This window comes from Rhipicephalus sanguineus, chromosome 9 (genome assembly GCF_013339695.2).
Source record: "Rhipicephalus sanguineus isolate Rsan-2018 chromosome 9, BIME_Rsan_1.4, whole genome shotgun sequence".
In the NCBI taxonomy this organism is placed as follows: Eukaryota; Metazoa; Arthropoda; class Arachnida; order Ixodida; family Ixodidae; genus Rhipicephalus; species Rhipicephalus sanguineus.
The window spans coordinates 40,593,283-40,737,461 of NC_051184.2; the positions used below are offsets into that span (position 1 = coordinate 40,593,283).

The 144,179-nt window shown below is 47.0% G+C and overlaps 1 protein-coding gene across 1 annotated transcript; it reads right to left on the reverse strand.

Moving 5' to 3' along the window:
* Nucleotides 1-11,570: 11,570 nt before the first annotated feature.
* On the reverse strand, nucleotides 11,571-120,821 carry LOC119405038 (QRFP-like peptide receptor). Its single transcript, XM_037671799.1, has 6 exons — nucleotides 120,656-120,821; nucleotides 47,247-47,749; nucleotides 41,531-41,654; nucleotides 25,998-26,200; nucleotides 16,017-16,128; nucleotides 11,571-14,722 (listed from the first exon to the last, which is right to left on the reverse strand). Exons 2-6 carry the CDS (start codon nucleotides 47,654-47,656, stop codon nucleotides 14,384-14,386), a joined length of 1,188 nt encoding a protein of 395 aa, XP_037527727.1. The 5' UTR covers nucleotides 47,657-47,749; nucleotides 120,656-120,821; the 3' UTR covers nucleotides 11,571-14,383.
* Nucleotides 120,822-144,179: the final 23,358 nt, after the last annotated feature.

Genomic DNA, 144,179 nt, shown 5'->3' on the forward strand with positions numbered 1-144,179 from the left:
TGAGTTTCATAATTAAATAAAGCAGGATATATTTCAGCAAGACAAACGAGAAAATTATCAGTAAACTTAAGTACTATTTTTTGGCGTGGTAGCAGAAGTGTGCTTCGGTTCTGTAGCTTCCACAGTGCTGTGAAGAAAAGTTGTCGCCGAGTATAGTCCTGGGAGTGATGAAAGAACACGAACAGCGCTCACCGCATTAGCGACTTACCGGAGAGTGCTTAAGAAACCACCGGTAAGAGCACGTGGGGATTGCTTCGACGTGTTAAGATCCAAGAACCCTGCCGCATTCTTAATGTGCATAAGACAGCGCATTACGGCTGCATTCCTTTTGGCTAGCGTCGCTTTATCAGTACCCGATGCTCCGCGCGCTAACGTTGAAGGAATTCCTATCTGTATCTCGGTGCGCCCGGGAAAGTCATCTTCGGAACACACTCTTGTACTGAGAGAGGAATAATTATCCAACTTAGGCCACGAGGCAACCAGAAGTGCCTTTCGCATGCCGCGAAGTGTAGCGGAGTGTTTCACATTCCAAGTCCGCAAGAGATGACCACGAGGATAATTAACAAGTACGCGCACACCCTCGGGCGCTCGTAGTTTCGTGCTATTCTGCTGATTAAATGGGCTTCAGGAACAAAGGAATCTGAAGTGCTCGTCTCACTGTTTGTTATAGGCACATCAAAACCACATACGAAATTAGGTGCTCTTTTCTAGAGGAATGTGGAAGTAATTATTCAAGGAGAGAGAGAGAAACAGCTTTCTTAAAACGAGGCTCCTTCGTTACTCTGTGTGAAGCCCCTGTTCGAGGGCCTCGGGACACTGGGTCTTGAGGCTCAGCGGGCCTGGCTAAAGGGGCCCTGAACCACTTTTTCATGTAATCATCAATAGACCTCAGTATCGGAGTTTATGGCCTCACGAATCGATCACCACAAAAATTTTACGAATACGTCAAACTCGAGCGCAATTACAGGGATTTGTTGCGCGCTTTAAGGGCTTCCAGTTCTCTCGTTTCGACAAGCGCGCTGGAAGCTACACAGGCAAGCATGACACGGGGGAAACAAGCTATGTTACACGCGCGTCGTGACCGTGAGCGCGCGTCATGAAACCCGATCGCTTGCTCCCGGTGTGATTCCGGCGCGCGCTAGTGTCTCTACTGTGTAGTTTTAGCACACTATAAAGCGCGGTGCCCGGCGCCCGGCATGTCGCGGTACCCCGTGGCAAGGAGCGCAACTGATCCAAACTACGCTCTTGGTTTATGTCAGCTATCGGCCAATGTTGTGCGACGTGAAATCTTCTATGACGGCCCTCCAAATAGAGTGTACGGACCTTTGTATAAAGAGAGGGCGCTTGGGAAAGTGGCCATTTCCCGCTTCGCATGTGAACTCTCCTTGCTGCGCAAGACTGCAAGGTATGGGTGAGCTATTCACGGTCATTTTTCACCAAGCGCGAGGGGTGATTCAGGGCCCCTTAAGAGTCGCCAATTGCCTTGCCATGGCGAGCCTCCCGCTACCGATTAGCCAGAGCGTATTACCGGCGAGGCGGCGTCTGCCGGACGCTGTGTACAGCCGCCCATTTCTTAAACATGCACGCGTGAGCGTCCGGTTCCCGTAACAGCCTAGCAAAAGAGAGCTGCCCATCGCGCACACGCGCGTATTCTCGTTCATTTCGCCGCTGTGCTCTTTTATACGACACTTATGGATTCGGTGGTCGATGCTTGCGCGTTAAGGCTAAAAAAAATTGGGCCGCTGTATACTCGTATGTTATCTTTTCTGGTGTCAAGAGAAAATGAAGGTAGACGAAAGAGCAACTTGCTACGCACAAGTGCCCAATCCATCCATGTCCCTCATGTTTAGCCTATGGGACCTTATCACTGAGCTAACGCGGCTGCATCTAGCGGTCTGTTTTGCTGGATGTCTCCGTGCGCGTGCACTACATGTAACCCTGAGTGTGCTGGCCAGCGCCAACAGAGCACTGGCAGCAGGTCTTCGCGTGCATACGTTTCAATTACTCGACGTATCATTGTCATAGCCAGCAGGGGGATAGGAGGGGGGGGGGGGGTTCACACCCTTTCGAGCATTTTAGTTTTCATGTGTATATATGCACGCACACATGAAAACACACGCACTAACGCACATACAGCTTCGTTGAACAGCACCCCCCTCCCTCCCGCCGAAAAACATTTTTGGCTACGGCCTTGCCACGCCTCATTCTGCTGATCATACTAAAAGCATTACAGCACGGATGATCTCTGGCCTCTGTATTTTCTCTAAAGTGAAGCATGAGCGCACATATACACGCTAGGTGTGGAGATTATATATGTTGTGTTAGGGAAAAAACACTATGCTGATCTGAAGTATTGCAGGAATGGCTGATGCAAGGAGCTCTGCAGGTGGCTGGCTATATAGCATTGACCAGCGCTCCTGCAATGCTTGCCGTATGGAACGACGTGTTTGGGTAACGTGAGCAATTGCACGATCGTGCATATATAAATAAAGCAGCAAGGTGGATATGACGAGAACGCCTTCTCGCCTGCATATACGAAGTAGGGTAAACGTTCAGAGTGGTCCAGTGGCAGCTTATTTGCTTAGCTTACTCGATCTCTCACGGATCGTGATGACTAAGGTGACGCGGCATATTGCCGGTACTGTTTTCTTCCCTCGACACGAGTACTAAGCCCAGTTTACGATGCCAATATCTGACCCCTCAAGCGCTGGAACCGCAAGAGCGGCTAACAGAATCAACGTTGTCGACGTTATGAGCGACTGTTGCCGGCTATTGGGTTTCTACTCTAATCGAGATAACAGGCTAATGTTAGCACCAGTGCTTCGCAAAGACCTGATCAGTTAAGCCCAACGCACTGACTATCGAAACTTCGGTACTAGCTAACTATGCAGAAAAAAAATTATGGCAGCTTCGTGCTATTGGTGCCAAGCCTCAAGGAAAAGCGCAGCTGGGTGGCCTTCCTTGTTTCTTAACGCTCTCGCATTTAAATTACCAATGTCTGTTCTCGTCGTTCCTGGGTAGATATAAACTGTCAGTCACCTGTGGCGCATACCCGCATACCGCGGCCCGTGGTAAGCGGCAATGTGCCACACGTGTGTGTGGGAAAGAGTTTGACGACGTACGCGATAGGATTTTCACGTTATATATGTCATGACCCGACAGTCATATTCGTCAAATCCTCTTACCCTTCCATGCAATATCGGTCTACACCAAATTAAGGAGGCGATCATGAGAGCACCCAGACGTAGGCGGTTAGATAGATGGATAGATAGATAGATAGATAGATAGATAGATAGATAGATAGATAGATAGATAGATAGATAGATAGATAGATAGATAGATAGATAGATAGATAGATAGATAGATAGATAGATAGATAGATAGATAGATAGATAGATAGATAGATAGATAGATAGATAGATAGATAGATAGATAGATAGATAGATAGATAGATAGATAGATAGATAGATAGATAGATAGATAGATAGATAGATAGATAGATAGATAGATAGATAGATACGCTTAAAGTAGGATTAGGCCCCCTTAGCACCCGCAGCAGACGCAGTCAAAGCGAGCCGACCAGTAGTAGCCTATCACGAGACCAGCGCCCATTTCGCCCTCAAATATTTATGACTAGGCTTCAAGTTTCTCACGTGACGCTCCCTCCAAGCTTTTTCGCTTCCCCCATGTAACTAACCCTCGCTAGCACTAGCAAATATTGGCCGAATGTTCGGTAACGTTAGCTATTCGCCAGAATGCGATGCTGAGCTAGTTGGTTTATGCTTCAAATGTGTTTCATGTAGCTGCATACCGCATTTAAGGGACACGCGTCTGCTGAGATTTGCTAGAACACGAATTGCTTGAAGCACATTACATAACGAAAACGGGTCAGGGTGTAACCGTGTTCCCCCCGTCTTATTGCACAATAAGGAATACCAATTTTGAGGTTCTCGTCACTAATCTGCTTTTAATCCTGTTTTCTTGGCTGCCTATTTATCTGCACGAAGATGAAGCTGTTTGCGCGGGAATTGCACTTCGTGCGCATATCATTCCTGTTTTATATATCGGGGTTTAATTGTAATAAACGCACCTGCGAACCGGCGCACTTTTTGTCAATTCTTCTTTTCTTCCGTGTAGTTTTTCGCGCCAGTACCTCGTTTTTCGGCTGTTAATCTTGAAAGAATGTAATAAAACAATGTGAGCATGCTACTATGGCCCTACCCCAGTCCAAGAAATGCTTAGCAGGCTTCGACGGTTCGCCATAAGAAAATTCGACGCAATTATTATAATTTGGGGGGGGGGGAGTAGCCATTCACGTATGTGTACACGGCTGTTCGAGCAAACTTAAGCCAGCAAAGCAAAACCACGTGCGGCCAAATCGAGGAATGCGAGCCATAGTGTGGGAACTCTAGCAGCTGGCAGTTAAACATTGGAGTGCTTGACACCTGACTGCACCAAGACGGCGCAATTTTAGGCCCTCGCCATGCTCTGAATGGAAAGAACTTTCGTTTTCTTTCGACTCCCGTGCAAGCAAGATGTATGCAAAATCAGGCTTGAACGTGTCATCTTCAACTACACCGGAAGTTCTCTTTTATCCAGCGGACATCAACTAAAGCTAAACGGAACAGGGCTTCACGGTTTAAGGAAGCCATGGGAATCTTTCCTTTTGTGAGAATATCTCCGTGTGATAGATGCGATCCGGCAGCTCCGACGTCCTCAGTGCGCGTGTAGAAAATACCGGAGCAAGCTTTTGAGTCCTCTTTCTTCCGTACGGCCGGACGAGTAGTCTTGTATTTTGATGTTTCTTTTTGTTTTGTTTTGTTTTCTTCGTGGGTTCTCTGCTCCCACCATTTCGGAAGTCTTGGCAAAAAAAAAAAAATGGAAGACTCGAGATTTCTTTAGCCTCTTACATCCTCATTGACACCGGAGCTCGAGAATTTTAATGGCTGAATAAGAATGGCTTTGAAAGGCGGGTTCTGGAACGGCTCCGCGAATCAATTGAGGCGTCTTGAGCGAAGTTGTTCGGGAAAGAACGGTGCGATAGAAGCTGGCACGGACAATATTGGGATCACTGATAGCTATCTCAGCATTTTGAGAGCTCACAAAGGGCGTTGTTATGAGGTTGGTGCGAAGCACGATTACAAAAAAAAAAAACGATTCTTTCTTCCAAAAGAGGCGCTGTTACACTGATTTTGCAAGTTATTGTGCATTTTCAGTTGTACAATTTTAATATTGTCTGCAAATAATCTGCCTTCTGAGAATCTGTCTTCGTAACCTTTACGTTTTTCCTTTTTTTTCTCACTTCACTTTCTCTCTTTCTTTAGCTCTTCCTGTGCGCGCGTGCGCGTATTTTTTTTTCTCTCTCTCTTCTTATTTGCTTATGTCGCTTAGAAAGCAGTCTGGGCCATATTTCACTTGGATGTGGCGTGCACGTCATTGACATACTGGTGCCCTGACGGGAAAGCCACACGATCCCACAGCGTAACGCTATGGTGGCTAGAAGGGGCAGTGTGACGGTCGCCATATGCGCGCCGTGGGAGAGAGGCGCACAAAACTCGATGACATTTTTTACGCCGCTAGGGGCGCGGCCGTCGTCGGGAGCGCGCAGGCGGCGCGGGCGCGCGGTATCTTCGCCGCTACAGCTACAGCCACTGCTACAGCTGCTACAGCCACGTGTATTTGGCACAGTGTGCAAACTTCCACACCTGCAACTGTGTTTGTGTGATTTAGACGCGCACCATGTGAATGATTCCGGATAGTGACACACTATTACCATGTCAGCAAAAGCAGGTACGTGTTTTGTGTCTGGTTGTAAAAGTGGGTACGAGTCTTGTCCGCCAAGGGTGTCGTCGTTTCGAGCTCCCAAGGATGCATTGAGACGGCAGCAGTGGGCCCGTAATATAAAACGGGGCGATAAGGAACTAACCAACGACTGCGTCGTTTGTGAACATCACTTCGAGGCAACATTTATATAGAGGACTTATCGTCATGTTATTTATGGTGAGGTGGTTGAACTTCCACGCGATCGGCCGCTGCTAGAAGAGGACGCCGTTCCTACAATCTTCCCGAACGCACCAAAAGACCTCACAAAGAAAACGCCGACCAGAAGGAAGGAAAGAAACCAGTGTGAACAAGGTGAGCCCATGACTAAAAAAAGGACTACTGTAAAACAGCAGGCGCCGGAAGAAAGTGAACAAGTAGTAGAAGCACAACATGCTGCAGAATCGGAGTTTACCGAAGCTGTACATACTGACACGATAGAAGTGGAGCAGCAGAACGCGGAATATATATGTGTGCCGCAACATCGAACTTCCTCACACAAGCTGGAACAAACTATCGTTTTTCACTGAACCAGGGGCCGTCACTTTCGGCCTTTGCGAGTTAAAGGATGCCGAGTTGGATCATGTATACTGCTGCCGAAATTCGTGAAGTTTGAACAGGCCGTTGAGCAAGTAGGAACAGTCAGTTGTTCCGTTTTTTCTTAGGGGCAAGCTGCACCTAAAACGCAATGTTTCCTCACCAGATGAGGCGCATTTGGCGCTGAACAGCGCACATTCTCTGGTTTTATGTGCTGGCTGGTAGCTGCGCAACGAAAGCTGCTGAACGTACAGAGGGAACTCGACATGATGAAGTCTGCCAATGAGCAAAATGGAGATGAGGCAATAAATGAATGCATTAAAAGTTGCCTCAGAAACAACAGGTGGCAATTATGGCATGCTTCAGTGCAGCTAAAAGAAAATCGAGATGTGGCATGCTGTATGAGAAGAATTGGATCCTAGAGTGTGTGCTTCGCATGAGGAGTCCGAAGCTCTATGAGCACTCGGAAGCAGAAAATTCTCGTCCTGCCAAGCCGAACTTGTCTACAGCGTTCTGTGCGCAATTTCAAGAGTGGCTTCGGATTTAATGACACTGTGTAGTGCGAAGACTGAAAACACCCCTCTTCGAAACGTTCAAGTTGCGCCCGAGCAGTTGGTATGGTTTCCGCGCGAACCGGAGCTTGTTTTTCTTTATTGATGAGTGCGGGGTGTAACTAGGGAACAGCAAGAATAAAATAACTTGAGGAGCACCTCGTATCCGCGATGAACGTCTAACACAAATTTACATAACACGGGCGACTGTCAACACCCTTCCGCCGTACGTATCGCATATCTCGCGCAGAGACTGGCAACTCAATAAAATTGCTCAAGTTGAAGTTTAGCGTGCAACAAATGCATGTCCGCATAACGAACAAATACGCAAAAAAGGCAAAAAAATATGTATACACACACACACATATATACTTAGCCCTCAGCCACGCTGTACCAACACCGCTGCACGCGCTCCCGACGCGCGCAGCGCCTCCTAGACCTGCCGCCATGTTTCATTGCGCGTATGTGCACCTTCTGGCCCCTGCCCGTCACACTGCCCCTTCTAGCCACCATAGTAACGCCTTCCTTTATCTCGAGTATTTTTGCTCCTCCGCTGATGTCCTTCGGTTTGACCAGGCTTGACGCATCGGTTGACCGCTTTACCTCCTCTCCCTCCTCCTCCTTCAACTATACTCCCCTCCCTCCTCACACACAGCGCTCCTTGCTCATGTCTGCAGCTTGTGGCAGTATCCACACGTGTTTTATCTCGGCACCATACCTAATGGTACACACTAAGCAAAAAGAAAAGAATATGTGCTACTCTGTTTCGAGAATTGCAAATTGCCACGTATTTGACTCACTTTCGAGAGACACGCTAACTCTCTTTTGGTTCCCACGACCCTCTGGCGAGAGTCTAATGACCGCCAAAGGGAGGTCAGATGCGTCTTTAAAGGGAATCATATATGCGGGAAGCCTTGTTTTTTTTCCCGTTAGACTGTATCGGACGATAAATAACCCTCCTCTTTCTGTCTCTTGCGCACTTACCTTACTATAGTCGTTTACAGCGTAAATATAAATGCTAACATAAAACGTAAATGCCCACAGCAATCACTGTCCCACCCAGAGAAAATTTGCATAGGTGATCTACCAATTACGTTTGTTCATTTCCGTGGCGTCAAGCACCGGTTGTGTATTTAAGGTAAATAATTTTCCCGTGCAGACACATGTTCGTGACACTGGTTTTCAGCGGAAAAACTTGAACTTCCTGGCAGATTTCAGCAAAGATTCTGACAACACTGCTCGTGGAAAGGTAATATTTGAAGTACATACGACGAATTTTAATGACGAATATGCGCAGTGTTTACATACGCAGCCAAAAAGTAGCGATGGTTAGAACGGAAACCACCTGGCGCGATGTTATTGCATAGATGAATGTCAGGCGCGCCGCACTGCTGGGCGCGGAGCTTCTACTTTTTCTTAAGCCCAAACCACACGTACGCGTTACAACGCGTCAGCGCGCAGCTACACGAAGCTGCGTGGCCTCCTCTTCAATAGGGAGAGGTCGTGGCGCCGAATCTACGCGCCACGCGCTGACGCCTAGTAAAACGTGCGTGTGGTTAGGGCTTTAGGTTGTAACCGACTATAGACACACCTCCCCCCCCCCTCAACGGTGCAACCATCGACAGCTGGGACGCACCCGCGACGTTAAACAGCCTTCTCTTTATAGGCGCACTGACGCGCGCACGTGTGGGGACTGCCGACGTAGGCTCGCACAACAAACGATATTGTGTCGATCCTTTTTTTCACGAACATGCCTGTTTTATTGCCGCGGGCTTTCCGAGCAGGAAGACGTGGGACCACGTCTCGGGCATTGCTGCTTTGCATCGACCGGCCCGCTATATCTCGGGACGCCGTGCCCTAAGCGACCCTAATGGGTTTTCCTAATTAACCCTCCGAACAAAAAGCTCCCTGTCCTCTTAGCCGTCCCTCTTTCTATCGTTCTGTCATGTTTGCAAACAATGACTGGACACCAACGCGGGGTGGCTTAGAGAAAGAGAGAAAGACAATGAAGGCAGTGCGGTTAACAAGACTGAGTTCACTTTGCTAACCTTCGCTTGTTGAGTAGAATCGGTAGGAGGAGGAGGGGGACGTTAATGGAGATAGAAAGACGCATTAGAATCATTGACGTCGCCCGGAATTCCCTTTTATTAAATTTATATGACAGGTTTGTACCGACGCGTTGCGTTGGCTCCTCTTCTTCTCTTGTCTAGGGGCCTGGAAATTAGTGTTGCATTTTGGCTGGGCGAGGGCTTGGGTGGGGGGGTGGCCAGGTGCGTGTGTGGCTTGAGGGGACAAATACCCCTTTTCCGTCGCCCTGCCGACGCCCATGATTAGTATATAGACGATTCACACGCACAGCACAGCGTAGCTACAGGGGAGAGGAAGGTTAAAGAATTAAATAAAGCTGATAAACGTTAGGGTTGACTTTCGTGAAATTCTCTTAACAGGTCGCATTAACTTAATGCGCTTGCGTACAAAGTTACTTTCATCACATTTATGTTTTGGTAAGTTGCTTAAGGGCTAGAATTATGCACTTTGACACAGGAAAACGGAATACTGTCTTGCCTGTTCAGGTGGTCCTGCAGAAGCGAATGAATGAATGAATGAATGAATGAATGAATGAATGAATGAATGAATGAATGAATGAATGAATGAATGAATGAATGAAAGCTTTGCGACACAGGCAGTTGTATGACTAGATTGCCACGCTGAATAAGACAGAGAATTGGACCCTGTTGGAGGCTTTATTCTGCGACCGTCATCGCTGACTCTGCAGACGTGGTTGCAAGTCCAATTCCGTACCACTTCCGGGTTGGCGCGTGACATACGAGGCAAACAGGGTTAACGGTGTGATCTACGGATTCTGGTGGCCACACAGACACAGCGCCGCGCGACAGTTGAAGCAGCTGTTTTTACGGGGACTGGAACACTTGGAAACACACGGAGCCACATCACTGATCACAAACAGTTTCTTATACCTTAGGTGCTCGAGTGAGTGTTTAAACGACGTTTGTAACCTGAAAGGGTGAACGGGCTTCAACGTGAAGCCTAACAACGTTAAAAAATGAGAAAGACAACAGCATAAGACTGCACATCTGCACAACCCTTCGCACGACTGCGCATTTGGGGAGGTTTGCAAGGGAGACATTCAAGGCTTACGTTTGATGTCGTGGCGAACGTCTAGTGAATCAAACTAAGCATTAAGGTGGCATTCCTCCTATCATTGTTGCCTTCTTGCTTCAATAAATTTGGATCGTTTGTATGAGTTATACGAACAAAGAGCCGTTCACACAAGCATCTGGGTAATTACTTTCACATTGAGTATGTTCAAAAGAGACGAACGCGCGTATTTAGCAGTGCACACGTCGCATACGTAAATACTATGTAATAGTTTGACTGCTGCTGGCCGCATAACACTTTATCGCAATATAGAATGTAATTCTTTTTATCAAGCACCGATTTTGCAATAACGTAATTTTGCAAAATGGGTTATCCCAATGGGCAATACTATTTTGTTCCAAACAGTATTTGAAAGCCTTAAGATAGCATCGCCCACCAAAGGTGTTTAATCGGCACAAAACCTGAACAATTAATTGTTTCTGAGTGCCTACGTCGCTTCGTTATGCAACGACATCGGTGTAAGTAACGGGAGGAATCGTGGCCTGCAGTTTGACAAGCGGTATCCAACGATTGAATTCCGAATGAATCACGTCTTTTCGTGTATGGTGATTTTAGATTCAAGAGGGATTTCAAACATGAAATGCATGTGCGAAATGAAGAGATTATTAAAGGTATCGGGGCACGTGGTTTTTAAGCGCCTATAGACATGGGTAATTGTGATGACACCCTTCAGTAAGTTGATGATGATTGCGACTTAAAGCGAAGAGCAAAACGATTTTTCTCGCATTAGTAAAGTAGTCTTCCACGATACCAAAAACACCACGCTTTCTGGGCGAAGACGTTTAATAAGCGAGAAAACGCGCAAAAAGAAAATACAGGTGGCGACGCCACCTTGGAATTCCCGCACCATTTGCCGTGACGTGACATATTTTTGACGGCGCCTGCTTGGGCCTACGTAGTTCCTAATCGGTTAAATCGAAGTACATTGCCCTCTGAGGGGGCCAGAGACTTGACATAACGAGTTTGTAGGAATTCCGTCGAACCAGTGGCGCCAGAATACGTTAAATGCTCTTTGAAGTCTTTTACGTCACGAATTACAAAGTTTGGCGCGAAATTTAAAAATGAAACTTTGAACTTGGTCTTCTCCTCTAATAATAAACCTATGGTGGTGAAATAAACTACACAAGAGTTCTACGAGCAACACTTTATCAATCTAAACCAATTCATTGTTTCTCTTTAGTGTCCCTTTAAGAATTGTCTTCCTAATTATTTCTCCAGTAGTCATGCAACGCGCAACTTGAAAGTTTAACCTGGCGGAAGAGCAGTCGGGTAGCTTTCCCAAAACTTGTGAGGTTATCAACGTTCTTAAAGTAGCAATCACAAGACAATAGAACAGGCCCTTAGCCAGGGAAGGGGGGCCTAGTGGCCCAGCCCCCCCCCCCCCAATTTTGGTGAAGTATGTGTTTTTACCAAAAATAAATAATAAAGTGGGTGTTTTTCTCAAAAAGTCAAGGTTTTAAGTAAGTGGACCCCCCCCCCCTTTCCCCCGAAAAAGATTACTGGCTACGGGCCTGCTACAGAATTCCGAGTTATGGATTGCTCTCTATTAACCTTGCTTACGCTTTTGCACGAAAGTGCATCAAACTTCAACTTTCCATTGACAGGCCTTTCCTGCACTGGCATTATTTGTCTTTCCTGCAATTAATTATATTTCGCGTTGTAGTGAGAAAGTTTGAAGACACTAGCTTCCTTTCCAGCAATGCTGTATCATTCTTGGCGGATACCTATAATGTGGTTATACCTTGAATTCGTGGTAAATCGGCTGTTCTCAATGACAACGTGGCTTGAATTTCCGAGTTACGCTTTCTGCAACAACGAAATCCGGCAAGATAGCGAGGATTATAAGTTTCACAAATGTACGTGCCACGTTCTGTGCTCACTACGTTGCCTTAGATGTCATCCTTGCACCCCTTGCATCGCATTCGAAAATGATTTATCACACCAGCTAAAGCACACTTGCCACAAGGGAGAGTGAAAACGTATGAAAGCTTCCCGTGGATGCCTTTGAAAGCATTGAAACAATGTACAGTCGCCGTCAAACGTTTAGGGGCCACTAGGTCTGAGAAAACTTTGAATTTTTCAACAATTTTTTATTGTATTTCGACCAATTGCACAATACGTATTGTTAGCGCGTTTTAAAACAGGCCGGAAATCTAAATTGAAGGCTACCTGGTGAAGTAGTGGGAGTATTCAGCTTTTTTTCTTATGTCGCGTGGTCTCAAAACTTTCGACTCTGACTGTGTGTTCACTGAACGTTGACCGTCATTTAAAGTTTGTGCGTTTGACGATACCGAAACACCGGATGAAAATAGGACGGAGTAAAAGCCGCGTTTGTCTGTGGACGCTCAACTAGGGGGAAGTACACAGCGAATCGTGTGGCTTGAGACCCACAACCAACGTAAGTCGACACAATACAGTTAGGACGTACCTGCACCCTGCCGGTGTCACGAATTTCACCTTGATTCTCGAACACAGCTTGTACCACTGTCTCTGGCTAACACCCATGAATGGTGCTGATTTGTCCCACGGCTTCGCCTTACGGCTAATAAAACTTATTGTACACGACAACTGGCTCTAAGTACAACCGTCTCGGTTGAATGCTGTACATTATTCCCGACCACGCGGTGCCACCAAACTATCTCACAGGAGGGCTTCACTGCGGGTAAAGTGTATTTTATGGATTTTTCGTACATCGGCAGCTGGACACAAATATTCGCAGAAACAAAACAGAGCTTGTCAACGCAGCATCGATGCTATGGTAAACCATGGGATCGGGTAACTTAAGCGTGAGGTGCTAGACATAGTGAAAGCTCAACCCCGTTTTTTACAATCGGAAGGGTGTTTGACTGTTAAAAATGGACGCATTCAGTTAATGGGTGTAGGGAAGAGGGGGAGGAGGACATATTATCGCCTTAGAGCTTCTATACATACATACACACAGGTCTGTTAGTTTACACCAATTTGTTGAGCAACTCCCTGAATAACACGCATCAGGTCTGTTTGAGCACAACATATACAAGAGTGACTGAATCGCGCTTTTTATAATCACTGTGGTAGCTTCAGAAAAATAAGAAGTCTCTACTGCCCCATTGGGTGCTTGTTACATCCTACTCTCATTAGGGTCATTCTGTCAAGAGCCTTGGTAACGTAGATTGCCTTCTCTCTAGGCAACGTCCAATCAGTAGAACACGGCAACGTGAGATTCACGAGGCCACGAGTACATCTTGTAGACAGTCAAGAGGCAGAAACGAACAGGGTTCTTTGAACGAAGGAATATAGCCCCCAATAAAACGAAACAGCCCTGCACGTCTCGACTTATGCACGCCATTTAGGCGCGATTGCAGTACACGAAGGTGTGTGAAGTCATTACACACAGTATCTATCACATTTTGACGAATGCTCCATCATCTCCTGTAGACGATCAATTCTTGACTATTTCACTTGTCGATCTCCATCTTCCCAAGATTCAGGTCTGTCGGGTGGTCACGTGCGGCCAATCTGCACACACAGGGTACAACGGTCACTTAGGGTTGTCCCGACAGTTAGGAGAAAAGCGGGTGCACCGATGTCACTGTGGCGTTTTGTTGTAAAGGTTCTTTTAAGGGGCGCAGGTATTTCAGTTAACTGCAACACGCAGACTGAAGAGCAAACCAGAGTCTGCCACACACGTGAACTAGGCAACCGTCGGATACTGTTTTTTCCGCATGAGATGTGAGCTGGCGAAAGAATCGGTGCCATAGACAAGATCGGGTGCGTGCACGATCGGGAGCGTGCTTTCCCAAGTGATCCTTAATCGTACATCTTCATGTTCAAAAGCTTCATAATGCCAGCTTTCTTTGCACAAAGAGCCACTGAGATCCGTTTATTGTTTGCGACGGCTTTTTGAATTGTGTCACTTGTGGCAGTAACACCTGCTTTCGGAGCATCGCCATTCTTGTAATGGTTCATGACTAGCTTTAGTATCAGAGACAGGATGGTATATCCTTCCCTCATACCTGGAAGAACGCCTGTGTCTCCGATTTGCGTGCTACGTCATGGTCATGGGATGGGTTACGTCATCTGGCGCTGCTCAGGAACTTACGGTGCTTTTCGCGTTTGTTTTACGCGCTGCAGCGGTCAGAATCCTTCCACTTCTCTGACTCACTTCCGGTTCTACATGGAGCTGTCCATGGGACTTCATTGGTCTCCACCATCGCTCGTTATCCATTCGTAGCGGACAGCGTGATGGTACCGGGCGCGGCTCCGCAGTTGCTGGTCCAGCGGATGCACCGGATGCCCGGCTGCGGAGGCTGGCGTCACGTGACGTACGTGGCGGAGCGCCCCATGCTGAGGCTAGTGGTCCGCGTGCGACTCAGGCGCAACGTCGTTCCGCGCTGCGGAGCGCCGCCCTGTCGCAGGCAGCTCATCAGGGCGTCCCGGAAGGAGACCCTGAAGGAACGCGACATGAAGCCGTACACGAGAGGGTTGACACAGCTGTTGAGGTAGGACAGCAGGTGGAAGCAGGTGCGCAGCGGCTTCAGGTAGGAGTAGTTGAGCGCCGAGACGCTGCCGAACGCCGTCAGCACGTTGAGAATCAAGATGGGGGCCCAGCAGAGCACGAACAGGGACACTACCAGGATCAGCATCTTGATCACCTGAGGAGGAGGAGGAGGACAGTAGAGCGACACTGCAAGTTAGCTAGCACGAAACACGATATGGTATGGTTTGGTATAGTATGGTATGGTATGGCAAAACTTTACTGAGTCGTGAGGCTCAGCCAAGGACTGATATGGGCCGCTCCCACTCTGGGACAGGTAGGCTAAGCCTAATTGCCACGTCGTGGGCACTCTGGACACATCACAAAAAACGATAACATGACTGAAATTTGGGCTAGTTGGTTGTACTTCATGACTGAACAGCAGCGCACCCACACACAGACAAAAAAAGAGACGGACCACAAGTACACAGCGCTGTGTATCTGTGGTCTTTCTCGTCTCTGCCTCAGTGTGACTGCGCTTTTGTCCTTCAATCATGAAGGACAAATGACGATGACGGAGGAAGGACACGAACGTGCAGGGCTAGTTCTGTATGGACGCATACTTTCACGAAAGGTCTTATGAATGATGAATGTGATAAAGATGTACTTTACGAATATTTCAATAACACACTGAGTAAGGCTGCGATGCAAAATGTTGGCACACGTGGCTTCAATGTCTGCCATCGCTACGTGGGCAAGTGACATCGCAGTTTCACTGTGCCTGTCACTTCGAACTTAATAAAACGTATATATATAGCTGAAGAAAGCGGATGTAGATTACTAGCATTTCACACGCACACAGGTTCATCAACTAAATAAGCCCAATTATTTCTCGTCGGAGTGCCGCTTAGTAGATAAGCAGACATGGTTCGTTGAAGTCTGCAAGCCGGTCGACAATTATCTTGTTTATCTTTCATTGCTTATGTCTCTTTAAACACACTCCTCCTACTTTGTTTAACTACAAGACGTAATAATCATGTTTGGTTTCTTTTAGTGAACTTCGAAGGAACCCGCACATTGAGCACCTCCTTCCAAGCTCTTGTTTTTATGAACTATTTAGGGGCAGCTGTACATCGCTGAGCGTTTTCTTCTGCGACTGCTACTATTTCGTAAAGCTCTATTTTGTGACGTAACTGCCGTTGTGGTGCCCTAGGATTTTCTCCGAATTCGCGGCGAGCCTCCTTCGAGACTCCAGCGCTCCTTCGTGAAAGCGAAGCACGACGTCCGCTGCACTTGTCATGGTGAAAATATGCACAGACTTTCAGTGCCTGCAGCAGGCTCGCTCATCGAGCATTCACAAAGAAGCCAGGATCGAACGCACACACAGACTGGTCACCCCTTTCTGATGTGACAAATTATGAGGCCATCATCATCATCATCATCATCATCAGTAGCCTACGTATACGGTATACCTGTTTGACGGTGTCTTCGTCAGCTCTTGACGGCTTGCCCAGAAGCCTCTTGTCGCCGTTGACGCTAAAGCCCTGCTTGCCTGGTACCTTCTCGAGCATCTCCGTGCAAGCACTGCGGGAAGCACAGAGACAAGCACGCTGTATACCAAGAGAATGCAATGGCTAACCAAGTAACAAAGGCACTGCGCGAGGCAGCTGCGAGCTTCTATATAGCTTCATGCTACGTAAAGCAATGTTCGCGGGAAGTGTTGAATATACCAAATACATCGCAAATAGGAGGATGAGGTACGCGTACCTCTACCAATCAATCAATCAATCAATCAATCAATCAATCAATCAATCAATCAATCAATCAATCAATCAATCAATCAATCAATCAATCAATTGCTCATAGCAAGATAGAATACAGTACATCTAATTGTGATGTCAAGGTGCGTCATAGACACGAGCTAGCGCGGTGCTCTCCGAAGATGAAGACGACGAGTGAGCGAGAAGCGCTTGCGCGTGGGGTTTCTCAGCCATCTTGTTTGGCTGCCACTTCACTTGTGTAAATATCCATTAAACCGTCCTCTCGCCTCCGTCACAATATATACAGCTGGGACTCCAAAACTCAACGTGATACCCCGCCACGGTGGTCTAGTGGTTATGGCGCTCGACTGCTGACCCGAAGGTCGCGGGATCGAATCCCGGCCGCGGCGGCTGCATTTTCGATGCAGGCGAAAATGTTTGAGGCCCGTGTACTTAGATTTAGGTGCACGTTAAAGAACCCCAGGTGGACAAAATTTCCGGAGCCCTCCACTACGGCGTCTCTCATAATCATATCGTGGTTTTGGGACGTTAAACCCCAGATATTATAAGAACTCAACGTGAGTTGTGGAAAGGGTCCCCCTATGACAGATAGCGTTATTTATATCTGTGTAAGAAGACATTATAGATACGTGCATACATTATAAAAAAATAAATAGAACGGCCGTTAGTGGTGCGTTCAATTTAAACCGACTTTTGGTTTCGTTGGATATGTCGTATCAAGCGTCTTGTGTAGTGACGCCGGGCGGAAAACATCTGTGCGAAATCAAGGGGGATATCATCTCTGTGTGTAACGACCGTAGAAGACGTAGGCCATCATTCGACCATCGATGATCGAGAGTGCTGCCGTTTTTTTTACCTGGAAATTCTGATGTGTTCATCACGTCGCTGCGCACGACAGGTACTGCTAGCTTCACCCGGCGGAATCACTCGAAATTGCTACTACGCGCGGTCTGCTACTCAGCATAATGGCGTCGCAAAAACCCACGTACGCCCAGATAGAGAGAGAGAGAGAATAATTTGCATAGTGTGCGCTCTGTACTACAGCACAGGGGCTTGATGATAAGAGCTATCTGGAAGATATATATATATATATATATATATATATATATATATATATATATATATATATATATATATATATATATATATATATATATTGTTAAGGTGTTTAATAGACAGCACTCAACGACAATGAGTAATGGCGACAGTCACGGCAAGGCACGAACTCCCTGCGCGAGCGGCGTTCTTTCTTCAAGCAACCAAAGAGGATGACCCACTAGAAGGCGCTGGAGAGGGTAACCCATTACCATGTCCCAAGGCTTCTCTACAATTACCCCGGGTACGAAAAGGGAGCCGTCCGGCGACCTAAGAGCTCGTCACTATGAGTGGGTCATAGTAAGCCTTGAGGCGCTCCACGTTGACAATGTCGCGCCCTCGACGGCGCATGTCCGAAGCTGGTTCGATGGGTTCGATCAAGTAGTTGACCGGGGATGTGCGCTCGACGACCCGGTATGGGCCTTCGTATTTCGGCAGCAGTTTTGAAGAAAGGCCACTTGCAGTGGTAGGGACCGAGAGCCATACGAGCGCTCCAGGAAGGAACGTGGGTTCAGAAGTGGTGGTGCCATCGCGAATGCTCTTCTGCAGCTCTTGTTCCTGCGTCGTAAATGTCTTGGCAAGCTCGCGACACTCTTCAGCGAGCCTGGCTGTGTCAGAAATAGGCGCACACTCAGATGAATCCGGCTTGTATGGAAGTATCGTGTCGATGGTGTGCGACGGGTGCCTTCCGTACAGTAAGAAGAACGGTGAAAAACCAGTAGTGCTCTGAGGGGCGGTGTTATAGGCGTAGGTGACGAAGGGCAGAATGGCATCCCAATTGGTGTGGTCGGCGGCGACGTACATTGACAGCATGTCGCCGAGCGTGCGGTTAAAGCGTTCGGTTAGGCCATTCGTCTGCGGGTGGTAAGCAGTAGTTTTGCGGTGAACAGCATGGCACTCTTTCAGAATGGCTTCCACGACTTCCGATAAGAAGACACGGCCTCGGTCGCTGAGAAGCTCTTGGGGTGGACCGTGTCGCAGTATGAATCGGTGTAGTAGGAAGGAGGCAACATCGCGCGCTGTAGCCGCTGGGAGGGCGGCGGTTTCGGCGTATCGCGTTAGATGGTCAACAGCGACGATGGCCCAGCGGTTACCAGCCGAACTCAGAGGAAGTGGTCCATACAAATCGATGCCCACGCGCCCGAACGGACGGTTAGGGCAAGGTAATGGTTGTAGACCTGCTGGCGACACGTGCGTTGCAAGTTTTCGGCGTTGGCAATCGAGGCAGGAGCGAACGAACTTCTGCACGTAGCGGTACATCCCACGCCAGAAGTATCGTTGTCGAATGCGGTGGTGAGTTTTGGATACCCCAGAGTGCGCGCATTGCGGGTCGGAGTGGAAGGCCTCGCATATATCAGAACGCAGACTGCTGGGTATCACTAGTAGCCACTGGCGGCCGTCGGCGTTGTAATTGCGTCGGTGCAGGAGGTCGTCACGAACGGCGAAATGGTGGGCTTGACGACGTAACGCGCGAGTGGATGGTGTTGCCGTCGGATCAGTGAGCAAGTCGATCAGCGAAGTGATCCATTTATCCTTGCGCTGTTCGGTAGCGATGGTGTGAACGCTGATTGAAGCAACAGCTATGTGAGATACTGAGCAGGGGGCATTGTCGTCAGGCAAGGGAGAGCGCGAGAGGGCGTCGGCGTCAGCATGCTGGCGTCCGTTGCGGTACAGCACGCGGATGTCGTAGTCCTGCAGGCGAAGTGCCCAGCGGGCGAGACGGCCTGAGGGATCCTTCAATGACGACAGCCAGCATAGTGCATGATGGTCGGTGACGACATCAAATGGGCGACCATACAAATAAGGTCGAAACTTTGTAAGGGCCCATATGATCGCCAGGCACTCTTTTTCCGTGACTGAGTAATTGGTCTCGGCTCTGGTAAGCGTACGGCTTGCGTATGCCACGACATATTCGGGGAACCCTGGTTTGCGTTGCGCAAGGACGGCGCCGAGGCCTACACCGCTGGCGTCCGTGTGTACCTCCGTAGGGGCCGTAGGGTCGTAGTGACGTAGTATGGGAGGAGACGTCAACGCGTCGTCACACTCGGACGACCACGAATTTAGGGGTCCGTTACTTCCAAGGAGCTTCGTCAGCGGCGATATGATGGTGGCAAAGTTTCGTATGAAGCGTCGAAAGTATGAACACAGTCCGACGAAACTGCGCAGTTCTTTGACGGACGTAGGTTTGGGAAATTCGGCCACGGCCCGAAGCTTGGCCGGATCGGGAAGGATTCCGTCTTTGGACACGACGTAGCCGAGGATTGTCAGCTGCCGTGCCGCAAATCGGCACTTCTTCAGATTCAGTTGGAGGCCGGCGTTGCTCAAACGTGTCAAAACATGCCGGAGACGTTGGAGATGCGTGGAGAAGTCCGGAGCGAAGACGACGACGTCGTCCAGGTAACACAGGCACGTGTGCCATTTCAAGTTACGCAGAACGGTGTCCATCATGCGCTCGAAGGTCGCGGGCGCATTACACAGACCGAACGGCATGACGTTGAACTCGTACAAGCCGTCGGGCGTGACAAAGGCTGTCTTTGGTCGAGCGTCATCAGCCATGGGTACTTGCCAGTACCCCGAGCGCAAATCGAGAGATGAAAAGAATTCTGCTCCTTGGAGGCTGTCAATCGCGTCGTCGATTCGCGGCAGTGGATAAACATCCTTGCGGGTGACCTTGTTGAGCCGTCGGTAGTCCACACAGAACCGCACAGAACCGTCCTTCTTCGTAACGAGAATAACAGGAGACGCCCATGGGCTGTCGGAGGGCCGAATTACATCGCGTCGAAGCATATCGTCCACTTGCTCGTTAATTACCCGGCGTTCTGTGGGAGACACGCGATATGGACGTTGCCGCAGCGGTGGTTGGGCGCCAGTGTCGATGCGATGCGTAACAGCGGACGTGCGGCCGAGGGAAGTTTGCCCGACATCGAAAGAATGACGAAATTCATCCAACAAGCACAGAAGCTGCGAACGCTGGACCGACGTAAGGTTGTCAGCAATGGAGGGACAAAATACATCAGTAGGTGACGAATCAGACGCGGAAACAGCACTGATGGTGCGGGAACTGGTACAGTGCGAGTCATCGGGTGCGTCCAGAACTTGTGCGTCTTCAACGGGTTCCACTTTGCCGAGACATTCCCCTCGAACCAACGTAACAATGCACGGGGATGGGTTGGTAACAAAAATAGTGGTGCTGCCCAGAGCGACTCGCACGGTCGCAAAAGGTACCAGCAACCCTTTTCTAGTGCAGACGCGGGCAGATGGCGAAAGGAGTGCAGTGGTGTCGGAGAGACCGGCGCAGTAGACCGACACAGCCGTTGACGAGTTTGGAGGCACTTTCGTATCGTCTTGGACGAGGATCTTGCTCATTGCCGATGGACTGTCTGTCGGCGTCAAATGTGAGAATGGTAAGAGTTCGATTTCGGCTGGTGCGCAACGAATTACGGCGTCGTGGCGGGAGAGGAAATCCCATCCCAAGATGACGTCGTGAGAGCATGCCGCAATTATGATGAACTCGACGTCATACAGAACGTCCTGAATAACGACACGAGCAGTGCATACTGCTGCGGGATGAATACTCTGGGAGCTCGCGGTACGAAGGGACATCCCAGAAAGTGGCGTCATCACTTTTCGAAGTAAGCGGCAAAGTTTTGCGTCCATAACGGATACAGCGGCTCCAGTATCGATAAGGGCCGATGCGCGAACACCGTCCACAAGCACGTCGATTACATTCGATGGACTTCGCTGAGGGCTTTCACAGTTCGATAGCGTCGCAGCCCTTGCCTCCTGGACTGCGACGACTAGTTTTCCTGCTCTCGTGCGACCGAACGAGGCCGCATGGGTGACAGTGACCGACGTCGGGGAGACGGAGAGCGGCGAGTAGCTGGAGGTGGGCGTGACGTCGGCGACATAGGTGGAGGTGGGTCGTAGAATGCGCGGCTTGACTGGCTGGTGACAGGTGACGCGACTCGAGGCGGCTGCACGCGTTGACAATAACGTGCCACGTGACCGGCGTAACCGCAAGCAAAGCAGATGGGCCGGTTGTCGGAGGTGCGCCATCGGTTCGCCGGGGTAGGTCCCGCCCATGTCGCAGTACGTGATTGACGAGTCGGCTGCTGAAATGACTGCATAGTGGGCTGCAGTCGGGGCCGAGGGATGGCGTCAGCATATGTAGCCGGCACACCCGCCTCAAAGAACGGAGGTCTAGCGGCGGCTTCGGCGTAACTCATTGGGGCAGACGCAGGAATTACTTGGGGCGTCCTGGCGACAACTGGAGCGTAACTCTGAGGCGCAGGAGCCGGAGGTTGCGGGTGGTACTCAGGCATGACCTCCGCAATTTCCTGCTCAATCGCTCGGCGGAGAGGAGGAAGAAGGGTGGTCGACGACTGTTGAACGTGCGGCGGGTGGGCAAGGGCGAGGAGGGAGATCTGGCGTGCAATTTCCTCGCGCACGAATGACTTGACTTCTGCCAGCAACGCGGCCTGGTCAGATATTGCCGCCAAGCCAGCAAGCTCTGCGTCGCGTGATGGGGAGCGACGGGTCATCGAACGCTGCCGGCGGAGCTCCTCGTAGCTCTGGCACAGCGTTATGACCTCGGCCACTGTGCCAGGGTTTTTGGCGAGCAGCATAGTGAAGGCATCGTCGTCAATGCCTTTCATTACGTTCCGGATCTTGTCAGACTCAGACATGGTTCCGTTGGCCTTCTTACACAAGTCGAGGACGTCTTCGATATAACTTGTGAACGATTCACTGGCCTGCTGAGATCGCTCACGTAAGCGCTGTTCGGCTTGCAGCTTACGAACTGCTGGGCGGCCAAAAACGCTGATGACGGCGGTCTTGAAATCGGCCCAAGTCGCAAAATCGGACGCGTGGTTGTTGTACCACAAGCTTGCTACGCCCGCGAGGTAGAATACCAAGTTGCTTAACTTGCCTTCTTCGTCCCATTTGTTGGGGATGCTGACGCGCTCGTAAATTGCGAGCCAGTCCTCCACGTCGGTGCTATCGGCGCCAGTGAAGATAGGTGGGTCGCGTATACGGGGGACACCAGGACATGTGCTCGTTGCGAGAGGAGGCGTTTGCTGGGCGGCGTCTTGAGGCATGGTAGATGGCAAGGTACGGGATCGGAGCTCCAGGGGCATTGAATGGGAGCAGAGCACTCTCCACCAAATTGTTAAGGTGTTTAATAGACAGCACTCAACGACAATGAGTAATGGCGACAGTCACGGCAAGGCACGAACTCACTGCGCGAGCGGCGTTCTTTCTTCAAGCAACCAAAGAGGATGACCCACTAGAAGGCGCTGGAGAGGGTAACCCATTACCATGTCCCAAGGCTTCTCTACAATATATATATATATATATATATATATATATATATATATATATATATATATATATATATATATATATATATAGAGCTTTCTTTTTATGCGGCGTTTGCGGAAGTGGTTCTTTGAGATAGTGATTGCCCCCATATCCTTTATGAGTATGCGGCACAGCAGGCCTGCAGAATTGGAGTAATGGCGGTTAGAACGCGTTTCTTCAGAATAATATTTCAGAACCGCACTGACCAATAGTTATGATGCTCAATGCGTCCACCTTTTCTAAGCCATCGTAAAAATACTAAACAATAACTTTTGAGTGTTTTCGTGCCAAAACCACGGTGTGATTATGAAGCGCGCCGTAGTGGAGGGCTCCGGAAATTTCAACCGCCTGGAGTTCTTTAACGTAGACATATATCTAAGCACACGGGCCTGTAGCATTTAGCCTCCATCGAAATGCGGCCGCCGCGGCCGGGATTCGATACCGCGACCTTGGAGTCAGCAGTCGAGCACCGTAACCACTGTACCTCCGTGGCGGCTAGAAAAATATTAAATGCCGGTATACTAAAAAAAAAGAGCCGGTTACCTTTCATGCTCCGAGTGTAGTATCTTTGTTAGGAATTCGGGTTTTCGGTGTGGCAACACTAAGTGAGACGGGTACTTTGTCAGCTATGTGCGATCAGACAAAGTCACCAACTGCTATCAAGGCTGTGATAGATTTTCTAAAGAGCACAGAACTGGACACAAGACTATAGCGAAACCACTACGTCACGTGGTTATAGTATTATTGTATATACGCATATCTCTTTCCTCTCCCCATCATCAACCCTCATCACTCCTTTTTTCCCCTTTCCCTTTTACCCTGTGCAGAGTAGCAGGCTAGAGCGCACTAGCTCAGGCCGACCTCTCTGCCTTCAAATAAAATTATCTCTCTCTCTCTCTGGGTTTTCAATACCTTTATGTTCAGGCAGCGCAAGAGGTAATTCGCTGAGTTATTTTTTTCCAAGGAACTGTACGGACGTATGCAACAAAAATATATCGTTCGTGCCCGCACTGAACGCACCACACCGACTCCTTACCATTTGTATCCCTACAGCAACAAATGTTGCCATAACGCATAATGGCGCTGCGAATCTTTAGTGTCTCCCCGAGCCACGAAATATCAATTTCGTATTGCGTGCCACGCTCAGGTTTCAATATATGCCTAAGAGATGGCACAACTTATACTGGGGACAGTGCAGCAAAAAAAAAAAGGAAAGAAAATGAATTCCTCCACAATCAGCTCGAGACGGTACGTACCTGAAGCTTCTTCCATTCGTTCGTAATATATTTGTTAATTATTTCATTTTGATACTCCCGATATGATAGAGGAAGGAATACACGGAGAGTATTGCTGTGCAAATTTTTCGGGAAAGAAGCGAGCAAAAGTGCATTTTGTTTTCTCTCCTTACGTGGTTGCGTACACATATGTTACTGTCAGGAATTTTGGGTTTCCGATGTTTCCGTAAACAGCTGGTTCTTGTACCGCGCAGTAAAGGGCTCTGAAATGCAACTCGCGGAACTCCAGTTACAGGTCACCTTTGGCCTAATGAAGTGTGATAAGTCAAGTGAAGCACCCCTCCATGATCGTTCAACCACCCAAAATGCCTTCTCGAACCGAGCTTCAGATGTCCCCACTTGTGTCAGGTATGATGGTGTAAACCTTGTGCCGATCAAAGTGCGGCACAGCAGCGCTCCGAGGTGCAAGCTACCGCAATACACGCGAAAAACAAGGCTTTAATGCAAAAAAGTGCAAGGTGTACCTACGTATCGCGGAAGAGGGAGCAACGAACTGCTTCGAAATGTTCCGCACAATGTTACCCCGTATTCATAGCCTACACATACGTGTACGTTCGTTATCTCAATAAATACAGTTCAGTGAGGAATAGTTATTTTTTAGATTCGAAGCATCTTATGGCGGAGTTCAAACCGGTGGTGGTGGTGTGCGGCGTGACCACCCTTACTGCGCATGCGCAAAGCCTCTCCTCTCCTCCTTCCCCCTCTCCATCCCCTCTCCCCCTCCCCCTCTGAAACGCGGGCTCGACATGCCGAAACGCCGCTTCGCATCGCCTCATGGTCCGCTTTAGCGGGAGATGGTGTGATTTTTCTCTATCATTTTACCCTTTCTAATAGAAAGTCAGCCATTAAATCTTTGCTTCTTCACCTACGAGCATTATGGGATACAAAGGGTTAATGAATCTCAGGAAGCGTAACCTTGGTGCGAACTTCCGCAGCCGCAGAAGGAAAGAGGAAGCACAAAGAAAGAAAAAGATAAATCGGCGGAAGCATCGCGCGTAGCAGTTATCGTCGCCAGACATCTTGCGACGGAATAAAGTCAGCTGAGATAACGCTCTCTCTTCGATGTCTAAGCAAGCTTGCCTAATGTGTGTTGCCGTCTTCTGTGACTGTAAAAACAGCTGTTCTGAGTCCGTTATTGCGTGGAAGACAATGCGCGCCCTACTCCTGTAATCTCGAAGGCCTCGTTCTACCGCTTTCAGTTGTAGCCTTGCTTTGTGGTTCGCGATAGCGTCGTTTTCCAACGACCGTAAATGAGGATCGACAACGTTAAACAAGTGGAGTAATGACGGCTAGTAAGCATTCCTTCAGAACAATGCTTCCGAGTATTCTGTGAGCCCCTTTGACTAGTGGTATAATCTCACAGTTAATCTCTCTACCTTTCCTAAATTCCTTCTCTCTCTCACACGTGTGTCCATGAACTGAAAGCCCATTCTCTGTCCCCTCTCTCTCTACCATCATTGTATTCTCCTGTCCCATTGTTCCAGCGTAGCCTAGCAAACTAGGTGCTTCTGTGGTTATGCTCCCTGCCTTCTGCTTTTCTGTTTCCTCCCTTTCTGCCTTGAGCAGAAACATTCTGCCTTGCGGAGGAACCTTCAGGAAGAACCGTCGACGTTAAGAAGCACAAAAGTGTCTTCGCTGCTTCGGGTGCTGACAAGCGATGCGGATGGTGTTTCATAACCAAATGTACGCAAAGCTGCCGATTGTCCAGTCCTCGCGACGCGTTAGGAAGTTTTTGTTTTTCTAAAACAAATCGAGGACAGTAGCATAGCTACCCAGCGCAACGTGTCTTTCAAATCATAGGTCATAAACGCACGTATCATTTGCATTGCATCTGAGGACTTTTCCCGAAGGCCTAACACTTCCTTCAGTGTGTTCGTGGGTTGCACATTGGTAATGCAATGGCTTTGACACTCAGTGTACTTACGAGCCAGACGTAAGATGTGCTCTCTCGCGCACCACCATCCATAGTTGTGCGCAGATCTTGGCGTACGCGTATCCCATCACCAGGGTTGGTATGCAGAGCACCAGGATGAGCATGTAGATCTCGAATGAGCGCCAGGCTCCGGGGCTGGCCTCGTCACGCATGCACCAGTAGGCTCGCCGACGCAGGCCCATCTCTACGTGAACCTGTACAGGCAGCGGTGAATCAGAATGGGCGACGTTAATGTGACCCGTAACAAACCGCACTGATCCAAGCTGGTTATGTGCGCTTGCTATCTAAGATTTACTGTCATGAGCCAAATGTTCACGCGAAAATGGAAGCTTGAAGCGATGAAAAAGCATAGTGCGTGCTTTCCTGCTTCACAAACAGCTCCACTAACGTGATACCGGGGGAGGTGCGAAGCACCGCTGTTTCCCATAAGGGCATGCACGTCAATAGCAATGAGAGGACGTTGTCCTCTCATTGCTACAGACAGCGTCGCAGACACCATCCATCGGAGAAACAGAGCTTATCATGCGCCAACGCGCCGTCTTATTTGTCATTCGGAGAAGCACACGTGGCGTTGTCTCTCGCGGGCGAGCGTGCGTTCTCGCGAGCTTTTCCTGAGCGAACGCGCTGTCTTATTTGCCACGTGCGCTACCGTGACGGGCGACGTCAGGAGAATTCGTGACGGGTTACTACGACAGGAGACGCTGAAAGCCCGAGCGCATAGGGTGCTTCGCACCTCGAACCCTTAAACACGAAATGCCGTTGGAGCCAAAGCTTCGACATGTCTTGTCTTCTTAACATATTGTCTTGCCTACCTTAGCGCGTGAATGTGCGTGCTTCTCATACTCTCCCCCAACCAAAACAAGAAGATAAAGAGAGGGCAAGTGCGAGAACCCCCACCCACGCTTTCGCACTTTCCCTCTGCTCATCATCTTTTGTTTTTGTTGGGGGAGAGTATACGAAACACAGATTCACGCGCTAAGGTAGGCAGTTGCAGCCTTTAAGAAGAAGAGACCATTTGTCGAAACGTCGGTTTCAGCGGCTCCCCGTGTTCAAGGATCCTTCATCTACCGGCACGGTGTGATCATGTATTGGGTGTCAGAGCCGAGAGGGAGACGTGAAAAAGAAAGGGTAGTGACATCAACGAGACACGTCAGGTTTGCTACCCTACCCTACACAACGAAAAAGCAAGTTAAGGGATATGAAAGACGAAACAGAAGCTGAGAACGAGAAGAGTAAGGTGTGCAATGAGACCGCAGCTATTCATTGAAGCCTATATATAGATCGGTTTCTAAGCTCCAGGCGTTCATGGAATGGGAGCTGCGCATCGCATAGAGAATACATGAGAGGTCCGCGAATACATGAGTGAGCACTTTGCGGTGATGTGCTTGTTTGGAATTGTTGGTTCGACATATTAGTGAATTGCGGCGCATGAACTCACAGAGACAGAAAGAACGAGATAAGAGACGAGCAGTACGGTTTGAGCAGGTCTCATTGCGATGCGAAACACGCGCAAGTACAGCAAATGTGCAGGGTGGCTCTGGGGTGGAACACGTTCAACTTCATTGCCTTGGCACACACAGGAACATATTAGTGCTTCAATATACGTCACCAATATTAAAAACACCTTTTCTTTTTAATAACTAAAAGTTCCTGCTATTTCTGTCTTATCTGTGGTGGCTATGGCGTTCCACTGCAGCGCACGAGGGCGCGGGTTCGTTTCCCGGCCGCAGCGGACGCATTTCGATAGGCATAGGGGCGCAACGCAAGAACACTCTTGTAGTTATATTTATCCGCACGTTTTACCGTAGCCTCCCTCCTCCCCTCAGCCCTAGTTGGGCGAGTCCAAAAGTAAACATGCATAACAATGAATGAAAAAGAAGCGAAAATGAAGCCATGACATGCTTCTCACAATGGCCTGCCTTAGGTTCCTTGCTTTCCCGGAGTAAAGATGCGAAGTAAACTTTTCTTTGAATGCAACGTGAAGGGCCTTGGGCTGCCATTATCCCCGAAAATTCCCATGATCCCTTACGCATTCGCCTAAGACGTCTCAAATACGACTCGTTTGCCTTTGGGACCCTCGTCTGCATTTTGTACTTTTGTACTAATTGTACTTTGGGACCCTCGTCTGCATTTTGTACTAATTTTTGTACTTTGAACTTGTAATAATAAACTGAAACTGAAACTGGAAGGCGAAGGCTATCTTACTCTTCCTTTTGTTTTCAGTCAGTTGTGCCTCTCCCCCCCCCCCCCCCCCCCCCCACCAGAATGTTCCTTCAGCTTACGCGGCTATACGTCCGGGATCGCAGGCACTGCAAGCTCTCAGCACATCAATAGTCGTCGGTCCCCTTTTTGACCAAACGGCGACGACATTTCATGAGGACACCTCATGTGAATTCATGATGACAGACATCTCACATTTTGCCGATCTTTGAGGTCATGCGGCGACGTCATCGCGTGGTGATTTTTTTTTTGTATTACTCGTGTTGACGCCGACGGTCAATCTTCACGTTTGATGCGGCATCTAAGGCTTTCGCCTTAATTAAAGCTGGCGCACTTGACTACCGATCTGTCGAGCAGTCTCCAACACGGGTCTGGAAATGGCCGGGCAAGCATCACATCTTCTGCATCAACAAATATCCAACACCATTAAGCTCCATTCCCAGCAGCACATAATGTGAAGAGAGCACGGCAACTCGTCGACGGCATGGAAGCCGTGTCGCCTAAAACCCCTGAAACCGCTGAAACTTCGTAAGGTAGCGACATACGTGGATAAAAGCGCGCCTCCTTTCTTTTCTCCCTCCTCTGCCCTCTCCGATGTTGACGCCGCGTCGGTATTGGCCAGCTGCCGTCTCGTGGGACCGAGCGCAGCGTTCGTCTGATTTATAGTCGCTCTCGACTGCCACCTTTGCTCTATAAGCGTAGACTCGCTGGTGCACAGCGCATGTGTTTTGTGGATACGCACTTGTTATTCCGTGCGTGTTGTGCAGTGAAATATTTCTCCCATAAGACGGACGTCGCTGTTGGTTGCCGTGGGCGGCTGCTGCGCCTTCTGATGTCAGAACAAGTCTAACGAAGGCAAAAAGCTCCTCATTATACCGTCCGGTAAGCCGAAAGACTTGGTTGCACATAATCGGAAGGGAGAACTTCAAGCCGACATTTTCGACTCGATTATGCGAGGTAAGTTGCGAGTCTCTCATACTGTAACTATGCGTCGCGGTTCGCGAAGTTTGATGCCCGCTCAACGCCGTGACATGCCGCACTTAATTGTGCAGTACGTCGTGATCTCTCACGCACGTTTTATTACAGCTTCTGCGGGGTCTTTACGTTGTTTTTGTTCCTTTGTCAACAATACGTGGTTACGTTTTCTGCTTGACGTGACGCGCCGACTGGTTCGAGTTCACGGTGTTGGTTTGTGCACAGCTAGCATCATGCACGCGGACTGACGATCGACAATGTGATTGCGAAACTTCAGACATTCGGCGCAGCTCTTTTGAATGAACAAAGCTGGAGTGCGAGAACTCACATTACGATTTATACTCTCCGTTTGTTTTTGTTGCGTGCTTGTTTAATTCAGAGCAAAAAAATTACACCATCTCCCGCTAAAGGGGACCATAAGGCGATGCGAAGCCGGAGCACTTGCACGATCGCGTTCCGTTGGCGTTAGTTGGGCACGCTACCGACCTCGTGTCGTGGAACGCGAAGAGGGACGCTACGCGCATCGTATCTTCCATCTATCCTGGCCGTTAATTCTCACAGGGCGAGCGGGGAACGCGGTCGACAGGCGGGCGAGAGGGGGGCAGCGTGGGAGAGGAGAGAGAAGCGGAGGGGACGCGCATGCGCTCGAGCTCATCGCGGCGTTGCGCAGGAGAGAATTTCGGCATGTCTAGCCCGCGCTTCAGAGGAAGAGTGGAAAGGGGGAGGGGAGAGGGAAAGTGGAGAGGGGAGAGGGAAAGTGGAGAGGGATATTGGAGAGGAGAGGGGAGAGGGTGAGTGGAGAGGATGGGTGTGGAGAGGGTATGCGCATGCGCAGTAAGGGTGGTCACGCCGCACACCACCACCACCGGATTGAGCTCCGCCTTAAGATACTTCGCATCTAATAGCTTTCTCTGGCTCTTTTACGTTGACCGATCAGCCGGTGTACTTGCGATGCGGAGGTAGCTATGCAAAGCGTGCGTGGGCAACCGAGTCGCAGGGTGCGTTCATCGTTTAGGAACCTCACGCATACGTGCCATTTCACGCGAAGGTTTACATGCTATTTCGTGTGAGGGTTTATATCTGCGAGTGGAGCTCTCGCGAAGGAAATGTTTGTGGTGACACGCTAGTTTATACATACTCTAGCTCTTTCATTCAGCGTATAGTTCGTATGTCAGATACGTCTGCAAGGCGCATTTGCGCAATACTGTTGGTGCGTTTAATCACTTAACGAAACAACCAACGCCGTCCAAATATATCAACTGTAATTGATGTACCCCTTCTGGCGCATTATTAATGCGAAAGCTTTAGGTGCCTCATCAAACGGTAAAACTGAGCGTCGCCGTCGTCAACACGAGTGATCCAAAAATCATCCCGTGAAAACGTCACTAAATGACGTCATCATGACGTCACAGGTCGGCCAAACTGGTGACGTCATGGTAACGTCACTATGACGTCATCATGGCGTCACATAACGTGACGTCACACGATGACATCACATACACATCGTGGTTTTGCATTGCCTCCGTGACCAATCCAACGATCACGGAGGCTATGCAAAACGAGGTGAGGTGCAGAAAGCTTTCGGAGGGGTGCGGGGTAGGATGAATACATCAACTGAAGAAGAAGAAGAAGATGGCTTAAATTTCTCCTTCGACTCGTCTTAGGGTAATGCATAGGGGACCCTGTGAGTTTTGCCTAAGCGCGTGATGTCCAGGACTGGTTGATCTTGCGCGCGCGCGTCACTTCAGGGACAGGAGTGCGTCTCGTGAGTTGATATTTACCAATGAAAAACTACCCTACTAATGAAACAAAAACTACTAAATTTACCAGTGAAAGGCAAGCACACGCTCTCTGCACATATTGTACACCCTATGCGGCACTACAAAGAGCTGTCATGGGCCAACCTTACCCTTGTTTAGATAATTTTAGAATAAGTTATCAAATAGCGAAAGGTGCAGTTAATGAATATGTATCAGCCATCGGAGAAAAATTCTGTGCTCTAGAAGGAGATACACGAACCCTCTTTGTGCTTTTTTATGCAATTTTTTTCATTGCTGTGATTTTCCAGAATGCTATTTGCGAAAAGGAGTAGCCGGTGCTATAGGAAAGCGCTTGGAAAGATATTGAGAGCTAGGCGCCTGTTGCGAATGCTTACAGCGCGCTGCCTGGCAAGCAGGCTCTATCTCCGCGAAAGGGCGTCTGCTACGCAGGAGCAATAGTAGGTGGCGCCACGTTCGAAAAGAGAGTACGTAGGAGAGGAGACCCAGGAGGAACGAGAGCGGAGAAGGAGAGTGTGGCCACTTTACGAAGTTGCAGGGGTTTTAGTGTCGCCGACTCGCCTTGCATCGTTGCAGTTCCATCGCGTAAGGCGCACCAGAGAAATGGTCACTAAATTGCGTTTACCAGTCGTTTAACGTTTTCTCATCATTTATGTTCTTATAAAAGACTTTGGCTTTTAGGAATTCCACTTACACTGACATGTTTGCGGGATGAAGTGCTCCATACAAAATAATCATAAAGCCAAAGAAATTGTCCTCACGGCTTGAGTATGTAGGGTGGTATTGTGGATTCAGGTTCTAGCAACACATATGTAGGAACGGCTCCATCGTAGTGCTGCATCTTGTTGTTGTTGGTTAAATAACTATTTCAAGCGGTCTTGAAGCTCGGTCAATACCCGGAAACACTGCCGCTCCGGCGTCCCAAAAAATTACGTCATGATGACGTCACCGACACCATCTTGAATAATTTGCTAGTTCGGCGGCCTTTTAAAAGGGGCCGTAACTGAAGGTGAAATTGGCGCTAGTGTTCATGGAGATTCAAAATTAAAGCAGCCAATGGCAGCCTGCCGCCGTGCCGGCAAAGCCGTGCACCCCGCGCCGGCCGCGGAGGCCGCGCGCGCGCCGCGACGCCGCTGACGCCGCGACGCTAGTTTTGAATTCCTCGAAAGTTCCGTTGTAGCATGGAGCGAGTGCTGAGAGCGGGCACCAGGCTGGCCGTGCAGGGAGGCTATGCTTGGCGGACACCTGCAAGTCTCCCGTTGTGGTTAGCGGGTCATTGTTCGCTCTTGAGACTTATCGGAGTGGTCGTTACGTCAGCCGTCCTCCGTCGCCGCCGTACAGGAGCCCGTCCTAGTCGCTGGCCTTGACATGAAGTTTCGTGATGTTCCGTTACATGAAGCGAGCTTTGGCCGGCGTGTGGAGTTTTCGTGGTGTTTGCGTGTTGTGCGCTCTTGCCGCCGTGGTGGTTAACGGCACGCACCATTCGTACATCATGGAACGGTGCACGGATACTCCAAGACCGGCCGAGTTCCGCAAGATTCTTCGAGGTTCCGAAAAACTAAAGGTGAGCATGCGGCTTGCGTTCGCAGCCACACATTTACAAATTGCAGTTGGACAACACAGTTATTGTTTTTTTTTAATTACGGCTGAATCGTGAAAAGCACGATGTTGCAGTTAATATCGCTGTTCCTAGAAGGAATGAAATTAAAGAACTTGAGACTCATAGTTTAACTTTTGCGTCTATGACAGAACTGCGCGATGGAAGTGCGTTTTGCTTTTTTTGCCTGTTTATCACTCGCCATCGTTTAAATACGCGTTCCTGAGACTCAATAGGCAGTTTTAGAATAGCGTACGAAAAGCTTTGCGTTGGCTTTTCGCGCAACTGTCATGCGTCGTACGCTAACCGCTTGCGGGCTCCCGTAGTGACGGAAATAGCGAGCCGCAAACGCTAAAATAGCGTACGCTATTCTAAAACTGCCTAATGTATCGCAGCTTGCACTGAGCCGAGACGACGAAACTACGTTTGCCTCATGCGACTGCGTAATTTGTATCGTTGGAATTAATAGTTTTCAATTGCTTTATTTCAGGACAGAAACGTTTTCGGAGTATTCGAGAAGGCAAGAACTGATGCGTTTGCCCAAGGAGGGGTTAACAGCTGTAGAATCAGCGCTCTGCGAAGTCTCGATCCGCAACTCAAGTGGACCAGCTTTCTACCCTGCCCCCAGTGCTTCTTCTCGGTGCGTGAATATGCTATGTACTTACGGCTGAAGGAGTAGTTTGTGTGTTTATATATTGTCTCTGTTATTGCCTATGGAAAAACCGCTCTAAGGATTCATGTGTAGGCATGAGACATGTCCTATATGCAGAATTTTACTGTTTGTGTTTATCACAATGAAGGGCTCAGTGTACCCAACATGACGTCCTCCCTTCAGTGGCGTTATATTCAGCTAGGCATTGTATTCGCGGTGAAAGAAAAGCTGCGTATAGGCTTATTTCACCTGGTCGTTGAGTAATACGCTTTTCTTCGAATGTCATGTGCTGCTGCATAAACTGACCATGGCCTGCATGCCGTTGCCACCAACTAACTTTCAAGTAGTGTTCAAGTACCATGTATTGTGTCTTGCTCTTTTTAGCGCAATGTACTACTTACTGTGCTAAATCTTATCTTTTTCATTTTGTTTATCTGCTCAAGGTGTCCAGCATTTGATGTATATTTGTGCAAAATCTGAGCAAATATGTAAGTGGTTGTTTTGTGTTTCGTATCATTTCAACGGTTAATAAGTAAATCATTGCAATATTATTTCATATTTACATATTTTGCGCTTCGTTATGTTTTTGTCATGCACTGACATTTCTTTAAACTACATGATTACCTCTCATCAGAGGCTCCTCTGCACTTTGCTCGGTATTGCACCAAATGAAAATCGTGTTTCTTATATGTGTGTACGTCAAAGGGCCTACACTTTCCAATGTGTTCGATTTTTTAATTTCTAAATTTTACAATGAACTTTTGTGTTTAGTCATGCACACACTGTGAATTCTTCCCTTCTGTTCTTCTCCTGAACTTGTATCGTGCCCCATTACATGCAAATCTTGAGTTTCGGAAACAGAACAATAAAAAGAGGTAACAGAAATGTTGTAGGTGGATTCATCCTTTATGCTCTAGCACATGCTGGCTGCGGGAAAACGCGAATGCGCGGCCAAGCACAGCACGCGCGCGAGCGCACGCGAACAAAAAAAAAAAAAAGTCCCGGCGCGGGGCATAGGAGAGGAGAAAAAGCAAGCGTACAAAATAAAAAATGGTGCGCGGCATGGGAGAGGAGGAAAAGCAAGCGCACAAAAAAAAAGAAAGAAAACGGCGCGCGGAGAGGGAGGAAGAGGGGGTGGAGGCGAGCGGCTGTTGTTACTGTTGCCCTGACGACGTAAGCAACGTAATCGCTACGTCATCGCCCTTTGAGCTTGGCGGCCTTCTGCAAGGGGCGTAACTCAATAGCGCTCTCGGCGCTGTCGGCGCTTGCGTTGGCGGAGCGTTTGAATTTCGCGTCCTATGGGAGGTATACGAAGAAACCGACCCTTGGCTCGGTTTTTTAGACCGAGGCGGGCCCAAGGAGGCTTAAAAAATGCCTCCACCTCCCCGAAGGGAATCGTGCGGAAATGCGAATGCATTGTTGCGCCGAGAGTACACGGCGTAGTAATTTTATTGGCTTAAAGCTGGACGCATCGACGCACTAAAGTGTCTCCCTTTTGGGCGCCTCTTTCAACGAACGCTTCCTACGTGCGTTCGTAATCACCTCAGGGATGTTGCCACCGCCTTCAATGCAGCACAAACGCGTTTAGAACGCGCTGTTTTCAGGCTATGCCAAGGCAGCACAAACGCGTTTAAAACGCACTGCATTGAGGCGGTGGCTCAGGGAGGGGAGAGAGCGAACGGCGAGAGAAGGAGCGGCGAAGGACTGCACCTACACTCTCTCCACACACGCCAGAGCGCGCTCCTCCTCTCCGCTCACTCTCCGCTACTCCGCCCGCACCACCTGCTCCGGTTGCTAGGGGCGTGGATAAGCGCGCGCGCCCGCAGCTGTTGCTATGGGAGAGGGAGTGAGAGCGGAGAGGCGCGCGGACAACGCCGGATGCCTTACATAGCCCGACTAAGAAATGCATTCGCATTTTAAAGTTCTGGAGTGGAAGCTCTCGCGACGCCTTGCCAGCAAAAGTGAAGCCAGCTTTTGCCAAGGAGGTTTAAAAGAAATTTTTTTTATCCTCCTGGGCTTTTGCCCACCAAAAAGCTCGCAAACATGCTCTTTTCTGGTGGTGCCCACTTAGAGATCAAATGGCTTGGATCGGTTAGTGCTAATACTGCGTTAAATATAAAATAAATGATCGTTGTTGCCGACAAAAGTAACCCTTCGAGAGGACTATTGACGGTTGATCTCTAATAAAATTTGCCATGACTTTGGGGCTTACTTGCGAAAACTAGTAACACAAAGACACACTTGGAGCAGTATCTGACCCCTAAAAGTTGCCATATTAAACTCGTCTGGCGTGCGAGGAAAACGCTTGCTTTCTTTCGCGAAGCGCCGATGGGTTATCGTGCCCCTACTAAGATGGCGGGCGCAGCCGCCATCTTGTGGTGGGCCCGGCTTCACTCTTGCGCAATAGTCGCCACTCCAGCAATTTGTTTGTTTAACCTCCTTGGGCGGGCCACGTCAACGTCGGCACCACTAGTCCGAGACGGGTGGCGGCGTCGTGGGCCTTCTGATCTTAATTGATCGTCGAGTTTGACCGGCATGGCATGTCAGTCCTCGTGCCCGGTCGTTGGCGTCCTCGTTGAGGTTCACTCGGGTTCCGTCCACTTGTCCCATTTGCGCAGGACACCATCTGATGGCTGTTTCTGGGATTTCTCCTAAGATCTTTGTTACGCATTTGGCTACTAGGCCTTTCTCAAAGCTTTTCACCGCGGTTTTCGAGTCGCTGTATACGTGGGCCCATTTGTTACACCTGACCGCCAGGGCTGTCGCGGCCTGTTCTGCGACACTGGGTGTGCTCGCGTTTTTTTTTTTATTGCGATAGCAATTATATGGACAGTCTCGGCTATAAATATCCGTCCCCGTCGCCGTCATTCACCGTATATGTATAAGTATGTATATATATAGAAAATCCACAAAGAAAAATAATTCAGAAATAATTTCCGACGCGCGGAATCGAACGGGCGACCTCTCGCTTTGCAGCCCGCCGCGTTAGACGTTAGGCCACGACAGCACCGTCTTTCAGCTTGCTGAAATTTATATACACTATGTACTTCAGCATGCTTTCTTAGTTGACACATAGATGGCGCGATGTGCGCGCGTGTGGCGCGCTTTAAAGATCGTCGCCCCGCCGCCCCGGTCCTGCGGACGCCGTTGCTCTTCGTCCTACAGGGCATGCTCGCCTACGTACGCTTATCTCGAGGAAAGAAGGGGGTGGTGAAGCGGGGAGCTGTATGTCTTGTGCTTTCCCCGCGAGGTCCGTGCTGAAGTCACAGAGCGTACGAAGGTCACTCTTTTCGCTGCAGCGGCCGCGTTTGAGAAAGGAGCGCGCTGTTCAAACAGAAATAAGTAACAACTGTGACAATTAGTTCGCGCTCGTCCTTTGTGCACCTGTTCGTTCGTTTCGTGCGTCCTGCTTTATGTTTGAGCAGTGCGCTTCAAGTGTCGAGCTGTGACGCATTAGTTCGCGCTCGTCCTGTGTGCGTTCTTTTCGTGCGTCCTTTGGGCTCGAGCGACGCGCTAGCAATTTCGAGCTGCTTTCCGTTCTTCGCGTTACATTCCAATTTAGTGATATCGCATTCATTGCTTCGCCGTTGCGGCGAAACTGTGACTTTTTATTGCGATAGCAATTATATGGACAGTCTCGGCTGTAAAATGTCCGTCCCCGTCGCCGTCATTCAACGTATCGGTATATATATATATATATATATATATATATATATATATATATATATATATATATATATATATAGAAAAGCCACAAAGAAATATCATTCAGAAACACTTTCCGACGCCCGGAATCGAACGGGCGACCTCTTCCTTTGCAGCCCGCGGCGTTACACGTTAGGCCACGACAGCACCGCCTGTCAACCTGCTAACGGCGAGCTATTTATATACACCACTTACATCAGCATGCTTTCTGAGTCACCACATAGATGGCGCGATGTCCACGCGTGGCGCGCTTTAAATATCGTCGCCCCGTTCCTGCGAACGTCGTTGCGCTTCGCTTTACAGGGCGTGATCGCCTTCGTGCGCTTATCTCGAGGAAAGAAGGGGGTGGGGGGCTGTTGTATGTCTTGTGCTTTCCCCGCGATGTCTGCGCTGAAGTCACAGAGCGTACGAAGGTCGCTTCGAGGCTGCAGCGGCCGCGTGTGCGAAAGGGGCGCGCTGTTCAAACAGAAATAAGTAACGACTGGGACAGTTAGTTCGCGCTCGTCCTGTGTGTACCTGTTCGTTCGTTTCGTGCGTCCTACCTTATGTTTGAGCAGTGCGCTTCCAGTGTCGTGCTGTGACGTATGATAGTTCGCGCTCGACTGTGTGCGTTCTTTTCGTGCGTCCTTTGGGCTCGACCGACGCGCTGGCAACTTCGAGCTGCTTTCCGTTCTTCGCGTTACATTCCAATTTATTGTTATCGCATTCATTGCTTCGCCGTTGCGGCGAAACTGTGACTTTTTTTTGGGATGCCAGTGCTTTTGCGCATACCAGTGCTACTTTTCGGATACCAGTGCTACAGTGCTACTTTCGCGCATACCAGTGCTTGAAAAGTTGCGCATACGGTTTTGTATTTTAATCTTCTGGAGCGCTCTTTCTCTTCTTGTTCTTGTGACATGACTGTTGTATCTTGATTTGTTCACTTTGTTTTGTGCTTGTTACTCCCATTCCTGCTTACAGCCTCAGTTAGAGGCTAGCAGTACTGTATAAATAAATAAATAAATAAATAAATAAATAAATAAATAAATAAATAAATAAATAAATAAATAAATAAATAAATAAATAGAGTACAAAGAACAATATGTTTGAAGGAAATGAAACAGGTGCATCCTGATGCGTCGCGCTGAAATGAACGGGCGCAAGGGTGAACGCTGTGTTGACAGTTCTGTCCACGTTGGCGCTAGTAGTCGTATACAGCCATAGTACTTTATAACAAGAAAGCGGTAAAAAAATAAATAAATAAAGGGTGTTGGCGCGCGAAACGTTGTATCGGTTGTATCCCGCCATACATGGGCATGCCGAGGAGCCGCTGCGTTTCGTGGTGCCTTTGAACGGCAATAAAGGATGTCAGCATCGAGTAACACGAATTTCTGCGTGACACTGAATGGCCGTAAAGGTTCTTATGATAAAATAAGATATTTTTTTTCCCAAGAATATAGTGCATCCAGAGGAGTGTTGATTAAATGATCCCAAATAATGTTTGCCGAGAGTTCGAGGCTGCTCAAGAAAACCCGCAACACAGGCACTAGTGCGTTCTTCAAATCACTTTGGTGCGACCCAGAGTTACTGTATATGCTACCTTTAGGTAACAGAGTTGTGCGTAGGTCTGGCTAGCAACCACAGCTATGCGGCGAAGACGCTCTCCGTTTTTGCAGGCGACATGACCACCGGGTCACCAATCGACATGTTTGGCGTCTCGAAGACCGGTGACGAACTTAACTGTCGACGTCTGGTGCCAATGCGATTTGCTGCAGCGACGGCGTAGAGAAATACAAAAATTGGCCCGCGCGTCAGCTTCTCCGCATTTCATGGTTGCTAGCGGCGTTTGGAAGACAGATGCGGCGTTTGGAAGACAGTTACTGTATATGCTACCTAAAGGTAGCATATACAGTAACTCTAGTGCGACTAGTCTTGTGGCGCCACAGCGGCAATAAGTTCAACTAGCAGCTCCCGCTGTTTTCTGGGCACGCAGAGGGCCGCACCTATTTTTTTTTATCGAGCAGCCGCTACAAATCGCATCTAGCGCTAACGTCGTTCTTGTGTAACGATTGGTATAGTTCTAAATCCTGCGCTAAATGCAGCTCCACCACCGTGAAACCTGAGGAAGTGCGTAGCACTGGCACCCAGTGATTCCCGTTGCGCTATTGCTAGTATATGTCTATGAATAATCTCTCGCATGAGTTCGTAACAGGCGCCGGAGAAACATCGGTGGGAGGAGGAATCGCGATGGCGAGGTCTTGGCGCCCTCTCTTGGGTGGCGCGAGTGTCAGCCGCATGTTTTCGATTTTAAGTTAATAATTGCCACCACTTATTGGTTATTTCTTTTAATCAGATTCTCTAAGACCTTGTTCGTTTAATTTAACCCAGTTTTGAGCATTACTAGCCTTGTTTTAGGCCTGCATTCAGCACTTTATTGTGGGCGTGATCACGCCACGTGAGATCTATGGATGGACAAGCCGGGCCCCTAAAGTGCTATGCACCTAAAACAACTGCTTCTAAACAATGCTCCTAAACTGCTACAACAACTGCTCTTAAACTGCTCCTAATCACTGCTCCTAAAATAACGACGGGACAGGTCCGGCTGAGTAAACATCTGGCGCAGACTTTGGTCCCTCCCTTAAGAGACAAGGAGGGGGGGGGGGGGGCTCGCCTTTTGTCACCCCTACCTCCCAGTGCAGAGGCCTACGCCCTGTGGTTTCGTGTCACATAATATGTTCAAATAATACAAGCGCATGACATTTCGAATGTGCAGCAAGGAACTGATCTCTGCTCTTGAAATATCATGTACGTTCCTGCGACCCTACAGTTGGTAATTACTCTTATTTCAAATGTCAAACACGAATGCTTACTTTTACGAAGAATAAATATAAAATGCCATTAGTCGAAAGCATTGCTCCATAGCGACGTCACAAAATATTTGTGAGTTGCTTCAATAATTGCTAGAAAGCTTGCAAAACGTTTGAAGAGGAGTTTTTCTTACCGTTATTATGTCAGTGACTGTCCTCTGGCTAATGCTAAAGCCATGTAATATTGAAAGACGCTCCTCCCTGCGTAGTGCCGGTTCCTTCACCTATGTTCAATCAGCGTACTTGCAATCATGCAGGATTAGGTAGGGTAATAGACAATGCGAACAGTAACTTTGATAACGGTAGGTCGCTTAGACATTGCTCAGCGCACGAACTGAAAAGTCGTGGAATGCCTGAAAGTCGAGATTCAATGACGAAACTTTTCATTTTGTCGTAAACTCTCGCGAGAACTTTCCGATTATTAAAACGTCACTCAAGCGCATACTTTCTTGCGCACGTTTCATTTGCGTCTCCGACAACGAACATGTATTGAACATGGAGAATGTAAAAAAAAGAGATATAATGAAAAAGAGATGGAAATCGGTATGGAGATTTGTGCAACGGGCGATTGCCCTAACCTGTGCGGAGATAAATGATAGAGGGTTGACCGAAAAATATTGTGGGTGCTTTGTTACAGCTGTGAGTCATAGAATATAGCTTAAGCTACATCATGAGTGACTTGTCTTCTTCAAGGCTGCCTTCAATAAGGCAAATCCATTTGTCGATACGTCGGCTCCAGCGCACAACCCCTGGTTAGTAATTTTTCATTTTCATCGCAATCTTCCATCGTCCCCTTCCTCCCTTTTTTTATCATGAGTATGCGTCATGGGTGACGCAAACAAAACGTGAGTAGCGGGAATGATGAAGGCTGAACGTGGGAAGCTCAAAGGGACACCAGTGAGAAAAACGGTATGTATCGTATTAGTAAATTACAAGTTCACAATACCGAAAGCGCCATGCTTACCGCGATAAGGCGCTTGGTAAGCGAGAAAACACGCATACAGTAAATACAGGGGGGCGACGCCTCGTTGAAGTTTCCGCACCAGCTAGCCGTGGCGTCATAGATTTCGACGGCGTCTACTAGAGACTACGCACTTTTTTATCGCGAAAAGCTGTTTAAATTGTGTTCTGAGGAATCCAAGGTGTTAACGTAGCAGGTTTCAGAAAGTTTCATTGAAGCAGCATGGGCAAAATACGCGAAAGTTTTATTAAACTAGCGTGGCCAGAATAGGGATGAGGAGTACTTATGCTTCCATATTTTACAGCGCGAGACGACACCACAGAAAGGAAGGCCCACAAGACACATGGAGCGCCGACTGACAAGTGATATTTTATTGAACCAGCGAGTCTTTTTTATACCACTGGTGGCGAGGAGAAACCTTTTGGGACAATGCTACTGAGGACGAGCACGAACTATCAAGTGTGACTTGTCAGTCAACGCTCCGTGTGTCTTGTGTGCCTTCCTTTCTGTGGTGTCGTCTCGCGCTGTAAAATATGGAAGCTAGAAAACAACTCGCCCAACATATTACTTTGTGGTACTTATGCGTTGTGTTTGGACTATGCTCTTGGGTGGCTAAAGGGGGGAGGGGCTCCCCTATGCCACCCGCCCCCTCTCCCTGGCGCAGCTCTTTTGCCTCTGTTGGAGGATATCCTGAAAAGGCCTACGTTGCCTCGCGTTTGCGGCAGCTAGGAGGCCAGTGCTGCTTTCACGCAAATCGGTAACTAGGCCCACCTGCTTGTGCCGCACTTACCTGCACGAAGATGATGGGCAGTGCCGTGAGGAAGGCCGCCAACCAGATGAAGATGATCACTCTCCTGGCTTGACTGAAGGTGCACAGGTAGCGGGAGCGAACGGGGTGTATCACCGCGTAGTATCTGCGCACACGTGTTGACTTCAGTTTATTTTCGCGCCAGTGGTCTTTAAGGGACAGTAAAGAGAAATTTCTCGTATTTGTAAATTACTCTTTCGCAATACCAAAATCACCACGCTTGCCAAGACAAGACGCTTGTAAGAGAGAAAACGTTCAAAAACAAAATGCGGGTGGCGACGCCAGCTTGAAGGTCCAGCACCAATCGCCGTGAGGTTTTATATTTTAACAGCATGTACTATTGACCTACGTAGTCCCTAACCGTTGAATACGTAGTACATTGTCCTCTGCGGGGGCCAGAGATGTAGCATACCAAGTTTCAAAATATTTTGTTGAACCAACGTCGCCAAACCATGAAAAAAATGCTGTTTAAAATCCCTGACTTCACGTCAGGAATTTCACTTTGACGTGACGTCAGGGATTAAACTTTGACCTATATTTTATCTTCCAATCAAAAACCTGTGGTGGTGGAATTCACGACGTGAGTGTTTTCAGAGCACAATTTATCAGTCCAGAATGAATAACTGTTTTACTTTAGTGTCCCTTTAAGGCTTATGCTCGCTCGTGATTATTTCTGGCGTTAAAGGGACCGACAACCACTTTGTATCGTACCTCTTTTCTTTAGTGCAACGTAAGGCTTGCAGGTCAGAGTGTCTAATCACGCAATGGTGTAACACGGAAAACGCCGTGAAATATTTATATTGAAAAAAAAAACATATGGAGGCTCCACTACTTTGAAACCCGAGGAAGTGAGCAGCACGGGCACCCAGCGATTCCCGTTCATAAAGTTCCCACTGCTCCGTTCGCCAAAGCGTCGATAACGCCAGTGTTTCAGGTAAGCATGTAGGGTTTCCCCGGCACGAGTATAAGCTTGCTAAGGAGATTCGCATACTCGGTATGCGACATGCGCGCTACTTCTTGCTGTGCGTTATTGACTTGCTGCTTGTTATGGCAGTTTAGACACGTGTCGTCTGCAGCGAGTCCTCTCAGATTGCTTTCGCGAGAATGCGCCGGAGAAGGCCGATGCAAAAAGCAATCGTGCTTCTTTTCGAGGCGGTGGCGCCTCCTCTTGCGCGGCACGGGAAGCAGGCGCATGTTTCTTAAGCATTTTTGTCGATTTTCAATTAATTATTGCAATTATTTCGGGGTTATTTCTGTTAATTAGATTAATTTAGATCTTGTTCGTTCATTTCATTCCGGTTTTGAGCATTGCTAGCCTTATGATGGCCTGTATTGAGCGCTTTACTGCGAGCGTGATCACGCCACATGAGGTGCGTAGATGCACGACAAGCCGGGCCCCTAAAGTGCTCCGCACTTAAGAATTTTAGATATGCGGCGACTGTGAAGTCGTATGCACGCAACACATGCTACAAACAGTGGGCGGTGAGCAAGGCAGCGGTTCGTGTTTGTGCTGTTCGGTTTGCTGCCCATGCGAGCACTTCGAAGCTGAACATGTTTCACTAGCTGCCGGGAATGCATACAGCGCCGTTTCTCAGTATCAACTCCTTTTCTCTCCTAAGTAGCACAAAATAGGGCGGCCATGGATACTAGTATACACACTCTAATTTTGAGTGCTCTTTCTAGCGTACATGATAAGGTCAGTCTACGAACAGCAAAGTGAACGACTTCATAATCCCGTTTCAAGGCTCTTCCGACAGGCTGGGCGACGTACCGGTTTTTTTGGTGAGGTTTAGCAGCGAAGCTGTTTACACTGTGCTCCGTCGTAAAAATTTATCATAATCATGAACCAGCACTCGCTCTCTTTTACTCTTTACACTGATGCTGTTTAAGCTATCGGTAACTTGTGCTCCGTCGTGCAAAACTCCTCAAAGTGGTGTGCGCCGCAGGATGGGGCAAGCCCCACTACCGTCTACAGCAGGTGCGAGCGTCAAACGAAGACGTATACGTGAAAAAGACAGAGATAAAGAAAGCGATAGAAAAATAGGAAGAGAAAAATTGAGAGAAATAGAGGGAATAAAGATATAAAGAGATAAAAAGACAAAAAAAGACATAGACAGAGAGAAAGAGAGAGAAACGAAGAAACAGAGAGAGAGAGAGAGAGAAAGAGATAGAAAGAAAAAGGAAGCGATAAATATAAAGAGAGAGATAGAAAAAAAGAAGCCCTGGAACAAAGACAAAATTATAGAAAGAGCGAGAAAGAGATAGCAACAGACAGAGCGAGAAAGAAAATACAGAGAAACAGATACATAGAAGAGATGCAAGAGAAAGAAAGAAAGAAAGAAAGAAAGAAAGAAAGAAAGAAAGAAAGAAAGAAAGAGAAAGAAAGAAAGAAAGAAAGAAAGAAAGAAAGAAAGAAAGAAAGAAAGAAAGAAAGAAAGAAAGAAAGAAAGAAAGAAAGAAAGAAAGAAAGAAAGAAAGGCCACCATACATGCGCTCTTTCTTCAGGCTTGGCACCACTAGTGCGAAGCTACCTTAATTTTCAAATACAATTTCGAAATATAGACCCTACTCAGATCGCAAAAAGGATGCTTGAATATGTCAGTATAATCCACAATGTTTTCATTTCCACCAGGATCTAATCACACGTTGAAGTCGTCCGTCCCTTTAACACGTATATGGCGCTTTAGATGCGAAGTCTCTCACAGCGGAGCTCAAACCAGCGGTGTTGGTGGTGTGCGGCGTGACTACTCTTACTGCGCATGCGCGAACCCTCCCCACATACCTCCTCTCCACACACCTCCTTTACACTCCCCTCCCCCTCTTCACTGCCCCTCTGAAACGCGGCCTCGACATGCCGAAACGCTGCTTTGCATCGCCTCATGGTCCCCTTTAGCGGGAGATGGTGTGCCCCTCTCCTGAGCAACGTCGCGATGAGCGCCAGCGCATGCCCGTCCCCTCCCCCTATCTCTCCTCTCCTACGCTCCCCCCCCCCCCCTCGCGCGCCTGACGACCGCGTTCTCCGCTCGCCCTGTGAGAATTAACGGCAAGACTAGAGGGAATACACGACGCGCGTAGCGTTCCTCTTCGCGTTCTGCGACGCGAGGTCGGTAGCATGCCCAACGAACGCCAACGGAACGCGATCGTGCAAGTGCTCCGGCTTCGCATCGCCTCATGGTCCCATTTAGCGGGAGATGGTGTAATTTTTAGCATTACCATTCAAAGCTTAGGCCGTTAGTTGTTCACCTAAATACGCGTAAACAATTTGTAACTCTGCACGCTAAGATTCAGAACCATCGCACTACAAATTGAACTGACATGTGAGGAAATTCGGGCGAGGTTTATGAGCACTGGTCAACCATCACCATTCTAGAATGCCGTTCTACTTTCGCCCTGTCCTCTGTGACGTTGCAAGTAGTGTGTGATATCGGCGTGCTGTTGAGCAGGGTCGCCAGGTTAAAAAAGCAAAAAATAGCAATAAAATTGAAAAAACTATCCAAAAACTAACCAAGTTGAGCCAAGGACTCCAATAGTAGCCAAAAGTAGCCACGCGTGTTTCGAAGCAACTTCGACGTTTTCATTTAAATGACTGAGTGCAAAAGCCTTTCGGCGGAAATGTAAGTAGAGCACAAATAATTCGCTGGCAGATTATAAACACGTAGTTTGTTATACTTATTTTATCATCTCCACCATTCACCCTCACACCTGCTTAGGCAACTGAGCCATTCAATAAATTAAAGTTTATTCTCTGTGTAATGCAATTGCTCAATTCAATTTTGGGAGATGGAAACCCGCTTTGGCCGCCATGTGTTCAAACCACATACTCGAACGCCAGCGGCTGCGGCGTCACCAGATATTGATAATTCGGCTCAAATCGAGGGAAGGAGAAAGCAGCCAAAAGTAACCGAGTAGCCAAGACGCTTTCTTCCGCCGCCAACGGTCTCTAAGAGTAGCTAAATTGGCTCACAGCAGCCAAACATGGCAACCCTGCTGTTAAGTAGCATTGGTACTTTCCATCTTTATCTGTACTCTTTGTATATGCAATAATGTAACTCTACCTTTGGCTATACATTCTATTCCTTTCTTATCATCTACCATGCTCGATCCAGTGGTTCTAGTGATGAGATAAACAGGAAGTCCCTCGGAAGAGTCCCGACGCACAAAGAGGAATAATGTAGAAATATAGTGGCTACATCGCTCGAAACGGTGTCACCAAAAGTGCGTACATATATATATATATATATATATATATATATATATATATATATATATATATATATATATATATATATATATATATATATATATATATACCGCTGCTGGTGAGGGCGCGGACTGCGCTTTGTGTCGTGAATTTCTTTGTTACGTCCTAGCCTCAGTTTCACCTGTTGTTAGCCTCAGTTTCCGAGAAACTGTATGAACAATGACTTTAAGCGCCCTGTCAGCACCTTTTGATCCCAAAGGCCATTTTTTATTTCTGTTTATGGTTTGCTTAGCGGCGAAGAAGTTCATAAAGATATTTGCGGGCGATCTCTAGCTAAAAAAAACTAAAAAAAAAATAAATGAGTGGTTAGCGAACTTGTCCATGAGGCAACAAACTTGACTTACTTGTCCCGACCGTTCTTAGCTCGTTAATTTACTCTCAAGATGCCTAACTTGATCACTTTCAAGTACGTGTCTCTCAAATCCCTGCACTCACAACATGTGAAACTAACGACGTATATGCCAGCAGAGGGCAGTGTAACAGCATGACGTTATGGTTTTAATAGCGTTGTTCCACTTGAGCTTAATGTCATTTCCGGGAGAGCGACCTTCGGCGAGTTAATAATGCGTCTAAGATTACCGTGAGCATTGAAAACTTGAGGTGTTGCGTGTGCACACCAAGTGCCTAGGCCTTTCGTATTATCACTAAGGGAACTGTTGGTCTATGCACTTGTCATGTGGGTTTTCACATTCAAAAGGATTTCTGCTTTTTCGTATTTGCTTCGGCTCGGCGCAAACACCTCAGGTGCATTCCACTGATGTACACGTTCATGCCAGGGTGACGAGACTGCAAGCTCACATAATGGTGGTTGGTTTGGCCATTTCTACGCACTGCCGTGCACTTAGAGCGATAGCTCTCCTCCTTCCGGTACAAACCCAGAAAACGACTTTGTGCATGCGTTTGACCTTGAAACCCAGTCAACGTCAATTTCATCCTCGCACGTGAGTCACCGTAGCAACGGACATGCGCAGAGTCGGACATGCGCACCCCACGCCGTCGATCGGCAAGAGCCACGAGCCGGCGGGCGCGCACGCCTCATCACCTCAACTTCTGTTAAGTGACTCCCGCGCCGACAATAAGAACAGAATTGTGGACAGCGTGCCGCTGCTCGCCGCGCGGGGCCCGGCGCGTGGGACACCGCCGCGGCAATGCTTTTCCGCGCTAGTTTGCTGCTATCTCTTGACAAGCTTGGTTTTTCTTTAGTGGCGTACAGCTCACTCTGACACAGTCCGCAACGACATTTATAAGCAAGGATGTCCGGCCCGCCCCTGAAGAAACAGGTATTCGTTTGCTGTGGTGCAGTTCTTGAAGTGCACTTCTTGCGTCGTATGTGTACTAGGGCACATTGTTGTTAATAAATGGTTCAATAAATGCACGGTTCTGTCATCTCGTACTTGCGCGAGATAATGGAATGGACGCCGATCGATTCTTTCTTACCTCTCGATGCTGAGGAAGGTGAGATTGAGCACAGAGCAGATCATGGAGACGTGCTGGACGTAGAGCAGCAGCTTGCATCCCAGCTCGCCCAGTGTCCACGTGTACGAGAACAGCTGGCCGAACTTGACGGGCACGCACAGCAGCACGATCAGCAGGTCCGCCGACGCGAGCGACGCGAGAAAGAGGTTCGATATGGAGCGCATGCGCGGGAACCGCGCCACCGTGTACACTATGAGCAGGTTGCCCACTAGTCCCAACAGCAGCGTCGCCCCGTACACGACGGCCGTCGGAATGAGGTCGGCGAGGTCGAAGCGCCAAGCCGACTCCTCGTAGTCGTAGTCCTCGGGGAGGTCGTCTTCGTCGGAGATCTGCGACAGGCCCGCCGACGCGTTGCTTCCATCCGGAGACATTAGTGGCGTGGATGTCGCTCGCAACTGGGTTTTTGGTCGTCCTCCTCTGTTACGCAAGAGGCGCGGTTGCTGTCGTAGTCATGGCGACGGGTCCTGCACATAAAGAGAAGGGAACGACGTTACAGTAGTTGCAAGAGCTCTTGGCATCATCATCATCATCCTGACTACGCCCAATTAGAACTTGTTGCTGGGCTAGTCGATGCATACTTGATATCTTCGTTTAAGCGTTAGAAGGACAAATACATGAGAGGCAACAAGCGCTTGTCCTCTTGTCTCTCACGTGTTTGTCCTTTTAGCACCAAAATGAAAATATCTGACTACACCCACTGCAGGGAAATTGCCTCTCCCACATTTCGCCAACCAAAGCGGCCATGTGCTTCATGCGGCCACGTTATACCTACAAACTTCATAATCTCATCTGCCCACCTAACTTTCTGCCTCAACCTCTCGCGCTTGCCTTCTCTTGGAATCCAGTCTGTTACATTTAATAACCAGTGGTTATCTTGCCTTCGCGCTACATGACCTGCCCATGCCCATTTTTTCTTGATTTTGACTAAGATGTCTTTAACACACGGTTGTTGCTAGACCAACTCTGCTCTCTTCTTTTCCCTTAAGGTTACACCTATTATTTTCATTTCCATGGCTCGCTGGGTCCCCCTCAGTTTAAGTTGAACCCTCTTTGTAAGCATCCAGGTTTCCGTTTTGCGCGTAAGTACCGATAAGATGCAGTTCTCGGTTCTTGGCATATGTCCACCGAAATCACCGAGAAGGAAGGAGGAAAGCAACAAAGGCTGAAAGGCAGGGAGGTTAACCAGACAGGTGTCCCGATTGCTACCCTACGCTGGGGAATGAGAAAGGGGAATAGATATGTGAGAAAGAGATGGGGAAGGAAAGAAGGAAATGTGCAGGGACTGCGCTGTTAATAATTAGGTCTTCGCTGATGATCGAAAATCATAAGAGCAAAAGAGCCGTACGCTGCACGGCAATCTTTGAAGCCGGCAAACCGGCCACATTCTTTCGTATACAGAAGCTTCAGAGCGTCCGCCCTAGTCTTGAACATCAACCCCCTCAGTTCGCAAATGATATAACTCAAAGGACCCCTAAACGAACAAGGAGACGATGGTTACTTTCTCGCCTGCACTACCGTTCCTACAAGTGTCATCTCCTCCTCGCCACTTATTTCTTCATACAACACATGGACAATGTCAGAACTAAGCGTTGAGCCTATCAGGATTTCGCGCCTTTTCGACTACTTGCTGTTATCTCCGCCTGTCCAGTCGAAAACTAGCAAAACCAAGTGAAGTCAGTTGACAGAGCGCGACAGTCGAGCGAGACTGTGAAGAACGACAGGGGTTTAAATTCTTCCCGAATTTTTTTCAGTTTTCGATGTGTATATATATACGCACGCATACAAACGCACCCACGAACATACATAAAGTATGTTTGAACCCATCCCCCTCCGAAAAAAGAAATATCTGGCTATCCTACTACTTTAAAGTAATTCTTGAAGGCAATAAATAAGGCGCAAAAGCAGTTTGACTCGCTTCATGAAGTCCTCGTGCTCGTTTCAGAAGTGGACTTATTGCGCTAACTACAATTTCGGTGAGTCGGGCGTTTCTTCACGTTCTCTCGAAAGTCTAATTCGCGACATCTCAGATGGGGGCGAGCTTTTAAAGAGACAAAGCAAGCCACGATGCCTTTTGTAAAGGGATACACAGAATGCTTGTTCTTTGAAACAGCGATGAACAGCAACAAAGGCCTGTTCGGATAACGAGGTACCCCTTCTGCCTCGTTACCCTAGTGGCGGCCTTTGTGTCCTAGTCGCGTCCACAATGCTTGATGAGCGGCCTGCGTCTGACTTCTTCGCTTCGGTTCCCAGTCGTTGAGACGTCTCGTGCTTCAAGCTCGACTGAACTGCAAAAAAAGTTCGGAACTTTTCTTTCCTCGCGAGATAGTACGTCACTGTCCGAGCCTTCTGGACGCGCGCACCCGCGTTCGTCCTCTCGTAATCGAGTATAAATGGCTCTCGCCCGTTTATTCGCGAACCTTTTCTTAAGGCTCTCTTTTCGCGTTCGCGTCATTATCGTGGTCGGTCCCTCTCAGACGTCTCCCACTACGTATACAGCCAAATGAATCCAACAGAGCAAGATTATACTTTCTGACTCACCATTGTGCGTTCAATGTAACGTCCCAGAAGACCTGAGACATGTTCTGTGTGAATGCAGGCGATATGCATCAGACAGACAGTCCCTGAAGGCGCCTTTACACCTTCAACGGAGCTCTTGCTTAAAACTGCGACATATTCTGGGCCCATGGCAAGGCCGCGCCTGTGCTTTACGCACCACAAACACGCTGTTGACTTTTCTGCGGGCCACGAGCCTTAGCGAAACTTAGTAAACAGTATTATCTGTGTGTGCGTGTGTTTGTTATGTGATTATCAGCATATATATAATAACCACCAGCCAGCACCTGGAGTAGCAGATCAGGCGTATAGCCAGGCTAACATTTCCAGCTTTTCATTAAAACGTTTCTCTCTTTCTCTCAGACAATTAAGCCAGGGGAAGCATAGGGGACATCATTTGTTGTTCTTAACTGTAGTGTAATAGTTATGACATTAATTGAAAGGAATTAAAGTGGACGAAAAGTCCATAAACTTTCAGTTGTGAGTGCAGCGCTTTGTGTCTTCTCTTTCTTTCTCGTCTGCATTTCTTTTGTGCGCCGTTTTTCTTCGGAAAGTGGACAAAAAACCACGCTTTCATTGGTGGGATTCGTACTGGCAACCTTGGAATCACGCGTCCAATGCTCTATCGATTTGGCTACGACGGAAGGCTACGAGTGGCGCTGGCTGAAACCCCCAGGAATTCAACGCACAGGAATACTGAATAAAGTAAACGTGGAACCGCCTTTTTTTAATTGCGGATTTTTTTCTCTTTATTTTTATTTGTGGACGTTGAGCGAAGCCTTACGATCACAAGCAGGAACCTCGTGTGTGATCAAACTTGTTCCCGCTGGCTCCTTTTCTACACCATAAAAAAAGAAAAAAAATGGAAAGAAGAAAAAAAGAAGACATGTAAAATATGTCGCAGTGCGCCCGGAGGTTCCTGCGGACTTTAGCTTTCATAATATATTATTCACGGCAACGTTTACCTGCAAACCCCAAGGTTACAGCTTATGGTTTATTATGAGACTAACTCATGAGCCGAAGCCCATGCCCTTCATATTCCATGCTTTCTTTCTAGATTTATTGGTCTGGTATTATTTTGGCAACCATGCGCAGGTAAACTTCATGGGATAGATGTAGAGTTACTGAAAATATCTCCACTCTTTAAACAAGAAAGTATAAATATCACAGGGTGCGCAAACGTGCCTCTATGTTCATGAGGCTTGGAAAAAAAAAAGAAGAGAAGATTGTTTCCGACGATCTCCATTTCTATTTGTATTTCGAGCGTAAGCCTGGTTTCCTGGGCGCTTTGGAAGAAAAAGCGGAACCAAACGTGAAGGATAAAAAAACAAACAAACACGCGATATTCAATAAGGATAGAATTAAAAGATAAGGCTACGGTTTAAGGCTGTTCCGGGTTTTCGACGAGCCTTGCTTAACTGCTTCTGTGCGTTTAAGTTCATGAGCTTCCATGACGAGCATTAAGGTCCCGCAGCTAAGCGTGCTGCGATTGCCGCAACCGCATTAGGTTTCCGTTTACCCACTAAGCGTGTCGGCTTGTGCCTTCCCGGTGGAACTAAATCGTGCACAGGCAGAGAATGTTTACGGATAAAGAAAGCCTGGCGATAAACGGAGCGGATCTCGGAAGTCGAAAGCCCATTTCCTCGTGGCATTACTGGGTGGTTATACGGCATTAAATGCGCTGCACGAAGCTGGTATTTCCTCGTCGATCATAGATGAGGTCTGGGTTTAATGGGAAAGAACCGTTTAGAGCGAACGTAGAATAAGAGAACACAGAAATGATACTACATAACGTCGATGAACGAAAGAAGGGGAATGTTAGGGGCTCGTTTATCTTTGTTGGACACAACCTTAAGGCTGGCTCACACCAGCGACTAGCACCGGTCGCGCGACCGTTTGCGACTGGCGGTCAAAAAGCGGCGACTCAAAGCGACCGATGTTCACACCTGCGTGCGACCTATATGCGTCGCCACATAGAATTCACGTCTGCTCGTGTACAGCTCGCATTGCCGTTACCCCGTAAAATAGGCTGACGTCCTGTTCCTGAGCATCTGCTTGGTTCAGAGGTTTGCGACTGCAGTCGCGCGACTGAAAAATCGAGCAGTGAGCGACTGAGCCAAAGCTGTCGCTTTGCGACCAAAACGGCCATTTGCGACCGTTTGCGATCCGTCGCTTTGCGACCAACTTAGTCGCGCGACCGTTGCTAGTCGCCGGTGTGAACGAGCCTTTACTGGGCACAGACAACCTAGCCAAGGGGACGTTATTAGTACTAATTATTATATAAATGTGAAGAAACGAAGTTGACGAAAGGACAACTTGCCGCCGACAGGGACCGAACCTGCAACCTTGGAATAATGCGTCCGATGCTCTACATACGCTGACTAATACTCCCCGGTTTAAATGCACACATGTTCCAGATAAAGCGGATGGGAGGACAACGGCCGCCGTAGCTTAACTGATAGAGCATAGGAAGCGTTATTCGAAGGTTGCAGGTTCGGTCTCTACCGGCAGCAAGTTGTCTTTTCGCCTACTTTACTTTCTTCCCATTTATATCATAATTACAACAAATAAAGTCCCCTCTACATTCCTTGGCTTTATTGTCAGCTAGTTGTCATTAGGGTAACGTCGATGGTTGTTTGATGGGAGTGGCTTGCGTTCGCGTTTCTGTTGATGTTGACGGCCCAGTAGTCAGGACGCTGGGGCATTTTTACATTTAGGAGCGAAGCACATTAGGGCCGAGCCTTGTATCCCCCGCCTCTGGCGTAGCTCTCTTTACACGAAGTCCGCTAGGGGCGCTGCGGCAGCAGCGCTCGATCCCGGCGCGTGCTCTGGTTTGAATGGAGACCGCTAAGGGCGAGTTATGCTCTCAGATGCATTTCATATGACCATAAACACCCAACAACAACCAGGGAGACGCGAGCTGAGTTCAGATTGCATCCCATTCAAGAACCCCTGACTCTTCATTTCACCTATCGCAAGGCGGTCCTAATGAAGGGCAAAAGAAGTCCGCACCTCAACACCATATACGCCTTATGACATCAATAAAGCAACATTGTATATACTGTACGCACGTGTTGTCACGCATTTGATGCTCCAGTGGGCAATGTACGGGGGATTCACGGTTACCCGAATGATCCCTGGTGCTTCGCCCACTCATCATCATTCCCTTCGTTGATATGCGTGATTTTTTTTTTCGTTCAGGGATGGTATTAGTGATTACGATGAGGAAAGGCTTAAGCGTTACGTTGCTAGATAGAAAATGAGGAGGCCCTCAGTTTTGGCTTACATGGAGTGATGAACGATGGTTGAGGCTAGAGAGAGTCTCAACTGGCGCTGCCGGCTTCGGGTGACAACCGAAGCGTGACTCCACGGCTTAAGGACGTACTGGAACGCAAATTATAACGAATACAGGCAAGCCCAGTAATACCTCAGTGACGTTTGTAACCAGAACGTCATCTACGCGCGCTAGTTACCTCTGGTCGTAATAGGGGAATAATTTCAGCCGCATAGCGCGAAGTATTTTCGTAGTCTCAGTTCCCACGCCAAGAACAAGAAATTTCTATAATTTTTTATCACCTCCCTAATGTGCACATATTTTCGCATACATAATAGAGATGGAACTAGATGTGAAGCTTCCGAGGCCCACTCTTGTGTGAGACGTACTAGTTTTCTTTCTTTCTTTCTTTCTTTCTTTCTTTCTTTCTTTCTTTCTTTCTTTCTTTCTTTCTTTCTTTCTTTCTTTCTTTCTTTCTTTCTTTCTTTCTTTCTTTCTTTCTTTCTTTCTTTCTTTCTTTCTTTCTTTCTTTCTTTCTTTCGCATTGCACAATTCTCCCTCCTAACTGTTTCTTTCCTCCAGGCCGGGAATAGGACCTTCATCCGCGTTCTCAGCACAGCGCAACACTTCAGTTCCTACAGGCAACAACGACGGTCATGCGTTCACATCCAGGCAACAAGGAAATGTGGCGACGTGGAATGAAAAGTCGCCGATCAGTGTGTCATATCAGAAAAGGCTGATCGCCGAGAAGCCCACGATATAGAGAGCATCAGTTATTGAAAAGCGGCGTCGACAAATACGCATTTGACTAGCGCACCTACGAGGGACCGCATTTCTGTACACTGCTGAGTTTTTCGCCTAATATGTCGCCGCGGCCACCGAAACCTCATAAGCAGCTTCGCTTGAAAAAGGAAAACGAAATATTCAAACTCTTGCGCGTTACACGAACGTTATCGCAGGCCTTTTTCTGTAACGTACGGTATACCTTACATCCAAACAGGTACAAGCGCTAGAAAGATAACAAAATGAAACCTTGGAGCACGTTCTTTATGCGGACGGCCGGATGTTTTATTGTCTTCTTAAGGAGCGACGAAGAAGGAAAGCGCGAACGCGATAAACGAAGTTAATGGCTTTTCATTGTTGCCGCGCTGGAGTGCACGAGCCGTCGTTCCCCATGTCTCGTGTCTGGGCTATAAAGAAACATAATACGAAAGGCTTACGCCGACATAATGGGGATGTCGGCTGTATCAGCGCGGAGCCCTCATATAGTACAGGATCTGGCGCCTTGAGCCGTGTCGACCCTACTGTATGCGCAATACCACCGCGCAGTAAGAGGAAAAAAGGAGAGCGTCGGAACCAACCGAACACGAAGGATCGGCAAGTTTGTGTATTTGTTACGGCATACTAGAAGTCGGGGTATTCGTCCGATAACGAGCAGAGACATTTCCTAACCCTCGCCTATGTCTTTATTCAAAGTCAAACTGATGCCATTCTATACAACTTATGTGTTAGGGCGGAGGATGAAACAGCGCATCACGTGATCGAATTCTCATCTCAATCAATCAATCAATCAATCAATCAATCAATCAATCAATCAATCAATCAATCAATCAATCAATCAATCAATCAATCAATCAATCAATCAATCAATCAGTTTATTATCGTGATATAACATATGCATCTCATCTCAATCTCTCTCCCGCCGCAGGCACGCTCTAATAAAATAAGATTACCTGTCAATTTTGACAGCGGCGCTGTTTAAGCCGACCATTATTCCGTGCAGAACGAACAGAAAAGTATCATCATCATGAAACGGCACCCCCCCCCCTCTTGCCCTCTTGTGCGTCGCTCTCCGTACATGTGCATCAATTTGTCCGGCGTCGGATGCAATAACTCTGATGGGCGAGAGAACGCGTACAGAGAAGAAAGAGATAGAGGCAAATTCCTGACAAGGCGAGATTCGAACCCTCGTACCCACGATCCGAAGGCGAGCAGCGTCGTAACCACTCGGCTATCCAGGCACGCTAGCAGAGCATAGCATAGCCTTGTAGAGAGTAGTATAGCAAATGGGTGGGAAAGGGATGTGAGGGAGAGGAGGAGGAAAAGAAGGGGAGAGAATAAGGCAGATTATAGAAGGAAAGAGAAAGGGGGAAGTATAGAGAAAGGCAGATGAGAAAGAGAAAAAAAGAGGAAAGGAGAGATAATCAAAGAAAGAGAGAGAGAGAGAGAGATAGAACGAATGAGGAAGTGAGAAATAAACAGAGAGAGAGAAAGAAAGAGAAAGGAAGATTGAGAGAGCGAGAAAAAAAGATATACATAGAGTGAGAAAGAAAGAAATAGAAATAAACAGAGATAAAAAACATAAAAACAGACAGATAAGAGCAAAAGAAACTGAGGAAGAAAAAGAGAGAAATATAATAAGAAACAAAGAAGGCAACCTATCCTCCGCACTTCCTTCAGGCTTGGCACCACTAGTGCGAAGCTGCCTCACTTTTTTTTCCCGCGTCTTGACTTTTCACTTATGTAACTCTCTTTAATCATAAAAAAATCCGTAAACAGGGGGGGCGGAGGCTCGAGCACCCGCCCCCTGTTTACAGATTTTTTTTTCATCGGAAGCTTCCATCTTCCACTGCCGTTTTTTTTGGATTTTCTATTTATTATTTAATATTAATATTTCTGTATAATATGATATATATTAATAATAATATTTTCATCAATATTTATTTAATACACAATATTTTTGACCAAGCCAACACATGGCTACAAAGATTAAATTTGTGGCTTAATGCAAATAAACTTCAAATAAATGTAAGCAAAACAAAATACTTGCTGTTTAAATCAAATGGAACGAACACGCCATCTCAACCTCAGTTACAATTTCAAAAAATAAATATTGAACAGTCAAGCACAGCCAAATTCCTGGGAATTATATTCCATGAGAATATGTCCTGGTCACCACATATTGATTCTCTCAAAACTAGTATTGCCCGCGCTGTAGGTGCCCTAAACAGGGTTGCGATATTTGTTACCAGCAAGCGTGAAACACCATATTTATAACGCACTAGTACATTCCCGTTTAACGTACTGTCTTCTAGTTTGGTCGACCACTACTCAGTATAATTTAGGATCACTTCAAACATTCCAAAAGCGCGCACTGCGTGCAATAGAAAACTTAGGACATATGGTCAGCACCAAAACGTACTATTGCAAATATAAAATATTTACAGTGTCCAAACTCCACACATATAAGCTATTTGTTGCGATTATGCGGCAATTTCAGCGCGACAAACATACCTTCCGGAGTAAATACTGTGTAAAAACGACAGGCTATACTTTCAGAAATAGTTTTATACCTATACCACGTAGTAGAACAAATTACGGTGAACAAACGCTTGCGGTGCAAATTCCTAACCTCCTCAACAAATATGCCTTAACCACAGATCTCCTAAATTCTGGAATTACTAAGCAAGCGTTTCAAAAAAACGATAAGAGAATTATTATTCTCAGAGGAGTAAAACCAAAGTTATTCTATGAACACTATGATTCGGCACCAATGTATCGTGTTTTTTTTGTTTTTTTACTTTTCTTTCTTTTTCGCATGTGGCTCATGAGCCCCATCAGGTTGTTCTTGGTTGCCGATCATTAATGTTTTGCTCGAGAGTTACACGTGCATCATCTGTTATATTTGCGTTTCTACCTTTTAGTGCTAAGTACCTGTCAAACTGATAACATTGATGTTTTTTTTTCGATTATTGCCTTTGATTTTGATGAATTGTGCATTTCATCTGTGCAAACAAGTGTAATGATTCATTTTTCTGTGTGCTTTTATGTTCCAAAATGTCGTCTTTCTGCTGCTGCTGCTGCTGCTGTATGGGTGGCACGGCCCAGTCAGGCAATGTTTGCCTTTAGCCGTGTCCCCTTGGACAATTCACTGTTGTTCTAAAAAAAAATAATGAAGAAAGAAAGAAAGAAAATCATGCACGTTAACTCTTTCTCTGGAAGAGTATAATGATCTCCAAAAGGAAATTAACATGTATATCTTCAAGAGCTATATATATATATATCTATATATATATATAATATATATATATATATATATATATATATATATATATATAATATATATATATATATAGATATAAGGAACAAGAGAGAGTACGACGCACGTTGGTTTTTGCGGTATGTTTACTGACGTTCCGGCTGGTGGACCAGCCTTTGTCAAAGTAACAAGTACATGTCAACGAGTCTCCTTATAAATACGATATACATGAGATAGCATAGCATGGCGACGTAAATCAGCGATTACACAATTCACTGCGTGCAGTGCTCTTGACGGTACAGTTAGATCACATGCAGAAAAAAGAAGAAAAAGAAAAAAAGAGAAAAAGAAAAAAATTACAAAAATCACTTCTTCGCGCACACAGAATAACTATGTACGAACGCGATACCGACAATTACAGTGCTAACATGGCAATATCAATGCGCCGCGCACAGTGCAGCGAGATTGTACGTTCAGTTATTGCGAGGCAAATAGATGAGTAGTCTAGGCTTTTTATTGGCGCGTGCGCGGTGAAATACAGTCTTGCATCCATATCTATGGTAACAGGAGGGGTGATTATTCAGCGAAACTAACTATAAAACATGGATACATAAATGCACACAATCAAAGCGGCATTACAGACGGTATTCAGCGAGCTTAATCGATGACTAACGGGATGTGGGTTCAAGCGCAAAGCTGAACGTTCATGGATTGTCCCAGTTAAGGCTGATGATGCTTCGTGGGCACGCCAGAAAGTGTTCCTGTACTTTCGTTTAGACCTGATGAAACGGTGTTGAATTTATAGATTAAGTAAGACTCGCGGATTTCACGATCATGATGAGAATGAAAGCCTGATTCAAGTATAGTGGCCCTGATTTTGTCCAAAGAATGCCCTGGTAAGCGGATATGTTTAGAAAGCGGCAGGTTGGGTAGCGTATTAGTATGAGATTTATGGTTGTTGAGGCGTACTCGGAACGGCGTTTCAGTTTGGCCAATATACTGTTTTTGGCAGACGGCGCACTCGAGCATGTATATGACGTTAGAGCTATTTGTTAGAGCCTTTTGTAATGGTTTGGAAGCTTTAAACGACCCACTCGTTACGTAATTCCCAGTGTGTGATGTCCGGTTGTTATTTCACTCATATCATGGGATCATAGGAGCCTTATGGGCTTCCTTGGTAACCAATAGAAGTGCACTTGCGAGGAAACCACTACGCCATAAATCATCATAATTTTTGTGAAGTAGGGGAGCAGTCGCTATGCAATTTTTCATTCTGCGGAGAACCGTGGTACCTGCTAAACACCTGTAAGGCATTATGTGCACTTTGTTGATGCTGTGGCTGATGACGATGAAGAATTATGGCAGAGCCCTTTGTAACGGGTTGGAGGCAGTCAACAACACACTCTTTGCGCAATTCTCATTGTGTGTCGCCCGGTTACAAAATTCGCGTTGTGTGACGCCCATGGTTGTAATTTTACTCTTCTGCCACACTACATTACATATGTTAATGCGGTTCCTTCCCCCACATGGAGCCTAATAATAATATCTGGGGTTTAACGTCCCAAAACCACGATATGGTTATGAGAGACGCCGTAGTGGAGGCCTCCGGAAATTTCGACCACCTGGAGTTCTTTAACGTGCACCTAAATGTAAGTACACGGGCCTCAAACATTTTCGCCTCCATCGAAAATGCAGGCACCGCGGCCGGGATTCGATCCCGCGACCTTCGAATCAGCAGTCGAGTGCCATAACCACTAGACCATCGCGGCGGGGCCACATCAAGCCTGTACAGGATCTTTTTGCAAAGCAGTTTCAAGCACCGACATGGCTCTGAGGTAGAATACTGGGCTCCCCCGCAGAGGGCCCAGGTTCGAACCTCGTTCCATCCTGGATATTTCTTCTTATTTCGTTTTTTTTTTTTTTTTTTTTTCGCGCGATAGTGGTTACGGACATCGGCCGCGGCAGCGGCGAACAGCGGCGCCGAAAACGGCCCTTGTTGTGATCTAAAAGCAGCTTTTGCTGCAAAAGAGATAAAACAGTGGTAAAGGGGGAGATGTGGGGCACACGATTTGTGGTTTTATTTTCGCGTCATTTTGGGCAGAAGGCGGGGCGCATTCCCTTAGGCATGCATGTAAAAATTGAGCAGCAGCTAAATATGGTGATTTCACCGTGAAGAAATTGAACGGTTAGAAATTATCACTCTCACTGGTTTTCCTTGGGCACCTACCATATCGGATTGTTTGAAGTGCTCCATCTTGTGGTTATACGTACACACGCTAAGGTAGGCAGTTGCTGCCTTTAAGAAGACAAAAGCACTGGAAACATTGGTTCCATCGACAACCCCTCCCCTCCCCCCCTCCCCCCTCCCCCACACCCGCGTTCAAATATTTCTAAGTGCGTAGCAGTTTAGCGGCCCGGCTTGTCGTCCATCCACAGCCTCATGTGGCATGGTCACGTAGTGGTCAATACTGCCCTTAAACAAGGCTAACAATGCTCAAAAACAGTACAAAATAAACTAACAATGTCTGAAATATTACAAACCACAAAAATAACCAAGAATTAATCGTAATAATTCACCTAAAATTTACCTCCTCCTCCATTGAAAACATTGCGAAACGTATGTGGTTTGCAAAATTATGAACAATTTGAATAATGCATCATTAGTGCAGCAATTCCTAAACATCGTTATTGTCAAGGGTGGATCTTTGGCCTTGTTGGTGCGACATATGCATAACGTTAAGCGCAGTATTGAATTGACGAGGACGGGACAGGGAGTGACACACACACAAGCGCTACGTACTTGCCGGTAGCATTCAGATTTCAAAGTCTTCGTGATTCTTTTCCCGTGCCCTGTCGAAGGACGGAAACCACAGAAGAGTAGCTTGACGTCTTCTGGAAGCAAACCGTTGCGGATGCAAAAGGAATAGGAACGGGCCCTACACGTTGCAGCGGCGATGAGTGGAATGATGGCTTGAGGATCCGGAGACACATGTAAAAAGGGGCCATTTGTACTAGAAATGAACTTAGCAAGGGTGGATCTTTGGCCTTGTTGGTGCGACATATGCATAACGTTAAGCGCAGTATTGAATTGACGAGGACGGGACAGGGAGCGACACACACATAAGCGAATTCCCACTGGCTCGTATTACATAGCGCTTGTGTGTGTGTCACTCCCTGTCCCGTCCTCGTCAATTCAATACTGCGCTTAACGTTATGCATATGTCGTTATTGTCATTTACGGTTAACATTTGTTCGACACATCTGGATCAGAGAAAGGGAATATCTTCGGTATGAAATATATAAATCGGCGAATTCTTCTACAATTCCTAGCTGCGTCAAAAGCGGTGGGGCCCGTATTACATATGGTGCGCTACATAAAAAAAGAGCCCCAATACTGTGAAACATGAGGAAGTGCGTCGCACGGGCCCACCCAGCGATTCCCGTTCGCAGAATTCCCACTGCTCCGTTTGCCAAACCGTCGACGACGTCAGTGTTTGAGGTAAGCATGTAGGGTTTCCCCAGCGCGAGTAGAATATGGTTAAGGAGATTCGCAAGAAGAAGAAGACGATCTTTAATGACAAGAAGGAAGAGATGTCGGCCTGCAGAGCGGGTTGCTAGCCTGCCACTCCTCACGGGAAACTCGGTGTGCGGCATGCGCGTTACTTTTTGCTGCGCGTCATCGACTTCCTGCTTGCTACGGCAGTTGAGATGCGTGTATTCGGCAGCGAGTTCAATCAGGTTGTTTCCCGCTTCTGATGTAGCCGGAGAAGCGCCGGTGGGAGGAGTCATGGCCGCTTGGTGAGGCGGTGGCGCCCTCTCTTGCGGGGCGCGGGTGTCAGTCGCATGTTTGCAGAGCGTCTTTAGCGATTTTAAGGTAATTATAGCAATTACTTCTTGGTTATTTCTGTTAATTATGTTACTGAAGACCTTGCTCGTGCATTTTAATCCAGTTTAAAACATTGTTAACTTTGTTTTACGCCTGTATTGACCATTTGATTTTAAGCGTGACCATGCGACCTGAGACACTGAATGAACGACGAGTCGGGCCCTCAAAGGGCTGCGCACTTAAAAAACAAACAAGAAATTCTATGTAAAGTGCCAGAAGTTACATTGTATACACGAGCACGTTAACGGTATGAAGCGAAGATGGTCCAGTAATCAGGGTGCTGATGGGTTTCTTTTCTTTCGGTGATGGTATTAGTGGTTACGACGCAGAACGGCTTAAGCGTTGCGTTGCCAGATAGAAAACGAGCAGACCCACAGTGCTGGTTACACGGAGAGATGAAGGATGGTTGCGGATAGCTAGAGTCTTTACTGGCACTGGCGACTTCCGGTGACAACCGAAGCGTGACTCCGCGGCGTACGGACGTAATGGAACGCAAATTATAACGGACATGGGCACGTACAGTAATATTTCGGGGATGTTAGATAACTAGAACGTCATGTACGCGCACTAGTTAGGTCTGACTGTAAACGGGGGAGTAATTTCAGCCGCATAGCCCGAAGTCATTTCGTAGCCTGAGTTCCCATGTGAAGAACAAGAAAGTTCTATAACTTTTGACCAGCTCTAAAGGGCTGGTCAAACTAGATGCGAAGCTTCTGCGGCTCACTGTTGTGTGACGTACTGCTTTTCTTTCTGTATTTATTTATTTATTTATTTATTTATTTATTTATTTATTTATTTATTTATTATTTCGCTTTGCGCGATTCTCCCTTCAAGCTCTTTCCTTCCTCCGTGCCGGGAATTGGACCTTAATCCACATGTTTAGCAGCAAAACGCTTCAGTTGCTACAGACAACAACGACCGTCAAGCATTAATATCCAGGCAACAATCAATTGAATGTGGCAACGTGAAATGACAACTGACCTGGATAAAAGATGAGATTGTCATATCAGAAAAAGCTGAGCGCCTTGAAGCCCACGCTAGAGAGAGAATCAATTATTGGAAAACGCCGCTTACAAATACGCATGCGTCCGGTGCACCATCGAGGGCCTGATTTCCGTACGCTCGCCAGCGCCGGATTTTGTAGCGTTAGCTACACAGGCCTAGCCGAGCCAGTTTCGCGTGGCTCCTCAAGTGCCGTGCTGCGCATGCGCGAGGATCAGTGATGTCACACAGTTGGCGCATCGGAGCCGGCACCTCCCACGCACTCCGCCGCTGCCGCCGGTCTGCGCTTTCCAGAGGAGTGACGTCGTAGCCGAGGTAGACGTACTGGCGCCGGCGCGCGCGCAGCTATTCGCCTTCGCTGTGCAGTCGGCGTCTGACACTGCGCTGGAGCCGTTTGCCAGTGGCGTTTGCCAGTGTGGTTTAGCCATGGAGAAGGAGAGCGCAAATGCTGCTCAACGGCGCAGAAGAGCGGAGAAGCTCAACTCATCGAATGCCGAAGTAGTCGCCTGGCAAAATAAATATGCATGTGCCGCATAATATGTATACCATGTGTGTGTCATTGGAGCAGCAGTAATCATGATAATCAAGCTCATCCTAGACAATCAGGAAAGCTAAGAACAATCAGCTGAACCTTTGCTAACGCTACGCTATCCTGGCATAGCCGAGCTAAGCTACTGCAACATTTTTTTCTCGTGCGACGCCGCCGAAATATGTGAGATATAATAGCTTCGCTGAAAAATCAAGCATAGGTGTGAGTAACTTAAGCACCGTGTTTCCGTACGTAATGGAAATAGGAATATTCAACTTCGGAATGCGCATTTCATAAAGGTGAGCGCTCCATTAACGCTTGAGGGAACATTTTGAAAGGGAATTCTGATCGGTGGAAACAAAAAAACTCTTTTCAACCGAAACAGGACACAGTATTGATAGTTGCCGGTAAGCCAGAAGTGGTGAAAGAGTTTTCAATGTCAGCCTCCATTCCAGATGTTAATTTTACTGGTACTTTACCGCGGCCGCATAAGTATGCATACACATTTGTGGGAAATAGAGGGCAACTAGGTGTGTGCACACACAGTTACGTGTGTGTAAGTGTGTAACCGTTTAACTAAGTATGGACTAAATGTGAACTAAGTGTGTAAATGAGCGTGTAACAAAGTGTGTAACTAATGTGGAATAAGTGTGTAACTAAGTGTATATACTCACTACACACTTAAGGAACGTTACCCTACAGGTAACGCTCGAAAGTTACCCTACAAGGTAACTTTCGAGCTGCTTTTCTTTGTCGCTGAGACTGGACTGTAGTTGGCGGCGGTTGCATTTCGATGCAGGCGAAGTGCTAGAGTCCCGTGTACTGTGCGATGACAGCGCACGCTTTAGAACGCCATGTTAAAGAACACCGATAATTATATCGGGGTTTCAGCCCATAAAACCCCAGATGTTATTAAGACTGGAATATAATGCTCCCCGTGGTACGTGTGAACGCAGACGACGCTCTGATCGCACCCAGCCAACGGCAGGAGTTTCGCTCCCCTCCGACCCCTCTCTTTCTAACTTTGTTTAGGTTTCCCTGTGGTTCTGCGGAAAACATCGCAGTGACGGTCGCTGTTAAGTGAAGCGTGGCGTGTCGCGTTGACGAGGAGTTCCGCTTTCGATTTCTCGTTTTTTCCCCGAACGCGACAAGAAGGTCGCTAACGAAAGAACAAAAGAAACAAGAAACGAAGGGCACAGTGGATGCATCCGTCAGCCGACATCGCGTTTCCTGCGGAACGAATGAATGATCCTCCGTTGTTGCGCGCCGCACTTGTAGCGCTGCAGCAGCGGGGGCCAAATTGCAACGTGCTCCCGAGAACGAGGTCGCCGATTTGTTAACAGTTCACCGTGACCGCGTTTCGGGTTCCAGCGCTGTCCAGAATCATTCCGGAAACGAAAGCTTTTTTGTTGATGTCAGAGATGATCTTTGGATACAAGGAAAATCTTTTCTTCCACGAAGCGGCACAGCACGCCGTTGTCTCGAGCGCTGAAAGCTTTATCCTGTAACGAATTGCCACTTTTGTACGGAACTGTCATTTTTCGCAGCGTTGGTACTGCGCTCTCTGTTCCGTCCGCTAACATATGGGGCCACTGTACTAAACATTTGCAAAGGGACGTAAAGACTGGGCGAGTTGGTTTTGGTTCGTATTTGAAGCAGCGCAAAGGAGGAAAACACAAGACAAAGAAGACCACAGTACCACAGTGTCAGTCACTTCTACAGCGCCTTGTTCTGTGGCCTTCTTTGCTTCTGCTTCCGCCTTTTGCGCTGCTTTAAACATGTACTAAATATTTTTTCATTCTCCCTCGAAGTGACGTATGTGTAAGCAATACTTCCTCTACAACTGGTCGAGAAAAACCTCTTCATAAAGGCGCTGACCCCCGATGCAACAATCATGACGCAAGCACTCTTGCTGCACTGTCCACAGCACAGGGTTCACTTTGTCTCTGTTCGTCTTTCCATCTTTCTTTGACCTTCCCCTTCCCTCTAGTGTAGGGTAGCAAACCAGAAGTTTCCCTTCTGGTTAACCTCTTGGCATTTCCCTCATTTCTATACATATTTCTACTGCGAGTCGGCTTCTTACCAAATGGCGTTAGCGAATATGACCAACGTCTTTCTCCTCCTCCAGGTTTCCTAAAGGGACTGTGGCAAGGTTTTTGACCGGGCTAGTTGGTGAAGATCCATTACAGCTCGCAGCGCACTCTGACACACGGACGAAGAATAGACACACGAAGACAAGCACTGACTTCACTATCTAGTAAAATAAGTCGTCAACGAATCTGAATACTTTCACAATTAGGTGGCTTCTAAGCTCACCGGATCGCGAACTGTGAAAGTATTCAGATTCGTTGACAACTTCCCTATTTTATTAGATAGTGATGATGTCAGCACTTGTCTTCGTCTGTCTATTCTTCGTCCGTATGTCATAGTGCGCTGTAAGCTATAATGACTCTTAAAGGGAACCTCAAGATATGGCCAGCTAAGGTATCAGTGTACATTACATCTCAAACCAAGGAAGGCTCCCACTCTGCAAACTGCTCAGCCCCTGTTTTAATGAATCTGATCACTTGCGGGCGCCGTTAGATTGCTCCGCCTCATGTACAGCCTTCGGAAAACAAGGATTCTGTGTGATGAAAGTGCATGTTTCCGGTGCGGTTTCCCGGAGATTCGGAGAATCGTAACTTCGGAAATCTAGACAAAGTGTTCCAGGGGGAAAAAATAAAGGAAGTTGATCTGAAGTCCTACATTATGATAAAGCCCATTTGTAAAAGAGCCAATGTTCCTTTCGGACTTCTCGAAACCCGTATCTGGCGCCCTATGGGTGCAATCGTTTCCAAGACCTGTATGGGACCGCTTTTACTGTATATGCCATTGTCCCCCGTTGCGTTTTGCAATGTACGCCGTCTGAACAGCAACTAGATGGGAGCGGGCTCGAGGTAATGAAACCTGTAGGCATCTCTGATGCGCGAATCTGACGAAATCAGCAGGCCATCAGGCCCTCGTTCCACGATTAACTGCGGTGACTGTGCTTCTGGCTGACGAACCCGATTGTAGCACAAAGGGGAACATCGAGTACGCAGACCAGACAGCATTGTGAAATGGCAGAACAAACAGCTTGCAAAAGCTTGCCCGGCGCCGCTTTTGTATTGCCTAAATATGAGAGGACCTTCTTGAAAGGCCTGAACAAGGATCCTGCAGATCCGCACAACTACAAACACAGAAACAGAGATGTCATCTGGCGGCGCCCCCGCATTCTTATATCCTGACCACTCCTGCAACAAATGGTGTAGTTGCTGGTATTTCTATTCTTTTAAACATATATAAAAAAACGGCACAATACCGTGAAGGAAACGAGATAGTGGTTGTTTCCTAAAGGGAGCGCAGTGCCCATCTGCTTGAAAAGAGAGGAAGAAAGGGAAAGTGATGATCATCTTCTTCACTGGACAAAGCGAATTCCAAAGGAAAGAAAGAAAATAACTTCTAGGGCATTACGTGCCAAAACCACGACCTGATTGAGGAATGCCGTAGTTGAGGGACTCCTGAAATTTCGACCATGTGGGGTACTCTAACGTATACCGGACACACGGCTCTATAGCCTTCCGCCTCCGTCGAAATGTGACCGCCGAAGCCGGATTCGAACCCACCACCTTGGGGTCAGCAGCTGTGCATCGTAACCACTGTACCACCGCGGCAGCCGACAGGAGAGAAAAAATAGGAGATTGATGCTCCTCTTCTTCACTGGACAAAGCGAAAGCAAAAAGAAAGAAAGAAAGAAAGAAAGAAAGAAAGAAAGAAAGAAAGAAAGAAAGAAAGAAAGAAAGAAAGAAAGAAAGAAAGAAAGAAAGAAAGAAAGAAAGAAAGAAAGGAAGAAAGAAAGAAAGAAAGAAAGAAAGAAAGAAAGAAAGAAAGAAAGAAAGAAAGAAAGAAAGCATACGGGTTTAACTGAAGCAACAGTCTGTGTAAGCAACCATATCTCGCCAGGCACGCGGGCACGTCGTTGTGTTGACGCAACCGCCTTGGTGCCCTGCGAGCGATTGAATCGGTGTGTCCCGTAGGCCGAGCGCGGTCGACATCGAATGACACCGCCACTACCACTGCTCTTTTTCCTCTGTCAACAGGTCCGCTTGTGTTTACTTACCCGAGTAAGCGGCCCCCTGCTGCTCCTATTGTGCATAGACAGACTCCGTGTCTGCGCCAATTACGGGTCAGCCGCAAGTACCGTCTAGCTCTGCAAGAATGCTTGGGACGTACCCGCATGCAGTGACACCGGCCGCACAGTTTTGGTAACATTTCCGCCTTGTTGCAGATGTCGTACGAAAAGGCCAAGAAGGCGCAACGTTGTCCACTTTAGAAGCAATAGTCAGCTAGAGCTAGTGTTTTGCAAGGTTGGTTGGGCTGTCTAACTTTAACTAAATATGGCTCAGTCACTTATAATGTTGGCTAAAGTTGAAATACTATTGGCAAGTTTCGGCTAGTGTTGCCATAAGTTGGCTAAGTGATGGCTATTGTAAGCTATTCGCTATCCACTAGTGTAAGCTATACCCTGTCTTAATTCAACCTAATGTAAGCTCTCCGCTGTAATGTAATGTGAGCTCTGCGGCTAATGTAAGCGGCTAATGTAATATCCGGTTTAACATGTAATGTAACATTTAATATCCGGCTAATATATATTATCCGCTGTAACAAGTTAATTTAGTATTCCTTCATTTGACAATAGTGCTGACTTTAGTAGAGTCGTCGCGGGGTGGGCTACAATGAGTAGTTACAAATGGAATCATCTTGATGAACAAGAGAGCTAGCATAAAATGTATAAAACGCGAAATAAAGCAAGGTCAAGAGAAATGGATTTGGTTAAATAAGGAAAACGTGCGAAAGACCAAAACAAATGCAATGAGCTGTGTGAGCTTTGTACAATAACCTGGCAAACAGCGAGCATTCCTATATATATATATATATATATATATATATATATGGCAAGCCGCTCGAAATTTGTAATGCGCTGCTCAAGCAGAAAGGACGCGCGAAGGAACATACACAGGATGAGCGCGAACTATCACAGTTGTAACTTATTTCTGTGTGAGCAGCGCTCTCCTTTCGCAATATGTATATATATATATATATATATATATATATATATATATATACAGAGAGAGAGAGAGAGGAAGACGACTCGTATCGAAGACAACGAGGACCATTCATCTTAGTCACGCCTTGTCAGCGCACCACGGTTGTAGTGCCCGCTATCGACGTGGTGATGCCGGTACCTGCCGGTTTCTCTAGCTTTGTCCTTGTGTCTAGCCACGATGAGAAAGGCGTTCCAAGCTTTGCATCTACATACTTTCCAGCACAGGGACATTCACTGACGCACTCTCTACCGACCTAACGCCGCACTTTAACCGTTCATTAAGTGGTAACTCGTCATATTGAAATACTTGGCGCAAACTGGCATTCTCTCATTCACACACACATTCGCACACGCACACACTCAAGAACGCACCCCACAAACAGCGCTCACTACCAACTGTTTATTGTGCGTAACACAACCCATATATAGTTATACGAAGATGCGTAAGTGCAAAGACCAACAATTTACTTGCGCATGTTCGCATAAGTATGTATATAAGTATATATATTGGTTCTGTTACGCACAATAAACAGCCGGTAGAGAGCGCTGTTTGTGGGCTGTGTTCTTGCGTGTATGCGTGTGTGAATGTGTGCGTGAAAGAGGGAATAACAATTTGCGCCAAGTTTCTTCAATATAACTTCAGCATAGCATCCAAAAAAGTACAATTATTAAATTTTTCTACCTATCGCCAGTTCGTTATCGCATATCATGTATTTCTGAGCGCACGTGTTGGTCAGAATCGCCATGAAGGCTTTAAGAACGGTTTTTCTCATCGTATACGTGAAGTTAAAGCTCGCCGTCTCGTGTAAAAAGTTTGTTAAAAGCCGTAAAGGTCTTACCACGGCAGAACAAAACTCCCTTCATGGTGTGAAATGTGCTTACAGTGTTCGTGTAACACAATGCGAGCGCCACTGCAGGCAGGTGTAGACTCTAAGAAAAAATCACACCATCTCCGTTAAAGGGGACCATGAGGCGATACGAAGCAGCGTTTCGGCATGTTGAGCCTGCGTTTTAGAGGGGAAGTGGAGAGGGGGTAGGAGAGAGGGAAGGTGAAAGGGGGAGGGGAAGTGGAAAGGGAGAAAGCCGGAGAAGGGAAGTGGGAGAGGAGGTGCGTGGAGAGGGTTCGCGCATGCGCAGTAGGGGCGGACGCCGCACACCACCACCGGATTGAACTCCGCCATAAGATGCTTCGCATCTAAAAAAAAAATAGTGTGTGTGACTACTTTCGGTGAGTTCTGGCTTGCCGCGTGCACGACTCCCTTTAAAGAGACACGTTAGCTCTCTTGTGGGTCACATTACTCTCCGAAGAGAGTCTAATGATCTCCAAAGGGAGTTCACGTGTCTCTTTAAAGAGACTCATATACGTGGCAAGCAAGAACTCTCAAAAAAGAGTCAAATTAGTTTTTTTTTTATTAGAGTGTAGCGCCTGTTCCATTCGTGCAAGTCAGCAGTAGGCCAGTGAGCCGGGGTCTGCAACATACTTAAAACATATCCGTACCTAAACGTTAAGAGAGCTTATCATGCGTTACCTGTGGATTTCTAGGTAAAGCGCGGTTGCGTACTCGCAACTGCGATGACACCGTCTTTCATCAATTGCCTTTAAACCAATGGTTAAACTACGTCAAGTAAAAATACACAGCGCTGTAAATCGTCATCAAGGTATAACCTTGTCAATATCCGGTGCTCTTTTTCTTTTTTAGCTTTCGGAGCGACTCACAGGTGACGTTATAATTTAATACTGCACCTGGCAACCGCTACGTAGAGCGCAGCTGTTGCTAGGGGCAGCCTCTCGCATCGCCATGCTTGCATGGCAAGATATCTTCGCGCAGTAAAGAGTCTATCGTCTTTTTTATTTTTTATTTGATTTGTATTTATTAATATTATATTTCTTTACTTTTTTTTTTCTTGCTTTTCGGCTGAAGATAACGAGCGGGTACGCTTCGCAGACCCGGGTTTTACGCGTCAGCCTCCAGGTTTTGCGATTCGGCTTTTATGTTGGCGCAAGATGATCTTGCTTGAGCTTATGCTTCTGACATTTTCTTTTTTTTTCTACACCACCAGCATTCATATTTCGCATCCTACTCAGTATAAAGAAAAGCTTAACTGGAACCCGTCTCCGAATGTGTGAGTCAAGCAGCAGGTGTGGTTGTGACAGAAAGGCAATAAAAAACAAAGGAGGCATCTGCGCTAAAAGTACAGACGTGGCGCATATGCCGACGGCTGCGCCGCATACTGAAGTACGGCATATGAAGCTCTCAAGCAAAGTTTCGTAACAACAGGCAAAACACCTTTACGACGGTGGAAAAAGATTGCTTGCAGTGCATACCACGAGGTAACGGGGGAAACCTCGGCGATATCTCGGACGTTCCGGCCCTGGAGCTAAAAACTGTGCGGTGAAGCATTATGCGGGCCGCGATAAGAACACCACTTCACGTGAGATTGTTTTCCTGTGTACCCTAACCGCGTACCCGAACTAAACAAGAGAGCGATTTGAATATCGCCGTGCAGGGCCGCCCACACAAACTATCACGCGAGCCTGCTAGCGGTAAGATTGCTTTCCAGCGCTTTCCTCGAGAGAGTGCGACAATATCGATGCCTTTCGTAAATCGGTCAGCTTGCACGGGACGTCTTGGAACGGAAAAGGTGACACAAGCTGCAAAGAGTACAATAAATGATTGACGGGTATCTGATGCGTGCGTTCACTGGGAGTGTTGCTCTTTAACAGCGAAGATGTTTAAGCCGGAGGTTAGGCCTGTGCGGTGGGCACAGAACAACATCGCCGAGTGATGACGTCATCATGCGTCGCCTAGCAACGTGTTGGAGGAAGGAAAGGAGGAGGACAGGAGAAGCGCAGAGGAGGAGGCGAATGAATAGGCAAAGCGAATTAAAGTTTCTGGGTGTGGCGGGATTCGAAACCGTGTACCCGTGGTCCAAAAGCGAGCGTTGTAACCACTCGGCTATCCAGGCAAGCTAACAGAACAAGCGTTTATGGAAACAATATGATTACGTTGCTATGGGCTCGAGAAGGAGAAAGAGAGAGAAAGAAAGAGAAACAGAAAGCGAGATAAACAGAGAGAGAGAAAGAAAGAAAGAAAGAAAGAAAGAAAGAAAGAAAGAAAGAAAGAAAGAAAGAAAGAAAGAAAGAAAGAAAGAAAGAAAGAAAGAAAGAAACAGAAAAGAATAGACAGAGAAAAAGAAAAAAAGAAAGGCTGTCCTAGGCTTAACTGCCCCTCTCTATGGTCATGTGGCTAAAACTAGGCTTAACTGGCTATCTCTAGGCTATAAGCTTGGCTTGTATGCTAAGGATGGTCGCCCAGCTCTGCTGTTCCTTCAGGCTTCGCACCTCCAGTGCGAAGCTGAATTATTTTTTTTTTCCTAAGGGTCACTTACAGGGCTGGCGGAGGAAGAGGAAAGATGGGTGAGTTTAGTGTTCGCCGACCCTGAGCCAGATGCCGCTGCCGCAGTGGCGGTCAAGTGGTTAGAGCGCCCACTTCTTTTGCGGGAGGCACTGGGTTCCATTCCCAGTGCTGCCAGGCACCATGTGTGTCTCTAGTGGGCAGAGGGGTACCCCACGGCCTGGTGCTCGGGGTTGTGGGCACTCATTTCGCGAGAAGGTGGCCTCTTCTTTTCCGCTCTCTTCTTTCATTCTGTTCTAACTGGCTTGCTGTGCAGAGGTTCAGGTTTATGTCACGTCGGCTGCCCCATTTCTCCACGTTCTGCCGCAATCGACTGACAACGTCAGTGTAATGTAATGAGGGCTCTCGTGAGAGCATGGACTTTCGGCCGTGTTCTGCTTAGCGTTCTGTGACTTTTAACAACGCAGCTGGTTAAGCTATCGGTAACTTGTGCTCCGTCGTGGAAAACTCCTCAGGAGGGTGTGCGCCACAAGAATTGGGCAAGCCCCACTACCGTGTACAGCAGGTGCCAGTGCCAAACTAAAACGAATACGTGAAAGAGAGAGAGATAAAGAAATAGAAATAAAGACATAGAAAATAGAGAGAAAGAAAGCGATAAAAAGAAAGAGGAAGGGAAAATAGAGAGAAATAAAGGGAACAAACACATAAAAACCAGACAGAGAAACACATAGAAAGAGGGCGAAAGAGACATAAAGAAACAGACACGAAAAAGAGATAGCAAAAACAGAGAGCAGGACAGAAAGAGAAAGGAAGAGAGAAATAAAGAGAAACAAAGAAAGAGAGAGAAAGAAGCATAGAGCGAGAGGAAGAAAGGGAAGGAAGAGAAATAAATATAGAAAGAGCGACAAAGAGAAAGAAAGAAAAAAAAATCCACAGCATATCCACGGGGTGAATGATGATGAGTGGGGCGAAGCTCTCGTACGGCAGGATCTTGGCGGCGGCGTCGCGCAGCTTCACGCCCAGTACATCATCAACGACGTCAGATCGGGCCGGTTTATACTAAAGGGTCGATGAGAGTCATGGTGACTTGCGGCTCACTTTAATTTTACATGTACGCTGTGAATTTTTATTGTTTAATCACACACAGGAGAAATCTCACCAGGCACTACCTTGGAGGTAAACAATGGCTGCTAATGGGGAATGAGAGACAGAAGAAGTCGGCTTTTAGCTAACACTTACACTTCTACTTCTACTAACGTTTCCTACTGGAACATGCCAATGGCTGCTAATGGGGAATGAGAGACAGAAGAATTCGGCTTTTAGTTAACGCGCCGCTGCGAATTTTTTAGTGTTCAACAACGCACAGGAAAAATCTCCCACCGGCACCACCTTGGAGGTCAAGATCTGGTACTAGCGTTAAGACTGGTTACGCACTACATACAGGGGATGAACGGGTGCCGCTATAAGGAGCTTCGCCTCTAATAAAGAGAAACGACGAAGGCTACTCAGCTGAGTTCTTCCTTCAGGCTTGGCACCACTAGTTCGAACCCGCCATAATATTTTGCATATCATCGTCATCCGCAGCGCTCTCTACAGAGTACGACAAGAAACTTCGGAGCTTCGTAAAATGAATAAATATATAACATAAATATATAAATGTAGCGAACAAACGAAAGAGAGAAGGAAAGAGAGACAGAGAGACAGAAGCAAAGACAGATGGAGATAAAGAATGAAAAAAAAACAAAACAAAGAGAGATATATACAGAAAGAGAGAAAGAAACAGTCATCTTGTCATAGAGCGCCGGGAACGCCAGGCGGGTTAGGGCACTGATCACTTTACGCCTCCAGAGACAGTTTTGCTGTCGCTGACCAGATGTTCACAGGGTGATGTTGAGTGGTCCACGTGTCTCAAGAACTGAGGTGCTTTTTTTATCCTACTTCCGCAGCTTCTACGTGTTCAAAAGCCTCTAAGGAGTAGCTGGCCTCATCTACATTGAGCCCAGGTACGAGTGATGTCGGTAGGCAGACGAGTCACTTTTGTTTTTAGCCTTCGCACGACACTAGCTTGATTAGCTGAAAGTCAGAAAGAGCACCTAATAGCACCGACACTTACGCGAGCGTACCCCTGTCAATTTATTCTTTTCTTCAACGCTGCGTTTGTTATGCGACAAACTGGAAACACCATTAATTTTGTTATAGAGAGCATAAAGCTCCTCGACACTACGCTGTCAGGTGTGCCAGGCGCTGTCTCTAGTGTGCCTTGTAGAGACTAGAGTGTCTTTTACTTAGGAAAAGATCTTGGGCGCCTGACCTCACAGCTCATCAGCCCTGAAGGCCACACGAGCCCTTCTGCAGTTCTTGAAGGCAAGGGAATTGAGCGACCGCCTGAGATACGCTGCACTGTGGGTCTGTGTTGTAAAATGTGCGCACTGATTGTTTTCTCTTTTTCTCTCTCTTTTGACCCTTAGTCCCATTTTCATGTCAAGGGTAGCAAACTGTCTAGTTAGTCTAGTTAACCTTTCTTCTTTTCCTGTATTCCTTCTCTATACCTCATGCTAAAGGAACAATGAGCACTTCAACGATTTTTAGGCTGTCAGAATAACGAGACAAAGCCTAACAGAGACGTTTAAAAAACTAGAAAAATTGTGTCAGTTCGAAGTTCGAAAGGGGACACGAACGCTGGCAGTATTTCTGAAGTAAAAGCGTTCACGTCGCCACCAAAGCCACCGTGCGTCGGACTCCGTTCAGTGCTTTCATGTGTTTGTAGTGTGGCGCGTGACTCTTCGTTTGTTGAAAGGGTGCACTGCACCTTGTTTTTGTTGTCTGCAAATCTTTTCGTCCATTTGCGTCTTCGGAAAGTCTGTAAGTGGATTCCACTGATTGCGGTGTCTTGCTTCCTTGTCTGAGTTTTTCTTTTTTTTTGCAACGATAATTTTCGGGTGTCACATGTTGGGCGTCACATTCCTTAAGAGCGTGGCCTAAGGTCTAATTGCATCTCTGTGCCATGGTCTGGTTCACGTATCTAAACAAGGCTTCTTCAGGTTTTTCGTCCGTGCACCAAACACCTAAGAGATGTTGTATTAAGTTGAGTTAAACGGAATCTGCTCGCCATATAAACCGGAACTCCGGAGAACGACTTGCACATGACTAATTCGCTACCTTAAGCTCACATTACGCTATTTCCTAATCGCCATGGTAACTTAGCAGATTGAGGTGTTTCGCTGCTGGGCTTAAGGTCGCCGGTTTGATTGCCGGCCATGGGGGCTGCATTTCTATGGGAGTTAAATGCAATAACACCCGTGTACTTAGATTCAGGTGGACGTTAAAGAATCCCAGATGGACGGAATTAATCCGGTGTCATCCGCTACGTTGTCTCTCATAATCATATCCTAGTTTTGGCACGTAAAACCCCGTAAATTTGTATTATTAAGGCGAAAGCCTTAGATGCCTCATCAAACACGAAAATTGACTGTCGGTGGCGTCGGCGTCAACACGAGTGACGCGAAATATCATCGTTGCGTGATGACGACAAAATATGACATCATCCCGACATCACAAATCGCCAAGATGCGTGGCTTCACTAGGACTTCACATAACGTGACGTCAGATATGGCGACATGACATGGCATCGTCGCTTGGCCATAGATTGGCCGATCACGGAAGCAGTGAAAAACCAGGGAAGGTGCAGAAAGCTGCCAATGCCGCCGAACCAGGAGGCAGTGCAAAACCACGTTGTATGCAGAAAGTTTGGGAGAGGAAGGGTGGGGGGGTGGAGGGATTAGTACGTACATCGACTGTGAAGAAGAAGATGACTTTCGCCTACGAGTCGTGTTAGGGGAATGCGTAAGGGACCTTGTAAGTTTTATTATGAAGGTATTTCCTTTTATCTCTCTCTCTCTCTCTCACTGTAGTTAACACATGTCGGTGTCAAAAATATTACGACATCGTGTGATGGACTGCGCGTGTCGATGGCTTCCAGTGCGTCGCTGTGACAGAGTTGCGATCCATCAACTGCAGAGCGTTCCTCAATCAAGCGTCGGCGCGCCGTTACGCAAACGCTTCGAACGGCGCGCATTCCGCCACCGCAGAGAAAGCGTGACTGATCAATGCAGCAAAAGCGTGTGCCGTGCCAAGGTTATAACCTTGGCCCGGCACCTTGACACCCAGGCCATCTCACTGGGTGTTCGACTGACTGGATGAAGCTTCGCGCCAAAATAATCATATTTCGAAGGTCGTTGATGAAAAGTAACCTCGAGGCCCAGTCGTGGCCTCTTGTTAACCGTCGCCGCAAAGGTACCGTTCGGCCACTCCAAACGAATGCGTCTCCCGGACCTTTCGCTAGCGGCCCGGCTAGCACATGACCGTCTATATATATATATATATATATATATATATATATATATATATATATATATATATATATATATATATATATATATATATATATATATATATATATATATATATATATTCTCTTTCAGTATTTTCATGAGCTACACAGAGTTGACAGGTCTCAAACACTTTCAATATAATTGTTCGGGTTTAACGTCCCAAAACCATGAAATGAGTATGAGAGACGCCGTAATGGAGGGCTCCGGAAATTTAGACCACCTAAATCTAAGTAAACAGGCCTCAAGCATTTTCGCCTCCACCGAAAATGCAACTGCCGCGGCCGTGAGTCGATCCCGCGACCTTCCGGTCAGCAGTCGAGCACCTTAACTACTAGACTACCGTGGCGGGTCGTCTAAAGCATTTTTTTCGTTACGCCCCCCGCGCTGTCACCATGTGTTAAAACACACGCGGCAGTGGAACAAGCACTCTATATTTCATAATCGGCGTCTAGATTTCAGTAATTCTGGCGACCAGTATAGATATGTTCCTTGAAACGTGACGTTCATTCCTCTTCAGAAATGACCCATACATGAGATATGAGAAAAACTTTCTTTCAAATGGCAACATATTAGTTGACATTGTGTTTACATTCAAACCTCCCCCCCCCCCCCCCCGCCACGCGTTTTATAGGCATGCGCAAGGTTCCCCATCAGGGCGGGGGGGGGGGGGGGGCGAAGTTTAATCGCAGCGCCCCCACACTTTGCGCCCCCCTATTAGGTGACTAGGGGAGTGGGGGCGGCCACCCCACCCTGCCCCCCACCGTGCGCACGCTTATGTCCCCTCCCCTCCTCCACCCCCCTTTCAAATCTTCACAGTCCCGCCCCTTTCCGGAGACTGAATTTCGTGGCTACGGCCCGCTGGCTGAGGTGAGCTTGAGACCCTGGTCTATACAGTATCACGAAATGCTATTTGAAAAGGCGCTCGTAGATCGATTTTCATTGACCATTTCGAAGTACATCCCATCCCACACATGTGCGACGCGAAGCGTGACGACACGGAACAAACGGAATGGCCTTCCGTATTCCCTGTTACGGTATAGGCCCGATGCACAGGTTTGCTTAATTAGCGAATCTTTGCAACTTTACCGACTCTCTAGGGTGTCGTGTCTCGTACGGGCACCTGGATTAATTAGCCCTCGTATCGAGCTGTTTCGTGGTCGACAGCCGTTATGAACTGAAGCTTTCCTAGCGAAGTGAGACCCCAATTTTGTAAGCAGATATACTATCGGTATCGTTAAGATTTGATATTTATTTCGTCTGTGGACATATCGTTTGTGCGAATATTTGTGTTTTCAGAGCTTTTCTGTTGAGTGGAAACCTTATTGTATTAAAGAACTGGGACTATGAGCGTGAGCTTCTTCTATGTGCCTTTATGTAATTTTGCGCTTGTTCTCTACTTTGCGACGGCAGCTATTACGTAAGAGAAGGGTAGTAGTAGCCGGCGGCACACGTTGGCACCAACCTCTCCTTACATACATTGAATTTAAAAAAAAAAAGAGATGTTTTGACTCATTAGAGCGCTTACTTCGAGTAACACAATGACATTTACATAAAGTTCAAGCACATGATTGTAAAGCGTGCACTTGGTACGCTGTAATTTTCATAACAGAATTTGAAAAGTGAGTGCATTTTTTTATGCTGTGGAAAGTGAAAATTCTCGCTTTTTCTTTAGGCCTTAATCTTGTTTTGTTTTTCTCAAACCTTGCTCTTCATTTCCGTCTTAGTAAAAAAAGGCCCGAACATCGCTAAACCATTACTTGTGAGTAGCGATTACGGCCACGGTAAGCAACGATTAGTGACGTTAAGCAACATTAAAAACGAGCAGAGAAAGTGCGGCTTTTGCTAGCGTATGGTACAAACGTAGCCTACTTCAAATAAAAAGAAATCTGGTACAACTGCGAAGTTCGATTGCACCCTACTTGTTTGCATTGTCCCACCCCTTCTCCCCCTCCTCCCCTCCTTTCAAACACAGACACGCCATAGATAAGATTTCAAAGGTTCTTAAGTGTGGGCGAGACACTGGGAGAGCCTTCGTCCGCAGATAAAAGTAAGTCGCTCTCCGCATGTCATTTTATCAGAACGAAGCAAACATCAAGAGACTGAAATCCCTCGTCTCAGTGCTTAACAGACAGGACAGATTGAAAAGTCTGCAATATTTTTATTTTTTTGCCGAATCACGCCTATGCTTTTTCGTTCAGTCCTCACAAAGGAAAGCAATAAGACCCTCCTATAGTGCCCGTTTAATGAAGTCTCGGAACCGCACTTCTTCTCGCAATAGAAAGCCAGATATAAACGCAAGGAGGAAGGAACTGCCGAACAATTGGTTCTTAACGTTGACGCTAATGCCAGAAAGCAGTTTGTCTGATTTCCTGAGGAAATCAGAGAAACTGATTTCTACCAATAGCGTCACTGATTTCCGCAGGAAATCGCGGAAACTGCTCTGTGCAGTAATAAGCGGGCGCGTTTCCAGTCGGAGCAGTAGAAAGCAAAAAAGGGCTCAGCATCCGCCGGTTTAGCGTTTCTAGTTATCGTTACGCAGTGGTTAGTTAACTGAAGCGCACAATAAGGAACACGTTGAAAAATCGTACAGCAGCAAACGCCATCTGTTGCGAGCAGCTGCCGCTCCTTGATTTGCTCGTTTTCTTGCTCACCTTTGTGCGGCGCCGTTTCATTCGGGACTGGCTAAGCATAATGCGTGGTGATGGATTGAACGCATAACCCTACACGCAAGAAAATAAGCTCGTGTTTATGGCGTTTTAATTTTTGTTCCGTTTTTTGTCCGCGTTTCCAAGAATGACGTGGAGAAACATTCCCGCTGCTTATTTTCTTTTTTTATTTTTAAATAAGCGCATGTTGGGAATGCAGCGAGCGCAGCACTGTCGATATGGTCAATGCCTCACGTTATATAAACCTTCCATTTATATTAAAGCTATTTTCAAAGTTGCAGGTGCTCAGTATTAAACCACAATGTGCCGCAAGAGTTTTGACAGCGAAGCTGTTGAAGGCGCCCGTAAAAACTTTGGTGTGTACAGATTTGTACAAAAAAACTACCATAATCATAAACGGGTATGTGACACAGAAATTGGGCATATTTCACTACTCACCGCTGGTCCACTAAAAATGAACAAGGCAACAGGCGGGCGGTAAACAACAGTTAAGATTTCCAGACAGACGTAACCAGTAATCGAGAAAAGCTTCAAATAAACCGTCGGGATTGACCCAGTGATAAACACCGTGGGCGCACGTTTTCAGCAATGTTTCAGCGATTGCTGGATGAATTCACACCTTTTTGGCTGGCGCACTATCATGCTTGTCTTCACTGGACGAGGACCACTTATCGGGGTTCACAATTTGCTCTCGAAAGCCACTTCAGGGCAAGCGAGCCATGTCAGCGTGATTTTCATCACCACTTTCTCCATCAGTCATTAAGGCTGCAAAATTTCGGTGGCATCGCCCCCTGACACCTTATTTGTCCAGTGTCCTAAATATAGGACGGCTGGGTTTACCGCGTTGTAACTTATGATGTCCTGAAATTGGAACAACACAACTGCTCCCAGTTAATTTCTCACCTTCTATGGGCTGGTCGAAAAAGTATCGCAAAAATGTAGGTCAGCTTCGCACTAGCGGTGTCAAGCCTGAAGGAACAGCGGAGAAGGGCGGCCTTCCTTGGAAAATTTAGGCTTAGCTTGGAGACTAGTGTACCGCTAGTCTAGAGTAGTCTCTAGACTAGTGTACTGCTAACTTGGAGACTAGCGTACTGTGACGAACTGCTAGCGTAAAAAAGGAAAAAAAAAGAAAGGAAAAAGAGAGAAAAAAGGGAGCGAAAAAAAAAAAAGAAACAGACGCACCCAACACACTTGCTTTCGAATGATCGTTCACCAGTCGATTCAATGTTTTTATGTTTGCGAAGCTCAAATAACCATTTCTACGTATGCGAATAAGGGGCCCAAACGATGCTTCCACGTTTTAGTGATGGTTGAACGTCCTCTGAAGAGTTCGTTGCAGTGACTGGAGCGGAGGCTTGCCAACGCGCGACTCCCTTGAGAGAAATAAAATGTTCGTTGCGTGTCCCGAAACAACGTTTGCATGCGAAGCGGCGTATTCTTTTACGACTAAACGCGGGCTCCATGCGTTAGACAAACTTTTATATCCTTTCCGAAAAGCGAATGTGTTGCGGCAAACGTATTGTCATGTCTTTGTTAACGACGCTGCGGAGTCCTATCGAAGTGCGCGTGACGCCATCTTATGCGGCCGTTGGCTTTTGCACGGTCTCTTGTTTACGTTGTGCGAGCTGATATCAAGTTTATTTCGCAATGTTGCAAAGGAAACTAAATGCCGGCCGCGGCGGCCGCATTGCGATGGAGGCGAAACGCTTGAGGCTGGTTTACTTAGAGTTAGTTGCGCGTTGAATAACCCCATGTGGTCGAAATTTCCGGTACACTCCCTTATGGCGTTCCTCATAATAATATCGCGGTTTTGGGACGTGACACCCCTGTTATTATTATTACTTTATTACTAGCAAAGGGAACTAAAACAATGAAAGATCGAAAGGTCTAGGCCAGTGGCGAGCCAAAGCTTTGCAGACGCACGCTTTAAAAGCGTTAAAACGCTTTCTTGAAGGCAGCGGTATTGCTCGCAATTATTAAGGATTTTATGTTGATATTAAATAAAGTCACCTATAAAATGTACGTCCTATTTATTACATCTATTATTATATTGTTGCGGTGAAAAGAACGAGGAAGCTGGCCCCAGATTAGAGGAAGACGACGTCGTCTTCCTCTAATCTGGGGCCAGCTTCCTCGTTCTTTTCACCGCAACATCACCCTCCCGGCGGGTTTAGCTCCGTCCCGGTGCAAATAAGCATTTTGTGTATGTGCTGAAGTCTATGATGTGTTGATTGCTCTGTTGTCCCCATGTGCGGATTCGATTCCATGATGGCCAGAGACATTATTAATTGCCTTTCGAACATTTTCTGTTACATTACGATGGTGTTGTTTGATATATATATATATATATATATATATATATATATATATATATATATATATATATATATATATATATATGTGTGTGTGTGTGTGTTTTACATATGTGTGCTCATGTGTTTATTTTCCATGCACTTCTGCTTGTTTGTTTATTTGTTGTGTTGCATGCTCGCTCCATTCAAGTGCCCAGGATTTGTGCGCCAACATCTCCTTTTACAACATATACCAATAATAAAAAATAAAACGACAGACTCAGAAAGCAGCTGCATGTACCCGAAAGATATCGCTTCGTCTCCGGTAGACGAACTCTTTTTTACTACGAATGTTGATTACGAAGCTCGTCATGTTGACTGTTATCAAGGAGACCATGAACATCGCGCGAATATTCGACGTTTTATCGTTCGTGGGGAATTCCGCGATGCGATAGTTTTCGGCGTTTCCAGTTTCGATGAAGTTTTAATACTGACTGACACCACACCGGAAACACCCTCATTGCTCTATTGTTATTTTATTGTACTGATTCCCATTGCTGTAATGCTATACTGACCTTGAATTCATGCTTTATGAACCGAAGACGAGTCTGTGGTTACGTTTCGAGCATGTACGTGGTTGCCCATAGAAACGAAGCGACCCTGATCCTTTCCGTAGGGGTCTGGTAGTTGCACTCGAACGTCGTTTTTTGTGTGCCGTGGTGTATTCCTCGGGTTAACGTTATGTTTCGCCTGCTCCCGAGGCGGATCCCGGAGGCCACGTAGATATAAGCGCGTGGTTGAGGTCTGCTCAGCCAGGTGCCGCAACGATTGCAGCTGCTAACAAGAAGAACGTCCGCTCTTTCAGTGAGATCGCTCAAATAATTTTCGTTTATTATCCTGGCACTTAATTTATATCTTAAGTAAACTTATGAACTGATATCATAGTATTGAACTATGGCAGTAACTCTTATCACTAGTTCATAGTAACTCTTATATTGAATCGGAACCATCGATACTGCACCAGTTCCATTTTTAAATAATGTTTTCTTCAATGGATGCTAAAGAGAAACAATGAATCAGTAGAGATTGATAAATTGTACTTTGAGAACTATAATGCCGTGAATTTCACCATCATAGGTGCATTAATAAAGAAGAAAATGAATTTCAATGTTTCATCTTTAAATTTCGCGCTAGAATCTCCACGCGTCACGTCACTGATTTCAAAATGTATTCATCGTATTTTAGCGCCATTGGCTCAACAAAATTTTCTCAAACTTGGTATGTTAACTGTATGGCCCTCTCAGAGAACAGTGCACTTCATTTTTAGCTAGCGTTTAGAAACTACGTAGGCCCTAGTAGGCGCCGTCAAAGCATGTGACGTCACGGCGAATGGTGCAGAAACTTCAAGGTGGCGTCGCCACCCACATTTTCTTTTTTGCACGATTTCTCGCTTACTAAGCGTCCTCTCGCCGCAAGCGTGGTGTTTTTAGTATCGTGAAAGAGTAGTTTACTAATACAAGAAAAATCGTTTTGCTCTTTAGTGTCCCTTTAATATTCGGAAAACCGGAAGTAAATGCTCGACCGGAAGTTCTTGGAAGAGAAGCAAAACTGTCACTCTGTCTTGTGCCACTAAAAAAAAAATGTCTGAATTCTCCTCGTAGAGATAGCTTGCCAGAAATTCTCATCAGGAAGACTGGCTACCGTAGGAGCGATGTGGTACTACTCTGCCAAAGGAGTTTCCTGTACACCTTTTACGCTATACTCTTGTATACTCTCTCGGCGAGAGTCTCGCTCCGAACGGCGTCGCGTCCAGTCTACGTGTATGTGGCCAAACGCTAACGCGCCCCATCTCAGGTTTCTTTGACGCACACAGGTGGAGTTCAGACCACTCGCGCGCGCGCACACAAAAACACGCATAGGCATAACACGTGACGCGCAAACAGAACCGGGGCCGGCCATCTCGTCTGTCGCGCATGGTTGGACCGACGCTGATTGGATCAATGGCTGTATACGTCCTGGCACGCAAGCTCACCGAAGCAACGCCTTTTACGCATCATCCGTTCCCCGTTTCGTGTCACCTGTCATCCGTGTTCCCGCGTGTCGCGGGTAGTCGCTTAGTCGAGGAACGAAACATGGCGGTCCCACAAGTTACAAGCCGCGTCGAGCAGTTGCTGAACGGCCACACGTCTACCTGACAGCACCTTCACTCGCAACTCCAAAACGCTGTCTCTAGCGAATGAGATTGGAAGTGTACGCTGTCACAGCCTGATGTCTCTGGAGGAATGCAGAACAACGTATACAGCGCATTAGCACACGCGGGCATTTTCAGATGTTAAAGCTAAAAAGCGTTATCATGGTCCTAGAAGTTCTTCAAAGTGGCAAACTGTTTTAGTAAAGGTTAGGTGGAACATATGTGAAACAAAAAGTCGTTAAGCTTCATTGCTGTTGATATCCAAGCACGCGCACCCTCTTTATCTCGTTCATCATCAGTATCCACCAACTATTCGAAGCATGTTGTTCCTGAATAACAGGCATTTGCCAACCTAGTCGTTCCGTTTGCTTGTTTTTACCCATATAACATTCTTACTCAAACGCATGCACTATTGTGATGCATTTTATTGCTATTTTTTAGACCGAATAAAAGAGTAATGGTAAATCGCGTGCGATAATATAATCGATTTGAACACAATACGCAGAATTTTTCTGCTCTACGTGAGACAATGGTGACGTCATTGTGTACGCTACTTTAACGTTTGTTATGACGCCATCCATTATGAAGTAGACTATATAAAGAAATGCTTCAGTTGAGCATTATCAATAAACATTGAGGATTCTTAAAAGCATATGTGCGGGATTTAGCAGAATAAAAGTTTAAAGGGCAGCTTTGTTAGCCGGTTTACGTATGTTTTTACCATTGAGAATAAAAGAAACATGCTCGCTGACAGAAGCAATCAAAGAGCGAACAAAGCAGTTCCCTATTTGGAATCGTCGCTGCAGATGATGTCACTGTATTATCGCACGAGATTGCAATGAAGCTTATTCAGATGTGGCCTAAGGGAATACTTCCATTTGTGTAGCAGTAGGATGAAATAATGCAAGTTGCTAATTGCCATGCCTGAGCGTAATCTCAGGGCAAACCATTGTTGTTTGTGCGGAGAGTTGACTGATTTTACGACGCATCTCACCCTACGCACCTTTTCCTTCTTCACGTCAGCCGTGGCACGGTGAAGTATGTTTCTTCTATTGTTTCAATTTTATGGTGGAATATTCATAGCGGTCAATGCGAAGCGCGCTCGTCAAAGTGTGAGTTTTAGTTTGTAAATATTTACCCAATTAGGCCAGTTAAGTTCATTGATATCAGGCGCTGAGAACATTGAAATTAACTGGCCTAATTGGGTAAATATTTACGAATTAAGGTAACGTGCCCGGCATCTGTTGTTGCGGACACGGGAGGTCGTGGGTTCCACTCCCGTCGACTGAACTTTTTTTCTTTGCCATCTGATCGCGTCCATTTTTTCGACGTCATTTCCGTGACGGAAATACAGCTCGCACTTCTCGAAACGTGGGAGGCCAAGCTCGTCTCAGAGGACCTGGACCAACAACGACGTCGCTTTGCCAGGGCCAAGAAGGTATCCAAGGCCAGAGGGTTCCTCGAATCAGGTGACCTCCTACCTAGGGTGGAAGCGGGACTAGCACCGCGATACCGTTTTGTGCAATAAACCTTTATTCCTTCTCCTCTCAGGCGCTAACCTTACCACAACGCGTTCAACTGCGTCATGTATTTCACTCTGCTATTTATTTTGTTATCCTGTAAAAACGGATGACCCGAAAGTCGCGGGTTCGATCCCAGCCGCGCTGTCGCACTTCGACGGAGTCGAAACGCCATAGAGGCCTGTGTACTGCGAGATGTCAGAGCACGTTAAAGGGACACTAAAGGCAAATAACAATTTATGTCAGAGTGAAAGCCCAATGTATGACAACTTCTAAAACGGCAATATTATCAACAGCAGTGCCCTACTTACCGAGAAATTAAGCTAAATGCATCACATGATGAGCGCCACGGGTGGGACATTTTCGAAGTGGTCCCGATGACGTATGGAAGTCGGCCTACAATAAATCACTAGTAATCAAACTAGCAGCAGTAACAAAAGAACATTCCGAGCATCAAAAGACGTTATAAATGCTGCTTGTTCGTTTCCGCTTGATTCATGGAAAACAAAACCTCCGTGGCGTTGTCATGGGGAACGGCGCGCGTGGTTCAAAGGTTCCGTTTTCGCCGAACTGCGCCTCGCCTGTCTCAGTGGTAGTTTCGGGATCGCGTACTGCCGTGCGTGTTTTGCGCGCTCGTGAAAGTCGCTCTGACAGAAAGTTCGGCAAAATGCCGGATGCCCGAATGGTGCACAACGCCAGTGCTGCAGCAAGGAAACCGGTGTGTCTTTTCACTGGGTGCCGCGGAATGAACCCTTACGCTCGAAGTGGCTTAGTGTCGTGCCATTGCGCCAGTGTGCTAAACAGTGAAAACTCTGCGTGTGTGCTCGCTGCACTTTCGTACTGAGGATTACGAGACCAACCGCAACTTGGTGAAGGCTTTTAATGTGCCCATCCGAGCAAGTATTTGCCGCGGCGCCGTTGTTGCTACTGTGGGTCCCGCTCCTTCCGCTCGGCTGCTACTAGTGTCGGCGGCCGCGCAGTAAAAGCGGGCAACGTTGGGCATGGCAGCAGTGACGTATGAAAGTCGTATTTTCAGGCGGGAGATTTGAAGCACGCTAACGCGATGCGGACCACTAAAAACGTGATTTTATTTCAAAATAAGCACTTCCTTGGCACAAAAGCAGCACTACGAGGTTTCTGGACCGCTATTTCAACAATCAACGTCGACTTAATATTTGCCTTTAGTGTCCCTTTAAAGAACACCAGACGGTCAAAAATCCGCCCAATACGGTGCGCCTCATAATCTAATCACGGGTTTGGCGCGTAAAACCCCAGAACTTATTATCAATTATTGTAAACACGGACAACCAAAAAGAGAAGCGATGCCGCAGCCTCAGCTTTCGTCACCTTTACTACAACTCATTCAACCAGAACGCCTTCTTCCATACTGCCTATTGTTATGACTGGCAGTCGGTGGCGACGCGCTGACCATGAGAATGGACGGGCGATGCGTTCTCACACTGCTAGAACACCTGCATCCATCCTAGAAACGGAATCCCCGGGACGGCAAGCGATCGACAATGGGAAGAATCTCGACCCAATAGGGGGACGGCCAAGTTGGAGACGTTTGCACAATGGGCCACCTGGACTTGGATTGGTGTGCTGCCAAGACGACCTGACCTGTATGTTTTGACAGGAGTCGCCGCAGACTTTTTTCTGCCTTCGGGGAAGAGTCCATGGAACGAGCCCGAGGAACCTGTTGCCCTGCTTCCCCCCCAAGCGTGCCGTCGACCGCCGGACCCTTGCTGTTTCTAAGGTCCCTCCATAATTTTTAAGGTAGCGACATCTGCCGCGCGCGCCACCTAGAAAGTTCCTGTAGCAGACGACGCCCAGGTTAAAGCACGGCATTCAGCTGGTGGAAAAATATCTGCACATGCTAGGAAATAAAAGCTACTGACGCCTGACTCTAATGAAGGCCGAAATAAGGCCCCAAAATGCTAAAGCTGTGCCTTTATTTCAAATAAACATTGAAAAAGAGAGCGGAAAAATGTTTCATCGCCTACATTTGGCATGTTTACATCTCGTTTATTCGCGCTCGTATTACATTGCATTTGGAAACGACTTTCTCAACATGTTGTAAAACGAAGTTAACAACGCGCGCAGAGATAGAAAAGTCTAACAGTAGAACTCACTGCCGAAATTTATGAACTTTTATCGCTATAACAATAATAATAATTGCTGGGGTTTTACGTGCCAAAACCACGATATGAGTAAGAGGCACGCCGTAGTGGACTGCTCCTGTAATTTCGCGACTACCTGGGATTCTATTACGTGCACTGAATACGCGCCGTACACGAGCCTCTAGCATTTTCGCCTCCATCGAAAATGCGACCGCCGAGGCCGGGATCGAACCGCGTCTTTCCGGTCAGCAGCCGAGCACCGTAACCGCAGTAACTGTCATACCACGGCGGCGGACAAATTTTGATCGCGCGCAACACAATGCGGATATCTGTCGGCGAGTTAGTGCGCTTCCCTCGCTTTATTTACTTGCATGCTAGGTTCGTACTGCATGACCTACGTCAGCGGGTTCATAAAGCACTAGAATGAATAATCTCGACAAATGTGGGCCATCAAAACAAGCGCGCACGAATAAAATGCTATTGCAGCTCGGCACATGCACGCGTATGCTTTTTCTTGCGCCTTTGTGTCGCGTTACTTACCTCGCATAGTCGTGCAGTGGCCGACGGTTCGAAGTCTTTCCGTCCAATTCTGTGCAACCACACTTTTCTTCTGGTTAGGTTCTGTTTGCCCCGCGGGATGCAAAATAACTTCTTGCCGTCTTCCGTCCGGTTTCGGCACCCAAACGCGCAGCAACAAGGCATATCGGACTTTCCAGAACGAAATCACCGCACAACGTGCATAGCGGAACAGGCGAAGCGAGCGCTCTCCTCCCGGGGCGCGGGAACCTTCATGGCGGGGCAAGGTCACGTGTCACAGATCAGCCTATCGCGGGCGCCGTCGGCTTCATGAAAGCTTTTCGATACTTTTGAATTTATTGAGGGACTTTAGCTGTTTCAAGAGTGCAACGCCCCTCAGCGACAGTGAAATGGACTGTGTCATGGTGGCTGGGGTCATGTGTGTGATTGGTTGTCATCAAGAAGGAGGAGCCAGCCTGAGGGGTTAAAACGACGGTGCTAAGTGAGAAATGAGGCTCTGAGCCCTCGGTAACAGGCTCATCCAATTCGCTCGTCGCTGAACTCTGACCTTGTCACGATGTAATTGAGTGTACAAAAAGTGTCAGTAAACTTGTTATTGTTTTCTCATCTTGCTAGCATCAGTTCCTCAACCCGGAGACTCGACTACGCTACCAAACGGTGTCCGGGTACGACGCTGCCCTATCGTAGCAACAACCTGGTTGCCGAGGAGAGACGGATCTAAATATACCGGTCGCAACAACTGGTTGCAGTGGTGGGATGGATCCAAATACCCGGTCGCAACACTATATATAGGAGTCGAACTCTCGACTTCAACAAGAGGGAACAGTGGCACACTAGCCGCCAGGTCACCTGCAGTTTTGTCATTTCTCATCCCGTCCAAATGACACATAGCGAATCAACGCTACTATAACGCTGTCGCATGGCGCGCGCCATGCTTTATTCAAAACCTTGCAGCCGGCATCCCAGCGAATTATCGCGGGCACGTGGGGCCTTGACTGAGAACGCGTCGAGCGAAGTCGCCTTCCTCCCGTATAGATCGCCCGCACGAAGGAATCTATCTCGTAAAGATTGGTCGACGCACCTTGTTTCTCCCTTACCGATTTATTATCTTTTTTATGAGACTGGGAAGCAGCATGGACACTGTAGCAAATCGCAGGAGAACCCCTCTCAGTCGAAATTGATGCTGGACGACGAACCTTTGTTTTCTTTTTTCGTCATCGTTTACAGTTCTCCCATTCGAAATCCCCCACGTATCTCGTCGCCACTGCTCGCTTACGCTGCAGGGGAGCGAGTTTATGCGAGAATTTCATCGCACGTTGCTGCCTTACGCGTGAAAGTCTTCGTCGTTTTTTTTCTTTACTTTCCTATCGTTTCTCCTCTTTCTTTCCTCCTGTCTTCCTTCTCTCTATCTGGTTCCTTCTCCCGAAAGAATAGGCAGGCGTTGGGCCCCTCTAGGTGGCAGTCGTCAGCCGGCTTCCTCCCTATTTCGTCTGTGTCCTTGGGTATTTGTGAGCGCGGATCAAACAATAACAAAGATAACAACAAATTATTGACATTGGCCGGCAAGAAAACGACCCGGACAAAGAACAGCACTTCGCAATATTGCCTTGCGAAGAGGGGCTAGCTAGCGAAGTTCGCGATTGACCATTCGCGGGCGAATGGCCCGAAGACGACTTCGGAACGCCGTCTCTGTGCATACGTATAAATAAGGTGGGGGACCATATAGTCACGATACACCGGCTTCCCATAAGCGCGGTGTGTGCGTGTACGTGCGTTTTCATCGAGGCATCTTCTGTGTTGCGCTGCATCGCTCGCCTTCGAGGTACTCCTTCATAACCTCGAATGCTCAAAGCACAAGGAAACTGTAGTCAGAACGACGACAGACATAGAATCAGCGAGTAGACGCGTAAGATACAAGGTCTATCCAAATAGGTCGCGAAGCTTCGGGCGAAAAGCGGTTCAGATCCTATTGTCAGCGACATCAGCATGGGGAGTTATGGGAGTAGCGATTGAAGCGCGACTAGGTGTGGTGGGAACAAACACTAATAACAAAAAACCTAATTTCATTCCACAACAAAATAATATTTATATTTTATGACCGAGATTTATTTCAGAATAACATTTATTTAGATCCAGTGTACAAAGAATTCATGAAAATGTATATGCATTATCAAAAATCTTCTTATTAGCGCCCTCTAAAGAATGACACATGCCATTGCTCTGCGACGCAGTCCTTGTAGTGTTCGGAAAGGCGCGCGTAAAGTTCGTCCTGCGGCGACACACCCCCTCAGGTGTGCTGGTGTTTCGCACTTGCATGCGTGCTGTGAATTATTGTGGTGAAAATTTGATTTTTGTGTGCGCGAAGTTGCGATGTGCGTTTCATCATTGGTGAACGTGTTGGCTACGGTGTTCAACGGACAACGGCACGAGGCGGCTAACATTTCACGCCGAACGCTTTCCTCGGTACTAGCGGAAACGATGTGGTGTTCCAAGGATGCAATAGCAACACGCGTACGCCTGGCGAGCCCTCTCTTCTAGATAAGACACCGGGGCAACGGCTCGGAGTAGTGTGCTCGCTGGATTTTCATGGATCAGTATTCCTGCTGCCCGGTTTCCTTCGTGAACATGCGGTGCCTACTATATTTCCGGTTATCGGTGAGCAGATCGCTAAGTTATCTGTCGCGCTACGATCGCTACAATTCGCATGTCTTGATACGTTACACGTAAGGTTAATTTATCGGAACAAAAGGCAAAACATAGTGCACGTAGTGTACGCACCTTTTGTACTTATGACATTTGTTGCTCATTGTGTAGAGTGTGTTAAATTGCTTTGTTGTGACCATTGAATAAAACTGAAATATCATTATTTTGGCGTGACCAGGCGTCATTTCTTCTCGTTAGAACTGAAGCACGCATGCAATGCGCTCTTTAAGGCCCCTGCGCATGTGCGAAGCAAATAAGCAACGCTGCAAATATGAGATGTACGCTGCTGCCTACGTCATTCACGCTGTGGAAGATCACACGAACGCAGAATAAAAGCTCAGAGAATAAAGTTTCCTGGTAAAACCAAGGCGAATTCCACGACGGTACACTTAAACACGGCTGTTTATTCACGGGTCGATACTAGTTTAGCTAGCGTTGGCTTCAAGCGCATTCGCCAAGGGCTTGCCGGCTCGCTGTAGCGCGAGTCCTTAGTGATCAGGGGCCTAGGAAAAATATTTTGAGGTCAAATTTCGCGCTAGTGCCAACAAAATGACGTCACTTTTTTACCGGATATTGCGTCACATCCGCTTTATTTTTTGTTCCGCCGGAAGTGTTCCCTCCTCACACAGATGGCGCCAAGCCCCATGAGCAGCTGATGAGCAGCCATTTTCTGAATGTATGGGCTTCTATGGAAGCTTCGCTACCATTTACATTTACCTTGTAAGATACAGAGGAGTGGCGGCCCCCTGGCGTTCCCGACAATATCTCTCTCGACTTTTTTTTTTTTTTTCGATGGCGCCGATTTCTTCATAACGTCGAGTCACCAGTCATGTTTGAACAGGAAGTTGCTCCGATGTCTGCGCTTCCATTGTAAACACGGGTTGGAAGATGCTCGTCTAGTCGCCTGTTCTTAGCCGTGCTCATTTTCTTTTCTTCACAAGACGCCGTGTTGGGCCAATTGGTGCATAGGTGCTTGAAAGGCGTGGCGCAAAGTGACAAACGAGAAAGAACGAAAACGAAGGGACGGAAAGAACACCAAGCTTTTTTTTCTTCGGCGCCATCGTTACGTGTTTCGTTTGTTCTGTACAAACAATTTGCGTCGCAGACGTCATCGTCACCATGTACACCTCAAATGTCTATCTGCGTGGAGACATTTGTAATGCCTTTTTCTTTGTTCCGTTCTTTCGAACTTCGCCAATCGATGAAGATTGAGTTTCCTTTTGAGGCGGGACACTGGAACGCCCTTAAAAATCTCGGAGACATATCGGTTTCGCCTCGAGGCATTTTCGTTCCCCCAACATTCCTATCCATGGGATGCTTCATTGATATTGAATGCTTGCGCTTTATCTTGTTGTCGAGAGTAGCGAGAGCTGATCTTTCTGAGAATAGGAGTGACATAGAGCGCCAAAAAGATATAAAAAACAATGATCTCAAGGACGGGAACACGAGGCGAGCTTACGAATCCTAGCACTGATATTGGTACGAGCAGTAAATAAAGATTGCCAGCCCCTTTTACGTAACGCTTAGGAAAGCGCAAGCGAAAGCGTGTGCTCTTACGAAACACTTATTAAATTACTTTTACGTCCTAAGCCGATGCACTGTTACAACCCCCCCCCCCCCCCCGCCAACTGTTTTTACGCTTTATGGCCCCACCCGGTTTTTCATGACATCGGGAATCGGCTTACATTTTACCAAGCGACGATGGCATTCGACGACGTCATCTGAACACGTCATAACATGACGTCACCACATGCCGTCATCACTTAATCGCATGAATATTGATACGATTCGTGTTGGCGACGCCGCCGGGCGCCGGATTTTCTAACTCATGAGACACATAGATATTTCCCTTTAAAAAAGAAGCAAGTTGCTTTGGGCGAAGGTCGTATAGTCTTTAAATGCTACCAACTTATGGCACTAATTGCGAGAAGTACTGCACGTAAGCACTAGCGTTGCCGCGGAGGGGAGGAGGGGGTGCAACCCCCCTAAAGTTTTCAAATTTGCTTGTGTATGTATACACGCGCACGTGCAAACGCACGCACGAACCAGGCCCGTTCCCCCCCCCCCCCCCCGATATTTTGATGGAGGGGGTTGTTTTACCGAAAATAAATAATAAAAATAGGTGTTTCTCTCAAACAGTCAAGGCCTTCAGCAAGTGCCCCCCAGCCCCGCCGAAAGAAGTTGCTGGCTACGGGCCTGGCACGAACAAACATAAAGTATGGTTAACCCCCCACCCTGAAAAATATTTCTGGCAACTCTACTGCGCGTAAGTCACGTGCGCCTTGAAGGAGAGAGAGTTTGCTGCCGCAGGGTATTGTGGGTATAGGGAAGGAGGGAGGGGGGCTTCATTATTGGGTGGAGCGGTGGACCGCTTTTGCCTCACAGATTTCTGTGCAGTATTGCGTCATTGTCAGTCTCGTTCATTAAGTGCACAAGCAACGAGTGGCACTCTCGTTTTTCTCGCAAGCACTTCCGGTCGAGCATTTACTTCCAGTTTTCCGAATATTCAGAAAACGCGTAATAAAAAATAAAGTGGCACGAAATCGATGGTTCTGGTTCAGGTTTAGATTTAGATAGATATGACATCGGAACATAACTCTACTTAAGATAAGGGCCAATAAACTGTCTGGATAATTAATGAAACTAACCGATTGAGTTCACTGAAATTTTGTGAGTAGCTGAGATCGTCGCGGCACCTGGCGGAGCAGATCTCAACCACGTGCTTCTTTCTACGTGGCCTCTGAGATCAGCTTCGGCAGCGCGACGAAACACAAACCCAAGGAATACACCATGACACGCAAACGCCGACGTGCGAGTACCACTACCAGACATCTAAGTCGTGGATTAGGGTCGCCTCCGATTTTTTTCTTGTTTACGTATATTTCGCAGACTCGGTGTGTTTTTCGTTCGTGCATTGTGCACACGTACTTATGGAAAAATGGGTGGTTGAAGAAGTCATTTAGCCACCCATTGGAATAACCAGTTCTGATATAGCCTACACATCCCCGTGTGGCTGCGACTAATGTATAACACCGAAGGGTGTGGTTGCTGTCTTGTTTACTGCAGCGCGACAGTAGTGCCGAAATGGGCGAATGAGTTGCAGCACATTGGGCACCCTGATGCGTGGCAGTCGAGGTCCAATTAGACGTTCCATTTCGCGCGTGTTTCTGCAGATAGACTATTACGCTACAGCCTGGAGAGAGAGAGAGAGAGAGAGAGAAGGAAACAACCTTAATAAGTATAAGGCTCCCTGGTTACTGCAAGGTTGCGACGGTTGAAACGCCGAGAGCCGTACTGTGGAAAAGCAGATGGCGCTACGTAACGCCGCAATTTCGCGCTCGTAGTTTGGGTGCACGCTCCACAGTCTGTTTTCGGCGCCTCTCGTTTGCCAAGACAAATGACGGGACGTGATCTCTACGCTAATGCTGAATAACAACGCCCTACACGAAATGGCCTTGCTCGGTGCGCGGCCTTGCCCGGTCTGTTCATTAGGTGGCGCTTGCACGTATCGCTGGAAGCTCGTGATTGGACGAATTTGCAGAGAGGCCACGACTGTGATTTCACTCGGGTAGCGGTCATTCCGTGTAGCTTTGATTGAGCCCGTAACGCGTCACATCTGTTCGCTCGTCGCGTTGAATCTCTATGCGTTGTACACGTCCAGGCTTGCCGGGATCGCCTTGACTAGCAATAACCGAGCCTGTTTGTTGAGTTCAAGTCAGGCATTAACAGGCTTGTTCATTGTCGTTTCTTTTTTTTTTCGAGTTACTAGAGAATCGCAAGTTTGGAAGGTTTGTTTGGGCTGGCTTCGCGGGTGTTCACTCTAAGCTGTGAGATTGAGTGCATGCACACGTGCGGCTCATAGTTTCAGCAGAGCGTCGCTTACGCTCCACTCCGCGCAAATGTGGCGTCTCGTTATATTGTCGGTGCGAGGAACAGCATATATTTCACGTTTTCGATAAGCGCGTCAGACGCGGTAAACTTTACTGTACGAAACAGCGGTGATGCCAAGTGTATGCACCGTCACGCTCTGCAGAATCGGCTTTGCAGTGTAGCGAGATATGCGTTGTACGTATCGCTGCTCTCGTTATCGCTTTGCGCAGGTGCACTACCGTTCCCACGGCCCGTTCTTTCTTTTTTTAAGGATTTGTGTGTGCGTGTGCGCGCGCGCGCGCGGGTGTGTGTGTGTGTTCTTGTGCGCATGTGTGCGTGGAAATTGCTGGCATACACAGTTCTGAGCGGAGCGAAGCCTAAACACCCTGCTAAATCTGTCGAATATTAGGATGACAAAAGATTTAGGGGACGCTTAAGCTTCGCCTTTAAGAGTTGCGATAGCGATATCCTGCCCCAAGTGCGTACTTCGACCACTTAGTGCATACTTCTTATTGTATGTTGTTACTCGAGAAGTTCAGATTGTGCATTACAGCAATGTAATTGACTGAGTACGAAGTGGTCGCATAGCCGCAGCACGCCGAGCTTTGGTGTCTGCCTTCTCTGCCTCCGTCTTGCGTGGCCGCCCTCGTTGTCGTGCGCCACTTGACATTGATGCCCCACCAAAACTCGCCGATGAGGAAGACACCGCAGTGTGGTTGGTGCTTGTAGACGACACAGAAACCATCGCAAGCGTGTCAAGAGCCCGGTGGCGTGAGAGAACGTCTGTGCGCGTGACATTTTTTTCGAAGTATCAGTGCACCCACTACGTGTGTGTAACAGAATGCGCGCACCAAGGTGTGTGCCTTATGTAATGGGTAGCATGCTTTAAACCATGGGTAATTATGTGCGAGAAACTTTTTTGAAGTTGCGATGCACCCGCTACGTGCTCTTAAGGGAATACGCGCAGTAATGAGTGTGCCTTTTGTAATGGGTTGCTGGCTTTAAACCAAGTCGTTATGATATTGACATGGTGTGACGCCCGATGGCAGTGTACGCTTGTCCCACGCAATATTACTGCGATATTACGCTTCGTACTGTGACACCTGTATACAGGACGCGTATGTTTGTGAAGCATGAAGTTACTTTCAGTGCAGTTCTAAGCGGAGGCGTGGCTGTGTGGTAGAACGCCTGCTTCCCACGCAGACGGCCTGGGTTCGATTCTCACTCGGACCGAACAATTGTATTATGCTCGATTTTTAGTTCACGTACAAGATGATTTTTCACTCGCAACCGCCGACGCCGATGCCGACAACGGAATTTCTGCGAAGCGAGCTCTTTAACGTTAAAACGCCAAGGAACCAACGTATAACTACTTATGACTACTGGTACCTAATGCTTCTGTTTCTATGAAGCACGAGACGTTGTTAAACAAGCTATGTCACCGGAGCCGACGTTTCGGCAACGAGACGACAAGTCTTGTGATAATATATTACTTTGGCCAGAAACGATGAACCGTTATTTTCCAACCGGCCTAGTATGACATTAGTACAGAGAATGTGCGGGCACTTCAAACGAAAACAAGCTAGTACGGCTTTCTTAAATGGGTAGGCCATACTCGCGGACAACTTTTCTTGGCAATGAAGCGAAGGCTACAGAGCCACAATGCACGCATCCTACCGCTAATGAATGTAGTCCCACAACTGCGTCCGTATTTTCTACGTGAGATATATAAAATACTCCTTCATTTTCTACATGTAGCTTTTTGAGACGGAACGCAGCGCACACAAGGGCGATATTTGTATTTCCTTTACTTTATACGTTGTCACTTTGCATTTCTGCGTGCGTGAAAAAGTCGCGCCTTTTACCCGTACGTTAGAAGCTAAGCAGCGTTCGCGTCGAAATGCAACGCTAGCCATCCCCTTCCACGGCGTTAAGAGACGCGCGCCAAACCGGACTACTTAGCGTAGCAGTACATGTGCAAACGCTCCGCCCCCGTAGCTTTCCCTTCATTGCCAAGAAAAGTTGTCCGCGAGCATAGCGAACCGCAGCTTTGTGGGCGGAGCCTATATATATTTTACTCCGTTTCATACATCTGGCGCAACGCTGCGGAAGCTATGCAAGAAGTTGGGCCAGCAAGATATGAGTTCGTGCGTCTCGCACTTGTTCGTTGTAAACGCTCGCGCGTGATGCGTCGCGACAGGTTGGAATTGAAACACCAAAAAAGCGAAAACAGAGAGACGCAAAGGGGTTCAGAACAACTTACTGGCAACCATACAACGGGGTTTGCTCATATCCGAGGTACAAAGCACCTTCATTTATTACTAAGTCTAAAGACGAAAAGAAATCATATTGCGGGTGGTAAAATCATCGGACTATTTCTTGGTGCTAGTACACTATACTGCAAGACGTCTCGCTAGCCTTCAAAGCGTAGCACCTGATGTGTGAAACGGAGTATAAGTTGTAATAGACTATATGTCGTATTATGGTCGGGATAACTGTACTCGAAAATGCGGTACTGTCAGTGCTGCCGTGGAGGGATCGGACATTTTACGACGATGGAGTATTGCGTTGTTTCACAATGCTTGATGGAGACGTTGAATTCGCGCGTGAAGCGGTGCTGCTATTGAAGCACGCTCCGCCATCTGTATACGGTTGCATTCGAAAGTGCCGAACGGGGCATTCGCGAACCCTCTTTTTATGCGCCAGTTGTACCCGGCTCTGGACTCATCATTGAACTCTTAACAATTTCTTTAGTTGAATTTACTTATTTCCCTCTGCAAGAATATCGCTGCATCGTATTTCTTTCAGCGCGTTTTCGCAACTTACGCGTGAGCTATTTTTCTCAATATAGAGAGCCGATAGATAGATAAAAAACTTTATTTAGGTCCTGAAGGAATCCACCCCCGTTTTATAGGGGGAGGATCGCGGGCCGCTACCACGTAGGGACGGGGAGGCCGAGCCTCACCGGCGTGTCGTGGGCCTTCTGGACAGCCTGGAGTTGTTGTAGTAGGACCGGGCTCTTTATCATAGAATAAAATTGTTCTTCAGAGAATTCTTGATGCCTTCCCTGTAAAGAGGGGCACCTCCAGAGCATATGTCGAAAATCACTGTGATCTCAGTCCGGACTAAGTGCTGAAATGTCGGAGTAATGACTAACAATGGAAAGGCTAGGGTATGTCCCCGTCTGAAGCATGCGAAGAGAGATTGCCTGTGGCCTAGACAACTTTTCGTGTGGGAGTGGGAACGACCTACGGCCCATTTGATACTGTTTTGTGACCTCATTGAAAGTAGTCAAAATGTCCCTAAAATGGAGGCTGGGGGCTGATTCCTCCGTCGGAGCCTCGCAAATCCCGGCGCGGTAAGTGAGACCTTGCGCCTTGGAGTGGGCTAGCTCGTTGACATTGGAAAGCCTTCCTACCTTCGAGCCAAGATGAGCAGGGAACCAAGTAATTGTGTGGTGTGTAAGTTCCTTGTGAGTGAGAATTCTAAAAGCTTCCTTGCAGACGGACCCAGAAGCGAATGCCCTAGCAGCGGATCTAGAGTCAGTGTAAATATCAGTTCGTTGCGGATCAAGGAGAGCGAGTGCGATGGCCATCTGCTCTGCTTTGTAAGAAGAAGAGGTTCGAACCGACGCTGATGATACGACGCAATAAATATTAAATCAGTAAACTCAGATCGTTAGACTGTTGATGAAGACAGTGTTGTATTTGAAGTGCGGAACACTTTAAGGGCCCGGTCTGTCGTATCATGTCGTCGCTTGGCGTCACGCTCAAAGTACCAAAATAGGTCAAAAGAGGGCGCTATAGGTCAAGTCAATACCAAAATAGGTCAAGAGAGGGCGCCACTGCATGCCATATGAAGGTTCGCTTTCCTGCCGTGGGCATCGAGAAAGATGCACGTTTGGAACGCCAGCTCTTGCTTGCCCGTGAACGCTCCCGTCGCCGAAAGGCTAATTCGTTTGTCCGAGTCAGCGAAGCGGTAGGAAAAGCCAGCGCCGGGAGTTAGACGCAGATCTACGGAAAAGAGAAGCGGAGGCGAAACGCCAGCGAATATGAGGAAGACTCAGACGGAAGCCAAGCGCCAACAAAGACAGGCGAGCTCGCAGCTTCTACTCAAACACAAGCCAAGCGTGGACAGAAGCAGGTGAATCCCTCATCTGCGCTCCGTAGTTTCTATAGTTTGCACGGTGTTGAACTGGCTCGATTTGTTAACCTTAGATGCCTCATCAAACGCGAAAATTCACCGTCGGCGTCGTCGACGTCCAGCGGTGTCGGGTACGAGTGATGCAAAACATCATCATCACGTTATAACGTCACCATATGACGTCATCACGACGTCACAGATCGCAAATACTTGTGACGTCGTAATGACGTCACTGTGGCTTACGTGACGTAACGTCACATCATGACGTCATCACATGACATCGTACCTTGGTGAAAGGTGGGTCGATCAAGGAGACAGTGCAAAACGACGTTAGGTGCAGAAAGCTTTCGAAGGGTGGTGGGCTGAGATCAGTATATCGAGTGAGAAGAAAAATAAGATGGCTTTTGCCTTCAAGTCGTCTTGGATGAATCCATTAGGGATCCTGGGACTTTTTCTTAATTGTAAAACTTTCAGGATTACAAGGTATAAGCGTTTTTTTTTATTGGAAAGCGTTCAGAAGATTTCGGCACTTTTGTCTAGCGCCGGCTGCTCCTTTTCACAGATGATAGGATACGGTAAAGTCACAGCAACGAAAAGAAAAAGGAAATACGTAAAAGATTAGCTAGGCAGAGTTTATATATAGTCCATTTACATAAAAAGGGGGAAAACACACACACACACACACACACACACACACACAAACACACACACACACACACACACACACACACACACACACACACACACACACACACACACACACACACACACACACACACACACACACACACACACAAGATAAAGTCTCGTCACATAACAGCATAGTTCACATAAAACGTAATCACATGAACACTGCATATGTTGTAAATAACAAGAAGCGTTTTGTAATGCAACCATCTGTCATCTATCGCCGGGCACCTCTTATTGTCTAAAAAAAATTAATAAATGCCAGCTGTTCCCTGACCGCGATGCCGCTACCAAGTGAAATATTTTACTCTTGTGCCCGGTGTGGGGCACTAGCTGCTAATGTGTTCTAGAGTCACTGTATATGCTACCTTTAGGTAGCAGAGTTGCGCATAGGTCCGGCTAGCAACCACAGCTATGCGGTGAAGTCGCACTCCATTTTTGCAGGCGACATGCCTACCGTGTCGCCGATAAACATGTTTGGCATGTCGAAGGCCGGCGATAAACATTGGCTGTCGATGACGAGTGTTAATTCAATTCGCTGCAGCGGCGGCGTCGAGAAATACAAAAATTGGCCCGAGCGTCAGCTTCTCCGCACTGCATGGTTGCTAGCGGCTCTGGAAGACAGATGCGCAACTCTGCTACCTGAAGGTAGCATATACAGTAACTCTAATGTGTTCCACTGTTAAGCTCGAGCGCGTGGGTTTGAATCCCGGCCACGGCGGCCGCATTTCGATGGGAGCGAAATACGAAAGCGCAAGCTTACTTATATTTAGGTTCGCGTTAAGGAAACCCGCATGGTCAAAATTAGTTCCCCCTTTACGGCATGTAGAGCATAAACACATCGTGTTCTAGGCAGGTAACACCACATAATTCAGTTTTTTAATCTCACCCGTTCCTGCTCGAGAGGGCATTAATTTGGCCCCGAATACTGTACACGAGCCTCAGGCAACCTCGCTTATTCGATGTATACGGTGCTGCTCGGTGAATAATGGCGGTAATCTTGAGACGCCTCATTTGTTACGGTCGACGCCGGACGCCTCGCGTAATTATTACCTCATATTTATTCCAGCCAATATGCTTTCACTTGGCTTCATGGCTTCCTTCTTTTCTTTTTCGACCTTTCGATATCGCTTATTGCTTTCTTTTGATTCACGTATCGCATTACACTAAGTATTCCTAAATGCGGTTCATCTTCCCCGTTCTATCCTCCTTTTTTTATTAAGCTATTGTTTGTAACAGTGCCTGTGCAGCGTGATGGTGTTGGAAGCACAGGTGCCTGGGCTTGGCGAGGTCAGTGGCGCGGAGTCATACAGCAATTAATTATTCTCGAGAAAGCGGCCCACCTCGATAAAAGAAAAACAATGTAATTAGCGAAAATGTATAGGGTGTAGTAGCAATCTGCATGTGCGCTGTTGCAAACTTTTCGCCGTGAGTTACTACTGTCATTGAGCGGATTCAGAAGAAATTACACGTTGAACATGCGGATTTGGACGTGCTAGAGCTACGATACTATTATCTGCCACGCCATACTAGTTGGGCGCTCGCGAATATTTTGACCATTAGTGGTTCTTTAACTTGTACTTTAACTTAACCAGGGTACTTTGAACACGTCGCTATTGAAGTGCGAACCCGCGTCCTCGAGCCTGTAGCAGCGCTATACACCTTACCGGCTATGCCAACCCGGCGAGCAGTTGTTTTAAGGTGTCTGTTCTATTTGGGTACTGAGTTCAGTGCAATTATGTGTGCGCGTGAAAGTATCTGTATATCGCGTACATGTCGTGTTTCTTCCCTTCTTTTGAGTCCGCCTCGGTGGTATGGCTGTCGGTGGTACAGCGCTTACGGTACTAGACTACTGACCTGAAGGTAGCGGGTTCGATCCCAGCCGCGGCGGTATAATATTTCGATAGAGGCGAAATGCTGGACCCCGTATACTGTGCCATGTCAGTGCACGTTAAAGAACATCAGGTGGTCAGAAAATTTCCGGAGCCCTCCAATACGGCACGCCTTACAATCTAACGTGGTTTTGGCACATAAAACCCTAGATATTATTGGGATAGGTTGGAAACAGGAGAAAGTGCCTCAGAGAAGGCTGGCCGACGTTTCGATAGGTGGACCTATCTTTGTCAAAGGCGTCTTGTCATCCCTGGCGTGTTAGTTTTAAAGGGTTAGTGTTGACGACATATCCAGCGGTGGCGCTGTTGGTAATTTCTGCCTGGAAAGAAAAAACTCGGAAGCGGCATGTGGCAAGAGCTACACTCTGCCGCTTCCGAACTCGGAAGCGGCATGTGGCAAGAGCTACACTCTGCCGCTTCCGAGTTTTTTTCTTTCCAGGCAGAAATTACCAACAGCGCCAGCGCTGGATATGACGTCAACACTAACCCTTTAAAACTAACACGCCAGGGATGACAAGGCGCCTTTGACAAAGATAGGTCCACCTATGGAAACGTCGGCCAGCCTTCTCTGAGGCACTTTCTCCTGTTTCAAACCTATCCCGTATGTCCATCTGTCGGCTCCCATTTTGATCTTGGACTCCTACATATTATTATTTTTTGTGTGCGGATGCGTGTACGTGTGAATGCGTACATGTGTACATGTACCTGAGCGTGTGTGTGCGTGCGCACATCTTGGATAGACGAAGCGATGCTTGTATTTGGATATCCGTAAATGCCCCTCTTGTCCGTTTCATTGCGTATGACACGTATCACGGGTCTGTGGGTGTGTTTGTGGGACGTTTTGTTTGTGCTTGTTTGTTCGTGTGTGGAGGTGGTGACTTGATGGGTGGATGGTAGGAGGGGGGGGGTGAAGTTGAAAAATTTGATGAGGTGAGGGAGCAGTCCCGTAAGTGTCCCCTGCGAAGCGCTTGTATGGCTGTGCGTGGGGGGTAGGAGATAGAGCTATAGGGAATCCATAAGCCCACTGTATTAGCCTCAGCGATCGCGTACTCACGTGATCGATTGCTACAGCCACCTTTTCCCGGTACTGCGCATCCTATCACCACGGGCGTCTATTCTGTTTTTTTCTAGCACGCTGCACTGCCCGCCATCCCGCCATAAGGCCACGAACTTTCGCTCGATGCGGGCAACTTCCTCCGACCGCCTCCGCACACACGTGACGCAACCCAAGTCTCCTGCGGTATAAGCTCGATACTTAAACAAAACGCACGAGCTTGTATTGTGCCCTTCCTTATAGTGCATGCGACGTATTCTGTAATGTCCTGCCATGCGCAACTGTGGTCGAAATCCTCGCATTTATTAAATTAAAAAAAAAAACAATTAAAACCCTCCCAACGTTACGCACATTGACTTGAGTTCGCAGAACCACCCAACTTGCACGCCTCGTTTGTTTAAAATAAAACAAAAACAAAGGAACGCATTTTGTTCTCCTAAATTATTATGCGGCCCCGATGAATAAAGAAGGCTTTTCCGATTACACATAGGCCGTTGATCAAAGCAGAGGAGTTGAAACAGCGTTACGTAACGCTGTTTCAACACAATCGTGTGGTGCCACACGATGGTGCTATCGAAAGGGTAAAATTTTGCTTCTGCTATGCAGAAAAAAAAATCCTGCAGTCAACCTGGTTGTTGTTTCTGAGCAAGGTAGCCGGTAACTCATGCTTTGGATAAAAAATATGAATTTCGTGTGTTGTTTGCTGCTGTTAATTTTAATGTTTCCTTTATTGTGATTCTTTTGTTGTTTGTCTGCACGTACTTTACCTTCAAGCGGCGCCTGAGCGTGGCATTTTTTAATGTCAAACTTGGTTAAAGAAGGCCGCGCATTATTAATTTTCCAGGTGCTTAGAGGTGCTACTCCGCAGTTTTTTTTTTTTTTGCCCTATTTTCGGATGGATTTGCCGATGCACTACTGCAAGTGATTTAATTCTTTTGCTAAATATTGTTGGTTTCTGTTAAGCGAATACGAAGGTCGGACGTTTGGGAGACTTTTGTAGGTGTTTAATAAATCTGATTAAACATTTGAAAAGCGTTGTTCGGGTGAACGCGCGTGGTGTTGATTATGGTGACGGCTGTCATTCTTCTCCTTTGAGGCAGGTGATTTGGTTGTTACGATTTTCCGCGGCGTCAGAACTGGTACGTAAATGCGTGCCTGAAAAAAAAAGGAAAAAAACCCAACCACGCATGCGTCAAGAAATAAGGTTACCTGCAGAACAAAATAAATTGAGATAGTTAAAATTAGGAGTACTGAAGTGGTCTGGTCACCGTAGGGGAACGTCGATGGAATTTCGTGCCGCTCACACTAACATACATGTAGGTACGACTGGACCACCCTGGCGGGTAATAATGAAATATAGCCAAGGAAATGTATCAAGAGGAGGGATGAACACGACAGCGCCCCGGCTAAACAAGTACATAGACTACAAATATTAGGTAGATAAATTAATAACCACGATGTAATGATTTTCTTTCAGAGTCTTTAGGTTTAGTACGAAGAGATACGCGGACACAAAAGCAGGGCGCGAGCACTAAAAACGGCGAGCAACCTTATTTGTGATCTTCAATATTATCAAAGCATCGATACGACCACGTTATCACACCGTGATATATCGGCCGAAAGTCTTCGATGGAAGGTAGGAATAGAACTTTAAAAGGACCGTACACCCGGTGTGTAAACGTGAGAATCGTCTTACACTTAATTAAGAAACGTAAACGTTTACAAAAGGCACGTAAGCGTAAACAAATGATTTATTAGAACGATCAACAAACCACCACACGCGCCTCATACTTTTCTATCGATGAGGCTTAACCTTAAGGCACAATATTTTGCGTGTATATGTAGCTGGCCCACAACGTGATTGCTTTTAAAACTCCTGTAGCCAGTTGGAAAAAGCGGGGACATTAAATTAAATACCCGCTGACGGTGAAAACGCGCTAGACAGGAGCCGATCAATGCGGTATCAAGATTGCTCAGAAGCTGCTTACGACACATATATAGTTATGTGATGTAAGCGCTGTTTTCGGTGTACATCTATAATTGATCTTCTGTCTTTTGCGCTGTTTTGAATTCTAGCTTCGTAGGATTTTGGACCTATGTTGTATTCGAGTATTCGAATAACTGAAGCCTACGACCGACGATAGTTAAAGGGATCGCCGTCAGAATGTTTTTTAGCGAAAGCAGAAAACTGTCGCCTATTATCGCGGCGACGCGGCGAAAGCTGTCATTAAGTTTCCTCAGCAGTCGTTGCCTTTACTACCTTCCACTTACGCTTGGCTTCACAGAAGTGTAACGTATTTCGCTTATATATATATATATATATATATATATATATATATATATATATATATATAGAGAGAGAGAGAGAGAGAGAGAGAGATTATGAAGAGCCTGTCTTCGGTTGCCGTAAAATAATTAGGAAAAAGGTATACGCTTCTAAAAAACTGTTTATTTGTCTATATATATATATATATATATATATATATATATATATATATATATATATATATATATATATATATATATATATATATATATATATATATATATATATATATATATAACGAGCTTTAGCGTCAAGAACGTTAATAGCGATGAGTAAGTATTTGTTACGCAACTCGTTCCGCTCTGACGGTACAGTCGAGTACGGTTAGTCGTTCGTCCCTAATCCGCGCTATCATTACGCAATACGGTGTGGCGCAACGTTCAGTGACCGGGTAACATGTTCTCTTCACCGACGTGTGGCCAGTAAGCTTGCATGCACCAGAATGAAGGGCATAATAAGCGCCTTTGTACAGTGATTCGCTCCTAGCATTACATAACTTTACAATAATCCTTGTTATTAGATGCGAAGCAGCGTTTGCTCGGGGCTGGATCCGGCGTCGGTGGTGGCGTCCGCGCTCCACTGCGCGTGCGCCTACTCTCTCTCCCACTCTCCTCCTTAACGCAGGTGTTGGGTCGCCTTCTCTCTTCTCCTTCCTCGCGCTGCAGCCGCGGCCCAGCCTCTCCCCCAACGTGCTGCAGCCGCGCCGCAGCCAAATACAGCTTGTAACCCACTCTCTCCTCTGCCTCCCTCATTTCATGTTTACATAAGCGCGTGCGCTCGGTCGGCTTCCGTAATTCTCGCTTAGCTCCAGTTCAGATGAGTTGTAACGTCAACGTCCGGGCCACTCGTTCACTCGGCGCTAAGGGAAAGCAACGCACAAACACCACGTAATGACAACACAAACATAAATACAAACCTCGCACACTAACGGAAACGCCGAGTGAACGTAATGGAAACTTGGTGTGCGCCCCCAATGCTGCTTCGTATCCCCTCATGGTTCCCTTGAGTGGCAGATGGTGTGATTTTTTTGTTTTACGCATGTACCCTTCCCCTCTGTAATGCCTTGGCGCTTTAGGGTACGTGAAATGTATAGTTAAATAAATAAACGAATAAATAAATAAAAATCATAGTTTCACTACAAGGGCCAAAGTGAATGCGATAGCAATAAATTGTAATGCTGTGGATCCGGTCTCGCGTAACTCTACAAAACGCTGGTGTAAGGAAATACGGCCGCTCCAGGGAGAGAAACTGTTTTCGTGCAGTCTCTTTGCGTTGAGAGTACATTACGTAGAAGGGTATACGAGCCGTTTGCTGATGCCTGCCGAGATAGCGCGCGCGTCAGCGTTCGTGACCGCGCCCTTATAATCAAAGTTCACAGTTGCTGTGAACACGGCCTCCGGCCCCTTCCTCCGGCGCCCCTTCATGCTCCTTGAAGACGCGCGGGCCGTTTCCTCTCTCCGTGAACAGCAATCGACGCTGGACCTTGCACGCGGGCTGATGTTATCGCATGCGCCCTCCTTTCCACGTAGATGGGCCGGCTCGTTTCACCTCTGCTTCAGCCGCGTCCGTCGACCCCGGTCGTGCGCTTTTACCAGCGGGTCGAACATACCATGCGCTGGGGATGTTACTGATTTCGACTTTATACAGAACATGACGGCGACGGCGACGGCAAAAGCCCGCCGACACTGTCCATATAATTGCTATCGTAATAATAAATGAAGCGCTTACGCAGCGACTTTACGATACGTGCACCTTCGATTGAGCGACAACCTTGCCTTACCAGATAACGCACCTTTTAAGGCGAGTGCCTTCGATACTCATCAAACTAGAAAACTGACCTTGAGCGTCAGCGGCGTCAACACGAGTGACACAAAAAATTACCATCTCGTGATGCCGTAACCAAATGGCGTCATCATCACGTCACAAACCACCCACATTTGCGACGTCACAGAAAGTGTAGTTACTTTGACGCCATGACATGACACCGTCGATTGGTGAAAAGTGGGCCGATCACGTAGGCTGTGAAAACCAGGTGAAGTGCAAGCAGCTTTTAATGCCTGCGATTCTGGAGGCAGTGCAAAACCACGTTATGTGCAGAAAGAAAGCTTTCGGAGGCGGCAGGAGGGTTAGGGGAGGATCAATACATTGACTGAGAAGAAAAAGAAGATGGCTTTCGCTTTCGAGTCATCTTAGGCCTTTGCATAAAGGAGCCTGCGACGTTTTTTTTTTTCTTTTTGCCATCTCTCTTGCTTTTGGCTTTCTCACAAGATCTCGCAGGCGTGCAGGTTCCCTTTTCCGAGTTATCACTTTCCTTTCTTAGTTTGGAAGCTGCCAGCGTCTCTGCGTTTGGTACTCGTGCATAAAAAAACGCACATTTATTTTAATTTATACTTACCTCGGGAAATTCCCGAGAGCAGCCTTATCAATATTTCCGACTTATTTAGAAGGCATAGCGGGGCCGGAGGCAATCACGGGTGTAATCTAGCTTTTCTACATGTCTCCCTCTGTGGCGCATTTGATTACTGGGTTCTCTTATCAAAGCGGAAAAACATAGATAAGGCTGTTCGGCTGTTTCATTTACTCCGTTTGCAATTCTGCCTTATACCTGCCCATAGGCGTGAGCACAGGGGGGGGGGGGGGGGCACCCCCTCCCCCCTAATACCGCGTCTTTGAACAGCGTTCTGAATGTAAGGGCCTCAGTGGGTAAGGGTTGGGAAGGGGCCGGGGGGCGCGCTGCTGTGAAACTTCGCCCCCCCCCCTCTCTCCCCTAATGGAGAACCGCGCGCACGCTTGTGTGTCTGCCCAAATTGTATTTGTCGTTAATGAACCCCAGGTTCTAGAAATTTCTGGAGCCCTACACTACGGCGTCCTTCATCATCATATCGTAGTTTTGGGACGTTGAACTCTAACAATAAATATTATTTGGCGTTAATAGACCCTTGTAGTTCAACGGGCTTAGCGGAATAGCGGGATCGAAATACGCATGCGTAGTACGCTAAACGGTCCGTAGCGTTTGCCGTACTCACGCTGTTTCTTTTTTTTTCGATTTAGCGTTACCGTGTTAGCGGGGTTTACGTAGTGCACGTAACACATGGCGGCGGTTGCCGACGCCCGCTTCGAAGTGAAGTCGGCGTTGTTGCTGAAGGATTCACTTCGTTCGCAGCAAACGACTGTGTTAAATGGCTTTGCTTGCCGTCAGGCAACTTCGACAACCCAGTGTTAGCGATAACTTAGCGGTGTTTTTGAGATCGCTTCCCATTTCGAACGTTGCTAGGCCTAACAAGAAGATCGGTGTAAACAAATCTGCAACATAGAAATTTTCGCTTTTGGTGCGTGGTTCATATTTATTTGCTTTTATTATTACTAAAAAATGTAGTAATATTACTGCATGTGGGGATACAAGCGAGCATTCTGAGCTTCTTTTTTTTTCACTTTTCTTAACGCATTCATCCTCCGCCAGGTGACGCCGCAGTCACAGTTTCGGCACGTAAACGCTAACCCGCTCTACTAAAGCGCGCTGTCCGCCACGAACGTTTGCGGCACGCTAACGCTATTCCCTTAACCCTCGTCACTGCGCTAACGATAAACGGAAATAGGCTAATGAACCCAAGGTGGTCGCAATTTCCGGAGCCCTGCACTATGGCGTCCCTCCTAATCATATCGTGGTTTTGAGACGTGAACTCCCACAATTATTATTATTTGGCGTTAATGACTTTATGACATGGCAGCAAAGGCGCGCCAGAAAAAAAAAAGAGTTGTTTCTCTGTCGTGACCCAGAGTTGAAACATTGGTTGTGTGAGATGATTGGCGAAAATGGAGGATGGCTGCCTCTCACCCTCTCCGTCCCCTTCGAGTGAGCGAAAATTGACTTTCAATATATGTTTCTCACTTGTTGGCCACTTTTTATAATGATTCACCATTGATCGGCTAAGTGTTGCTCTTAACATCTTCATAGGGCAGCGCAAACGAAAAAAAAAACACAAAGCAAAAAAAAAATACTCAGAAGCCCCTTTTCTGCCGGCAAAATGGTGGCAAGCGAAGCTTGCTGTGTGCGTGCCTGACGTAGTTTCTTTCTTTCTTTCTTTCTTTCTTTCTTTCTTTCTTTCTTTCTTTCTTTCTTTCTTTCTTTCTTTCTTTCTTTCTTTCTTTCTTTCTTTCTTTCTTTCTTTCTTTCTTTCTTTCTTTCTTTCCTCCATCCTTTTTTTCTTTTTCTTTCTTTTTTTCTTTCTTTCTTGCTTCCTTTCTTTCACCTTTCTTTCTTTTTGTCACATTGCGTAATGCTCCCTCCTATTTTTTTAATTCCTCCATTCAGGGAATGGGACTTTCATCCACGTCCTTATCCCCACAACACTTCAGTTGCCACAGACAACAACTATGGTCATGCATTCATATCCAGGCAACGAAGAAACGTCACAACGTAAAATAGTAAGTGACCTCGGTAAACTTCTTTTTCCAAAATATGAAATTCTTCCAGTGTTCTCTTTGTATAATTGCAGGCTGATGTTGTGTTATAAGGAGTTTATGAAGCATGGTATCAATACCATAATTAATATTGCTAAGTTAAACGTAAACCCGAGTGTTCGACTGACGAGGCACAAAGAAATGTGGACTGTACCCACCCCTAGAACTGTTTATGATGAACAATCATTGTCCTACAGGCTGCCTTCCCTACTAAACTTCTTAAAGCACGAAGATTTTGATCCTTCGTCTAATCAAAACTGTCACATTAAACGCTTCGCCCATCGTATTCATTTTTCGGAATAACATATATCTCGGAATTTCGGCCATTCTTATTATTGTTGTTTTTCATGTTCATGCCACTTCATGACTATACATATGAACTATTCTCTCTATTTTCAGTGATTTGTATAATAATTTTTGTATTACTTGACGCCATGTTAAACTTGTAAAGTGTATTCTGTATTTTGCATTCATGATTGTCCGCCATCGTGCTGCATTGCCAACTTGTAACGGGGTCGGGACCTCGTCAAGCTCACGAGCTTTTAGTCCTGTACTCCTCCCAGTGAAAGGAAATAAATTGATTGATTGATTGCTTGATTGATTGAAAAGATCATATTGCCATATCAGAAATGACTGATCGAAGACAAGCCGACGATAGAGAGAGTATCATTTATTGGGACACGGCGCATGCGAATACGCGCGTGACCTGCGCACCCTGCAGTTTTTTGCACACGACGCTGAAATCTGTGAGTTATAAAAGCTTCGCTTTAAAAAGTCGATGTAGTTCCACTCCACATGAAAGCTTACGAAGTGCGAAGCAGCGACTCGCCTGCCCTTCGGCAACGCTGGCGTTCAAGGGCAAGCGCCCGCTGGCGTTCCAAACGTGCCGACTGCTCGGCGCCCATGGCGCGAAAGGAAACCTTCATATTTGATGCATTGGTGCCCTCTCCCCTCCTCCTTTCCCTCTTCCTAATCCTCGCATTACTCTCCTCACTTCTCTTTCCCACCCTTTGCTATGCTATGCCATACGCGGCTATGCCGTGCTTTACCCTCCACTTTTACCTCCTCGTCACCATCAGACATTCCCACACGCTTGCTATAAAACACATGGCAATGCAATGCTTTGCCCCCTTTCAGACCTCCTCACCCTCACATCACTGCCCCTCACTTCCCTTTGCCACCACCTTGCTATATTATATTATACATGGGTATATGCTATGCTTTAACCTCTCCCCTCCTCTTTTCACTGTCATTCTTTCTATTCTCCTCACCCTCTCTTCCTTTGCCACCCCATTGCTATACTATGTATACATGGCTATGCTATGATTTACGTTCCCTCCTCCTTTCCGTCCTCCTACCCATCATTTCCTTTTTCCACCCCCTTGCTATAAGTTACTGTACATGGGTATGCTATGCTTTACCCTCTCCCAATTTCCTTTCGTCCTTCTCACCCTCACATGACTGCTTCTCACTTCCCTTTCCCACCCCCTCGCTATACTATACTATACATGACTGTGCTAGGCTAGGAGTTGCTAGGCACTGAGCGTTACGCCGAGTTATGACACAAGAGATGAGTGGATGACAGCCCGGGCCCCTAAATTCACAGTACCTTGTACTCTACTGTGGGAAAGCAGTAAGCTGTTCCTTCTCAACATATGTCGGCATGCCGATGACAAGCGCACTGTGATGTACCAGTTGGATGTGCGTTGAGAAAAAATTATATGTGTAGAACAAAGGACGGAAGACTAGTGTGCAGTCTACTATGCGAGAGGAATAAGCCGTCCGCAACAAACTCTCCTTAAGGGGGGACGTGACAATGGGAACGGTACATTAGGTCAAAACGTTCAATTTCTTATTTTATTTTTTTCTGGAATTCTGAGACTATGTTTTACGTCATGGTGAAATATTAGACCAAAATAAGCAGTAGAAGTTGAAAAAAAAGCAGTTCACCAGTGTGCGGTCATCAAAAACTATGAAAAAATTGGGCTTTAGAAAATGCAAATCTACAGTTTTCTCTTGACACAGTGCCACCATATTGACGTCATCATAAAGTGGACAGATAGAGCTCAAGATAGCCGCAAAACTACAAATCTACAATAAAAAACAAAACCAGTTTCCTTCTGAGTTCAATTTTCTTAGCTTTTAGCTCCATTTTCTTTGAGCTCCATTTTCTCAGCTTTCATTTTTTGAACAGTTGCTGTCAGTCATCCCTGTGCCATTTAACAACAAATAAAGATATAACCATTCCGTTTTCTGCACTTAGATCCTGAGACATTTGTGAGTGCCGTAAAGCTGTCCATGTTTGTCTGCACGTCATACAGATTTTATAATCGGCTTTTTGTAAAAGTTGTTAGTACAACAATATGTACAAGGAATTACAAAAAAATTTTTATGTGTGCTTATTTGAATATTAAAAAAAATAAACCAATAGCCTTACGGCACAGAATGGGCCCTTGTGAATATCCTTATGCAAAAATCTTGACGAACTTATGTCTAATTCATTAATTAACTTTGGGATGACTATGAGAGTCTATCAAGTGTTGTAACTCAAAAACTACAACAGATAGCTGAAAACCAATTTCAGTTATGATATCAGCACAACATATCACTCTGTCTCCAATAACAAAGGTAGTTTTCATTGCGACGTCCCCCCTTAAAGCGCCAGGAATTGAATGGTTACGAAGCGTGGCGTGTGGATAAGTTGAGCTTCGTTATGTATACGCGCTTGGCACGCACGGTTGCTCTGCTCCTGCTCAACCAGTAAGCGAAAATGTTTTCGTTTGTATTTTGATGAACGTTACATAGTTGCAATTCTTACGTTATAACCTTCCGTCCGATTCTTTCTTCTAACCTCAATCCAAAGCACCGGGAATAAATTTTCAAGAATACCGAGAGTCATGATTGAGAAATTCGACACCAACAATGGCGGATGTCGCAATCGTATTCTGCAAGATGCCGTTGTCCCCAAGGAGGTTAAAAAAAAACTTGCAATTTTTTAAACCTCCTTGGTTTTCCCTCGCTATCGTTTGGTTTAAGCGGAGAAGAATTGAAAGCGTGTCTGGAAAAGTTGCAGAGGGAGCACCAGGGAACTTCGGCCCCCTCCCCCCCACCCCTCCTTGAAGGAGAACCCTGAGCATGCTTATGCTTTCCAGTTTTCGAGTTATCAACTTCTTTTGTTAGTTTAGAAGCTGCCGGTAACTGTACGTTTGGTGTAAATTAATTTATTTTCACTTTATATATAACCCGAGAAATTTCACCTGGGTTATCAGCTTTTACAGCTTAATTAGAAGGTATAGCGGCGCCGCAGGTAACAACTGGGGTAATCTTACTTTTCGACATGTTTCGCTCCGTGGCCTTCGATTCCTCTGTTTTTAGGTCAAAGCGGGAGAAAATAGATAAGATGGTTCGACTCTTCCATCTGCTCCATGTGGAGTTCTTCCTTATTATGTCTGCCCAAATTGTATTTGGCGTTAATGGCTTTGTAACGACCCGGAGATAGCGGGCTCCGGGAAAATTTCCTTTCCTATCGTCACCTAGAGGTGAAAGACTGCCAATGTGAGGTGTCTGGCGAATATAGAGGGTGACTGCCTCTCGCCCTCGCCGTCATCTCCTCACTCGAGCGAGCAAAAATTGACGTTGAATCTCTTATTCTCTTTGAATGGCCTCTCACGAGCTACACCTTGCTTCGCTCGCTGTGGCTCCTGCTCCCCTAGTAAGAACCTGATGGGTTATCGCTAATGACGTACACAAGATAAAAAGAAACAGAGAATAGCGCTGCCCTGCGTTCCTCCCCTTTTTGTGTGCTTTTGTCTTGTGCGCTACCCCATAAAGATGTCCGACTAGCAGCAATTCGCTCAAATGTCAGTTATTCTTCCGTGGTAATGTGGCCAGCAACTAGCTTCTTCTCTTTCACGGTAACAAATTATGAGGAAAGTCTAGTGAGCTTACAATTACTGTTAATGTTTTTACTGACATGATCCCATTCACATCGAATACGCATTCAAAAGTAATGCACATCTATAGTTCTATACTAGGGGTCTCAAGCTCACCTCAGCTATGGGGCCACAGTCACGCAATTTAGTCCCGCAAGGCCCGGGAAAGTTAGATTGAAGACTAAAGGGGTGAGTGAGGGGGGGGGGGGGGCGCAAACTGCCAGCTAACGTTGCCAATTGAAAGAAGGCCTTTCCTATATCTTATATCTGGGTCGTTCCTGGAGGGGATTTGACGTCAGAATACGCGAAACCTGGCGATACCGATCTTCGGATTGGCTAAAATCGGGACGAAGATTACGATATATCTGCGTCCACGGCTACGTCTGTGTACCTCACGCAACACAGACCACACAGGCTACGTCTGCGTGGTCACGTCTGTGTAGCTCACGCCAACGAAGCGCCACAACAGCCGAGAACATAATGCGATTAGTACCATTTGGCAAAGTCACAAAACTTCATTCCTCGTGAAGCACAAAATAACTTAAAGTTCTAAACACGCTGGCTTGACCCCTTGCAACACTTAGCGGCGACGAGAGAACAAACGTCATTTACTTCTTGTGCGGAGACGATCCCCACGTTCGATCGCCGGTCTCCACAAGTCATCCTCGACGGGAGAGCTGACTTGTTCGCTAGGAAAGAAAGGTATAAGACGAAGGCAGTCATGCGCGGCTCAGTCCGCTAGCAAAAGGTCCGCGGGCCGCTTGTTTTGAGACCCCGGTTATATACAGATGAATGTCGTATGCTGAAGAACCCTCCGTTTGTGCTTTATTTATCTTGAAAGCATTTTCCTTAAGGCTGCAATTGACGATACGTGAACGGAAACAACTGGACAATGTTCATCCCAGAATTGCGAAAACAAAGGGAAGTCTTGAACTGTCACATCTATCTTCGTCAGCGATGTCGGACCACACACTGTTCTTGCGTGGCAGGAGACCTCTCGCGTGGGAGAAGGCACTTTGAATATTTTTGAACATTTTTCCGGTACAGGCCAGATGGCCCCATTTAGCTCGTTCAAACACTGTGGCTTCTTCGATTTTGCGAGAATCTCACGCATGCTAGGATCTTAGGCGGTGTCCTAAAAGGCAAGTATTGAAAAATGAAACAGAAAAATCATGGGTGCACTCGCTGTTGAAGTGCTCGGAAAATCATCAGCCGTCGAAATGTGTAGATGCGGCATCCAGTCCACGATGTCGAAGACGCTTGTTTGTCACAAACTATGGTGGAAAAGGATGGAAAGATACACTGCGCACTCCGGCATGCTCGTGGTAGGTGGACGGAGAGCACGACTTTCTACGGAACGCCCAAGCGTATGCTGAGTGGATTTCGCGGAAGCGAGGTGAACTGTCACGTCCGTATACATGAGGGAGTTTGGATTCGCCGGAGTTGCAGCCACCGAGGCACTTTGAGGGCTCTTTACTTTGACAAGCCACCTCACTGGCCTTCGCCGTAACGTTTCGCGTACTACGCTTCCTTATCGCACAGCGCTTTGTGCGCATATAAGAGGGTCGTATAATAGAACTGCGTAGGTAGTGTCAATAGAAGAAGATATCAGTAAGTCTTTTTGTTTTGTCGTTTGTTTGTTTCTGTAAAACCGCAGAAGTATGAGGCCCTAGAGGACACGGAAGGAAACATCACGGCTTGTTGATGGAATAGCTATTGAATCATACGTATCGTGTCACAGGAGAAGTAACGCGAACGCGATCTCAAGAAATGTCCGAACAAGCAAGGGCGGCCCGTGCTCTCTTTTCTCGATTGGCTATACATTTATGTCATTAACGATATGTCACGCTAAAGACACGCATATCAGTTCTATCGTGGAATTGAAAGGCTCGTCCCATCAAAGAAAATTACACCATCTCCCGCTAAAGAGGACCATGAGGCGATGCGAAGCCGGAGCACTTGCACGATCGCGTTCCGTTGGCGTTCGTTGGGCATGCTACCGACCTCGCGTCGTGGAACGCGAAGAGGGACGCTACGCGCGTCGTATCTTCCATCTAGCCTGGCCGTTAATTCTCACAGGGCGAGCGGGGAACGCGGTCGACAGGCGGGCGAGAGGGGGGCAGCGTAGGAGAGGAGAGAGAAGGGGAGGGGACGCGCATGCGCTCGAGCTCATCGCGGCGTTGCGCAGGAGAGAATTTCGGCATGTCTAGCCCGCGTTTCAGAGGAAGAGTGCAAAGGGGGAGGGGAGAGTGGTGTGGGAGAGGGAAAGTGGAGAGGGGAATGGGAGAGGGAAAGTGGAGAGGGGAATGGGAAAGGGAAAGTTGATAGGGGAAGGGGGTGAGTGGAGAGGATGTGTGTGGAGAGGGTATGCGCATGCGCAGTAAGGGTGGTCACGCCGCACACCACCACCACCACCACCGCCGGATTGAGCTCGACCTTAAGATACTTCGCATCTAAAAGAAAACATTCACTCAAGGCTTCTACTGTTTGGGGAAAAGGCACGGGCTCCAAAGGTGTAAACTGTCTTATGTGTTAACTCGGAGCTACCCTGCTTACCGCGTGGGGGACTAAAGGCGCGGCCACAGAGCCAAACTTGGTGCGATCATGACGCTGTAACTAATAGATGAACATTGCGACCACCTTTGAAATGAAAGCAGGATGTATGCATACCACTATTACCTCCCCGTATTAAAAGGAAGAGTCGTGTCCTGCTCGATTAAGTGATTGGTCATGACCATAAAATTAGACGAACCGCTTAAAACTGAATCGTGTCTCGTATCTCTCCGTGCTATACATTGATGTTACATCACAATGTCTAGCCGCTCTAGCAAAAAATGAAGGTGTTGCGAGCCATTCATTTATATGCGCGAGCTCGGTTAGCAAGATTTCAATAACACGCTGACAGACTTTCCAGAACTGTATACAGCTTTCCCGTTCCCGACGTGCCCGAATTTTCTTCATTCATGCAAAGTAAAGTGATATTACTGGAAGATAAGCCTTAGCAGATAAGCGAGAGGTTTTCAGCCTATCGTTGTTTCTGCCCTTTTGTCACGTAATTAGATTGCCGGGAAAAAGCAATTTGCTCCAACTTGAACAAAGCGTGAACAAAACAAAATTCGCGTGATCCACGTCCTCTTTGTCCAGTGTAGGAATTAGTTACGATCTTTTATCTGTTAGAAAAGACGAGCAGAAAAGATGAAATAAGATAAAGTATGTACATAAATACAATAACAACAAAAATAAAACCGACGGTACCAGTCTTTGCTGTCACCGACCCCGCACTCGCTCTCCGTCTCGGCTGAAATTGATTCGTTGCCACTGTCGTCGAATTGGGGAAGCCTTTGCGGCGCAAAGCTACCGGCCGCTCGGCTTATCAACCTGCTGCCAGACAAACCGGGCAGTCTGTTTGTCGCTTTCGAGGTAATTTGGTTGGTTGTCTGTTTTATGGGGGTTTGACGACCCAAAGCGACTCAAGGCTGCGAGACACCCCGTAGTGGCGGACCCCGGGTCATTTCGACCACCTGGGGTTCTTTAACGTGTAGCGACATCGGACAATACACTGGCCTCTGAAATTCCGCTTCCACAGGCAATTTGCCGGCATTCATTGATTCCGGTCTTTCTGTGTCTTGGGTCGCGTGCGCCTGAGCTGGGCCGGCGCCATTAGTTAGGGTTTGGACGTAATTATTAGGGCGAAAGCCTTAGATGCCTCATCAGACAAAAAATTTACCGTCGGCGTCCCGCGGCTTCGACGTTAACACGGGTGGTGCAAAAAAATCCTCATCACATGACGACATAACCATAAGACGTCATCATGACGCCACATAGCGCCAAATATGTGACGTCATCATGTCGTCACATAACGTGGCGTCACATGATGACGTCATCGCAATGCTTGCAATGCCTCCGATCCTGGAGGCCGTGCAAAACACCGTTAGGTGCGGAAAGCTTTCCGAAGGGGGAGCGAGAAGATCAATACAATGACTGAGAAGAAAAAGAAGACAACTTCCCTTTTTGAGCAGTCTTAGGCAGCTGCATAAGGAACCCTCGTGAATTTTTAGTACCTGACTAGGCACAATGTTAACGCGATACTCGACACAGCTATGAATTACAGTGACAATTTTTACTGCGCGTTTTCCTTCCTAGAGATACAGGGTATCGGTTTATGGCAGATAGTACTTCGCAGTATTTGTTGAAAGCGAGATACACTGCAAGTTTTTATGTATATCTTAGCCCTGTGATTCCCCAATACAGTTATTCATCAACGCATGTTGTAGCGACGACGCTTCGCTCCACCCCCCCCCCCCCCCCCGAAGCTTGACATCGTGCTTGTTAGCCAAGGACATTTTAGGAAAAATATAATAATTCAGAGGCCCTTGCCCTATCGGGAAAATGGGGGCTGACGAAGCTTGGCGGTTTCGTGCCTGACGTACTACTCTTTCTTTCTTTCTTTCTTTCTTTCTTTCTTTCTTTCTTTCTTTCTTTCTTTCTTTCTTTCTTTCTTTCTTTCTTCCTTTCTTTCTTTCTTTCTTTCTTTCTTTCTTTCTTTCTTTCCCATCGCGCAATGCTCCCTCCCAACTGTTTCCTTCCTCCTTGCCGGGAATTGGACCGTCATCCACGTGCTTCGTAGCGCAACACTTCAGTTTCTACGTGCAACAACGACGGTCTCGTATTCATATTCAGGCAACAATGAAATGTGCCAACGTGAATTCACAAGTGACACCGATAAAAGATGATATTGCCGTATCAGAAACGGCTGACCGCCGGCAAGCCCACATTCGAGGGGGCACAAATCGTTGGAAAACGGCGCATACACAGACGCATGTGACCGGCGCGCTTTCGAGGGCCGCGCTTCTTTGCGGCCGCGGGCATCTGCTTTTTCTTTTCTTTTTCTTTTTTTGCGTACGACGCTGGAACCAGTGGATTCTGAAAGCTTCGCTTGGGCCTGCTTGTTGCAGTAGCATAACGCTAGGCTAAAAGTTCCACTTTGAATTATCACGCTTTTTTTGGGGAACGCACGGTTTCGAATCAAGAAAACGACTGCTAAGCTCTATAACAGGTCTAGAAAAAAAAAAAAACACCTTACCACTTTCACGACTTTCAGGAAAAGCGTTTCGTGCAAATACACTCCCGTGTTTTTCGCACGAACGCGTGGGCTTTGACGACGCGGAAGCCCCGCGAACCTGCTGGCCGAGTGCGTGGGCGAGCAGTTTTTCGAAGACCGCCCCGTTATTCCAGAATAAATCGGGAGTAAATGATGTAAGTTTTCATTTTTTTTAAATCTGTACAGAGCTTTTTGTAGAGGGGCTTGCCGCCAAAGTCTGATGTAAGTGCCTATTAGGGCACACGAGCGGAAAACACAGCCGCCTCAGCTGTAACTTCCATGAACGAAACCGATTTGGCCTCGCGTTTATAGACATCTTTTCTTGTTTTCGTGTGGCTTATTACTTTTGTCCCCGTCTGTGTTATTTGTTTGCTTTCCTAGCTTCTTTGCCTCTTCTCTCTTCCATCTTCCTTCCCTCTATCTCTTCCCTCCTCCCTATAGAGTAGGCAAGCGTTGTGCCCCTCCAGGTGGCAACTGTCAGTCTGGTCCATCCCTATTCACTCTGTGTCATTGCGTGCTTGTGTACCTAAATCAACGAATAATAATAATAATAATAATAATGGTAGTGGTAGTAATAGTATGGTAATGGCTGTAAGGCTGTCGATAGAGGCAGTCGATAGAAGAATATGAAAAGCAGTTAGTTGTTTAGAGAAGTACATAGAATATATAGAGCCGAATAAACAGAACTATACAAAATACGGGAAACGAGCTGCCTTTTTAACGTTTCGGTGAACCATGATGACACCGCACAAGCAGAGTGAAGGAGCCATCACACACAGAGTGTACGGTATGAAATCTGTGAAGGTTGTGCAAGTAACGTAACTTAAGGAGAGTGGATGCAAGCCAGAAAACCTGGTGCCCGTTGATTATACTACAGCAGTCAGTTTGCACTTCTACGACAGTTCAATGCATGTTTGCGCATTTCATAGCAACAGAATAATAGAAAGCCCTTAAAGGGGTCATGAAGCACCCCTTGGGCTGATTGAAGAAACACATCCTGCGGAAAGCTGACACGGCTATGAACTGCTCTGCCAAATATTACAGTCGTGCGCGCCGCGTAATGGCCACAAGCGGAGCGCGAAGTTGCCGTTTCCCCAGGCACCCTCTTTTCAAAGAGAGGCCGGTTCTCACTCTCGTCGGTGGGCGGGGCGTCTGTCCGCTGTACGTAGCAAGAGACATAGCATGCCTATTGGCCGATAGCCGACGTAAATCGAGAGCGGCGTTCGGATCAGAGGCGCTTCTTGCCGCGGGGCGCCGCCACTTGCCGGCGCCGCACTCCTCAGTACACGGTAGCCGCACTCGCGCAAGCGAATCACAGCGGGAGAGCGATCGCGTTTCATGACGCGCGCTGGCGTAACTTCTTTCCCCCATGCCATCCCTCCCTGTCTAGCTTCCAGTGCGCTCGCCGGCACGAGAAAAGAGAGAAAGCGCTGGGAGCGTGCGCCAAACCCCCGTAACTCCGCTGATTCTTGACGGATTCGAGAAATTTTTGCGGCAATCGATTCGGGAGGCAGTACACTCCGATACTGAGGCCATTAGATCATTACTTGGAAAAGTGGTTCATGACCCCTTTAAATTAATGCCAGGAATAGCGGGAAGAATAATATAACACTTCGTACATAGCTTATCTAAACTTTTTTTTTTAAATACGAAGGCATTCTTTTCACTTCTCGCGCGAACACAGATGTTTGACAAGTAAAGTGAGAAAACAGTTACGACAGAAATAGACGGTGATTACTTGTCGAAACGAATCGTAGACGTTTTTATTTTTTGTAATGCTACTTAGCAGTATCTAACATGTAATGAAGAAAAAGCATATTTTTCCCGAGAGGTACATTTTCCCGCAATATTATGCAGTAAAAATATTTGTTCGAATGCAGACCTTAAAAAAAATAAAAAAGGGTTACAATATTTAGGTTTGGCACACACTAAACTGCGCAGCCTGCCCCCTTCACATGCACTTAGCGAGACGCTTCAAGAATATGCGACGTACCAAGCTCGTCTGATTGAAGTCTGTCTGCCTTCGCGACAAATTATTTGTCTTTTTATTGTGCTCGCCAAGGTATGCAAAAAAAAAGCAAGAACAAGTCGGCACTTTTTTTCACAGAGTAGAGAGGTATTGCACATACCAAAACACCTTTAGCAATTCATACTTCGAGCCAGGCGTTAACACAGCAAGGGGGCACGACGTTGAATGATATCACAATATCCGTACGCCCAAACAATTTTAAGAAAATATTTTTTTGCGATCAGTTACGCAGCACGCAAAAAATATATTTTCCCTGAACAAATAAACTGCTAGTCTTCCATCACTCGAACATATAAATATACAAGAACTTCAGAGTGAAAAAATGCTGTTATGTATTCGCGACCTTAAAAATATTCATCCTTGCCAGCATCTTAAAATGTAGGGGGTTAACACTTAAACTTCAACAAAAATTTGGCAACCGAAGGTTCTCGGCAACAAAAAAAAAAAAATCACGACGGACAGGAAGCAAAAAAAATTTTTTTAAGGTTATACTATTGTAAATAAAAATGCTCTCTGTCCCTGCCCTTGCCTCATACCAAAGTTTCATATAAGCATGGCAACTCAAATAAGAAAAGTAAACAAAAAAGCACGTTCAGCTTCTCTAAATTTTTATAATAATAATTATTGCGGTTTTACATCCCAAACCACGATATGATTATGATGGACGCCGCAGTGGAAGGCTTCGTAAATTTTGAGCACCTGGGATTCCTTAACGTGCACCTAAATCTAAGTACACGCGCCTTAAGCATTTTCGCTTTCATCGAAAATGCGTCCGCCGCGGCAGGGATTCGATGTCGCGACCTCAGCAGTCGAGCAGCAGTCAGCGGTCGAGCAGTATAACCACTAGACCACGAGACGGGTCATCCCTGTACTTTTTCCAACGTCTTCGATTTATACCGGTACGTGCTGCTTAGTTTTGTATCCCGATGGATTGCGAAGAAATTCAATTTTTCGCTTGCACACAAATATATATATTTTTTAGTTATCGGAATTACTACATTAATATTTATCGGTGAGGTATGTTGCGTACATTGTACAACAATTGCGCGGTGTTATTTTTATTTCCCGCGGTGTTCTGTTTTTTTTTTTGTGTGTGTTTCTTCCTAAATATAGCCACTGAATTTCTAATCGAGAATACCACGAACCTGTTTGTTGATGCTATTTCGACGCCGCTGCGATAAACTACTGCTGTTAGTCCGCGACAACCTGTTGATATTTGCAGATCGTTTTCTCACGACGCGACTGTAACCGAATCTGTGTGCTCGAAATATTTATGCGCTAAACCATCGAGTATTGAAATCGGCATGGGAAGCGTCCATAAAGCAAATAGCTAAAATCTTGTCCTCACGAAAAACTTGACGCTAAAGTTAACATCACACTGATACGAGAGAAATGGGATCAGAATAAGCAGCGCTTTGTTCCCCCAAAAAGAAGCACTTTAAAGAACTGTTTGTCCAATCGTTGCCAATCGTTGCCAAAAATTGTCCAATCGCTCACATTCTTTCTGGGGACTCCGTATGAATATATTTTGTCGATTCATTCAGTAAAAGGGTGCGACGACTTTTCTCTCGCATGGACTTCTTTTCCCAAAGAAACATTGGCAACGTAATTGCAAAAAAAATTACAACGGAGTGATGAACAATAAAGAGTATATATCATAGAGGAATGTATGAACACCGTGTCAACACTCACCGAAGCTGGCAATCCCCGTTCCCTGCTAGGACCACTTTTTTCCGCCTCACGAGAAGAACGTATACAGGACGTCCGCAGTGAGAACACTTCTTGACCTCAATGGGGAGTCCGCACTACTCCACTCCGAAAATCCGTGGGCGCTCGGAGGTCCCGTCGCTGTGGGAGTGCCGCTCGCACGTTCGGAGCGTCCCGAAGCGCGTCGGGCCGGGACTACGACGACGCCGCGCCGCGGCTGCCGTCGGCACCGCGCCCTCTCCTCAACCTCGGAACGCTCGAGGAATTACCCCACTGCCTCTGCCACGGCCGAGTTGGTACCGGGACGTTGACACACGCCGCGCCTGTGCATGGGATGCCTCGGCCGCGAGGTGATTGGCTCTTCGGCGACGTTATTGCGTTCTTTCGCGCGCGGAGTCTCAGCCGCGGAATGCCTCTCATAAAATAAGTATCGAGAAAACCTTTTTCTTTCTTTGTTTGGTTTGTTGTGTCTTCGAGGCACTGCGAGCACGTCCTGGCGTAGCAGCTCTTTCCGCAACGCCCGCGCCTATCTCAACTTTGTTGTGACATGTCCCATTAATTGCCGATTACACGGCGTTTGTGTACCGGCACACGGTGCACCTGCGCTGAGAAGGAGGCCAGTCCCCTGTCGAAACGCCGAATATATAATTTTTTTTTGCTAGCGCCTGCACTTTTTAGAACTTAATAATCACCGGATCCGAGGAAACTGAACTTACACACAGACACACACTCTCTCTCTCTCTCTCACACGCACACACCCACACACGCACTCTGACGTATTGGTGTCACACGTGAGCGCATATTAACTTTCGGAATGACTGGAGGACCTGACCTCTTTGTAGAATTATTGCTGAAACCCCACAAATTACCCGAGCGCCCCTGACGGATGGTAGTCAGAGTCAGACAGGTTAGGGTTCAGGTTTATTAATACAAGTTCATGATGCAAGAGTTGTTTACGGATCTTATGGAGACGAGAGTCCCAAAAGAGAGAGCGAACTTGTTAGAAGGCAGAGAGGTCGGCCTGCTACTCTGCACAGGAGAAAATGAAAAGAGGGAAAAAGTGTGATGAAGATGATGATGGGGACAGGAAGAAGTGATGCGTATGTACAATAACCACACGTAACGCAGTGGTTTTCTTAAAGTCTAGTGTCTTGTCCAGTACGCTTCAGAAAGCCTATAAATGCCTTGTAGCAGTTGCTGATGCTAGCTGGTCGGACGTTGCAGACAGTAGGCTAGTTTGCCTGAGAGTTTTCACACCGACGGCTGCCAACGTTGAAGCCAGCGCCTTTCGTTGGGATGACCCTCGATAAGAGAATCCCGAAGTGAAAATGACTACAGGGGGACCATCGTCTGCAAGGGGACCTTCGCAGGGAGACCCAATCTGAAAAATGACTTCAGGGGGACCCTCCAGGTTGACTAATTACTTTCTTGAACACTGGTTAATATTTATTTATCGCGGCTACGTGGAGCACGGTTCGGAGATGCATTTTACAAAATCAGTCGCGTTTCCGTCAAAGTCACCATGTGCGACCGCTGTCTCGAAGCCAATCTAATCTCACGACTTAATTCGGCGAGAGGCTAGCGTGAATGCCACCGCTACACTCAACAACCATCACTTAACGTGTGAAAGGAAACGCTGGTGCAAGAAGTCCTGGAGGTTGAAAAGACGTGTATCTGTCTGTACCAGGAGTCTTAAACTCGCCGCAGCTAGCAGGCCGCAGTAGCGAAATCTGCAAGGGCAGGTACAGTGAGGAAGATTGGAGCAAATGTCACCTAACGTTGTCATTTGAAAGGCCTTTCCTATATCTCATATGCGCGCGGCAGTTATGAAGAATCAGAAGACCTCACCACTGATTGGGCTACCAGAATTAACATGTCTCGTCCTGCATCTTGTGAAGGACTTACTGTGTAGTCAGCTTGTAACTTTAAAGAGAAGATGATGCATCGGTTACCGCTAACACCGGCCATGTACGCCAGCCAGTCTGGCAACGCGCTGGAGCACATCCGGTGCGCAAGCAATTAACATCAGTTCTTTCATGGCTACTGTACGTGTCGGTCTCAATTCTTACACGCGGGTCGTTTACGAAGGCGATTTCACGTTATGATTCGAGAGATGTATCAATACTGATCTTTAAAATGACTTAAATCGGCAGTTGTTAAATATAGAGTTCTTATTCCAGGGTAGTTTTAACGCATGGCGACCGCATAGGTGGCCTCAAGAAAAAAAAATATGCTTGAGACCAGTCACGTCTATGTAGCTCACGAACGTATTTATTTTTTAAAAGCTTAGGGGACTAAGACAGTCACGTGCGTGCCGGGCCGCTAGCGAGAGGTGCGCGGGTCGCGTGTTTGAGACCTCTGGTATATGATCGCGATCAGAAATTGTTTTCGGTTAAGAAATGGCGCTGGAACCAACATTACGGCGAGGGTGCATATCTAGGAAAGGTACCTTCGTCGGAACTCCGTCGGAATACTCGCGTTCGGCGATTTGTCAACACTTCAAAACGTCCATCGTGCCCCCCCCCCCCCCAACTTCCTCATTCTTGACCGGGTTTATATCATCGTCATACCACTCTTGATAGAGAGAAAGAGAGAGAGAGACAACTTTAATAAACGTCTCTCTGGTTACCATGGGCAGCCTTTTGTCCAGGGCCCCACTTGCAATTGCGGCTCGCCGGGCCTGGTCAAGGGTCGCCAATTGGCTTCCCAAGTCCAGTTCGGAGAGTCGCGTCTCCCACGAACAATTTACTAGTCTGTCTTTAATTAGCGGAAAAACGGCGTCTGTCGGACGATGTGTTCACTGGTACGTTATATGTTCTAGTGTCCGGGTGGAGTCGTACCCCGGCCGTTTATCGTTGTGTTTTTCGGGAAATAATTTGTGAAGTCTATGTAGGTGGGGGTAGGTGTTTGTATGTAATGGACGCCAGTCCGTCGCCTGTTGAGCTTGGGTGGGGCTTTGGTTCGCCTTCACAGTCTCTGCGCCTCGAGTATGTCTCTGGTGTTCCGCTGGCTGTAGAAGCGGCGTCCGTTCGAGCGGTATGTATAACGGTTTAGCCGGTCATGCCTCGAGTCAGGCGATCCGCCTGATCGTTTCCTTGCACTCACACCGGTGCCGGACACCAGACTATTCCATGGTCGATTTCAAGGCTTGATCCCGGCATGCGAAGGACTTCAACCGGTAGCACTCCTCGAAGGAAAAGAGAGAAGCAAGGAATGACATGCAGTTTAACCAGAGGCCAACCTGGTTTGCCACCCCGCACTGCGGGAAGGAATAAAGGGGCAAAACGAGAGGAGAACAGAGCGAGACAGGAGCGGAATTACGCGCACTCTTGGGGATGCACATCAAGTCTACTGGCGGTCGCACAGACCCTTCTGCTTTGGGTACTTCAGTAACACCTTCATTGCCTTGTGGACCATGCTCACTATAGTGTGCGCTTGAGACTATGAAAAGCGTGACTCTGTGCGCGAGTGCTCCCCTCTCCCTCTTTCTTTCTCTCTTTCCCTCTACTTCTAACTTTAACCACCCCCCATTTCATTTCCACAGTGTAGGGTAGCATAGTGCTTCTTCCTGATTGGTTCACATCTATGCCTTTCCTCTCTCAATCGTTCCTTTCTTCAAATCAAGACGAGTGAGTTAATGGTAATCTTAAAATCTCTTCCCGCTAACTACAATGGCATTTCTTTGTCGAAGTCATTTTACAATTTTCCGGAAGAAGGGACTTGGTTTTTAAGGCCCAGGTGTTAAATCGCACGTAGCACCTGTTATTCTAACTACCTTTCTGCTGTCCACCTGTGATCCGCGGAAAGTGGACCTCATTGCGCAAAAAGGAACGAAGTACAAAACTGCAAACACCAATTTAACGCGTAAGATACGGCGTTGAAAATGATAGTTTTCCTTGTGTCTCTTTGTGCGTCGAGCTCGTCAAGCGATCTCCCATCTTTCTGCGTTGCTACCACTAATTTTTTTTTGCCTACATTCCGCATAAAAATGCGCTTTGAGAAATAGCGTAATAGTGTCTTGCCTCATTTTCAGGATGTGAAGCACGTAATCTCTCTTTCACGCGTGAGTATGAATTTTACACTCGAGGACACCCCGCTCCCGCACGCCTAATTAACACCAGAATGTCCAAATCTAATTATGAATGGCCCACTTGCTTTCGCTTCCGTGGGGTATTGTTTCAATATTGAATAGACACCAGCTCTGTAATTTAAAAAAAAGCTATCAAACAATGTTTTTTTTGTCTGTCGGAATCTTGGGGCTCTTATTTTACTTTTTTAGGCTGCATTGCGTTTGTTTAGCTTTCCTTTTCTAGCATTCTATTCCTGCGCTGATTCAAATTTTCCCTTCTGCGGCACACTGTATGAAGTTTGAAGCCGACGGGCCATAGATATAAGCAAAAAAAATGGTTTTGAAATTCAACACTTACCTTAAAAGGTGTCGCCAAAGCGCTTCGTGTGCCGTAACGTTTTTTCAGCAATGTTAGGCACTCCCGTCTGGCTGTGTTGCAACGAGTGAATAAATAACACAACTGGCACAAGGTTTTTGTTCTTGTTTTAACGCCGAAAGCGAAGTTCTTAGCACTTTGGTAAACGAACCGGATCGTAAACAGCTTTCAGGTTAAAAATCGGAGTTGTCTCTAATCCTTGATTCAGGTTTCCGGTAGTGACACTCGTAACTCGGCGTTCGTGCACCCTGGTGTATTCCTTCGATTAACGTTAGACACAACATTAATTAGAACTAACAGACAGGAAAGCCAAGGAAAGCACAGGGGATGTTATTTGCAATAATCATTGTGTAAATGTGAAGAAAGTAAAGTGCACGAAACGATAACTTGCCGCCGGCAGGGACCGAACCTGCGACCTTCGAATAACGCATCCGATGCTCTCGGACGCGTTATAAGGGATTCCCCTTCTTTCATTGGATTAACGTTGTGAAGTCAAGAATTTGGCGGAATCCCGCCTGGCCGGGGAATGACATGGACGAAGCAACCACAGCGCCAACCAAAGTAAAAATATATTCTTAAAAAGACGTTTCGGCTCCCACACGGGAGCCTTGTTCACAAATGTTTGTGAAGAATTAAGGCTCCCGTGAGGGAGCCGAAACGTCTTTTTAAGAATATATTTTTACTTTGGTCGATTAACGTTGTGTATTCTAAAAAGAAACGCGTCGTTGAGATCTGCTCTGTTAGGTGACGCAACGATCCCAGCTGCTCACAATCGTTTAATAGTAATAACAATTTTTCTGATTTTACGTCCCAAAACCGCAATATGATTAGGAGGGACGCCGTAGTGGAAGGCTCCGGAAATTTTGACCATCTGGTGTTCTTTAACGCACACCTAAATCTAAGTGCACGGAACAATCTTCCACTCAATTACCTTAATTATTTATTCTGACTGTTAATTGGCCCTTAAGTAACGCTATGCTCTGGTATCAGATACGTATCTAATATAACTCTTCACTTCAAACAGAACCATCGATGTCGCACCAGTTTCAAGTCAGGTTATGCTCCGATATGATATGTATCCAATATAATTCAACATGATAGCATAACGAACAAATACGCACAAATACGCACATACATAGCGGACTGCCTGCATATATGCTCCTCAGCTTGCACCCCACTTATGGCGCTCGACCAAAAAAAAAAAAGATAAGCTAATCAACAATTTAACCAGTGTCGGATAAACGGTGAAGTAGCCTTCTAGTTCACTTTGGCATATATCATATTAGGAGTATTCGAAAAAAAAATTCATGGAGTTTTGTTTTTTATTTGTCAATACTAAAAAAAGACAATGCTGTGAACAGAACTTGAGAACAGGGGAGATAATAGCGCTCCCTCATGTCTATCCTGGCGTTGCAGACAGGCTTCTAAAAAATTATTTCATTTTCGTTTTCAATTTATGCTATAGATACCGGGGTGGTCAAAAGTTCTCAGGCCCCCCTCTCCCTTTAAAATGCATGGAATGAAGGCCTGGGAACTTCTGAGCACCCTTGTACTTTTTGAATTATTATAAATGCATCGGAAGCAATATATTTTTCGCATCGTCCGTGTTCCGAAAACTGTTGCGCCAGGTTAAGGGTCAAGAGTGTCAAAGCCGACGGCAGTTTTCGAGCAATGCAATTGTTACCTATCTAAACGCATCGCCGTTGAAGCGGAAAGCCACGGCACGCCTGCTTCTGCATAGCATTTGAAACGTCCATTTCATGCCCGTGGGGGTGGCCGCCATGAACTGCGGGCGCGGTGCGCCAGGGGCGTAGCCGGGGCGGGGGGGTCAACCCCCTCGCCCGAAATTATTCAGTTTTGCTTGCGTATATATACGCGCACACATACAAACGCACGCACGAACATACATAAAGTATGGTTGAACCACCCCCCCCTCCCCGCCCCCGAAAAAAGATTCTGGCTACGCCCCTGCGGTGCGCCGTAGTCTTTCGACTAGCCACGGCGATGCCAAGTGGAGTACGCGCGCTTAGCGACCACGCGCTGATAATCCGATAATGCTTCTTCTCTCGTGGTGTCGGAGAGGGGCAGCTGTTTGCCCGTCTATGAGGGCCGTGTAAGGCAATGCTGTTCGCTGGATAATCTGCCATCTACCCCTTGGAACGGAAAATGAACGCGTCGCATACGGTCCGCAGATCAGAATGTGCGGGCGCCCCGTTGCATGTTGATTTCAATTCCGTCTAGTCGACGCGCGCTGTCTTCCCAGTTTCTTTTCTCGGGTGGTGGTGTGTGCCGGGTACTGCACCTTGCCCACGTAAGTGCAGCCCGTCTCGTTTTCTCGCGGCCTATTTAAGGAATTGATACGCCCGTTCCTTCGCTTTTTCTTACGACGACTGCTCGTTAGTAGTTCATCTTGCGTTCTATACTGTCGTGACCAATGTGATCGGGAACATGCGAGTGCGTGGCAAATTTCGCCGAACCCTCATTCCCTCGGCACTCGGATAACGCTGTCACAAACAGTGCAATGGGTGACGCTTTTCCGCGAACTGCTGTCACTTCCAGCTCGCGTCTGTTTTTAGGACACGCGAAACTTAGGACACAGGTAACAACTCTTTATATTGTAGTGCACGTTGTAGCGCTCGCAAGCTGCAAGGAGCAGTACTGTTTTTTTTTCTAATTCCTATTTTACTGTACCTTGTGTTGAATTCCAATGTCAGATTCAGATCAAGTTTTTCTGCTCTGTATGGAGCATTCACATTCGAATGGCAGATTCGGAGCGTGAATTGTGTGTTCCAATAGCATACTGGACGGATCGCTCCGTGGAGCACGAATTTTTGTTCCTCGGAGCGATCCGTAATCCGTCGTTGCTCACCGAAATCGGCGGATTAGACCGCAAGTGCGCGTGACGTATTTTGTGCGCCCGCCTCTTCCCGTCACGGCCGGATGTTTGCAGTCGCGGGCCGCCGTGGACGACAAGAAAAACGCTTCGCACCGTGCGCTTGTGTTGTTGCTCTTAGAGAGCAGCAGTTCAAACTCAGACGCAACACGTCCCGAATCTGGTGAGGATTCTTCGGATTCAGAAAGCGAGTGTGAGGCTGCTGTGTGCCAACGGGCATTTGACGTGATCTTTCGCTCGCCTGCTAAGAGGCCTAAAATGGTTGGCTTCGTCGAGGAAGTCGTTCGGCGATATTCGGAAGATGAAGTACCGTAAACTCTGGTGGTGGTAGCGCGGAAGGAACTTGTTTCCGAAATTCTGTTTTCCTCTAGTTACCCGCCACGGTGGTCTAGTAGTTATGGCACTCATCTGCTGACCCGAAGTTCGCGGGATTGAATTCCGGCCGTGGCGGCCGCCTTTTCGATGGAGGCGAAAATGCTTGAGACCCGTGCGCTTAGATTTAGGTGCACGTTAAAGAACCCCAGGTGGTCGTAATTTCCGGAGCCCTCCACTACGGCGTCTCTCATAATCCTATCGTGGTTTTGAGACGTAAAACCCAACAATTATTATTATTATTATTATTATCATCATCATCATCATCATCATCATCATCATCATTATTATTATTATTATTATTATTATTATTATTATTATTATTATTATTATTATTATTATTATTATTATTATTATTATTATTATTATTATTATTATATGTTGTCGTATAGTTCCGTAGGCGCTTTCGTCTGTCTCGACGTGTAGCGGAGCACCTCATTGCGAAATTTGCTGCGTCACCTACATGCCCGCCAAGCAGCCACGGCGAAGCGACCGCTAAGTCTGCATAAACAAAACGCACGGAATGCTGGGATCATGCGGATCCCCTGTAGCCTGGCGCCCCCTCGCTAGATTTCCGTGTACCAGCTGCTCCCGTCAAACCGCATGCGCTCCAATGGAAGATTTGGTGAAAGCGATCTCGCTCGGAGCTGCGCGCTCCATTCGCGATCCGGCATTCAGCATTGATTTGGTATTTGGAGCGTGCGCCACACACACGCGCGCGAAAATAAAACATATTATAATAACAAAGGGCTGAGCTAGTTGGTAAGTATTCATCTTAAAGAGACAGGGCATGCAAACACGGACACAAGAGAAAAGTCGGCCTTAGTGCTGTCTTCTCTCTTGTGTCCGTGTTTGCATGCCCTGTCCCTTTAACGTGTAAAACAGATTATCGACAGTATTTCGCGCAGAGCTACAGACAGCGTACTGCCGCGCTTCGCGTGGTAGTACGTTTATCATGACGAGCGCCCGGTGACACTGCAATTGGCTGCCGTTTTATATCAACGCTAGCGAGGCGGGTGTACGAGCAGTTAGGCAAACCGCGCGGTGCCTTTCCCACTTTGTTTCCAGCAGCGGCCGCCGTGAATCAGCCCACGTTGCTTTCTTGGCTACTTGCCACGTGATAACGGGTTCCGGCACATATTGCTCGTGACAGTACGGAGCGTTCTTTCTGCTCTTCGGACTCGTGGATGAGTGTTTCTGTCTGCGGGGCAGCTGCCTATTGCTCCGGACTGTTAGTTTGCGCCTTCTAGCACAGTGTTCACTTCATTACTGCGATGCAAAGTTTCGACAGAGATCCTCAGCCCATTTGGTGAGCCCAACTGTATTTTCACAAATAGTCCAATGTATCAAGCATGCAAGGCTTCTAGAAGCTAAAAAAAATGATGCTTTAATTTTTGTCGTACTCGGCGTTTTAGCGCACAATGTTTATGCACGCAACGTTTGGGACTTATCACGATGTCTCGAGTTCGACTTCCTGCAACGCCGGCCAAGTTTCTGTGGAGCTTGGAACGCAAGAACCTTCATGTATAGGCACCGTGTACTGGCAAGAGGGCGGTGTTCACTTATAAACCCATTTTCGTCGACATCGGCCGATAGGGCTGCAAGGAAAACAGTCACGGTGTTAAGAAAGGCACGAAAGCGCGCTTTGTGGTTCATCGTTCATCGCATGAAGAGCATGCGCACTTGGAAACTTTCAGATAACGGACAGTCCAGCGTCTTCATACAAAATACAACGACACGGATACTGTGATCGCGTCTGCCCAGTTTTGCTACTTTCTCTCACTACGCTATGCGTAGTGGCGCTGCTGTCGCAGAGGGAAGTTCGAGTTCACGGTGCATATAGCACGTCGACTTTTTCTTGCACTTAAGATAGGGTGCCCGTCAATGACAACCAGAAGTCCGAAGTCCCTTGTGTGTGCCTCTCTCGTTGCGTCGATGTTGTGTTTGAGCGCCAAGCCACACAAACTTTAAACCAACTGTTGTATGGTACATGGCACAGCACAGTAAATATTGAATATTTACTTTAGGTTGTTATGGTAAACTTTTTTTTACCAATATAGTACAATCATTTTTTTCTCAACAGCGTAGTATGGTGTATTCGTTGAGCTTGCGTTTCGTTGAACTGCCGAAGCGGATCTCAGAAGCCACGTACAAAGAAGCGCGTAGTTGAGATCTTCTCCGCCAGATGCCGCAACTATCTAAACTGCTCACAGTCTTTCAAAGAGCTCAATTATCTCGATTAATTACCCCGATATTTAATTGGTCTTTACCTTAAGTAATCTTATGCTCGGATATGATACGTATCAAATATTGCTCCTAACTAGAACCAGAACTATCGATTCCGTACCAAGTTTATTGTCTAGAAGACTTCTTCTGAATATTCGGAGAACCGGAAATGCTCAACCGGAAGTTCTTGGAAGAGCAAAAAAGTGTCACTCGTTTCTTTATTAAGGTCCTTCGGAACGCGCATTAGTGCGTAGCGGGCCACTTCCACGTCTGAACGGAAGGACCAAATCTCTCTGCTGCGTCGCGGGCCCGTTGGACTGCTCAGAGCTGTTCTTCGAGTCCGGGTCTTGTAATAACAGCCTGCAATTTGGACGGCTTGACACCTCCGCCACCACGCAAGGCGAAGCGCCGCTCGAGCATGTGTTCTAAATTTGCTATACCCGCGCGTAATGAACGTGCATTAGTTGGCTGTACCTCCAGATAAATATTGTGCAACAGTGCGGGGTTAGGGTACGCGCCATCCTGAAGTATTCTGAATGTCAGTGCCTGTCAAATAATGCTTACTATAACCGGAGCGTAGCTAAAAATATTTTTCGAAGGGGATAGGACGGGAAGGGGGGTGGGGGTGGTTCTTTTACCCTTTATGTACAGTACGTGCTTGTGTTTCAGTGGTACATACTGTTAGGCTAGTTTGTCCTGCATTTTAACAGATAAATTAGCGCGAATAAAGACGGACGCAAAGACGATGCACATGAGGAAGACATAACATGCACTTGGGTTTGTTGTGTGCATGTGCGTCTACATATGCATATGCAAAATTGAAAATTTTCTAGGGGGTTTGAACCCCCCTCTCCCTTACCTCCTCCTCCTAAACCCCCCTCCCTCCTTGCTACACAAACGTCTATGAAGATTTCCGCTGTTTTTGGCTTTTCACGCTACCCAACGTTGTAGTGTTGCTTTTCTTACCTCTCCTACGGTATTTTCTGCAGCAGAAGGTGCTTTCATAGCAATCATAGTTCTAGGCAGTGCATTTCTGGCCTGTTCAAGTGTGTTTACAGGAAGAGCGAAATGTTAAAGGGACTGACAACCAATTTTTTTTATGCTGCCTGTCTAGTGCAAGCTTACCGGTCAGCGTATATTCATAGAGTGGTAACACGGAAACGTCGTGAAACAATTTTTATCACAATTTTTCCATCTGCAGCGCCAACGAAGTCGTACATGCAACACATGCTGCAAACAGGGGTAGGTGAGCGTGGTAGCGCTTCGCAGTCATGCGTTGCTGTCTCTATTTTCTTTTAGGGGCGAACCTCCTTAAGGCGGCACCCGTTCGTCCCTCGTAGTTGTCGTAGTCGTAGTGCGTAACCAGTCGTAACGCTAGTACCAGATCTTGACCTCCAAGGTGGTGCCGGTGGGAGCTTTTTCCTGTGCGTTGTTGAAGAATAAAAGATTCGCAGCGTGCGCGTTAACTAAAAGCCGACTTCTTCTGTCTCTCATTCCCATTAGCAGCCATTGTTTACCTCCAAGGTAGTGCCTGGTGAGATTTCTCCTGTGCGTGATTAAACAATACAAATTTTGTTCAAAACGCCGTTGATTGATGACATAAACCAACGAAAGACGCCAGATGTTTTCTAAAAGCAAAACGAAAGAACGCCAGATGTTTCTAAAGCAAAACGAAAAGACGCCAGCTGCTTAGCGAAAGACGCCAGATGTTTTCTAAAGCAATGGTTTTCTAAACAATGAAAATTCACAGCGTACATGTAAAATTAAAGTGAACTGCAAGTCGTCATAACTCATCGAACCTTTAGTATAAACGCGCCCGATCTCACGTCGGTGACGAAGTACTGGGCAGAATTCACGGAAGATTCACGGTTTACCGATGAACCTCCACAGCTTCGCCCACTCATCATCATTCACTCCGTAGATATGCTGTGATTTTTTTTTCCGCGACGTAGACCTTCACTTACATTTTGGACATTACAAAACAAGCAGTGTATCAAAGCAAAGCTGCTTCTGTGAAGCCACAATAATGGTACAGGGTTTTCCATAGAACCTTTTATAAAGCTATCTCGTTCAACCGCAACGTTTCCTCGTGGCGTTAGCCCATTGGACTGCGCTAAACGAGAAACATGTAACGTTATTTCAACCTCTTTATAACCTGGTACCAGTGCCAGTCTGACGTATTATTTCTATTATCTAACGTATTAACGTCTCAGAATACCGGCGTGACGAGGAGTGCGCCGGTGACATGATGCAATGCGGGCTCTGTATGCTCTGTATGGAGTTACTGTATGCTACCTAAATGTAGCATGTACAGTAACTCTAGCTCTGTACTTCTATGGGCGCCCAAAAGGGGTAAACGGCCCCTCAAGGGTAAACAAGGTGTCGTTGAGGAAGTGTCGTGGACTTAGCATTTTAAAAATGTTTTAAAATGCGCGATGAATACGGGACGAAAATTTAGCATTGTAGGTGCAAGCCTACTTTATTGTGCCTCGCAGCTTTTTGCGAGAGTGTAGTTCCCTGTAACGAACGACGCGCCAACTTACTTTTTTAATGGAGGCGCCCTTATGCGTCTGCATTCTGTTTACTGCAGTCTACTAAGGCGAAGGCCTTAAGTGGCTATGTTGGCGCTCCCGTCCGCGAGACGCTTCAAGGCCTTAAGGTATTGTGAGGTCTCGCAAAGTCTCGCCAAAGCCCACGTGATATTGACGCCGCAGTGACGCCACCCCGTGACGTCACAGGTCACCCAAATTTGGGACTTCATTATGACGCCACGAAATTCGTCTGACGACCAAGAGGTGATGTCGTGCGCTGACGTCATATGCTGAAGTCATCACGCGACATCGCCGTTTGACCAAAGGTGGGTGGATCACGGAGGCAGTGGAAAACTACGTGAGGTGCAAAAAATTATGGCAGCTTTGCACTAGTGGTTCCAACCCTAAAGGAAGAACGCAGAAGGGTGACCTTCCTTGTTCTTCTTTATTTTTTTCCTTTATTTCTTCCCTTTCTCTCTCTCTCTGTCTCTCTGCATATTTCTCTCTCTTTCTTTGCTTCTCTTTATTGCTCTGTTTCTTTCTTCTTCTGTCTTTCTTTCTGTTTTTTTTTCTATCTTTTTTTCGTGTCTGTTTCTTTCTAAATATTCTTCTCTCTCCTTAATCTATGTATTTCCGTCTTTCTATCTTGTTTCTATCTTTTTTTTCTCTCTCTACTTCTTTCTTTCTTTCTCTTTATTTCTCTCTCTCTTTCGGCCTGGCTCTCTGTTTTTTTCTGTCTCATTTTCGTGTTTGCTTCTTTCTATCTCTTTCCCTCTCTTTTTAAGTTTCTCTCTGGCTCTGTATCTTTTTATGTCTTTATTCCCTTTATTTCTCTCTATTTTTATCTTCCTCTTTCGCTTTCTTTGTCTTTTTCTCCTTCTCTCTCTTCTATGTTTTCATCGTTTTATGAATTTATTTTTCTCTATTTCGCTGTTCCTCTTTTTTATATCGCTTTTTTTTCTCTCTCTATTTCTAACTTTTTCTTTCTTTGTCTCCTTTTCACGTGTTCGTTTTGGTTTGACACTCGCACCTGTTGTACACGGTAGTGGGGCTTGCCCAATTCCTGTGGCGCATACCCACTTGAGGACCTTTTTGGTGACACCGCACAAACTACGGGGAGCTACAAAAGCCGGCACTGCCCCCGATCCCGGAGGCAGGGCGCGAACATGGTAGGTGCAGACTGCAGAACGCTTTCAGTGGTGGAGGATCAATGCAATCGACTAAGAACACGAAGACATGTATTTCGCCTTCGAGCCGTCTTAGGCGAATGCATAAGGCACTGTGTGAGATTCATTGTACCCGATGTGTACCTGATGACAGAAAGGTAAAAAAAAATTCCTCCTGTTCCGACGCACGAAGGTGAGCCAGCATTGGCTGTGGACTTAGCCGTAATGTTGTGGTGCAGTGTTGCACGCTTCCGTGTGATTTTTACGTTGGTCAGACGTATAAGCGGCGAGCCCCGACGTACGCGTTACATGAGCGCCAGTTCTTGCAAATTCTCTAACTAGTACGTTGACGTTGGAAGCTGCGTGAGAGCCTTAATATGAGGTGCAACGTCCACGTAAACACTATGTGTTCCGTCTGCCGTGAGTTGGATCACTCTAAGCGTATACGACCTCTTTTTAGTTTTTCTCCTTTAAAGCTCCATCGCGAATCTCCTTTGGGAGTTCTAATTAAGTAGAGACTTTCACTGTAGGAAACTCCGGGGTTGCGGCCTTCCCTGAAACGTTGTTGTTGGGCGGCGTCGGAACGGCGTCTTTCATCTTTTCCGCCGTAATGGCGGAGCTACACGCGTTTGACGTCACGTAATGACAATCATGGTTATGGTGGTTATAGAAACGAGGCCATTGTTAGTTTACCTCTTTCCTTGATATACACTCCGTTTGTCGGTTTGTCTCTCCTCCTGGCGAGTACTCCTCCTCAATCCTCAATACAATAGGGTGATGAATACAATCGAAGAAGAAGAAAGCTTTTGTTTGCTTGTCGCCTTAGGCGAATGCTTATGGGACCGTCTGACTTTTTATCTCAACTATCTCTCGACAGGCCGTTGATTTCACTGTTGTAAAGGTGGGGAACCATCTAACCGTCTACGACAACGAAAAAAGAAACTTTGTTTTTGAGTGGCTTCAGCAATCCCAGCCGTGTACCGTGTATATTTGGCGGCCTGCGGCTACAGGGGGCCACCATTGTAGATATCAACACAAACGATAAAACCGGAATCCTGACATTTTTCAGGGATTTTTTTTCCACGCCGTTCCGTATATTCTCTGTCCTGGATGTCACCTCTGAAAACGGAACCTTCCTTCGGGCGACGAAATCACTTCATCAAAGTTTATTTCGAGCGGCGAAGATTATAGCCTTTCAAGAGTTCTGCCACACATTACAAAGCAAGGCTTGTTGCTGAATAAAAACGAGAGTCGGGGACCTTTGAACCAGCTCCACTACTGTAAAATGTTTGAGGGCTTTTAAAGCCTACTTAGCATTCAACGCACCACATGAGCCTTTGATGGCGGCGGTTAAGGTGACTCGCGGTCGTCCAAGCTCGGCCCTGCGGCCTCGACTCGCGGCGTGTCGTATCGAATTATCTCTCCATAACGCGACACGGCTTTTGGTAGTGCGTATCTCCACATTTCTACATTCAGCTGCTCAGCCGCAGTGGACATTAGCGAAAAAGAATATATTTTTGTTTCTGTGTTAAGGAACGTGGCGACGAAGAGTGCTCTTCACTGATTACATGAACCGGCTGTTGTCCTCTCGTAGACGTAGATCGTATACGCTAGGCTTGCTGACGTTAAATGTGCCTTTAGTTTCTGCGTGCGATGCATTTCTTTGATGTGCTGTAAAATATTTTATCAAAAGTTTGTTACAGTGGCATTTCGTATGATCGTGTCAAAGCCGACTTGTCCGCCCGCGTAACAAGGTTAAGTGATACTTGAAAACTTGAAATACGAGGGCGTTGATAGTCAAGGACACAAGAAGACAGGGGCAAGCGCATTTCAAGGGTCACGAATCGCCAACTCGCCCATTCAGCCACTCTATGGTTAAGTGGCAATGATTGTTTCCATTTTGGTTATGAGTGCTACAACTTGATTATCGCAGGGTACTTAATTAGTGCGAGGCGTAACTTTGTCAAAGAAAACGATGTGCCCGTAGGTAGCGTTTGCTATCAATACAGAAAAACTAAATTTAAAAACATGCGTAAGCCTAGTGATCGGGTGCTTAAGGTCACGTCTAAAATAACTTAGTGTTGAGCCTTAACTGTGTACGATTGGTTAACGTTAAACGCACCATCGCGAAAAAAAAAGATCCTTAGCCCTTCCTGTCCTCCCTTATTCTTAATACAGAAGTGGAAACCTTCGATTCTGTGCCAAACATACGAACGCATTTTCGACATTATCATCAGCGTCTTCATCATCAACGTGGCTTTTTGGGCTAGTTGGTTATATGCTTCAGAATGGGGCATAGCGCTAACACACACGGACGAGGAAGAGACAACAGGACAAGCGCTAACTTGTCCATCTACGCACCAGAATGATCTCAGCGTCCGTGTGTGTTAGCGCTATGCCCCATTCTCATTCATCATCAACTTTATCATTATCATCTCCATCCACCAGGTTAACTTGCGTTCACTGTAAGGAGGCCTCCAGCAGTGATTTGCAACTAACCGTACTTCTGGCTTCCTGATTTCATCGCACCATTCAACCCAGTGCCGTCCATGATCGTGTATGTCACGCTCTATCCTCAGTCTCGCTAATATTCATGTGCAATTCATACACATTGTAATCTACGCACCAGAGAATGATCTCAGCGTGATTCAGCAAAGTCACCTCTTAATTTTGTTTTACTGACAAATTATATGAGACGTATCTCTAGATAATTAATCACGAGGCAAACGCTCTTTCGCTCATAGCTTATGCGACATTCTGTTTACGCATTCTTCTCCGCGATACACGAGCAATAGCTTTATTGTATATACCACTCACAACTGGAAAACGAAAGAAAAAGAAAAACGCGTACAGAACGTTTTTAATTGAAAGGCGCGAAGACGACGACAGACAAAGGAAGTCACACAAACACACAAAGTAACCAAACAACGCAGAAGTTTACGAGCACATGGAGGCCTGAAGACATGAAAAATTCTTGAACAGGGGTTGTCGCTTCAGTCGACTTTTCGACACGTGGTTTTGTCTTATTCAAGGCGGCAGCTGCCTTGAAGAAGACTCTTGATGGTTCCAGTGACACCCCCTGCTCAAGGACTTTTTGATCTCTTCACGTCCAGGTGCCTCGGACACAGATGCCAAACGCGCACAGGGTGCCACAAGCAAACAGGCTGTGTCATACACATGGTGCGTTTCTCCTCAGAACATCATAAACAACGCGCTTAGTCATCTATCCCAGCGGCGTAAGGAACGATAGCACATTCATTACGGCGCTGAGGTATCCACGGTCAACAGAAAAGGGCGCCGAATTCGGGTATTCTTCAGTTTCCTGTCGTCGCTGTTAGGGACTTAGCTGTTAGGGACTGTCGTCGCTGTTTGGGACTACGTTCCCTTTCTGCACTCAGTGCACTCTAAGAAAACAAAAATAGTCATTTGACTCTTTTTTGAGAGTTCTGGCTTGCCCCCTATATGACTCCCTTTAAAGAGACACGTGAACTCCCTTTGGAGATCATTGTACTCTCTTAGGAGAGTCGTGTGACTCACAAGAGAGTTAACGTGTCTCTTCAAAAAGAGTCATATACGGGGCAAGTCAGGACTCACCGAAAGGAGTCACACGTACTCTTTTTTTGTTTTTCTTAGAGTGTGGCCCACGCCAAAGTGTGCGCGCATTGCGAATAAGATGGCGTAAGAAAGCCTTAACTGAACATGCGCAGGGTTCTCCATGGGGGGAGGAAGGGGACCTGCCGCCCCCCCCCCCCCTTCCGGTTCGTCGAGTCCGAAAGGAAATAAGCTCCGCAATGGATGCAAAAATAAAAATGAAGCGATGGCATGCCTGTCACAGTGTGCTGCCATTGGTCCGCGACTTTCCGGGGGGTATGGGTCGGACGTAGGGAGCTCTTTGAATGCAACGTCGGGAGTCCTCAGCCCCCATTATCGTCAAAAAGCATGCGTGTTCATAACCCTGAACATCGTAAAAATGACAACGGTCCGACTGAGCAACGATATGGGTAGAATTTGCGCCCCCCTTTGGATGATGTGGAGGGGCCGCCCCCCTGCATCCCCACCCCCCTGTGCGCACGCCTGCGGTGACGGGATATGGATGGGTGAAGTCGTAATGTGGTGTCAACGTTCTCGGTGAAAGGTTAAGGGGGTACTTTGCGCTGGCGTTCGTTAGCCTAACACATTATGCCCAAATCCGCGAACCTAATGGCCTGTTATATTTTTCTTTTATTCACCACAGTTTATACGTCACTTCGTGCACGCCGAAAGTCAAAGTCGCGCTGCACAACGCGTAAAGCGGAGAGCCATACACTGACCAATTGCAATTAGCGGCTTCTTAGTCCATTCAGCGCTTTACGTGTCGCAACGAACGCTCTGTAAGCCTTTGTTGCTTGCTTAGCAATTTGCATATGCAAATGCGTCCCATCTTTTACCCGCGCAGTGTCCTTCAGTGCCGCTTTCGCACCTAGGTAGGAAGGAAGGAAGGGTGTGGCGCTGTTGTGTAGCCGGAGGTCCAGGGCATAACACACTTGGGCAACAGTCGTGTAGCAGGGTTGGGTCAGACTTACGAAATTGCTGGCTGATGAAAAAGACCTTATAACTTGGCAACTTAAGAAGTCGAAATCTCGTTGCATGTCTAACTAATAATAATTGTTGGTCTCTTACGCCCCAAAACCACGATATGATTATGAGGGACGCCGTAGTGGACGGCTCCGGAAATTTCTACCACCCGGAGTTCTTTAACATGCACCTAAATTTAGGAACACGGGCCTCAAGCATTTCGCCTTCATTAATATCAAGCAGTCGAGCATTATAAACGCTAGACCGCCGTGACGGGTGTTGCGTTTCTAACTACAAAGCACCTAGGGCAGACTTTCGAAAAAAAAAAACTACAAAGCACCTTGAAAGAGAAGGATGTCTTAATAGAAGAAGGGCGTATTAGGATGGGACACAGCAAGAAGCACAGAGGGTGAAAGCCAATCCTGTTTTTCTGTTTCTTGTGGTGACCACATAGACGTGCGTACAAGGGGGGCGGGGGGCAAGGAAAGGGGTGGAGGGCTAAATTTCGGCACTGACGTAACGTAATGGTCAAATTAAAAAATTCGGCAGGGGCTAGGCATGTAGGGAAGGGTGTTTCAGCTCCACTAACGTGAAAACTGTGGAGGGGCGAAGCATGCAGTGTGCGCCGGTGTTTTCCACAGCAAGATCACTGCTAATGGGCAATTAGAGACAGAAGAAAGATTACACACAAAGACCCGCAGTCCGGTTTGAGTTAACGTGCACGCTGCGAATCTTTATTGTTAAACTACGCAGAAGAGAAATCTCCCACCGGCACTACATTGCAGGTCAAGATCCAGTGCACGGGGTGGCCGGTGAACGGTTGTGCAGTGCGAGCAGTCGTTTTTTATTTTCAATTACTAGCAGACGCTGCCTGGGGCACGTTCTCGTTCCTTGCGAGCTGGTACTTCAGTGTTCATCGCAGAAAGAGCGTTTCCATAGTCAACGCGCCGTTCGCTCTATCTTGCCACACGGCGAGCGCTGAGGCGGTGGCGCCTTCTTTGCGCTCAGGCAAGTGGACAGGACACGACGATGCACGCCGCGACAGCATACGACGATGCACGATGCGCGCCGAAACGCCGAGGCCCTAAGGTGCTTCACCCCTAAAGAAAAAAAAAAAAGGTAGCGCAGCACTGCACTAGGGGAGCGAAGACTGAGGTAGCAGCGGAGCTGGTGGCGTTCCCTCCTCCTCACCCGCACCTCGCTGTTTCTCTGTCTCTCTCTTTCTCTTTCTTGGTGTTTCTGTCTATCTTTCTTTATCTCCCATTTCTTTCTCTCCACATCTGTTTTTCTTTTTATCTCTTTCTCTCGCTCTCTATATCTTTCCCTCCCATCCTCTCCATTATTGCCTCTCTGTTGCTTTCGTTCTCTTTCTTTCTCCGGCATGTTTTACTCTCCTCCTTTCACTCCTCCTCACGTCACATCCGCCCTCCTCCGCTCGTTTTCCTTTCCCAGCCCCTTGCTATACTGTACTATACAAGGCTATGCTGTGCTCTGCAAGCGGGCCTGGGTAGCCGAATCGTTTAAAGAAAAAAAAAAACATAGCCGAGCGGTTAAGACGCTCGCCTTGTGATGGCGTGTACGAGGGTTCTAATCAGGCCTCGCGAAGAAAGTTTTTCCGCCTAGAATTTCTCGCTTTCTTTGCCTTTATTTTTCTTTCTCTTTCTTTCTTTCTTTTTGTACTCGTCGTCTCACCCATCAGAGTTATTGCATACCGCGCCGGAGAAATCGGCGCTTGTTTATTGGGAGAGAATCAGAAGATGAAGACGACGACGACAATGAAGAAGAGGACGAAGAGAGCGCGTGTCGGTTCATGATGATGTTTTTCTGGTGACACGGCACAAACTACGGCGAGCTACTACACTTTCGCTGTTAAAAAAAGGATTGGATGAGAGACAGACGAATGTTATTGCACTGTCAACAAAGCATGCATCATTGAATGGATCACGTGGCATAGGTTGCAGGCGTGCAGGACGCAACGATTGTCGTGCTATGGCAGACACGCACTTTATCCTCTTAAACCAGGTAAAAATAGGTGCAATAACTTCCATCCAACAGGCAGCCCTGCTGTAGGCGTCCCTTTATGATTTAAAAACGCCCCTGAATTGACGCAGAGTAACACGACCTTTCACGGCACGTTCTTAATAAAACGGCCGCCTGAAATACGGGCACCTCTACTTTCGTTGCTTGAGCTGTCCCGTATGTCATGAGCATCGAAAGGGGGAAAGGGCGGCAGCTTGTGCAGCCCTGTTGCAAAAGAATGCAGCGGCCAAGCCAGCCGTTGTAGGTAGCGACACAACTTGCCTTTTTTTTTTAGGAATGGAATGTCATAGCGCGTTTCGCTTATTTCTTTATCGAACGGTCTTTGGCGTGTAGCGGGATCGTGACATAATGTGCAATTTCGGGAAGGTGGCTTCTTTCGATCTAGGTGAAATGCTGAAGGCCCATGTACTGTGCGATGTTAGTGCACTTTAAAGAACGCCAGATGGTTGAAATTTCCGGAGCCCACCACTACGGTGTATAACCATATCCTGGTTTTGGTACGTAAAAGCCTATATAATATTATTTCGGAATGAATGTGGCTTCGTTCGTGTTTTCATATGTTAGTGCCCTTGCGCGTCTTTTGCGTATGTTAAGCACACAACGGGCCTGTGCACGCTCCGAGAGAAGGAAAGGTGTTGTCCGCTGCAGTTTCAGCAATGTTTAACGAAACCGTCGACGTTGATATGTGGGATATGTATTAACATTTAGGGGTGCTGATTTCTCTCGCTGATATCCAAGCGTAGAAAGTTTCTTTCCACGTTTTAGGTTATAGCCTATTAGATGTTTTTAGCTTGTCTGGTATCCCGGCATTCGCGAAGTTGTTTACAGAATACCGGGTTACCGGACGATGCTATCGACTACTTGTGACGCTTCGTGAAACCACCGTTATCGCCTTGTATCCTTGGCGAAAGAGAGTTTGAAAAGGCACATCATTCGGTATTAGGCCGCTACCGAGAATTTACACCGCAGGAGAAGTATGATCCACAATGTTTCTGCAATAACGATTCTATGCTTGCCTAGTGCGTCTCGTCGCCTCCAGGTGGCACCACCTATCGGGCCTCTCACGTGTACGGTTTACGGCTCGATATCCGGTATAACGCTAAAGCGAACAAGTATGCGGCCAAACGAAAGCTCTCTACTATTGCGCATGTTGCATTCCAGCAACAGCTTCCAGGTTAATATGGGAAGTTAGTAAAACGTTCTTCGACAGCAAGACAGTTAGTGGCGTTTTGCCGTGATGTTGTGAAGGCGACATCTAACTAACTTATATCACCGCGTAGTTTTCCTCGTTATTCTGTTCGCGATTTTTACTAACAAAAAATGTACAAATTCTGAACCTGAGAAAAACTTGAGCATTCTTTCCACAATTTACTGTAATTACATAAATTACGTAGATTTAAGTTGCACGCAGGAACAACGCGTGTAAAAGTGTTATTTATTGCGTTCTAACTGGCTTGCTGGCTTCCCTTGGCATATCGGAAGAAAGGAAAATCAGCTTTTAAATGAAAGATGCTAATGAGTGGCTTCGTTATCTACTTCGGTTTGTTTTTCTAGCTAATTTATTTTAACAAATAAAGGTTATTGTATGGAACAACAGGGCCATTTCTTCTGGATATCGCGTTACACGCAGTTTGCTCGCATGGTTGCTCAAAGGCTTACTTTCACAATCACAGCTAGCCCTCGTCGAAAACCCAATTTTATTGCCATATATTTATGAGGTCATGTCGACGTCCTGTCGGTAAAGATCCAAGTACATACTAATATTTCATGCCCCACTCTTCTTTCGCATAACGTAGCAGGTCATCTATGCCCCCATTTTTTTACTCGCTTACAGCGGCGACAAAATGGGGCTGACGCTATGGACAGTGTGGGCGAGGAAACAGTCGCCTTGACGCACAACAGACAACACACGAGAAAGAAAACAGTTTGTGTATTGTCTGTTGTGCGCCGCTCAACAATGGATACGTTCCAACACGTCCGCCTTTCGCTTTAACGCTTTATTTGAAGCAGCTACGGAGTTGAGCGTTGATGCCCGTCTCCTAGAACGCCTTCCTTTCTGGACTTGTTATTTGGGCTCTGTTCTTCAGATGTCTTCTAAGTTCGTGCCCTCGTGATGGCGTGACAATGTTATGACAAAATTTGGTGTTGAGACTGTTTACAAACCGTTTGCCACTGTCACGGAAAAGTTAGAAGAATGCGAGCCGCACTGAAGACATGAATTTGATCCGTCAACGCGACTATCACAAAAAGAAACTGCGCTGCAGATTGAGCAGTTTGTCGGCCTCATAATCTGTTGGTTAGCTCGATCATCTTTTGGCTTATTCTGGCGATTTAACTTGCGAGAATCAACTTATTGTCGATTCTCTGATGTAGAAAAGATGTGTTCACGGATTGATAGTGGCTGTATCAGTCACTTGATCCATCGGTCTACTGACTGTTACTCCAACAGCCATTCTGCCCGTATTTGTTGGCTGGTTAGCGGATTGACTGGCTGCAAGAGCTACGAATAGCCGCAACAAGAATTTGTAGCCTATAGCATTTACTTAGCCGGGATACTTAACACGCACACGAACACCCGCACATGCACACGCACGCACAAACACATGTACACGAGCCAAACAAAAAGAACGACGTATTTTTTATTTTTTTTTTTGCCGTCAGGTGATCACTGTAGCTGGTGAAAACAACCCCGGATAGAAATCAACTGCATCGGTGCCATTGCGTTCCTAAAGCATGCTCTGTGTGTATGATGAATATGAGTATATATGATGTATTTGCATAAGTAACTAGTGTTTATTTCTTTTGTACTTTTTTATGGAACATTTACAATAGCTCTTATGCTTCTTTGTGTTATGTCACGTGTAAAACTTGCCACAGTCCCAATTACCTTGTAAACGGTTCTTTGGATTGCTCAAGCTGCCTAAAACAGCTACGAGCAAGTGAACCTCCCCAGGATTGTTTTTTTTTTCTGCGAAAATAAAATGATTTCAACTGATATTTTCATAACGTCAAAGTAAAAACAAAAAAGTATTAAGGGGCCAAACTAACAACCATTGGAGAGCAACGAGTTCGTTCACACTGACATCTTGACAATCGTGTGCTGTGCGCTATTATTATTATTATTATTATTATTATTATTATTATTATTATTATTATTATTATTATTATTATTATTATTATTATCATCATCATCATCACTTATGTGTATACACAAACGCACAAAGAACACATAGAAAACAATGAGGCTGTCATCTGCCACCTAGAAGGGCACTACGCCTGGCT

Bases quoted from the DNA above. Each gene is read 5' to 3' on its own strand.
- LOC119405038 (XM_037671799.1), bottom strand. From the start codon at position 47,656: ATGTCTCCGGATGGAAGCAACGCGTCGGCGGGCCTGTCGCAGATCTCC. The intron at 16,129-25,997 runs GTAAGTACACTG...TGCTTCCCGCAG, and splicing joins GCACATCTTACGTCTGGCTC to TGCTTGCACGGAGATGCTCG. The intron at 14,723-16,016 runs GTATACCGTATA...CCTCCTCCTCAG, and splicing joins ACGAAGACACCGTCAAACAG to GTGATCAAGATGCTGATCCT.